Genomic DNA, 111401 nt, shown 5'->3' with positions numbered 1-111401 from the left:
GTTTGGAGTAACAATATTTTTTATAGTTTCATTGTGACCCCTAGTATTTCGGTCCAGCTCATATACTTCATTCCAAGGTAGGGTATGCCTACTTTCAATAGCCTATATTTTCCTTGAATTAATAAAATACTATATCGTATGGAACAATCACTGTTGGTTGATCACATCAGCAGTGCTGAGTAGCCTCAGGGGGGATATAAAAAAAATGGCAAATTATTTAAAAAATGACGCAAACTTCTAATAATCAGTGGACAAATGAATTTATTCGTCTCACAAATAAAACAACAGTGAAAATCATCGATTAGCAATATTCAAATATAAGATCATACAGTAAAACGAGGCATACTACGTACATTATATTTCAACCAAATTGCAATCTAAAAGCCAAACAGAAAATCAGGTAAGACCTGCAGACAATTGTTGTCTTTGGTAAAAAATAAAACGTGAATATTAGTAAACGCGTGCTTTCACAGTTCCTTACAAAATCTATTTGTTTGATTATTTACAAGTGCACGTAAAATCGAAAATAATTGCCGATACAGTCAGGCTACCATTAGATTGATAATTTATGACCAATGGTCTGGACAAGAAGAATGAAGGTAGGCCTAGGTCACTGGGTTATTACTCAAAATGGCATGGGTTTAATTAACAAAATGGGCTATCGGGACAAAATAAGACATTTGCTATGCGCACAAGAGTAGGTAGGCTACCTTGGATGAACAGGGTCATCTATTCTAATACCTACAGCCTATGGTCTTGAAGTTAAACAATAAAATATTGTTCCTCATTTAATTTTAAATCGTCGTTGAAGTATCAAACCCACATCTCAAATAGTTAAAATGTTGGTAGTGAATTGAATTTGAAAGACAAATCCCCACCTTACGTGTACCACTAGGAAATATCGGAAAAACATGAGAGAAAAAAGAGAAACAAAGCAGCTGGAGATGTTGTTAGGGAAATGTTGTCGGCCTAAAAATGCTTTAATATATTAAATAGATTCAAATGATCATTCCAGGGGCAAAAAATCTCGACACATTTGTTCTGCGATGGAGAAAATTGGAGTCAAAAACTATGGAATTAGGCTATGTTTTCTTATTAAGTTTGGAGGAAACCTTCATGCTAGGGTCCTCCTTTATGACTGAGAATTGAGGCTATCATGTCTGAAAAACATCCAAATACATTGTAACCAGAGAGGTAGATGGACCTACATGTTTTTGCTACTTTCTTCCTCGTTCTTATGCAGGCCTACCACCTCGCTATCCCAGCCAGGATTGTCCGATATATATTCATGAATTAGTGTGCCCCTGAATGTATTGCGCAATGGATACTCTATGGTTCATAGTCGCCAGATCATAAGGTGTGTGGCCTTTGGAGTTGCACCTTGTGGCTTCCATCGTACAACCAACAAGGAGCTGGACCACATCAAGATAGCCTTCTCTTGCGGCTAGATGCAATGGAAGATTGCCATCATTGTCCAGGAGATTGACGTCTGCGCCATGATCCATCAGTACGTGTAGGGTGTCTGCATATCCATCCCTTGCAGCGTCATGAGTGATGGTGAGACCTCTGACATGGTCGCGCACGTTTGGATTTGCGTTCGCCCTCAGCAGCGCTTCGGCGATGGCGGGGTTACCAAGTTTCATCACCTGTAAAAAAATGTAAGAAAGAAAGAAAGAATAAAAAAAAGGGGGCACATATAATCGTATATCAGAGCTGGTTGAGAGCGGAATACTTATATAGTATAGTATATGCAAAGACAGAACATGAAGGCTGTAAGAAGTATACCGTTTTAAGGAAAATAGGAATTATTGAAGGCTCTGTTGCAAGGGGAGAAACGTCCGGATTTACACCTGTTGTTTTCAAAAGGAATGATAAAAAAACGAATCTAAACCACATAACAATGTATTATTTATTCATTGTGTTAGCCTTTTTTCATTCGTCTTTTACCTAAATGATGTAAACCTATTATCTTCTAATAAATCATAGAGCCTTAGTTCGTGGTAATCATTATTAGGCATATAGAATTAATAGCCATGACATATTTTTTTCATTTGGAAGAGAGGAGTGATACTAATAGTGTATTACAGTTTGTGCGTGAGGATACATGTCATACTTATATCGTTTTCTTATGTACTAAGGTAAATCTTATAGAGCACCTTGAATTTGAGTATAGAATGGAATGGTAAAACAGTAAACTTAGTTACATTTCTAAAGCAAACATTGCATTTGGAGATTCCCCATGTGGTCAAAGGCAGATATTCAGAGGTATGCCAAGGCGGTATAAATATAGCCTAACCAACCAAGTGATCAACCCACATAAATGTGTCATGACATAAAGAGACAGCAAATTAGTGTTTTATCTATACGCTTAAAATAGAAGAAATAGTATTGTTGAAACCAATTACATGTTTCGTAGGCCTATGTGTTTGAGTGTGCATGCTTGTCCAAAGAGTAGTGCATGAGGTCAAGCATCAAGGTCTTGACTATATTATCTTCTTTAATTATCACTATTGAGCAATGATACTTCTTTATAAATATAAACACATAATCATATTATTCAATGATTGACAAGTTTTCATAATGTTTGAACCCATCCTTATCAAGATATATTAACCTGCTAAACTTTCTAGTCTACAGAATGTAAAAAATATGAATATATTCAACAACAACAAATATATAATGCATTGCAATTACAATTTCTGGTAAATCACGAATAGGTGTACATCATTATTCTAGTCTACATTGGGGGTTTTAGTGGTTCACATAATGCTACTAAATTAAGGCCTACAAGTCACTTTGCTGCACTCTCCATAAATCATACAATTTAAAATATGACACCCAACACAGCCTATTCTCTTTATGCTATATTAGACTATTCGTTCAAAATCATTTGGATCAAGTATATATATAGTCCATGTTACAGAAAGTGTATCCTCTGGATAATTTTAACACTTTATTTGTCAATAAAGCACGCAGTTTAGTCCATTTTACATTAGGCTATACTAACACACACATGCTAAGATGTGGTAGTTTAAGTTCAAATCGATCAAATAGACTGAATCATGAATTTATAGATTTACATGTTTATAAAATCAAATGCAGAACCAACCTGTAACGGTGTCCTGCCGAATACATTGTTTTCATTAACATCTGCTCCGTTCTGTAATAACATCTCGACTTCTGCTAAGTCTCCTCTTGCAGATGCGCTGCTCAGTCTGTTTGCCCCTCCAGCCATTCTTGGTGGACGAAAACCATAAAGAGAATAATGTTATATGATACAGGTTTCACAAGTTGATACTAAGGTATGTGTGAATGATTTTGATGGTATACGTCTTCTTGGTTGTGACGCAAGGCACTGCGAAAATGTAGTAAATAGTCTGTAGCCTGAAAGAAGTTGGTACACTGCCAGGGTCCGCCTCCCTTTTTAATACCATCCCAATGTAACAACTCGCACCAGCACGGAAAACATGGATGTCACGCCATTTCCAACTCAAGTGTATGGTCATCACCACCTTCCTTAAAAATGATTTATTTTTTATCACATTGGATTGGAATGTTGGATGTCCACTTGTAGACCAAGATGCACGAAGTTGAAAAACTAAAAACTAATTCCAATCGTCCAGCCTGCAGAGTTGAGGTTTATCTTTATTCATGAACCCCGTTCACGTGAAGTTGATAACGTTTGAGATTCTAAAAGAGTGTTCAGGGATATTCCCCATGGTTAATTTATAGACCCGTGTTATTCTGAAAGATTCTATCCAACTCCACAATTTGGCTATATACTACCCTTCCGGACTGACGATACAGGTTAGCCTACAGGTGCAACTTATCTGCAACTCCAAAATGTTGGTCTGTCTCCTGCTCTCAAAAACGTAGCCTATGATGTCCTGCTGCAACTGTATCCATGGAACATTGCCGTTTCGTTAGGGCTTGTAAGTTTGTAGCTTCTGATTGTCGACTTGCTCTCTTACCAGTCCGGGGCTGAGAAAGATAGTTTAGAAAAAAACATTCTGACAACGTTAAGTCATCCAATGACATTTGGAGAGATGCTTGTTCAGAGTTTTATGTACACTTCCCGCCCATTTTCAAATGACGATACACGGTCTGGATATCGTCCTTCTTTGCTTCATTAATAGTAGCCTAAAGTGTTTGTTCGGGACTGTGCGCGGGAACAGTTTAGTCATTTGATATTGACGTTATATTAGCATATTCCGCTGAGCACATTACTGTAGCAGCATTGCCTACCATCTGTTACACTGAACAGATTTACGCTACTAAACTTGTAAAGTTGAGTAAATAAATGAAATCAACCACACCATGGGCTAAGTAGTTTCAAGTTCAGTCTGTAACAGGCATATGCCGGGTAGGTGTAGCCTAATCATGTATGAATATATCTTAACATAGCCTACACAAATGTCAATGTATAGTCTAGCCTTCATTCATATAACATTATCCTACATACGACACCTCCTTACCCTTGCCATCATATGTTGAATTAGTTAATTCATTCGACTGGTTGGAAGTCAGTATTTGAGGGAAAAAAGGCTGTTCTTGACATCACTTTTAGCCTATTTTTCAAATACGGAATCCGAACGCATGCATAACAGTCGACAAAAGCGAGAGGGCGGGACTGAAAACAGTGATCATCAAAAAGGCTGCAGTTATGACGATAGTGTCCTAGGCTACTTTCCCGAGTGCAACCACAAGATCACATTTTCATAACCAAAATATGCCACGGAATGTTGTTCCAGAACAGTTCATATTGCTCTCTGGTTAGGTTCGGTTGTCATGTCTCTGGCAAAGGCAACAATTAAACTTGAGAGCACAGAAGCAGAGCCATTTTCTGCACAAACTAGTCATATCATAGGGCTACCATCGTGAGAGTGTAGGTAAACCTACCTGTCAAAAACATGATATATTCAATCAGTTATTTTGGATATAACCTAGGCCTATGCATACAAACATAAGCATTATGATTTTGTTATCAATGAGGTCGGCATGCCTAGATTAGGTATTGAAGGCCAAGTCTGCAATTTCACAGCCTGACCCTGTCACTGTGTTTGGTAAAATGAGGGATGGGAAACATTGATCGACAGAGTAGATTGGAAAGACTGATATTCCATGAGATTGATAGTTTGACCATATTTTAAAGCTATACATTGTTAAAAGACTCAATTTACAAATAAAAACAACCTAGAATTTGGGTTATGATGGGGGAAAGACAGGTGTAGGGCCTATGCTAGCTAAGTCTACTAAACTCATGCCTATTCAAAAATGTTATTATGTAAGATGACCATTGGAAAGAATATTGCTTATCCCTATTTGTAAGCCTTTTATGTCAAATTAATAACTTAGGCTACTTAAATCATTATGTTAAACATTTTTAGAACGAGAGATTTCCAAATGTTGGCTATAGGCCTTCAGTACGCACAGTGTGGGCCATTGGAGCTGTCCATTGGAGTTTGTGTTGTTTTCTCATAGTAATTTATTAAACATTTGATGTGAAAGCTCAAAAGTAAGGCTAATGTTAAAACAAATGAATCCGTTATGTGGGCTATTTCTGGTTTTGTGGTCTAGTACAATACAATACAGTAAAATATACAACAATACAGAACTTGCTTTATTGGTCCATTTTCAATTTGAAAATGCAAAAAATAACTGATCTACATTTTCTGTCTCCTGTGATGGGTTGTCCTGATAGGCATGCTTTTATTACATTGCATATGCTACTGGTATGGAGTACAATGAAATGTATTTATCAAAGAGAATTGTCACTTTAAGAATAACAGCTGAGCTTCCTCACGATGCGACAATTTGGGCATACCGTGAAGGCGAAATGTTCCAATGTTGCAAATAGAAAATTAAATGCATAGAATCAAATGGATTCTCAAAAAAATAGAGCCCTCCAACTCTTTGTCGACCCATTCGCGCTCTATACATTGAATGTATGTGTTCAGAACGTTACAGCAAGATGAACCATACCCAACTTTGCGGTTGCCGTAAAGCGAAGACAGCCGTGAATACTGACGATAACAGAGAATTGAAATTCATATAAGCTGTACAAACCAACCCAAAGTGTGGCATTTGCTCCTTAGACATCTGGCGCATATTGATGTCTTGAGTTTACTTAAGACGATATTTACATGATATCTAGTGACCCTTTGCCTGAGTGAGTGAAGTGAGATAGCAAGCAAGCGATAGAAGAAAAATAGCTTGCTAGCGTTTTAGCCAGTCACTGCGATGGCCTCTGATAGCGAAAACAACATGGACAGAGAAATTATTTTGGCTGACTTTCAGGTGGGTTCCAACTTTCCTCATGTCACAATAACAAAGCTAGCGACTTACTTAGTTTATGTTGAATCGTAACCTACATTAATAGGCAGTGTCAATGTCAACAGTGCTGTCTCGTCAGCTGACAAGGCAAACACATTTCGCTAGCTAGCGTGTTAACGCTTACTAAGCTCACGTTAGCACGCTAACTAGCTAACAAGCCAGCTAACGTTAGCAAATTGAGCTGCACCACTGTCCCGCTTATCAATAAGTTGATGCATTTTAACAAAGTGTGTGTGTGTGTGTGTAAGTAAACACAGGTGCGTTTGGGGTATTTTAGAATTACATTGTTGCAGAGCATTTCCTAAAGCTGTCAGCCCCCCAAAATGAGTTAACGTTCGCTGGCCAACTAATGTGGTATGCCAGTCTAGTAGCTAGATGGCTAGACGTCAGTTGCTAGCTCACTAGCTACTAGTAACAACAAAGCAGAGCACATAACTAACATGGATTTAAATATGATATAGTTAGTTTGGTGTCCTCTTTAGATAAATTAGCCATGAATTGTAAATATTCAACTGACAGATGGCTGGCTAACTTGCTTGGTCACTGTTGAGCTAGCTAGTAGAGACTTGAATTTCTTATGCAGTGTGTCCCTGCTCTAGTGTTTGAAAGTATGAGCTGGAATAAGGTTGACTATCTGTAAAGTGGTGATGATTTATTAGCCAGGTAAGTCAGTTGGCTAGCTACCTAACGTTCAAATGAACTTTATCATCCTGATAACAGGTCGTTGAATAACAAGGCCACAAAAAAGCTGAAGAACACAGTGCACCACGTGACTGAATAAAATCAAGCTTTAGGCTAGCCATACCAGTGTGTTGTGAACAACATTGGCGTGAGCAACAATAGTGGAATCCGCGGGTCGCCTTCAAAATAAAAGTACCCAATGAAACTGATGCAAACTGATAAAAATAGTAAAATAATGACACAATTCGACTAAATAATGTTAAACAAGGTTTGAATGTTATAATTGTCTTTTGTTGTAATTAGTTATTTGGATTTGCTTTAAAGTACATCTGTTTAGATTGCACTCTGGATATCTGAATTATTTTCAGAATTGCATTGGGGGCATACTTGTATGTGACTGTGTACAACCAAACCTATGAATTGTGCACCCATTAAATGGTGTATCAGCCTACTCAGTGACACTCACAGAACACTATGTACAGTTGACCCAAATATTATCATCTAATTGCAGTCTGAATAGTGCTGTGGCATTCATGACATTTTCTCAGCTGGTGATTGAAACGCAAATAACTACCAGTCTCACAGTAATTGACCATTAAATAACAAACGCGTTTAGCATCTCCTGGCTTCCACTCATAGCCTACAAGCCACTAATGCGGACCTTTTTAACATCTATATTTTAAGAAGGAGAATAAATCCATTTAATATAACCTACACCATCACAATAAATACATTTTATTTTAGGCTACATTTTCTTCATATGTTTCTTTAGCCTAATTTCAGAAGAACAGAATAGCATATTCTGAGTTGTCCTTATATTAGCCCCTGATCTGGCAATGCCATATGGCTGTGGGCTACACTAGTTCATTTAGCAGACAAGATTTGCCATGGCATAATTTTGCATTATTTTAATAGTATGAAGAATACAGTTGAAGATAGCTGAACAAAATACAATTTTTTCCCCAAACGATTTCCCGAGGGAGTATGTACATGTGGCTATTCTGTGTTGAGCAGTTAACAAAGAAAGGGGTCCTCTTATCTGCTTAATTTAGTTATTTATGCTATTTATTTACAACTTTAGTTGTAACACAAACGTTAGGCTATATGTTTAGATTTTTTATACATTCTAAGGCTGCATGATGAGCTCTGCTCCACATGTTTCATCAGTCTCTTCACAATTTGACAAGCACTTGATAATATTCTCATCCAGCAGACTATTCTTAATTTTATCTGGTCTTTCATATCGGGGCGGCAGGGTAGCCTAGTGGTTAGAGCATTGGACTAGTAACCGGAAGGTTGCATCATCCTGATAACAAACCCCCGAGCTGACAAGGTACAAATCTGTCGTTCTGCCCCTGAACAGGCAGTTAACCCACTGTTCCTAGGTCGTCATTGAAAATAAGAATTTGTTCTTAACTGACTTGCCTAGTTAAATAAAGGTAAAAAAAATATATATTGCCTACTAATATACACTACATGACCAAAAGTATGTGGACACCTGAGGTTGGGCACAGATTTTAGACGATTAGGCCTGGCTTGCAGTCTGTGTTCATCCAAAAGTGTTCAATGAGGTTTAGGTCAGGGCTCTGTGCAGGCCAGTCAAGTTATTCCACAACGTTCTCGACAAACCATTTCTGTATTGACCTCAATTTGTGCACAGGTGCGTTGTCATGCTGGAAAGGGCCATCCTTAAAATGTTACCACAAAGTTGGAAGCAGCACTCGGCGGGCCTGTTCTGTAAACTTGTGTGGCCTACCACTTCTGGGCTGAGCCGTTGTTGCTCCTAGACGTTTCCACTTCACAACAACAGCACTTATAGTTGACCATGGCAGAAATTTGATAAACTGAGTTGTTGGAAAGGTGGCAGCCAATGACAGTGCCTCGTTTAAAGTCACTGAGGTCTTCAATACGGGCCATTCTACTGCCAATGTTTGTCTATAGAGATTGCATGGCTGTGTGCAAAAATGTTATACACCTGTCAGCAATCTAGTGTGTATGTGGAATTATTTGATTTAGAATGGCCCACAAACAAAATAATCCGTAGCCTGCAATCGAATAGGGAATGGAGGTTAAGTGCGTTACGTTTTTTTATATGCAAGCATAGGTGGCGTGTCCATCAGGGGAAGCTTTCCCAAAAGTACATTTTGATTTAAATTGTAGTATAATAATAGTATAGCCTATTGCCTATTTTATTGGCGCCAGTGGAGAGCATCGGCAATAACCCAAGGTCGAGTGCACACCGCACATATCTACTATTTTTCATTGTTGGGGCAGTGCTTCTTAAATCATTTGTCGGACAATAATTTCCTCCAGTTAGATGGACGTCCTATTATTTTTGTCTTCTCGTAGGCCTATTGTTATTTTTACTTACAATTTAAAACAAATGTTTACCCCTTTTTCTCCCAAATTTCATGATATCCAATTAGTAGTTAGGCTTGTCCCATCGCCTCTCCTGAGACCGTACAGGAGTTGCAGCGAAGGTCGAGAGCCGTGCGTCCTCCGAAACACGACCCTGCCAAGCCACAATGTTTCTCGACACTGCTCGCTTAACCCGGAAGCCAGCCGCACCAATGTGTCAGAGGAAACACCGTACACCTGGGGACCGTGTCAGCGTGCATGTGCCTGGCCACAAGGAGTCGCTAGAGCGCGATTGGACAAGGACATCCCGGGAGGCCAAACCCTTTCCTTGTTGTAAAGCGGATTAATGGGTAAAAAAAATGACGAAGTTGAGCAGTGACTAGTGTAGGCGGACTGGAGTTCCGACGTCACAGAAAATTACGTTTTATTTTTTTCTAGATGTAATCGTTGTTTTATTTTTTTCTAGATGTAATCGTTGTTTTAACAGGTAAATTGACTGAGAACACATTCTGATTTACAGCAACGACCTGGGGAAAATATGTATGTGTGTATATATATTGTGTGTGTGTGTGTGTAAATAAACCTATTTCAGCACCCAAAGAATAGCCTGCATTTACACATCCCATTGATGCTCTGTGTTCTTCAGCATTTTTGTGGCTGTTATCAGTTTTTGATAACTTAATTTTATGTGATGTAGGAGCTCCAGTCTGCCCACTCTAGTCGCCGCATCAATCATAAATCGTTAAGACTGCTATCCATGATGACAGAATTGCTTCACAGTACATGCTCTCCTTTTTAGCTCCTCTTTAAACCACATTAGGCTTCATGCAGCTACATCTGCAGAATCCTTTCAATGTCACATTAATACTAGCTTTAGCATAGGTGGTTAGTGCAATGGAAATAACTAGTTCACTGTAACATGTCTTCATACTGATAATAACCTATTATAACTTGTCAGTCAAACCACCCAGTGATGTACTGAGTGGAGGAGCCTTATTCATTAAGGACTAGATACATAGGATAGTTGATAACAGGTAATTACAGTATCATTTAGTGTTATGTACTGATAATGGTAATTTATGCAAGTAGTATACTTTCCACGTGTCCATTTCATTTATTGGTGAGGCACATTTGGGAACGTGGCGCAGTTTGTAAATTAGTTATAAACTCAATCTCTTAATACAACAAATAAATCTATAACTTGTATGTTTGTAATGAGCTGGCATGTAGGTGTTATATGTGGTTTTAGCAGATGCTTTTATCCAAAGTGACTTGGCTACACAGTACAGGTCATAGTGACACACATTCAGTTGTCAATGCAGGAATCAAACCCATAACCCTGGTGTTGTCAGTTAGCACCGTAGCTGCTCAATTACACTTTCTATTGGTCTTTGTGCTATGTACATGACCTCTGTTTCTGTTTTTCTAACAGGCTTGCACTGGCATTGACGACATTGCAGAGGCAATCACGCTCTTAGAACTCAATAATTGGGATTTAGTGGTAAGTTCAAACATCAGTAGGTCATATGAACAAGACTCAATTTTCTTCTTATAAATTGGAAGTATTTCATCTATTTATTTAGCTGTTAAAATTGTTGAACTACAGCCTTTAGTGGTGCACGTACCTTTGAGTAATGTGAGTTATAGGTTTATATTTCAGTATGTGCTTTACAGTGATACTACTGTTATATGTGGTAATTTCTGGAATATAATGCCAGCATTTTTGTTGTTCAATCAACATTCAATCAATTAAATGTACTTTATTAGTTTTGCAGTTGGGAAAACTATGTAGGCTCATGTCTAGTGATGGTCCATTTACTCTGTGCTAACATTTATTAAATGAAGACCTATTTATATAAAATGATGGCCTAGCTAGGCTTAATTCACAATTCTCTACTCATATCCACAAAGGCTTAGTCTACATGGTGAACCTGACAAAATCAAACCATGCTACAGTACAACTGGGCACTGGTGCGTTCTAGTTACTGCAACTTTTAAGCCAGTTCAATTGACCAAATAAGCAAAAAGCATAGCCACTAAAAGCACACAGTGTGATTTTGTTACCTATTTCAGTTTTTCTATTTTAACAGAAATGGTACACTTATTACTGAGATGTTTCAGCCCCTTGATTGTGACGTTTCAGTCAACATTGCCCCATCATTACCATGTCTATCCAGTTGTCAGAGACAACGTAATTTGGGCTACTACCCTGTCTTTAATGTGCATATAAATAATGTCTCCTGACAGTTTTGATTTAAATTTTGAGATTCAAAGGAGCAGTATGAAACTGATCCTTGTGGAATGTTCTTTTTTATTATTATTATTATTATTATTATTATTATTATTATTATTATTATTATATTTTTTTACAATGTAACCCTTTATCATAGTTTTTGTTTTTTAATGGGGGCGTGCTATATTTAGCAGAGTGCTGTTCTTGTGCTGGCAGCTATTCAGAGCAAGCAAGCAGGGCCTAAGTAGTCTGGGTACCAGTCTCTTCAGCTAATCCACTCCATGTCATGTGCCAAAGAGACTGGCTTTTATGCCGTCTTCAAATATGAACATTCTATCATTAATGAGCTCAAGGAGAACAGAGGATTTGATCACCCTCACAGCTATCCTCCAATCACAATGATTATGCAAATATATATATTTTTTGCCCAGACGAAAGCAGTGTGTCAAGTTGCTAGCGCATGTCTAAATTCTCAAAATAATATATTCTGCAATTCCAACCACAAAATGTGTTAAGACTTTGTTATAACTAATTCTATTTTTAGGCGCCACATGTTATGGAAAATGTGTTATTTCCAACAACCAATGAGCAACTCCGCCGTATATCCAGCGCATATTAAATGTTGAGATGGCCGAAAGGCCAGGCTCTTTGGCAATTGCAAGGAGTGAAATGTTAGCTAAAGAGACTGGTAGTCAGATTAGAGTGCATCAGCGATGGTTAGACACATCTGTTAATGTGATGACTTGCACTTCCTTTGTGTTGCTGTTAGGTTGAGCAAAATTGACAAGAGACCTGTTGGTACAGGACAGCAAAAAAGTGTTAAATACTGTCAGTGCCCCTTGGACCCAGTAATCATTTTATAATATTTTCTGTTTATGTCCCTAGTAGTTTATGGTACGTTCTGTACTGTTTTCAAATACTGCTGGATATCCCCCCTGTTCTAGAGCTCTCACTTCCAATAGGTTCCTAACAGTGGGTCAAAACTACTCGCTGCTAGCATTGTCCTCTTGCTGCTCTCTCAATCCTCTACAGTTCCCTAAAATGAGTTTCACAATAAATCATTTTTCTGAGGCCTACAGTCTGACACTTCAACCTCTTTTTTAAATTTTTTTTATGAATGATCTGTTCTCCTGTGATTTCATCTCTATATTTTCATATCATCCTATCTACATTGCCTTCCGCAATAATTCACACCCCTTGACTTTTTCCATATTTTGCTGTTTTACTGCCTAAACACACTACCCCAAAATGTCAAAGTTGGATTATATTTTTACAAATGAAAAGCTGAAATGTCTTAGGTCAAGAATTCAACCCCTTTCGTATGGCCAGCCTACATAAGTTCAGGAGTGAACATTTGCTTAAGTCACATAAGTTGCATGGACTCTGTGTGCAAAAATAGTTTTATTTAAACATGTATCCTGTTTGCAACTAGGCACTAACATAATACTGCAAAAAATTTGGCAAAGCAATTAACTTTTTGTCCACAATACAAAGTGTTATGTTTTTGGGCAAGTCCAATAACGCATTACTGAGTAACACTCTTCATGTCTTCAAGCATAGTGGTGGCTGCATTATGTTTTGGGTATGCTTGTAATCGTTAAGTACTGCGTAGTTTTTCAGTCTTAAAAAAATTAACGTAATGGAGCTAAGCACAGGCAAAATCCTAGAGAAACTTGGTTGTCTTCTTCCCCCCCAGACACTGGGAGATTAATTATCCTTTCAGCAGGACAATAACTTAAAACACAAGTCCAAATCTACGCTAGTTGCTTACCAAGAAGCCGGTGAATGTTCCTGAGTGTCCGAGTTAGAGGTCGACCGATTCATCCGAATTTGCTGATTAATTAGGGCTGATTTCAAGTTTTCATATCAATCAGTAATCGGCATTTTTGGACACCAATCATGGCCGATTACATTGCACTCCACTAGGAGACTGCGTGGCAGGCCAAGGTAAGGTGCTAGCTAGCATTAAACATATCTTTATAAAAAACAATCATACGTAACTAGTGATTATGTTAACTACACATGGTTGATATTACTAGTTTATCTAGCTTGTCCTGTCTTGCATATAATCGATGCGGTGCCTGTTAATTTATCATTGAGTCGTAGCCTACTTCGCCAAATGGGTGATTTAACAAGCGCATTCGCGAAAAAAGCACTGTCGTTGCACCAATGTGTACCGAACCATAAACATCAACGCCTTTCTTAAAATCAATACGCAAGTATATATTTTTTAACCTACATATTTAGTTAATATTGTCTGCTAACATGAATTTCCTTTAACTAGGGAAATGGTGTCACTTCTTTTGCGTTCTGTGCAACAGTCAGGGTATATGCAGCAGTTTGGGCCGCCTGGCTCGTTGCGAACTAATTTGCCAGAATTTTACGTAATTATGACAACATTGAAGGTTGTGCAATGTAACAGGAATATTTAGACTTATGGATGCCACCTGTTAGATAAAATACGGAACAGTTCCGTATTTCACTGAAAGAATAAACATTTTGTTTTCGGAATGATAGTTTCCGGATTTGACCATATTAATGACCCGAGGCTTGTATTTCTGTGTGTTATTATGTTATAATTAAGTCTATGATTTGATAGAGCAGTCTGACTGAGCGGTGGTAGGCAGCAGCAGGCTCGTAAGCATTCATTCAAACAGTATTATATTAAGTTAAAATAAGTGTTCATTCAGTATTGTTGTATTTGTCATTATTACAAATAAACAAATCAAATTAAAAAATCTGCCGATTTTAATCGGTATCTGCTTTTTTTGGTCCTCCAATTATCGTTATCGGTATTGAAAAATCATAATTGGTCGACCTCTAGTCCGAGTTACAATTTTAACTTCAATCTGCGCAAGGCTCTTACCCAGAAAGACTCCCAGCTGTGATTGCTGCCAAAAGTGAGTCGAACATGTATTGACTTAGGGGTGTGAATACTTATGGAAATTAGATATTTCTGTGTTTAATTTCCAATACATTTGCAAAAAATGTATCAAATTGCTTTGAAAATATAAAATAAAAAATCTGTCCCAATTACACCCAATACCCAATAATGACAGTGTAAGCATGTTTTTAGAAATTTGAATTCAGGCTATAACCACAAATGTGGAATTAGTCAAGGGGTATGAATGCTTTCTGAAGTAATTACTGTAACGCTTAATTTGGGGATTTTCATTTTGAAATATATTAGCGGTTAGTGACTCCGCTTCTCGCATGACTGATTTCAAATGCAACCTTTTGCAGTCATTCTAATAGCAGGAACTGGCAGTAGAAAGTTATGGGGACATTTACCTACAGTAATCAGGATTTGATGTTGGAACATGCATGCTTTCAGGAATGTATTAAGTTGCAACACAACATTTTCCATTGTCTTTTCTCTCTTTACAGGCGGCCATCAATGGTGTGATACCACAAGAGAATGGGATCTTGCAAAGGTAATATGCCAGAAAAGCCTGGCTCTTCAGAAGAGTCAATCAAGTGTTCACTGTGCAAATTTTGTCAGTTGGCTTTGTTCAGATGTGAGGGAACAGATAATAAAATGTAGCCTGTTTCCTAAACATCCACTCCAATAATGTTGCCCATATTGCATGAAGTCCCGTAAACCTACGGCAAAATAGAAAACACCCTTTACACAGGAGGCATGCATCACCACATTCAAATCCATACTTAAAAACTGTGAGCAACAAGTCCGGTATTGCTCATGCCTCAACATTTCAATACTGCCTCAACATTTCAATATTTCCCAAGCTGTGTCCTGTTCTTACTCACTTGAAATATGTGTGTAAATGGAAATCGAGGCCAGTGGCTTAAAACTACCATTGCACACGCTCTTCATGTACTTTCTGTAAGCACAGGTGTGGGCAATGCCCTGAACCTTTTGCTGACCTGAATATAGAACAATCATTTGTATGAAATTATGCGAGAGATTATAGAAATGTCATAGTATCTTATATCACCCACAGTGAAAGCACATTTTAGAGAAGAGATGGTTACTTTTTCATGCTCTTGTAAAATAAAATTGGCCTTCTCAAAAAAGCAAACAGTACCAGTCAAGTTTGGACACACCTACTCATTCAAGTTTTTTTAACATTTGTTATTTTTTACTATTTTCTACACTGTAGAATAATAGTGAAGACATCAGAACTATGAAATAACAAACTCGGCAACAACAAAAAAAAAACGTCCCTTTTTTAGGACCCTTTCTTTCAAAGACAATTTGTAAAAGTCCAAATAACTTCCCATACTTGTTCAATGAACCATAAACAACTAATGAACATGCACCTGTGGAACGTTCGTTAAGACACGAACAGCTTACAGACGGTAAGCAATTAAGGTCACAGTTATGAAAACTTAGGACACTAAAGAGACCTTTTTTACTCTGAAAAACACCATAAGAAAGATGCCCAGGGTCCCTGCTCATCTGGGTGAACGTGCATTAGGCATGCTGCAAGGAGGCATGAGGACTGCAGATGTGGCCAGGACAATAAATTGCAATGTCCGTACTGTGAGACGCCTAAGACAGCGCTACAGGGAGACAGGACGGACAGCTGATCATCCTCGCAGGGGCAGACCACATGTAACAACACCTGAACAGGATCGGTACATCCGAACATCACACCTGCGTGACAGGCAATGGATGGCAACAGCAACTTCCCGAGTTACACCAGGAACGTACAATCACTCCATTAGTGCTCAGACTGTCCAAAATAGGCTGAGAGAGGCTGGACTGAGGGCTTGTAGGCCTGTTGTTAGGCAGGTCCTCACCAGATATCACCAGCAAAATCACCACCTATGCTCTCCACTGGCAAGTCGCGGTTTTGTCTCACCAGGGGTGCTGGTCGGATTTGCTTTTATCGTCGAAGGAATGAGCGTTGCACCGAGGCCTGTACTCTGGAGCGGGATCGATTTGGAGGGGGAGGGGGTCGGTGTGTCACAGCATCATCGGACTGAGCTTGTTGTCATTACAGGCAATCTCAACGTTATGCGTTACAGGAAAGACCTCCTCCCTCATGTTGTACCCTGACTGCATTCTCATCCTGACATGACCCTCCAGCATGACAATGCCACCACGCACAGAACGAGCAGTATGGCTGATTTCCTGCAAGACAGGAATGTCAGTGTTCTGCCCTGGCCAGCGATGAGCCCGGATCTCAATCCCATTGAGCACGTCTGGGACCTGTTGGATCGGAGGGTGAGGGCTAGGGCCATTCCTCCCCAGAAATGTCCGGGAACTTGCAGGTGCCTTGGTGGAAGAGTGGGATAACGTCTCACACCAAGAACTGGCAAATCTGGTGTAGTCCATGACGAGGAGATGCACTGCAGTACTTAGTATCTGGTGTGGCCACCAGCTGCATTGACTGTTACTTTTGATTTTGATGCCACCCCCCCCCCCCCAATTGTTACATTTCTGTTAGTCACATGCCTGTGGAACTTGTTCAGTTTGTCTGTTGAATCTTTTATGTTCATACAAATATTTACACGTTAAGTTTTCTGAAAATAAACGAAGTTGACATTGAGGGGATGTTTCATTTTTTGCTGAGTTTAGAATCATGTAACCAAAATAGTGTTTAACAAATCAAAATATATTTGAGATTCTTCAAAGTAGCCACCCTTTGCCTTGATGACAGCTTTGCATACTCTTGGCATTCTCTCAACCAGCTTCACCTGGAATGCTTTTCCAACAGTCTTGAAGGAGTTCCCACATATGCTGAGCAGTTGTTGGTTGCTTTTCCTTCACTCTGCAGTCCAACTCATCCCAATCCATCTCAATTGGGTTGAGGTTGGGTGATTGTGGAGGCCAGGTCATCTGATGCAGCACTCCATCACTTTCCTTCTTGGTCGACTAACCCTTACTCAGACTGGAGGTGTGTTAGGCCATTGTCCTGTTTAAAAACAAATGACAGTCCCACTAAGCGCAAACCAGATGGGATGGTGTTTATCTGCAGAATGCTGTGGTAGCCATGCTGGTTAAGTGTGCCTTGAATTCTAAATAAGTCACTGTCACCAGCAAAGTACCCCCACGTCCAAGCAGAGATCATCCGTTCACCTACTCTGCGTCTCACAAATACATGGCGGTTGGAACCAAAAAATTGCAAAATTGGACTCATCAGAACTAAGGACAGATTTCCACCGGTCTAATGCCCATTGCTCAAGTTTCTTGGCCTAAGCAAGTCTCTTCTTATTGGTGTCCTTTTAGTTGTGGTTTCTTTGCAGCAATTTGACCATGAAGGACTCTTGAAATATCCGGGGTGACTGACCTTCATGTCTTAAAGTAATGGACTGTCGTTTAAACCTGTTTATTTGAGCTGTTCTTGGTCTTTTACCAAATAGGGCTGTCTTCTGTTTACCACCCCAAACCTTGTCACAACACAACTGATTGGCTCAAACGCATTATGGCGGAAAGAGATGAACTTTTAACAAGGCAAAGCTGTCAACAAGGCAAAGGGATTATTCTACTTTGAAGAATCTCAAATATTTGGATTTTAACACACTTGGTTGCTACATGATTCCATATGTGTTATTTCATGGTTTTGATGTCTTCACAATTCTATAGTGTAGAAAATAGTCAAAACAAAGAGAAACCCTGGAATGTTAACTTTTGACTAGTACTGTACATTTTCATAGCTGTGTGGAGCTTTAGTCCATCGTCTGTGTAGGCCTAGATGTTTTAAAGTCATTTTTTTTGTAAAGCTGCAGTAGGCCTAAACTTTGTGTGGCCTGATGAGGATTGCTGAGTGATGTAGCTTTGGGACAGTAGTACCGCAACATCCGTTTTTAATGATTGTTTTCACAAGCGCACTTGACCTCTTGAAGATGTAGCTCTGTTTCTTGTACCGAGCTTGAGTAGGCACAACCTGTGACAGATGGGGAAACAATCGTGATCATCATCAGTGCAGGACATTTAGGCTTTGGATCTCATTTCCCTTAGGAAGCTCACTTTTTCAAGTTTACTCTGTTGAGAATTCAACACCAATGTAGCCCGTAAATCATGCAACCAGATTTCTAGCTCAAAGCTAGGCAATATCAGGTGAAATACTAGTATTTTTGGCGGTGGTTATAGTTTGAGGTGATTTTCAAGGTAGAGATTGTAGGTGTCATTGCATTTGAATTACTGAATTTCAATGGTAGGGAGAAAATGGAACAGACTAAGCTGTGATAGTATTTGATATGTTCTTTGAGTATACAGTAGTAGCTATCAACAGAAGCAAAATAGTGTTTTGGGAAAGAGGATAAATCCAGAAAAACAGATCTTGCCAAAAGCTGGAATTAAGAGTGTTACTAACTGAGAAAAGCCTCTAAGAGGCATTGTGGACAACGTTTTTGCTCAACGGTCAGTCAGCACTCATGAATACACTGAGCTCAAGAACAAATACATTCAGGCTGGGCACATTCTGTTAAACGGTTTATTTTGTAAGTTTCTTAAGACTTTGGGGCATGAGAACATGGTTTTCTTAAGGGCACACATAATTATGAATGGAGCCTGGCAGCGTGACTTGCAGCTAGCCCGTATACTAAATAGCTGGCACCAGGCTGCTCTCGTAGGATGGCACTCCTCCACAGTAAACGGCTCCATTGAGGTGACCAGAGCCAGCTGGAGGCTTGCTCTCAGCCACAAAGCCATGTCCTGCATCACATTGAATAGGTGGAGAGTGCCATCTACATGTATGCCATGGAACCGCCGTTTTATTTGAAACTCTCCTGACTTAACGATCCTTAGTATCAATGTGCCAAGTTTGTAGTTAAGTGTAACTACGATACTTGTTGTTATCTGAAACCTTCCATCACATTCCAAGCCTTCTGTCCATGGTGAATTTTCACCTCCATTTTTGTCACGTCATATTTATTTGGTTGTGTTGTCTGTGTGTGGGGTCAAGTTAGAAGCGTCACAATGGATTAGGTGACAGATGGGCCGGTCTCAACAACACCAACATATTCTCTGATGGATATGTATGATAAGTTGTCAGTTATGCACCAAGGTTGAAACTGAAGTATCTGTGCACTCTACAGGAAGTGTAATTTGCCGTGCTTCTAGTTTCACTCTTAAACATTTACTAGGTAAGGGTGGATTACCTCAAACTGGCAATTTTGTTTTCTGAACCATTTTGTGGAGCCCAACGTTTAGAGAATGTGGCAGTAATTCTAATCCGCCTCACAACCGCAGATGACGGGGTGTTTCTCGATATGCATACTAACGTGTGGCACACCAAGTGTATTATCCATGTATGGTGTTATGTGGGTGAACGGTTTTCTGTTGTAGGGCTGGGCAATAAATCGAATGCATGTTTTTCCTGTATTGCAGGAATTGAGATTTTGTTAATTTCCATTTTTATGATCCTTTGTCCGCTTGTTCTCATGTTGTATTTTTGGTCTCTTCTCCTTCGCTCCTTCTGTGCTGTGTGCACTGTCCCATTTACACCAGAGATCTGTAAATAATGACGCGTCTCCGCCCTAAATGATAGTCAGGAAGGGAGGCGACAAGCTTAGGTCCAAAATAAGCCCATAGAAATGCATCATGAATTGGAAACGCTGCATGAGGCAAATTGTGGTAACAGCAGATGCTGGCTGGTTTTCTGATTCACGCCCCTACCTTTTTTTTTGACTGATTTCCTTATATGAACTTTAACTTATTGCATTTTGTGCCTTTAAAAAAAAATGTTGTTTAGTATACAAGGTCAGTTGTGCAGGTATCTGGAATACAGGTGTTTGGCCACGTGCCCTTTGAGGGTTTGACCCTTGATTATTGCCAACAGCCTCTGCTCTTCTTGAACACAATTTTCTACCTGCCCATCTGTTTCTATCTCTCCCTCTCTCTCTGCCCTTCCACCTATGATGGTATGCCTAATTTCTGGCTGTGGGTGTATCCAAGCCTGACCTATGTCTTCTGTTTACGGTATGATGACTGTTTGTAACAGTTTTCAACGTGGCCTCAGAATCCCAACGTCTTTAACCTTTTGGTATTGTAATCAGGTGGGATAAATGCACTCTTTGTGCAAGGCCTTGGCACCCTGCTCCCCCTCCCAGTGCGATATGTGCTGACCCCAGAGGAAAAGAGAAGCTTCTTTGTCTGGGTTGGGAGAGAGAAAATACATTATTTACTGCCATGTGGGACTAGGGCTCAGGGGAATTCAGGCCCTAGTCAGAGAGGGAGAGAAAGGCGTTTTGTGTCTCTGGTCTCTGCAACAAAAAAAAGACTGATTTTGCTCAGTGGAAGACAATTCAGCGTCTATAGGACCCTGCCCATATTATCCCGGGTGTGAAGCCTGTTTACACTGACTCTGAGACTATTTTTGTTGCGGCTGAGCGACCCTTATTGCCTTAGAAGGGGGTTGTGGGTATTCTTATTTTTTTGGCACGCTCCAGTTTTTTGGGTATTTTTTGTGGTTTAGGCTACTTAAAATGAAATGTGATGCTTTCCTTCAACATTTCCATGCATTGTGATACCAAGTTTTTAATCATCACGTTCCATATGTGGAATAAGAATAATGCTGTATTTTGGTGGTTGAAACGAAACAAAAGACTCCGTGATGCTCTGTTGGTCTACATCAGTGGTATTCAAAGTTGTGGTCGAGACCTCACTAGGGAATGGCAGTGGAGTTTTACTACACATTTTTTTTAAGACTACATATTCTTATGAAATGGGATACAAATGTTATTGAAAAATAATTAGAACCATTTTATTGAGTAAATGTAGGTATTGGTTCTCTTAGAGTTGAATGTGTAATGAATTTAAAGTTATTTGTTGTTGTGGATATCAAAATGTACAGCTTTGAAGGTTGTCATTATTTACAGTGCCTTGCGAAAGTATTCGGCCCCCTTGAACTTTGCGACCTTTTGACACATTTCAGGCTTCAAACATAAAGATGTAAAACTGTATTTTTTTGTGAAGAATCAACAACCAGTAGGACACAATCATGAAGTGGAACGACATTTATTGGATATTTCAAACTTTTTTAACAAATCAAAAACTGAAAAATTGGGCGTGCAAAATTATTCAGCCCCCTTAAGTTAATACTTTGTAGCGCCACCTTTTGCTGCGATTACAGCTGTAAGTCGCTTGGGGTATGTCTATCAGTTTTGCTGACTGACATTTTTTCCCATTCCTCCTTGCAAAACAGCTCGAGCTCAGTGAGGTTGGATGGAGAGCATTTGTGAACAGCAGTTTTCAGTTCTTTCCACAGATTCTCGATTGGATTCAGGTCTGGACTTTGACTTGGCCATTCTAACACCTGGATATGTTTATTTTTGAACCATTCCATTGTAGATTTTGCTTTATGTTTTGGATCATTGTCTTGTTGGAAGACAAATCTCCGTCCCAGTCTCAGGTCTTTTGCAGACTCCATCAGGTTTTCATCCAGAATGGTCCTGTATTTGGCTCCATCCATCTTCCCATCAATTTTAACCATCTTCCCTGTCCCTGCTGAAGAAAAGCAGGCCCAAACCATGATGCTGCCACCACCATGTTTGACAGTGGGGATGGTGCGTTCAGGGTGATGAGCTGTGTTGCTTTTACACCAAACATAACGTTTTGCATTGTTGCCAAAAAGTTCAATTTTGGTTTCATCTGACCAGAGCACCTTCTTCCACATGTTTGGTGTGTCTCCCAGGTGGCTTGTGGCAAACTTTAACCGACACTTTTTATGGATATCTTTAAGAAATGTCTTTCTTCTTGCCACTCTTCCATAAAGGCCAGATTTGTGCAATATACGACTGATTGTTGTCCTATGGACAGAGTCTCCCACCTCAGCTGTAGATCTCTGCAGTTCATCCAGAGTGATCATGGGCCTCTTGGCTGCATCTCTGATCAGTCTTCTCCTTGTATGAGCTGAAAGTTTAGAGGGACGGCCAGGTCTTGGTAGATTTGCAGTGGTCTGATACTCCTTCCATTTCAATATTATCGCTTGCACAGTGCTCCTTGGGATGTTTAAAGCTTGGGAAATATTTTTGTATCCAAATCCGGCTTTAAACTTCTTCACAACAGTATCTCGGACCTGCCTGGTGTATTCCTTGTTCTTCATGATGCTCTCTGCGCTTTTAACGGACCTCTGAGACTATCACAGTGCAGGTGCATTTATACGGAGACTTGATTACACACAGGTGGATTGTATTTATCATCATTAGTCATTTAGGTCAACATTGGATCATTCAGAGATCCTCACTGAACTTCTGGAGAGAGTTTGCTGCACTGAAAGTAAAGGGGCTGAATAATTTTGCACGCCCAATTTTTCAGTGTTTGATTTGTTAAAAAAGTTTGAAATATCCAATAAATGTCGTTCCACTTCATGATTGTGTCCCACTTGTTGTTGATTCTTCACAAAAAAATAGTTTTATATCTTTATGTTTGAAGCCTGAAATGTGTCAAAAGGTCGCAAAGTTCAAGGGGGCCGAATACTTTCGCAAGGCACTGTATATATATTTTTAATCTCACCTTTATTTAACCAGGTAGGCCAGTTGAGAGCAAGTTCTCATTTATAACTGCGACCTGGCCAAGATGAAGCAAAGCAGTGTGACAAAAAACAGAGTTACACATAGGATAAACAGAAGTACAGTTAATAACACAATAGAAAATCTGTATACAGTATGTGTAAATGGAGTAAGGAGGTAAGGGGGGGGGGGGGGGGATGGGATGGGATGGTGTCCCCGCTGATCAAGTATTAATACTACTGCTCTACATGATGCTTCGTCTGACCCTTTGCCAACTGTCTGAACCCACAGTAACTTATCCAGCGTGGCATCCCAGGCCAACATCTATGGAACTCGCAGCCAAGCAGCACCAGCGGCTCCACCAGCGGCTCCAGCAGCATCCTCCTCGTCTTCCTCGTCTTCCTCAGCCTTCTGCCCCGCCCTCCCCTCCCGACACATTGTGGAGCGACAGCCACGCATGCTCAACTTCCGCGTGGAGTACCGCCAGCGCACTGTGGAAGTGGTCATAGAGGAGGGCAGCGTAATCGGTGAGGCGACCCTCTCACCATAGACTACTCATACTATGGTTCCTACACTAACATTCCACTATGGGCCTACACATCACATACCCTTTCTGCTTGCTTACTCTGAGGCAATGTGGTGTTACTAAGAACTGAAAATATTGTAATTTCCTGGTAAAAGGAGTGATGTTGGTCAAATTAACTTCACACTAATGTATAGTGCTTTAGTTTTTAGACTTTAATCCCTTTCTCAGAATCTAGACACTTGTAACCAGTATTGGAACAGTTTCTGTTGTGAAGATAATAGTATTAAGAAGTCTGTTTTTACCCAAATTAATGTGTTGCTTGTAAGGGGAAAATTGTCTAAAAATGATTAATTAAGCATATATTTGCGCCCTCATGACAGAAAATACACATAATGAATTCGGTATTTTGACTGCATTAAAAACTTATTTGGGTTATTTTGTGTAACCTGTATTTTACTGCCATCTAATGGTGAACTGCTGTTGCAATTACATTAGGTATTTCTTCCCTTTATTTTATCTTTGTAGGGGAGATTAAACAGATTCTTGAGACAGAGCTTCAGGTCCCCGTATCAAAAATGCAGTTGAAGGGTTGGAAGAGTGGAGACCTATCTGACAGTGTGAGTATTGCCCTCAAAATAAGATTTATTTCGATAATGGAATGCCTCTTCAAATGAGCATGTTTAAACCATCTCTTTGCACCATTTTTAGCTTTATCTTAATTTATTTTTCACACATCGGAGTAATTTTCACATGTCACCCACACCCATCTAGGGGGGGATAGATGCAGTACTGCTGTGCATTATTCATTTGTCCCTATGTCCTCAGATCGTTCTGCAAAGTTTACACTTGCCAAAGAACAACAGCCTGTATGTGCTGACCCCAGAGATCACCCCCACTGCAAGCACCAGCCAAAACAGGTAACTAACTTCACTCACTCTTTGTTTTCAGTCATGTAATCTGTAGCAGGATTGTTGTAGAATAGGCCTACCCTCACTGTTGGAGATACCATCCCAGCAAAAGCATTATTGCCTCTTTAAAAAATAAAATAAAAAATAGACACTGCCACTTTTTCTGATATGGAAATATGCTGTAGCATTGCCTGTTAGTGTTGCCCACATTTTAAAGGACTGGTTTATCAACAGGATTGCAACACTTTGCCAACCAGAGGCGTTTATATACATGTTGAACACTAGATGGCACTATATACCTAATAATGGTAAAATTGTTTCTGGACCATATACCATCCATTAATATTATACCATAGATTTCAATGTGATTGGAATATTTTACGAATATATTTTACCCTTGTGCACAGAAGGTTTCTGTCATTTATTTTGACATTTAAAATGAAAGGCTACTGCAATAGTCTCTGTAGTGTAAATAATGGTTTTCATAGCTGTATTTGTAACCATTTCAGAGCTTTTATTTAGTTATTTTCCTATACCAATAGTAAAGCAGTCTTTCACTTATGTAATATCAAGAGACATTTGAGATTCATTGCGGGGGAACCATTAAGCCACTCTAGAAGGTCATTCTACCAAGCTGTATGAATCCAAGGAGGTTTTAACAACCTTTCCATCTGAAATGTCAAACTACTCATCATTGAGCTGTAATCCCATCACAAAGGCTGGTTTTGTGTCCGATCTGATTTCTCATCTGTATCAGCCAGGTAAAGTTCATACTAATAAGGAAATCCCACCCGTGGTGATAATACTCTCTGGTGCACCTGCTTGCCAGCGTGGCACCAACCAATAAGGATGGTCAGGATTTGGTTGAACACTTATACAATCTTTATCTGAGCATACTTTAACAACATCAGATTTAACCAAATGTAGAAAGAGAAGCGTGTGAAAGGCAAGGTACTATAGTATTGATTCTGTAATTGTTGATGAGATGTAGTGCTGTTGGTGTTTGTCAGTGGTCTGTTGTAACAGGAGGGGATGGATCTGTGTAATTATCTTTGTTGATTAGGGAGGCAGTCGGGGCCTAGTGGGGTTGCTGAGGAGATGGACACCTGGCACTGCCATGCATTATGAAGAGCCAGTCCGGCTCTACAGCAGTCACTGTGCACCGACGTGTGTCGGACAGGAGGACAACAGTCACATTACAACTGGTCTCATGTTTCTTCCTCCTGTGTTTCTCTCCGAACACGTTGAATCAGACGCAGAGAGACTGGCAGATACTGGCATGGGTCAAGTATTGCAATGCCTTGTTTGGATACAGTTTTGTAATATCTCTCAGATATTTAGGGGGTTGATATCCAGAAAGAAAGAATGCTGCTGCTGCCGTTGGCTGTGCTGCTTTGATAACCAGTAAGTAGAGGTTTGACTGTGTAGGATGCAGCTAATGGCCATTTTTTGGATAACTGCGCAAACTGCTGTGTCTCTTAGTGGCACAATTTCCAATTTTCTGAGTGCTATAGCTATAATGTTCAGTGTTAGGAGCTCATTATCTTCCATAAACTATTTTGGTGGTGTGTTGGGGAGTTAGCGGGGGTGTGTGGCGACCCTGTTGTCATCTTTGCTGCTGAGAGAGGATGACGATCACACTTCTCAAAGGAGCAGGCCTCCTGCAGGGAGGGCAGGCAAGCCGTTAGCACAGCAGCATTAAAAATAACCTTCGCAGCGCAGTCACCGAGTTGCTAGTCTGCTGCTGTCAGAGAGCTGCCATTCCCACCGCTCTGCCAAACCCTGTATTAGGCCTAATACTGTACCTGCTGAAACGGGAGACTGACTAGGCTGACATGGCACTACTAGCAGAGCTACCTTGGTACTACCTTTTTTTATATCACACAGTGAACAAACAAGACATATACTTATACTGAGGAGGGTACATTCAAGCCTGCGTAACTCTAATTGAAATTAGACTTTGTGGTAGGTAGCACGCTGGAAAGCCAATGAAAGAAAGTAGAAGTTGGAATAAATTGCGTGCTTGTTTTTTGGCATTAACACTTTTTTTATTTTTTATATTACTACTTAACTGTTTTAAGTTGTGGAAGGCAATTATATTTGGTGGTTTATTTATTCATTAATAATCAAATTGTCTACATACTGGAATAGACCATCTAGTATTTAGTACTTCACTAATATGAACGTATGTCCATATTTAATCTACTCATTGCTTGAGTTTAAAACCTAACATTTTACTTCTGATTAAGTTCCTAGCCCTTTGTAATAATTGGGTGCGGTTTCTGAAAATGGGACATAACTTAACAAATACAAGCCACAGTAGGCAATTACTTCTAAGCCGATCTCTGCACACATTAACCAAACAAACCAGTCAAATAGTTATCCATATCATCAGGCCCACTCATTTGAATCCTGTGTTTGATAATAAATAAATTGGAGACTTCTGTCAAGCTCTCACTCAAAGTTAGTTACAAATATCTACTCCTGAGCCAAACAAACGTTTCCCGGTGTTTCCCGGTGTCTGTTGACTGACTGGATATAGGAGGGTTTCTAGATGGAGCTAATCTCTTGCATAAATAATGTAGGGTGATGAATATTTTAATGTGACTCATCTATTTCTGTTGCTTCCAGGAAGTGTGTTTATTGAAGGTTATTTTAATTTGAACTCAATGTGAAATACAAATGCATCATTAGACATTTGGTATTTATTTGCCAGGTCCCTCCCTCCCCAGTCTGTTAACCCCTCAGAGATACTCATGCCTCAGATGCTGGCTGGCCAAAAGCATTGGAAACTATTAACAATTGGTATGCTGATTAGTCTTGAGACAAAATGGCAGACCAAGACACGCAATCTCCCATTATCTGGCATATTTCCCTTTTTGTGGAGGTAGGATGGTAATGCATGTCTGTCTGCCTGTAGTTTTGACCTCTTTAGCTCATATGTTACAGATGAGATGGTCAGTGTGTGTGTATTGTGATGTTCTGAAGTGAAGGAAAAAGTGTGTGTGTGTCTGCCAGGGTTAGTTTAATAAGTTCTGTGTGTCTGCTCTGTGCCTAGGGACCCTCAATGAATCAAGGAGGCTTATCTCAAAATGAAACCAATCTGTTGAGACTCCTCCTCTTCCAAAACGGTTTATTTTCTGTCTATAAATCTAAGTGACATTTTACTCAGCGCACCTCATGCCATGTCAAGTACTCCTGAGAGGACGGAGCCTGGCCCGGTGTATCCATGTATAGAGTGCACTGACTGCTGAAGCAAACACTTACGTAACCCTTAAGCCCTCACAGCAGGACAGCCTGATGGGAGTCAAGTGTAGAGAAAACAGAGAGCTGAAAGCACTTTGTTGAGTCGGTAGTATGACCCCAGAAGCAAAGATATTAATTCTCCACCGTAGGTTCCATAGATATTTTATCTCAATACGACTGACTTGCAGGAAGCCAAATAGCTAAGTTAGATAAGACAAATCCCTCACAGTATGGACCACATAGTCTGCTCATGTTTACTGTGTAAAGCCATAAGTCACTATTATTTTTTATTGCGGTCTTCACAACGGCTTATGATAACGCTACAACCCAGCTACCCACTTTTCTCTTTCGCGTTTTAGTCTGCCAGCAACAATCAGGACTGTGTCCAAACAAATCATGCCGATATTAGTTCGATCCCCTGTGTGAGTCTCTATCTCTCTCTCTCTTCTCGCCCCCTCTCTCTCTCCCTCTCTCTGCTCAACTCATTACATATGCATCCAGTCCTTCCACACCACACATTTTCAATCTTCCCGGTTAGCTACAACAAACATAACATTTACATATTGATATCGTAGTTTTAGTCAATGTAAATATGCCGTCATTATAGTACATTTGAGCTTCTGTTAACATAAGCTGGTCCAGATCTGCGCAGATTAAGGCAGTGCTTGCATAATTAATGTGTGCTACATATTAATTCTGACTCTCCTCTTCCTCCTCACTTGGATTTGAGCTCTGATTAACTGCCTGGCTTGAACTAAGCTCCCAATTCATATTCACGAACACAGACTGAGCGTTTGCTCAAACCGCTACTTAACCTCAACATTTATTATTAGGGAAGCTTCCAAAACTTGAAGCTCTCTGTGAAGCACACAAAGTATCTCCCTCTTATGCTGCACATATCCTCAGTCATTGCTCAAAACGGCTGTTTGCCCTTAAAACCCACTGGCCAATGTATAGGTGCAGAGAAAAGACCCTCTGACAAATCAATACATGCTCTTGACTTCCAGACCAGCCATGTGTTGTTGGGGCTGTGAACAGGCTGTGTGTGGGATGTCACTGATGTGGCCCCGTGTCCTGGCCACCCCATGCTGGGTCAGGGAGCAGTCTAGCAGGCTGCTGGGGTCTGTTGAGCAGCAGAGGAACCCAGCACCAGGCAAGGCCTGCCTGGACAGAGACCGAGGAGTGGGCACGAGCCCCAGGGGAGACGCAGGGAGCCACGTCACTGCAGGGATAAGTGTCTGACAAGTCTTTGCTTGTTCTCTGCTTGACTCTGTTTAAAAAAATATATAAAAAAAAAAAATGTATTCCTCCCTCTCCAGCGTCCTCCAGGAGTCGTTAAATCAGAACTTCCTGCTCGTCATCAGCCACCGTGAAGCCCAGAGAGACTACAACCTCAACTTCCCCGGCAGTCGAACCATACAGGAGGTGGGTCTCCCTCTCTCTACACATAATGTCCTGTCAGTACTAGACGGGCCTCAAGATATGGCCTTCTACCAGTAGGATAGTTGTAAGGTTTCATAATATTACACTTCTTAGAAAACATAACTGCCATCACTGAGTAGGAACATTTTTAATATTTGAATTTACTCTACAATTGCGATTGCAGTTATCGTTTATTACCAAGTTTTGCTCAGACATGTTGCTACAATAGGAATGAATATCAATATTCGTCAAGAATGCTGAAGTTTACACAATTGTTCTAACAGCTGTGGTGCATTGCGTGCTTGCGGCGGCACCTCAACAGAGGACAGGTAGAGAATTTTTTTCTAGATCTATCCATCAGGTCCACAGTGCCAGAGACTGTCTAAATGGCTTAACGCTGTTTGATCTGAGGACAAATTGGCATTTGCAGGCAACTTTGTGGGAAATGTGTTTGTGTAGTGGGGGCAGGGAATGGGGCCTGCTCATTTTCTCTATCTGAAACCAAACACTGGATTTGGTAGCAGATGATGAAATATTCATACTAGGACCACCAGCTGCGTATTTGCCCTTTCTCTTATGACAGTCTTAGCTACAGCTCGATTTGAGGGTTGAAGGGGGTTGGGTGGGTGGACTGCCATGTAGACAACACCATCATCAGTGCATCAGTTGCTCTCTTCATCCGTTGCAGCTTTATCCTCAAGTGTTTTCACTTAAAGTGAGCTCAGAGAACCAAAACTGTGTTCTATTATGAGGATGCACCTCTTCCTCCTGTTTTAATAGCGTATACAGATAGAGATGAAATGCCTCCATTAATTATTAATGGCAGGAAGTCTCGTCCACGTTGAGTGTAACAAGCTCCCCATGGACTGACGGTGTCACTGAAATCCCTCCTCTCCAATGCGATCGATGCTGGGGTACATGGCATACTCAAGGAGTAGCCTCCTTTTGAAGTTTGAATCGGATCATACTCAAGTACAACTGTATCACCATTGTGGTAGAGTTATTTTCATGTTGTTCTGCACATGTCAATGGCAGCATTTTGCTGCTGGTGACTCTAGCGATGCCAAAGTGCCAGTGATTGGTTATTGTTTCTGTCTCTCATAATTAGCCAAACTGCAGACAGACAGTATTGTTGTGTGGTGCTGGTGCATCAGTTAGATTGGTTTCCTAGGTCCCAGCATCCCCTGCTCTCAGTGCTGCCGCCTGTATGGCGCTGGTGACCATTACTGTAATCAGCCTACTTTACGGGTTTGTAATGGTGCTAATTGAAGAGATTAATACAGCAGTGGCGGAGTGGGGGCGGCCTCTCCCCTTCCTCAGGCAGATGGTTTTGATGAGCGCCCACTGTGAACCTTAAGTGTTTCTGCTGGGATTACAAACACTGAGGAGGGGTCCCTGTTGTGAAGAGGGGTGTGAGGGGGAAAAGAAAGGAGGAAGAGGGCTGGTAGCTTGGTGGGGGAGCTGGAAAGGGGACAAAGCGAATTCAAACAGGCCTCCATGTCCTCATGCAAGCTTGTCTTTAGGCATTCTGTTGCCTCAAAAGAGAAAATGAGGCCCAGCACCTTTACCCCTGTACTACTATCTGTGGTTCACTGCTTGTTGGGCACTTATTTACTGTTTGGTCAATGTTTTTTTTTTTTTTTTGCATCAATTTGTAGAACATAAGGCAGAATGCAGGTGATGGTTCAACAACTAGTGTGATCGTTACAGGTGGAAAGCTGCTATTTGTATCGACAAGTGCCAGGCCTAAATAACATCAAAGGGTTTTGGAATACTTTACAAAATTCAATTATTAAAGTAAGTAGTTCAGGGAATGATGTAGTTTTGTTCGTCTATATTAATTTACTTGCCAAGTGAAAGTTCTAAGGGATTGTATTGCGGTTATGATGGAGATCTGAAACACCAAATAAGAACGCAACAAAGAAGCAACACCATATTCAAAGATGCTGGCCACTCCCATTTGCCCATTCAGTCCCCAACACCGCCACATATGGAGTCCACTGCAAACCATCTCCCCCCCATCCACTTTTGTCTTAGTTGAAGATCAGCCAATGGTGTCTGCTTGTGCATATTAATGGGGAGAGAGTCCTGTCCTCTTGTTTGTCTTTTCCAAAAGCTCTGGCTTTGCCTTGTGGCTCCCAGGGAACAGCTCCCCTCGCTCGCCACAGTTCGGCCTCGGGGCTTGGGCTCTGATTGGCATTCCCAGCCAAAATGTGGGGGTACGCTAAGCTGGAGAGCAAATGTTTGCCAGGAAAGTGGCGGGTAGAATAGGGGTGGCCGACGGGTCTGGAGTGTCCGTGACCAGACGAGTTGTCCGGGGGATTTCTCCAGCCCCTGCCGTTTCTACTCTGCAGCTGGAGAGATGAACGGAGGACAAAAAAGAAAGAGGGAGAGATGGAGATGGAGAGACTGAAAGAAAGGCATCTGGTGCTGGAGAGCTTGTGACTGTTTAACGGCAACCTTTTCTTCTCTTTGATTTTGCTCCAGCCAAGGATTACTAGTACTTGGCATTAAGAATGATTAGATCATTAATGTTTCTGTGTATATCGCCCCAAGCACTGTGATATCGAGGACATGCTGGTCTCAGCCTTAACAGCAGGGAAGGGACATTCTTTATGTTATGTTATTAACACTTTTTTAAGATATGTGTAATTACAGTGGATAATTCATTTTCAATCTGTCCTGACAAAGTAGGCTATGTAAATGACACAGCCGCAAAGCATTTGTGACATTAAACAATTTTTTTGCATTGTCTGCCGGTCTTTTACTGCTATTAACTTTTTATAGGAACAACTCTCTGGTTATTACTCCATACATAAAGGAGTTTAGGCTATTAGGCTATATGTTGAAGGTGCAATATGCAGAAGTCGCTCAGCCATTCCCTGGTTGCTAGAATTCTAATAGTTTGCCTAATTTCTGTTTGTGACAAAACAAGAAATGTTTATGTTGAGAATCATTGTACCATTTTAATACTGCTGTGAAATATCTTGTCAATAACCAAAAATACTGTATTTTCAGCTGTTTGACACTGGTGTCCAAAACTGAAAGTACAAGAGGCAAAAACGAAACTAAAGAACGGGAAGCATAGAAATGGCGCACACAGAATAGATCTACCGCTTCTTAGACTTGCTTTCAATGCGAGTGACAGATCTATAACTCACTTTTCTAAGTGACTTTGGTCGTCAACCAAAAAGTGAAATATTGCAGCTTTTAAGAAATAGTACAACTTGTCTGTTATATTATGAAGTATAATCTGTAACAATTAACCGATATGCATCGGCCCCCGATTCAAATGTTTAAGATACGACCCCATCGGTCCCCAGACGTTTAACATTTCCAAATGTAGCATCAGTCATAAAATTAATTCAAATGTTAAGAATGGCTGATTCACTTAAATCTTCAGCTCATACTACTTTCTGCCTTCCGAAAATACCTTTTTTTTTTTATTTACATTTTTTACAACTGATGCATCCTCTACTTGAGTCGAATTTAGCATGTAACTGTGACAGTCATTGATCTACAAGTCATTTTGCATGCCGAACAACCCAAGAGAACATGTAGCTTGGTCAAACTGTGCACTGTGCCCAGCTTTGCGAGCTGAGCAACGCGAGGTAGGCGGCCTGTGCCTGATCTTGCACATCTGCGTAGCACATTCAGCATTCAAATGGTGAAATGGCTTGCGCGATATTAGGCTTTATTAGTTGAGTGACAACCTATGCAATTTGCTAGGTTATTGTTATCTATGCACAGTTGAAAATTTTGATTTTACCAGAATAAAAGTAAGCTACCGGAGACAACTCTTATCTGGCTTGACCTGCTGAACGGGGTTTACAATGATTTTTATTTCCATTGTTCAGGTGGGGGGGACATAAAACAGGCTACATTGCCACCCGAATGAATGTGTTGGACACCATCCCACTCCAGCCATTCCCACGAGCTTGTCCTCTCCAGTTAACGTGCCGCAAACCTTGTGTGCTAATAATCTGGTCAAATCAGACCCGACTCAAACTGCTCTTGAAAGTGAATAAAATTCTCTGAAAGACAGGGGGCAGCATTAGACAGCACTGTTATCAGTGTGTTAATATCACTGGCCCAACTAGTAACGGGATGGACTTTTAAAAACTTGATTGTTATTCAGTGTTGGTCAGCTGTAGTAATAGTAGAATGCTTTGGTGAAAGTACAACTTTTTTTTACTGAGTTGGGGGGGGGGAGGTTGTTAATGATCTCTAATTGGAATGCCCAGCAAAATACTAGTGTATATAGAGGTGACATGGTGAATTGTGAAAGGCCCAGTGGAGTCAATTGTTTTGTATTCTATTGTACAACAGCTGATGAAACCAACACTAAAACTGTTTTATTTTTTTATCTGGGTTATTTCCTGATTGTATTTTCAACTAGCAACTAATCTACACAGGTCCTTCTAATCAGCAGGTTTGCATGGCTGGGTGTTTCGGTTTAGGCAGTAAATTGGTTAATTAACCAAATAACAAAGAGTTACAAACCTTTCTGCCAAAAACAGTTTTCAGTTTTCCCCTCCCCACTCAGACCACTCCCAGACAGTCTTAGCAAAATTGTGGCTTAAATGTCTTAGCAAAAAACTTTAATTTTTTAAATGGACAACTGTTACAGTAAGGTATGTATGTTACCCAGAAATGATTTGATATTGATATAAAAAAGTCTGAATCGGTTCTTATTTTAATGTTGGTTCTATTTAGCCAGATATCAATAGTAGAGCCCGACCGATATATATTGACCGACATTATCGGCCGATATTAGCCTTTTACAGAAATATTTGTCAGTCTTTATTCCACAGATAAAGCGCCAATATTCTATATATACATAGAATGAAGAAATGTCTAATCATTTGCGGTCATTTTGAATCTTTCAATGGCTGCCTGAAGAGGGCGCTCTACGAGCAGCCCATTGAACATCATTCAGCCCATAAGTCACAACATGAATTCGTGGGCATGGTGGTTTGACTGATTAGCATGCCAGCGACAGTGTATTTGAATAAGTAAATAATCAATAGTACACTTCACAAAGTAAGCAGGCCTGTCCTCATCACATGCTCGCTGGGTTACAGTTAGCTGGCTAGCTAGCCAGCAATCTACTGTAGTTAGGCTTTTTCTAGCCAGCAAAGTAGTTAGCCTAGCTAGTAAGCAATCAATCTGTGCTACTTATATGCGACCTCTGGACTGGCGCCAATGTAAACAGACTCATCCTTGATACAAAAATAACACTTACTGTCTGGGCCTATTATGTTAGTGGGCTTATTTAGTTCGTTTTCTGAAACATGCAATCTGCAAAAAGCTAGACTAATCTGCGCCAATTATCATTTAGGCCATGTGCTTGCATTCATGTGTTAAGATTGTTAGCTAGCAGGCTGGCAAGCTCAATTAGAATATGTGACTAAAACCAGTGCAGTGAGCATTTTTGTGCATGAATGTTTTCAGTTATCAGCTAATTACTTTTGCAGTTGACTTGAAATACTTCGGAAAGTATTGAGACCCCTTGACTTTTTCCACATTTTGTTAGGTTACGGCCTTATTCTAAAATGAATTTTAAAAATATTCCCTCAATCTACACACAATACCCCATAATGACAAAGCAAAAACTGTTTTTTAGATATTGTTGCTAATTTATCAAAAACAAAAATATCAGATTTACATAAGTATTCAGACCCTTTACTCAGTACTTTGTTGAAGCACCTTTGGCAGCAATTACAACCTCGAGTCTTCTTGACGCTACAAGCTTGGCACACCTGTATTTGAGGAGTTTCTCCCATACTTCTCAGCAGATCCTCTCAAGCTCTCGGGTTGGATCGGGAGCATTGCTGCACAGCTATTTTCATGTCTCTGCAGAGATGTTTGATTATGTTCAAGTCCGGGCTCTGGCTGGGCCACTCAAGGACATTCAGAGACTTGTCCCAAAGCCACTCCTGCGTTGTCATGGCTGTGTGCTTAGGGTTGTTGTCCTGTTGGAAGGTGAACTTTCACCCCAGCCCGAGGTCCTGAGCGCTTTGGAGCAGGTTTTCATGAAGGATCTCTCTGTACTTTGCCCCCTTCATCTTTCCCTCGATCCTAACTAGTCTCCCAGTCCCTGCCGCTGAAAAACACCCCACGGCATGATTCTGCCACCACCATGCTTCACCGTAGGGATGGTGCCTGGTTTCCTCCAGACGTGATGCTTGGAATTCAGGCCAAGGAGTTGAATCATGGTTTCATCAGACCAGAGATTCTTGTTTGTTATGGTCTGAGAGTCCTTGAGGTGTCTTTTGGCAAACTCCAAGCGGGCTATCAAGTGCCTTTTACTGAGGGGCATCTGTCTGGCCACTCTACCATAAAGGCCTGATTGGTGGAGTGCTGCAGAGATGGCTGTCCTTCTGGAAGGTTCTCCCATTTCCACAGAGGAACTTTGGAGCTCTGTCAGAGTGACCATCGGATTCTTGGTCACCTCCCTGCCCAAGGCCCTTCCAGGATTGCGCAGTTTGGCTGGGCGGCCAGCTCTAGGATGAGTCTTGGTGGTTCCAAACTTCTTCCATTTAAGAATGATGGAGGCCACTGTGTTCTTGAGGACCTTCAATGCTGCAGAAATGTTTTGGTACCCTTCCCCAGATCTGTGCCTCGACACAATCCTGTTTTGGAGATCTACGGACAATTCCTTCAACCTCATGGCTTTGTTTTTACTCTGACATGCACTGTCAACTGTGGGACCTTATAAAGGTGGACCTTTTACCACAGGTGGCGTCCAAGTTGTAGAAACATCTCAAGGATGATCAATGGAAACAGGATGCAGCAGAGCTCAATTTAAAATCTCACAGCCAAAAGTCTGAATACTTTAAAATATATATATATATATTTTTTCATGCATTTGTAGAAATGTCAAACCTTTTCGCTTTGTCATTATGGGGTATTGTGTGTAGATTGCTGAGAATGTTTTATTTAATACATTTTAGAATAAGGCTGTAACGTAACAATGTGGAAAAAGTGTTCACTGCCATAGATTGATACTTCTAAGTTGTACCTAAGAAGGTAAATTAAACAAGTGTTTTGTTTTATAGAGGATATAGTTCGTAACATAACAATTTTTCTAAATCTCAATTCTTCTATTTATTTAAGATGTCATAGTTTAGAGCAGTGGTCACCAACCTTTTCTGAGTCCATATCACTTTCACAGTCAAAAAGCATGTCAATCTACTGCCCAGAAAAATATTTTTGAAAGTGTCTTAAAAAATGTAACATTAACCCAATAAAAACAGTTCTGAGGTTTGACGCATGAGGTTTGACCAGTAGGATTAATACATTAGCACAGCATATTGGCTATATGCCTGGCCTGCCAGTATTGTTCTTCGCAGACCATAATATATTTCAACATTTGCGCTTTGACAACGAAAGAGAAGGTGCTATAGCACTTGCGAGGCACAGCTTAGCATAAATTGAAATAATTTGCTAATTTGACTTTTTATTTTACTGGATTAATGGCACCTGCATCTGATGGTCATTGTGCTTTCGAGGCAACAGGGATCTTGGAAAAAACGGATAAATCATGACATCAATGAACTTCAAGTCGAAGTTGGATGACCTTCCAAAACAATTTTTCCCATCTTGTTTTTTTTTCCCAGTTCCCAATTGTCTGGAATGCACCAAGTCCACAGTTGTTTGCAACACGGCATTAGTCTCAGCGGAGGGAGCGAGATCGCAGCAGAGGATCCGCTTCTCACGGTCCATGCTCTCTCCTTCCTTTGGTGAGACTGACCGGAGAGAGGGGATACAGTCTTCCTCTTGATGGTGAAACTCGAGTCGCACCACATCTGCCTTAGGCACAAATTCATGTTGTTCCTATGACCAGAGAATGTGAAATACTCATTGATATTAAAATACGATGGCCTGCTCATAATAACAAAAACACAGGTCTATCGACAGGCCTAAATTAACACCTGCCACCTGCGAGTTGATTTTGTTATTGGCTGGTAAAATGTCTATTACCAGCCACTTTGGCGGGTGGTCAGGGCTCCACAGTGTGAATACATTTATAATAAAATGTTTCAGTAGCTGTTTTCAAAGTACTTGTGCTGTTTTGTTTCATAGCTGGTAAATGAATAGCACAAGTCAAAAGAACTACGAATCCTTTGTAGCCTATTGCGCTGCGCACAGGCATAACAGTTTGTCTAATTTACTTGAAACAAACGTCTGCTGAAGTGAGAATTGTTTTTATTGGCTATTTACATTGTTTTGTTCTCAAGGTTGCTTGTTTTTCTATGTTTGAGTTTCAACTGCTAGGAAAGAGAAGACAACGCTTCTAGTCAGACTCAATCTCACAGGCACCAATATGACTCGAGTGTAGTGATGGGTTGTTTGCGAATGAGTAGGCTCTTGTAGGTGAACGTTGGGAGCCGGCTCACATATCAGAAGAGCCAAATCTATTTCTAAAAATATTTGTTAAAAAAATATATATGTATGAATAATTAAAAATAATTTAAATTAATTGAATTTTTTTATATATATATATATATATATATATATTGGCCTAACTGCTCAAGTGCATGCACACATTTGTTCTGACTGTCTGCTCAGAGTAACAGCCACACGCTTAGCAGCCGAGGAGAGAGAGAGGAAGGACAGCTGTGAAAACAGCTGGAAATAGAGTCTGAAGCACAGTGGCATTTGGATGCATTTTAATGATGTCGACAATGTTAGAGCACAGTAGAATTTGCCAAAACAAAATCTCATGTAAAGCTGGTTCTACGCACAAGCTACACCGGCATATGCGAACTGTGCACCCAACTGTGAAGCTAGCTGTAGCGGAGCTTCGACAAACTAGCGGGCCTGCTAGTGATGGTGGTGGAGCCAGCACCTGCACACGTGGAGATGTATCCACTCAGTCAAGTATGTGTACTCCGCGACCCACAGCAACGCAGTTTTCTATGGACCAGTTTATGCCAAAGTCTGTCTGTAGCAAGACCAGGCCAAATTGATATTGCATTGGCTAAAATGATTGCCACCGATTTCCAGCCATTTTCGATCATGGAGGACAGAAGTTTTAGAAATTATAGCTATAGTCTAAATCCAATATACACAATTCCAAGCAGGAAAACACTTTCAAAATCACTTATTCCACAACTTTTCGAGAGCACACAGGCTTCAGTGTGGGAAAGAGTCAAAAAAGCTACTGCAGTTTGCCTTACCGCTGACTGCTGGACATCAAGGGTAACCACTTCTTAAATGTCAGTTACATGTCACTTCATTGAAGATTTTTCAATGTCTAGCTGTCTTCTGGACTGCTTTGAGTTCAGCGACAGACACACCTCAGAGAACTTGGCAGAGGAACTGTTGAGTGGCCAGAGAATGGCATGCCTTGCCCACACAATCAACCTGATTTGTAAGATGCTCTGAAGGTGATGAAGCCCACTGTGGACAAAGTGAAAACAGCTGTGGAATACTTCCACAGGAGCACAGTAGGTGCTGAAAAAAGAAAGTCTACACGCCAGATGGGGATGCCTGAGCTAAGGCCTAAACAAGACTGCACTACAAGATGAAATTCAGCATTTTATATTTTGAAGCGGTTTCTTGAGTCAAAGGATCTCTACCCTGGCCATTGTCAATGCACCTGTTGATGCTCTGACCCAGGAGGAATGGGAGGAGGTGTGCGGAGTCCTGGAACCCTTTGAGCAGGTCACTGTGGAAATCAGTGGAGAGAGCTACAGTAAGCAGCTATTACTACATATGTATATGAGCAGTAGATGAGAATGTAGTATTAGAAGACAAAACATGAACCTGAACTAATAAGTTACTGTTCTCTCTTTTCAGCTATATGACAGCCTCAAAAATGATACTCCTGTGTAAGGGTCTGCAACGAATCACAGCCAGTCGCCGGAGAGAAGCAAATGTAACCACAGGACGTGACCGAGTTGATGGACACCCTATGTTCATCAATGGACAGAAAGTTCCACAGAAGGGAATATAATCATGTGCTATCAGAAACTGTTGCACTTGACCCCAGGTTTAAGAAGTTAGCCTGCAGTGATGCCAGAGCGATTGAGGCTCTTCAAAGAATAACCTCAGCAGCAGGGAGGGACAGTCCCAGCTGGCTCAGGCACCAGGGCAACAGGAAGAAGAGGGATCAGATGGAGCAAAAGCACCAGCAGTAGTGCCACAAACGTCTGCTGTTTGACGAGAGAGCAACTGGGGTTGCAGCATGAAGGAATCCCTCAGCAGATGCCATAATGGATGTCCGATCCTATTTGGCTCCTCCAAATAGGATCTGCAGATCCTCTGAGCTGGTGGAAGAACAAGGCCTCGGTCTACCCGCGGCTTACTAAAGTCATGACAGGGTGACTGCATAGTGGCCACATCCGTTCCCTCTGAGAGGGTCTTCTCGAAAAAAGGACAAATAATTGCTGTATGCTGCTGGTTATAACATGGCAATAAAGAAGAGAGAAGCGGGACCAGTTTAATGTTTTAAGTGGGATGCTGCAGTTTTGCAAATGATTTTTCTTTCATATGGTGCAATATTATATTATGCTGTTCAGATTGTATTAGTTTTGAATGGTTACATTTATAAGCACTTTGTTTATATACATTAAAAAATGATACTTTAAATGCAAATGTTTTGTAACCTTTTTCATAAACCAATACATTTTTAAATTGATAATTTAATTAGAATTGTTTTAATACCAATCAGGCAAACTGTTTGACATGAAAATATACAAAACATATATTTTTTTAAAGAGCCGTTTGGGAGCCAAAAGAGCTGTCTCTTTTTGGTGAGTTGAGCCGGCTCACTGAAAGAGCCGGAATGCCCATCACTACTCAAGTGGCACAACCACGGTAACCCCCCGCCCTTCTTACGGCTGAAGTCCCGTTAACGGGATCGATTTGACAACAGCCAGTGAAAGTGCAGGGCGCTGAATTCAAACAGAAATCTCATAATTAAAATTCCTCAAACATACAAGTATTATACACCATTTTAAAGATAAACTTGTTGTTAATCCCACCACAGTGTTCAAAAAGGCTCTACGACGAAAGCATACCATGCGATTATGTTAGGTCAGCGCCTAGTCACAGAAAAACACAGCCATTTTTCCAGCCAAAGAGAGGAGTCACAAAAAGCAGAAATATAGAGAAAATGAATCACTAACCTTTGATCTTCATCAGATGACACTCATAGGACTTCATGTTACACAATACATGTATGTTTTGTGTGATAAAGTTCATATTTATATCCAAAAACCTCAGTTTACATTGGCACGTTATGTTCAGCAATGTTTTGCTTCCAAAACATCTGGTGATTTTCGCAGAGCGCCACATCAATTTACAGAAATACTCATCATAAATGTTGATGAAAATACAAGCGTTATACATGGAATTAAAGATATACTTCTCCTTAATGCAACCACTGTGTCAGATTTCAAAAAAGCTTTATGGAAAAAGCACACCATGCAATAATCTGAGTACAGCGCTCAGAGACCAAAACAAGCCATACAGATACCCGCCATGTTGTGGAGTCAACAGAAATCAGAAATAGCATTATAAATATTCACTTACCTTTGATCTTCATCTGAATGCACTCCTATGAATCCCAGTTCCACAATAAATGTTTGTTTTGTTCGATAAAGTCCATTTATGTCCAAATACCTCCTTTTTGTTTGCGCGTTAAGTTCACAAATCCAAATTAACAAGGTCGCAGGCACTTAGTTCAGACGACAGTTCCATTACAGTTCGTAGAAACATGTCAAACGATGTATACATTCAATCTTTAGGATGTTTTATCATAAATCTTCAATAATATTCCAACCGGACAATTTATTTTCCTTTAGAAAGGAACAGAGTTAATGGCATTCTGCCAGACACCTGACTCAAACAGCTCTTATTCGCTCCCCCTTCACAGTAGAAGCCTGAAACAAGGTTCTGTTGACATCTAGTGGAAGCCTTAGGAATTGCAATCGGACAATGTTACACTCTATATTGGATAGGCAAAGACTTGGAAACCTCAGATTTCCCACTTCCTGTTGGATTTTTTTCTCTGTTTTTTTGCCTGCCATATGAGTTCTGTTATACTCAGACATCATTCAAACAGTTTTAAAAACTTCATAGTGTTTTCTATCCAAATCGACTAATAATATGCATATCTTCGCTTCTGGGCCTGAGTAGCAGGCAGTTTACTCTGGGCACCTTATTCATCCAAGTTACTCAATACTGTCCCCCAGCCATAAGAAGTTAGAGGCAGTGGATTTAAAGAAAGTTTTATCTCATCTGTGATATTTGGGTAAACGACTCCGGTCACAAAAAAAATAAAATAGCGGGCCAATCATATTTTGGCTGGTAAAAAAACTGAATGGCTGGTAGATTTGTTTCCATTTTCTTTTTTAAAAATCTACCTGCGACAGTGGCTGGTGGACCCAAACGTTAATTTGATGCCCTAGCTATGGATACATTTGGCTACTCATTAAATTGTGGCTGCAGTGTGAGGGGAAGTAGAGAGAAGCAAGTTTTATGTTTGGGCAACCCCTCAGAAATGTCTGAGGGAGTCAATGGTGGTGACATGGTTTGGCCAGCGCAGTAGGCATACTAGATTTAGCCACAGATCTCCCGGCCGTGTAGGCGGAGTTTGTGTTTTCAGACATGAAATAGTTAAAAATGTGAACACTTTGCTTACATGTTGCGCAGGGCTTCTGAATCAAGTGCACCTGCCCGACAACAGCGCAACACAAAAAAGGAGGGCCTTTATCGTTGGCATTCCTACAGAAATGTTTGGTGATTGACTAAGAATGAAGGTGACCACAGATTTTAGAGTATCGGTTAATCCTTTGGAGCACAATTTATATAAATAAAAATAATAGTAAATAACGAAAGTTATCCTGGTCTTATATTGATTTTAGGGCAGCTTCAGACAGAATTAGCCAATATGGTCGTTATAAGCAAACAGGATGAGCCTAATCACTCATTCAGTAATTTCCCAACTCCCCTTATATTTTACTCATAGTAGTTTTGTTGAAACATTACTTTGTTTACATGTCAAATTTCAGTTGCTTGCTAATCATAACATTATAGGTTCTTGTTTTCTTTGTCTCCTTGAAGTTCTGTCTACTATGCTCAAGTCAGAAAATTGTGAGATTGTGAAATATTGGAGTTAACATTTTCAGTGTATAAAACATTAGGAACTCCTTCCAAATATTGAGTTGCACCCTTTTGCCCTCAGAACAGCCTCAGTTCATCGGGGCATGGGACTCTACAAGGTGTCAAGTGTTCCACAGGAATGTTGGTCCATGTTGACTCCAGTGCTTCCCACAGTTGTGTCAAGTTGGCATTCTTGATACACACAAGAAACGGTTGCGTGTTGAAAAACCCAGCGGCTTTGAGTTCTTGGTACAAACCGGTGCGCCTGGCACCTATTACCATACCCTGTTCAAAGACACAAATCTTGTCTTGCCCATTCACCCACTGAATGGCACACATACACAATCCATTGTCTCAAGGCTTAAAAATCCTTCTTTAACCGTTCTCCTCGCCTTCATCTATACTGATGATGAAGTGGATCTAACATCACCTGGTCAGTCTGTCATGGAAAGAGCATGTGTTCTTAATGTTTTGTACACTGAGTGTATAGGAGTATGAGATTGGGCTGGCCTGATAGAGTAGGTCTGGTTAAGGTGCCATGGCCTGCTTGCAGTCATCAGGACCTCTGTATGGGCATTAGTTTGTTGTTTCTCTGAGGCTGCTTTAAGCTCTGACTGAAGACGCTTCATTACAGGCTGGGCGCTAGTGTTTACGCCTGCCTGACGGTCAGCACTCGGAGGAGAAATCCCTGTAGCCCTCTGGTCAAACATGGATATTACACTCTATAATAACACTGGCCACCTAGCCTGACCCCACTGCATGTGTTTTCGACTTGCGTCCTGCTTCAGAGAAGAGAGAATGAGTTTTGAATATCATGATCCCATGTCAGTTCTTATGTATAAACTTTTACCAATGCAGGTTCAGGATGGTTCTTACCAGTTGACAACCCCAACAAAAACACTTGTCTGCAGTTGAAAAAATTAAGAAAAATAAATATGGAAAAGCACTCTACTGAGGGATGTTTGCTCCTCAATCATTTCTGAAATGGTAGTAGATGTTGGGGCTCTGTCTTATACCTTATTAACTAGCAATTTGCTTTAGATCGACTTGATATTAGCAGATTGGTCTGAAAATGTAATCGAGGCTCAAATTGAACTTGAGTTCACACACTCCCCATAGACCAGTGTGAGCGCTGCATGCTTTGCTTGGCATCCTCTGTTTTTGTAACATTCTTGGAGTTTCCACGTCTATGGGCACGAGCCTTCCGTCTCACCAAAGATACATCTCCCTCTGAGTGTTAGAGGGAGGATTTGGCTGTGTGTGGAGGGAGCTTTCCACCACAATGGCCAGTTTGCTCAACATCAGTATCTGCCCCCGCAGGGTAGTGCATTCTGCAGGCGTAATGCGCTAGAATCCAGCGACCAACACGCTCAGACGACGCCTGCTTTGATCACCCTTGGCCACTGCACATCAGGCTGGCGTTGGGCTTTAAACCAACAGGCCAGGGACGGTTGAGCGTGTCGCTCGGGGACGCTGCTAACTGTTTAAAAGCATGGAATGTTATTAAATGCAAATACACCGCGCATGAATGGGAGAAGAGAAATACTGTTAATTTCAGAGCGTGGTTCTGTTGTTCCTGGGAATTAAGCGAGGCATCCGCAGAATGCAGATAACATGGGGGCTCTTTCTCTGTCCATTGTGCCCTCCCGCCATCTTTGTTATTCCCTGTGATGCTAAAGTGTGTGGCTATCTCTCGGTCTCCTGTGAAGGTGTGGAAGGAACTGTGAAAGCTATGCCGACAGCACACACTGATGTTTTGTCTATTTTTGTCTATTTTACTGTTTTTATAGTCTGGTACAGCTTACTTACTGATATTTGCTGTTTAAAATTTGTTTGCTTCACGTTTGATAAACCTGAAATGATTTTCATAATTATTTGCCATTGTCATTTTTTTCAGGTAAAGCGGAATGTTTCAGACCTGATAAACATCCCAGTGCGACACCAACAATGGGAGGGCTGGCCTGCTTCGGCATCTGATTCAGTAAGGAAGAAATACACACCATGTCTCTTGGGAACGACAATTTTGTCGACAGTCTTGAAATGCATGAGGAAAATGTGTTCCCATGTTTTCATTTCACAATATATCTCGTCAAAGATGGTCTTCCAACAGGCCCATTTGACATGTAGGTCTTTATCTGCTGAGCTGTCATGATTTAAAGGTTCAAGGCCCTGTTAGTTTTTTCCATGAAGGCTAGGCAAAAGCCTATTATTTTACAATATGTAGTGAATCCCAATTGAGAGAAACTGTTCAATGTTTTCAATGCTGAAACCATCTGCCCAGATGTTGAAACTAATTAAGTTGTCAAAGACTGTCCCCCATGTCCTTCTGTCTGTAGACATTAAAGCTCACATCATTGAGTGTCACTGACCTCTCCTGCCCGGGGTCATGGTTCCCAGCCATTCAGCTGAACTTAGTCAAAGTGCTCAGAAGCGGTCCTCACACGAAGACCTGAGGAACCCCAACCCCCCCCCCCCCTCGTGATTTTATTTGACAGCTTAGGCCTATATGTTCCCTTGCTAATTGTTTGGATGGATATGCAACTGTGCTGTTGTGCACACATTTTGTTGGTGCCTTAAATGTAATCTTTGCTTTTTGAAGTATAAGTTCTTATTTCAGTATTTTATGGCATCTTCACTACACCAAACTGGGTTTGCATGATTAAAATATATAATAACATTTCTGTTTTAGATATAGTAGTACAGAGTTCAGTAACCTGTTCTGTAAGTGTTTTTTGGTTCAGATGGGAACCCACTCTTTTCCCATCTACACTCAAATTATATTTGACATATTGAATGAAAAATAACTGACTGTTTTTTATTTTCTGGTGAAGCTTTTAGGACCTGCTTGGTTGCTCTCTTGTGAAAGCAAATAGGCCTACATTGCAACCATGTATTTTCCTGTAAGGCTGAGACAAAAGGTTCTACTTCCTTTTTGTTCCAAATTGTTTGCTCTTTGTGTGTCTTAAAGCTAAACGCAGTGGCCAAAGGCAACCTCTCAAATGACGTTGTAGAAAACATTAGGAACACCTACCTAATATTGAGTTGCACCCCCTTTTTGACCTCAGAACAGCCTGAATTTGTTGGGGTATGGACTCGACAAGGTGTCGAAAGCGTTCCACAGGGATGCTGGCCCATGTTGACTCCAATGCTTCCCACAGGTGTGTTGTGGACCATTCTTGAGACGCGGGACACTGTTGAGCACGAAACGCCGTCTGGCACCTACTACCATACCCCTGTTTAAAGGCACTTAAATATTGTCTTGCCTATTCACCCAATGACACGCATACACAATCCATGTCTCAAGGCTTAAAATCCTTCTTTAACCTGTCTCCTCCCCTTCACCCACACTGATTTTGAAGTGGAATTAACAAGTGACATCAATACGGGATCACAAGTTTTACCTGGATTCACCTGTTTAGACTATTTCAATGAAAGAGAATGTTTTGTACACTGTATATTTTAATTGTTATCCATCTCTTTCATTCGACGGGCACTAATAACTCTTGCTGAGAAATCAAGTCCAATCAGAAACCACAGTAAAGTGTACAATGTCACTTCACAGCCGTTTGGGTTCCACCATCTCTCACTTCCCAGAATATGAGTGAGGCTGCTTATCAATGAGCCTGGATTTGACCAAAGTGCTAAGGTAGCTTGGGGATTAATAGAAAGTGGGTGTATGTCATAGGCATGTGCCTTGCCATAGCCTGGCTAAGGTGGCTCTCTGCTCCCATGTTTCCTGGGAAGAGATATTAAAAGCCTTGATTGCAATAATGGCCCTCTCCAGACCCTTATTGAACTGTCTCTCTGAGCATTACACAGAAAAGCCCTTGCATGCCAGCCTGGCTGTTTCATTGCAGATCTCATTAACCCCGCCTCATCTCTGGGGATTTGTACCAATAAACATGGCTTCAAATTACATTTTCAAGGAGTCAGAATCAATGACTACTCCTCAGCTCTGCTTTCATTATTCTCAGCGTATGCTTTCACTTATTGTTTTGTGTGTGTGTGGGGGGGGGGGGGGCAGAATTCCCTTTTAACGTGTAATAATTTTACGTTTATTCAATTTGTAGATCAATATTGTTCAAACCAAGAGGTTTTATTACCACCCGGCAGTTTTATAATTAAAGACCCAAGACCCGTTGCAATATCAGAAATTATTGCGTGAGTGTCTACGTTCAAGTGAATGTGGAGGGAAAAAATTCAGTCACAGATAAACGACATCTACATATTTGTTAGATTACAGGCGTTATATTGGTGATGGCATAGTCATGTACTGTACACTGCTGGAGCAGCTCTCTGGAGTTAAAGATCATTTCACAAGCTCCGCTGGGCGCCACCTCTGCCAGCCACTCCAACCCACACAGCCTTTTGGCAACCAATTGCCAAGAGTCACTTTCATTTAGATCCTTGTGAATGTTGAAAATATAGGCTTTGAATGGTCTAATTATAGATTTAGCAGCTAATTGATTGACTTATTTGACCTACTTCTGTTTTATAATTGTGCTTTACGCTCAAATTGAAATGTTCTAAGATTGTTGGGTTGCTTTTCTTTTTTTTGTACATGAAAGCAAACCGGGTAGGAGCTTACTTTTGGAGAAATGAGTTATTTATTTCTGTACTTCACATCCCTGGTACTGTGCCTTCATTGTGTGTAGCGCCACAAAAGGTTAGCCTACATAAAAATGAAATCCGAGCAGGAAGAAACCTCTTGTTTTGGTTGGCAATGTGATTCAGTGAGGTAACTTGATATTTCAAATGGAAAGGAAGTGAAATATAATCACAGAGAGTAAAGGGAAATGCAAGCAACCTGGCCACAGAAATGAGAGGGTGATGCTCATTTGCAGTATAAGCCTATATCCATGGTGCCTTACATTATGATGAAGCTGATGCTCAAATCAAAAGATGTTTGGGATTGGCTGGGATGAAAAACCAATAAAGGCACATTTATGAGGAAACAGTTGTTCCTTGAGGTAAAGGGCCGTTGACTCCCTTGGTGTGAAAGATGATTGGTCTGTTGTGAGACCTTCTTATTACAATTTCCTTCCTTCACATCTCTGAGAAATCAAGCCGAGCCAGGCGTTAGGCGCTCTGGCCGTTCTGATTGACAGGGCGATCCTGCACCTTTGGGAGTGATTGACAGACAGTGGGACATCCTTATTAGACTCTCTTGTTTTCTCTGCTGCCATAATTGCTGACATTTATCCAGTGTTTCATGGTGTTTGCTAATGTATTAATGCAGCCACTCTCAGAGGGCTCCGCGCCCGTCGCCGAGTCTCCCGGCTTTTAATGGATTCTCTAGTTGACAGGCCCGTGCAGGCTTATTGGGGCCTGCTGGTTGCCGTAGCGACAGGGCTCAGTGATAAGCTGAGAGAGAGCCCCCTGTGATTGCTGTCTTTAGGTGACATTCAGTGGGCCTAGACTTTGTGAGGGGGACATGAGCTCTTTGGAGGAGAGACTGTGTAGGCGGTCTCTATCCATCGCCCTCTAATGACCAAATACATTTGCTAATGCTACTTTGAGTCAGGGCTAAAAGTAAGGCGGTCTGGTACCGTGTCCCAGCAAAATAGATAGTGGGGGGTTAGGCTCATGTTTTACCGGTACGACTATCACAATAATTCAAACAAAATGTCAAAAACTGTAGGCTATTACACAATTATTTCTCATTAGTGTATGTCAGAGGCATGAAAAATGAGCGAATGGACTTGAAAACAGGTGGTATAGCCTATGCTCCACATTTTGCGAAGGCAGAGATGGGTGGCCGACAACACGCTCGCGGACAGCAGTATACGCATACTTTCTGGCCTAATGACATTTGCCAAATGTCATTACACTTTTTGGTGTTTTGTGTAACAGATGTCTTCTATTCACCACTGTTTTAGAGGATGAAATGTGCACGGGTAGCTTAGTAAAGGAGCCCTTTTGAAGTGATTATTTCACATTTGGAAGAGAACATGACTGGTTGTGTTTGCCACAATAAAAGGTAATAAGTTGTAAAAGTTCAATGTAAAATCTTTACGACCTGGCCCACACAGATCCTATGGAATTAATAGTGATTCTATATGTATTTCTATGATAAGGCCCACATTTACTTTGGTGCATGTGCGAGCACACACACCGGTCCCGTGCCGGGAAGACATATAATTTACTTTCACCCCTGCATTGATTGCTCTAATACATAAAAATAAAAAAATCATCCAAAGTGTTCCTCATTATCTTGGCCACTTCTTGGATCCCCTAGTCTGTGAGCATAGTGGTAGGCATGTGACAATAATGGAATTTGGAGTAATGTGGCAAATGGCCACAGTTGCCTTTTTCTTTCTTTTTTTTGAGCTTGAAATGCACCTTCTCCTAAAATTGAATTATTTAGTAGTTTGACGATTTATTTGAGTTCACGGTTATTGTCCATGATTGTCGGTTATACGATAATTGTGCCAGGGCTACATGGTGGTAAAACACCCCGCTGTTGATCCAGCAGCAGACCGGCATTCCTTTCCCACTGTGACTCTCTGTGGAGAAGCCGGTGATCAGAGTTGCCTGTGTGAACCTCACACACTTGGTGCAAGACCCCTGATCCTAATCAGGAGTGACATATCTGCAGCAGCAAGGAGGAACCTGAAAAGGGACCAACAGGTGTTTAGGGTGGGGCTTCTTTATTCTTTTCTTCTCTTCTCCTCCGTCTTTATTTTCTCTTTCTCAGGCTCTGTTGTCCCCCTTCATCAAAGAGTTGTTGAACAAGGTGCTATTGGGTCTCTGGGTGCCGTCAGTGCAGCTGTCAGTGGTAATTATCTCACTCACAGCCAGAGACCTAATCCAAACACTGCCTGAAAAAAAGAAACAGAAAGAGAATAAGAGAAAGAGGGAGAGAGGGAAAGAAAGAGAGCCAGCGAGGGGGGCTGAGAGAATTATTTCCCTGCATCGCTCCCCAATGCTTAGAAGCTTCAATGCAAGTGTTAATTAAAAGAATCCAAAAAAGAGGAGCTTGTTCATTGTGTAAGGATGGAAGAGAAGGTCAGTGTGGGGGGGTTAACCTCTCCCCTATGCCTTGCGGCGTTCCGTCACAGAGCTGTGGAGCTGCACTTGTCCCAAAGCATCAGTGGAAGGCACAGGGTCAAAGCTTGGCTTGGGTGAGCGCTCAACTTTTATTCCTTTTTTTGGGCACACATGTCATCCCTCCCCTCAAGGTCCCCCATTGACTGGGGAAGTGATCAACTTTATTTCTACACATATTAGGGCCTCGGAAGAGGAAAGCCTCTTATTGTCAAGGGGGTCCACTCGGCCGCTGTTAAATTCTCACGTTTGATTGCCACTCGATTGTCGAGGCTAGAGAAAAAGAGCATGGCATTCCTTCACATCTCAAAGCCGTCGTCGCTGTCCTGCTCAATGGGTCAGCCTCTCAAACCCCTGTGTCAATCATTTTCTTTAACAGCACTTTGCTTTCTATGGTCCACTGTTTGGAAATGTGCTATTTCAAACCAACAACGTGTGTCAACCTAACTCAATTTACAGTCTAGAATATGTCCATCCAATTCCTTTTTATAAATTAATAAAATCAACATGGCTACATAATGTCTACACCATTTCCTATGACCGAAAACAGCTTCTTGCCTCTCCGCCTGATACGGCAACTGGGGCCTAGCTCCCTGCCATCCAGAACCTCCATACCAGGCACACATTTTCAGACTCCAGCCACCCAGGCCATAGACTGTTCTCTCTGCTACCGCAGGACCCTGAACCAACAGGACCCTGAACAGCTTCTACGCCCAAGCCAAAAGACTGCGAAATAGTTAGCCACCTGACAATCTGCATTGACCTTTTTACAATAACTCACATATGCTGCTGCTACTGTTTATCTATCCTGTTGCCTAGTCACTTTATTCCTAGTTATATGTGCATATTTCCCTCAATTACCTCGTATCCCTGCACATCGACTCGGTACTGGTACCCTATGTATGTAGCAAAGTTATAGTTAAGCATTGTGTACTTATTACTTATGTGTATAGACTGTTATTACTTTTCTATTTCTCTAATTACTTTTTTTCTGCATTGTTGGGAAAGGCCTCTAAGTAAGCATGTCACTGTTAGTGTACACTTGTTTACAAATCATGTGATTTTAATAAAATAAAATTGTACTTACCCTGGCACCTCCATTACCTTGTACCCCTGCACATCGACTCAGTACTGGTACTCCCTGTAAATAGCTTGTTATTCTTACTTGTTATTGTTATTAGTTATTTACTGTATATTTATTCCTCGTGTCACTGTTTGTATTAAAAAATATATATCATAATAATCTTTAACTCGTTATTGTTGGAAAAGGACCCGTAAGTAAGCGTTTCAGTGTAAGTCTACACCTGTAGTTTAGGAAGCATGTGACAGAACGTTTTATTTGATTATACAAGGATATTTAACCCGCTAAAGAATTAGTGTGGGTAGATTTTTGTTATATGAACAATGTAAGGTAATTATGCTAAGTTTTCTACCTAGGTGTTCCAGTGCTCTTTAGTTGTCTCAGCCTAGGCCTCTTCTGTAATGTACATTTAGCTTTTAATTAGTTGTGAAAGACGAACACTATCTGCCATGTCATTATGTGTGGGCCGTGGAACTCACAAGGCCACATAGGAAGGCCATGACTAGAAGATGAATGACTTCGGCTGCTTCTTCTACACGGCTTTTCTGCTTCTTCCCCTGGCCCTGTGCTGCACAGCAGGGAAATGGGTATGGACCACGGCAGGATATTGCTCATGATTTATTTGTCAAAGGAATACTGTGTTTCTGGTGTTTTTTGCTTAGCTGTTTAGCTAGTGGGAATTTGAAGTACAATGGTCAAGAGGGAACCTTATTTCTAGCGCCAGAAGTAATTAACAGTAAATTCTCAAATGACTGATGGCTCTCTCTGATATTTGGGCATGTTGTTTTTATAAGCCAGAAAAGCATGTGGTGACCGAGGACGAGTGGTTACGCTATTTTTCTGGCTGAATCACTTTAAAAGAGATGTGGAAATCTCCAGCAGTCACTCTGCTTTTGAAACTCAATTGCTGTTGCATGGAATTGGCTCCTGATTCAACAATTCCCAGCTGGTCTTTGTTGGCTATAGCACCTGACAATAGCAAAGATTTCCACCCCCTGCTGTTGACTGCCAGGGACTCTCCCTTTTATCTGTCAGTGTGTCAATCACAGCATTCTGTTTAAACCTCCAGTTAATGCCACGCGTTTCTCAAGCGGTGAACGAGTAGGTCAATACATTTTTACAGTATTAATGAACTACAGTCCATGAGTGATGACTTGGTTTGCTAATGTTGATTATGAACAGATTAAAACACAGTATTGCTGAGTAGCGATTGTTTGTGACAATGCTTTTATTCATGATCTTTGATATTGTCAGTGATGGTTTTTCGTTGTGGTCAGATTCAGATCGGCCTTACATGCGCTCACTTCTGTTTTAGACTGTCATACTTAAAAATGAAATAATGAAAGCCTTTTAACACATGCCGTATTGATTTATGGCTGTGATCATCCCTTTCTCGGAGGGCAGGTTAGTGAGCAACACTGAGGTAAAAAGATGGCTGCTAGTGTTGCACAGTATACTGAAACGTTTGTACCTTTTTGATACTTGAACACGAAAAACGATTCAGTATTCCAATTTGTTACTTTTGGTACTTCTGTCATGTGTGTCACGTCGTCTACTGATTTTGAGAGAGGATCAAGTCAATCAGCGCAGCCAAATTCCCCTTATTATAACGCACCGTGCCTGCTCCACTTACTGCTAGCTCTATCCTGTCCTGAGAAACCACTGCACTGGGAGTCGGCTGCATAGAAGTTAACACACTTAAATAATGCAACATGGCATGTAGAATTGTTTAAATTGTTAATTACTGTTCACAAAACAATGTCCGTTACCGTCTAGAAACTTTACAATCAGTGCCGTATTAAGAAATCATAGGCCCCGGGGATTTGTTTTCTTAATAGGTCTCATGCCCCCCTTTCTGGCACACCATCATTTTCTGTAAACAAATATGTGCACCAAGACGCATTTCGATGCGTGGTAAATTTACTGTTGAAGAAGAAGCCCCTTTATAATAAAGCCATCAACGTTTGCCATGTGTCGTAGGCTACAGTTGAGCGGAGGCGTTTTTACAATTTCCACACGTGAGGATTATTTTTTTTTGGCCTGGTACATAACATTAATTATTGTTTGTGATATGCAAACCAAAACACTAAATGTTGCTTATTGTCACCAAAAAAGTGATTTATTAATTTCCTCTCCCCGCCTCATCTCTGTCAAGATAATCTTTGCTCTAGCCTCGAACTGACTGTGTGTGAATGATGTCATAGGTCTTAGACTGCACACATTTTTATGAAGGGAGAGATGGCTTCTTCTATGCAAATGTTGTTGATCAATACAATAAAAAAAGTCCCAAATGTAGCCCAATGAAATCAGCCAAAACAAGCTCAATAACTCAATGCATGCACACACTCCTATTGAATATACATTCACCTATATTATTAGGCCTCTGCTACATCTTGATTTACCCAGTTTATCAGTAGAGATTTACCATTTAAATACATTATTACTGTTATGTTTTTAGATTAGCTAACTGTCAATTTACTGTATAATTGATTCATTAATAATGCATCTTGATGCAAAATCTTGATGATATTGAACTCAAGATCTGTCTGGATCAAGTGCCATTCTGTGACTTTGGCTAATATTATTTTTGTGGCCGTGGTATCATTTTGTTATCTCATATCGTGATACTAAACCTGGTTTAGGTATCGAAGTCAAAATTCTTAGATCGGGACAACACATGGGTACTGGGGTACCATCACTCTCCTTAGCCTCTACCCTATCCCTTGGTCTAGCCGTATAGACCGTCTTTAATGAGTCCCACCTCTGTGGTAGGTGACATTTACAGGGTCTATAGTTAGGTTGTCCATAAACCATGAATATATATTCCCCATAACAGGCTGGATAAACTTTGCTTTCTTCTAATCATATCAGAAAATCTAAATGATTTATCTGTGAATGCTGAACTTGGATCTATTTCTCCCTTGACTCCTCCTTTCAGTGGGGTCCGAATTTGACACCCTTGATAAGGATGACCAAAGAATTACTGTATATAATATAAGGTTGAATCATACTATACCGGCTCCGGCGCTTGTCCGATATGGCAGGGCTTGCAAATTATTAGACTACAAAGGGAAGCACAGCCGCGATCTGTCCAGTGAATCAAGCCTACCAGACAAGCTAAATTACTTCTATGTTCGCTTCAAGGTAAGCAACAGTGAAGCATGCATGAGATCACCAGCTGTTCCAGACGACTGTGTGATCACGCTCTCCGCAGCCGTTGTAAGACCTTTTAAACAGGTCAACATTTGCCAGTCCTCGGGGCCAGACGGATTACCAGGACGTGTACTCCGAGCATGCGCTGACCAACTGGCAGGTGTCGTCACTGACATTTTCAACCTCTCCCTGTCTGAGTCTGCAATGCCAACATGTTTCAAGCAGACCACCGTAGTCCCTGTGCACAAGAAAGCGAAGGTAACCTGCCTAAATAACTACCACGTAGCACTCAGGTTGGTAGTCATGAAGTGCTTTGAGGCTGGTCATGGCTCAAGACACCATTATCCCAGAAACCCTAGACCCACTCTAATTTGCATAGCGCCCCAACAGAGCCACAGATGACACAATCTATTTTGCACTCCACTCTGCCTTTTCCCACCTGGACAAAAGAAACACCTCCGTGAGAATACTATTCATTGACTTCAGTGCAGCGTTCAACACCATGGTGCCCGCAAAGCTTATCACTAAGCTAAGGACCCTGGGACTAAACACCTCCCTCTGCAGCTGGATCCTGGACTTCCTGATGGGCTGCCCCCAGGTGGTAAGGGTAGGTAACAAACACATCTGGTAGGCCTGATCATGACAATGATGTGAGAGCCGGTAGGGAGGAGGTCAGAGACCTGGCCTTGTGGTGCCTGGATTACGACCTCTCCCTAGATGATTGTGGACCACAGGAAAAATGGAGCACCGAGTACATCCCCATTCACATCGACGGAGCTGTCAAGCTTCAAGTTCCTTGGTGTCCACATCACCAACAAACTATCATGGTCCAACACACTAAAACAGTCGTGAAGAGGGCACTACAAAGCCCTTCAGGAGACTGAAAAGATTTTGCATGGGTCCTCAGATCCTCAAAAGGTTCTTCAGCTGCACCAGCGAGAGCATCCTGACTGGTTGCATCACTGCCTGGTATGGCAACTGCTTGGCCTCCAACTGCAAGGCACTACCAAGGGTTGTGCGTACGGCCCAGTACATCACTGCCATCCAGGACCTCTATACCAGGCAGTGTCCGAGGAAGGCCCTAACAATTGTCAAAGACTTCAGCCACCCTAGTCAGACTGTTCTCTCTGCTACCTCACTGCAAGTGGTACCGGAGCGCCAAGTCTAGATCCAAGAGGCTTCTACCCCCAAGCCATAAGATTCCTGAACAGCTAATCAAACGGTTACCCATACTATATGCATTGTCTCAGTATTTTTAAATTGTTTATTTTATACAGCCATTTTTGCTCCTCTTTATCAACGGTGTCAGTCATTTCGGACCCCACTGTATATTTATACTGAAATAAAATAAAGTATGTGGACACCCCTTAGTGGATTCTGCTATTTCAGCCACACCCGTTGCTGACAGGTGTATAAAATTGAGCGCACTGCCATGCAATCTCCATAGACAAACATTTGCAGTAAAATGGCCTTATTGAAGAGCTCAGTGACTTTAATCGTGGCACCGTTATAGGATGCCACCTTTCCAACAAGTCAGTTTGTAAAATCTCACTACCAAGTTCCAAACTGCCTCTGGAAGCAACATCAGTACAATAACTGTTCGTCAGGAGCTTCGGAAAATGGATTTGTATGGCCGAGCAGCCGCACACAAGATCACCATGTGCAGTGCCAAGCATTGGCTGGAGTGGTGTAAAGCTTGCCACCATTGGACTCTGGAGCAGTGGAAACGCGTTCTCTGGAGTGATGAATCACGCTTCACCATCTGGCATTCTAATGGATCAATCTGTGTTTGGCGGATGCCAGAAGAACGCTACCTGCCCGAATACATAGTACTAACTTTAAAGTTTGGCGGAGGAGGAATAATGGTCTGTGGCTGTTTTTTGTGGTTCAGGCTAGGCCCCTTATTTCCAGTGAAGGGAAATCTTAATGCTACAGCATACAATGACTTTCTACATGATTCTGGGTTCGACTCCGGGTATGGGAATGCCTTTTGGGGGCGGCAGGTAGCCTAGTGGTTAGAGCGTTGGGCCAGTAACCGAAAAGTTGCTGGATCGAACCCCGAGCTGACAAGGTAAAAAATCTGCCCTTTTTCCCCTGAACAAGGCAGTTAACCCACTGTTCTCCGGTAGGCCGTCATTGTAAATAAGAATTTGTTCTTAACTGACTTGCCTAGTTAAAGGTTTACATGGTTGACTGGCCTTCACAGAGCCCTGTCCTCAACCCCATCGAAAACCTTGTGGATTAATTGGAACGCCAACTGCAAGCCAGTCCTAATCGCCCAACATCAATATCCAACCTCACTAATGCGCTAGTGGCTGAATGTAAGCATGTCCCTACAGCAAAGTTCCAACATCTAGTGGAAAGCCTTAACAGATACCTGAAGGCTGTTATAGCAGGTCGTGATTTTGTAATGAGACGTTTGATGAGCAGGTGTCCACATACTTTTGGTCATGTATTGTATAAATGCAACATGCAACAATTTCAAAGATTTTACTTAATTTCTGTTCATATAAGGAAATCAGGCAAATTGTAACCTCAACTTGTGAAATCTGTGGCATTTTGTTACAGAATTGCACATTTTATAGGGCATTCTGTTGTCCCCAGCACAAGGTGCACCTGTGTAATGATCATGCTGTGTAGTGATCATCTTCTTTATGTCAGGTGGATGGATCATCTTGGCAAAGGAGAAATGTTCACTAACAGGGATGTAAACAAATGTGTGCGAAAAGTTTAAGAGAAAAGGTTTTTGTGTGCATGGAATATTTATGGTATTTTTTTTATTTTTTATGCTTTACATGTTGTGTTTTATTTTTGCTCAGTGTATTTTAAAGGTTAAAATTGGAATGAATAGATTAAGTTCATTCAGATTTTTTATTGTAAATATTTTTTACTGATCTCAGTGATTTCTATCCCCAGATGACACTAGCTGCCTCTGGAATCAGCTACCCCTGCCATCACCTCGGTGTGTGTCGAAGGTCCTCACCAGCCAACACCCGGGAGCCAACAGAAGAGGTAGAGCGAGAGAGACACACACACACACACACACACACACACACACACACACACACAGTTTATTTGGCCTTCTTTTACATTTTCTATTGTGTTTTGATAGGTCAACAATACTGAAGTGAATGTGTTTATACAGTGCGCAGATGTTCACATGGTAAGTGACAGCGAAGGGGATGACTTTGAGGATGCATCTGAATTTGGAGTGGACGAATCAGAGATGTTCGGAATGGGGACTTCTACAGGCAGTCGGAAAGCCCCCTTGAGTACGTACCTCACTGAGTGTGATGCTGCCACTCGATTCAAAAAGCTTGATTTATTGTTTATCGTTCTGTTATTAAGCTAATGCTTTTTACTCTCTGCAGTGCCAGAGAACACTGAAAATGAAGTTGATGCCTTAATGCACTTTACTGCTGAATTTACCACAAGGTAGGTTTTTAGTATTGTTTTATCGTTAGCATCAAAAGGGGTCAGTGCTTCTCAAAAGATGTGGAAGTTCATGCATTCTTGCTTATTGATCTATCTCCTTTTTGTGTTTGCTGCAGGTATGGAGAATGTCATCCAGTGTTCTTCATTGGGACTTTGGAGGCTGCATCTCAAGAGGCCTTCTATGGCAAAGCCAGAGATGTAAGTAACAATACAGGAGCCTGTCTCGGTAGTATGATTTACAGGTTTACAGGACATGATACTATACGACCGTTGTCAATGTTTATTTATTTTTTGAAATACTTGGATGGTTTTTGAAATAAAAAGTTGGAGTGTTTGTTCAAAAAGAGCCACCATTTGATTCCTCTCATAAAGCTCATAAAATTTGTTTCACGACAGCTGCCACTTTATTTTTAGCCCACAATTTTTCTTCATTTTTCTGCTTTGTCCTTTTAACGAGGGTTGTATCAACTGACAGCTTGTGTGGATTACTGTCTTATTAGAATGGGAGAACACAGCAAGATGTTTGGGGGGTTTTAGACCATGAGGCAGAGGCTTGGTTGGCGTCTTGCCTGTCTCCCAGCTGATATCCTCTTTGCTAAGCCAGTGCAATATGGCCCCCTCGCTGTGGATATCCTCTCTGTGGTCTAGCCGGAGACTGTACATTGTGTCAATGAAAATAAACCAATATGAAGGGACACATGCAGCTGACCCCCAGCTCTGCCTGTAGGCCTGGAGGAGATGAGACTGGAGAAACGCACACGCATTTGACTCCCAATGATGTGACCATTGGGTGTCAACTATACCTCCCCAACCACCACCACCGTCCTCTTGACAAAATTGGTCTAAATCGCTCCCTTCTTGTCATTGCAACTAGTTGTTCATTAAGTGGATATTGGAACGGTGCACATTTCAGGAGAAGGGGGGCCGTGGAGAGATTTTGCTCAGTCTCAAAGGCTGACGGGCTAATCACTAAGTAAAACACTACATTTGATGAAGTGTTTCTGGAGGGGGAGATGCGCCTCAATCCAGCCTTAATGAAAATGCTTTGGGCTGCTGAGCCCTCCAGGGGATCAGCAGTAAGGCTCTTCAGACAGGCCACCCATCACTGCCAAGGCTCTTCTTAAATCCCCTTAACGGTGTGGTTAATCGGAGTAACCCTGCTCTCACTCGCACAAAGACACGCATCAAAATTCATAGCAGTGCCGGGGTGAGGGTTTTATCACACTCAAGTATCCTCTTAAATCCCCCGTAATTTAGCAAAAGAGCAATGAGGGGGAAAGAGGAGAAATCGATACCAGGTAGGGAAATGGATAAACATATTTTCATTCATCCCTCCCTGCTCTGGTGAAAGTGATCATTTTTTAGTGGCTTTTAATATTTTCATTTGTTTCTACTAGAACAGTTCCAGTCAGGTGAACTGAAGCCCAGCTGAATATTTAGACTATTAGTTTCAACTGTGTAAAGACTATTATTTTAATGCAATTCTACAATTGAATGCTATTGCTTTGTATTCACTTCATTTTTGACCCTGTTATTGCGCCTAAAAAAAAAAAACATGAATTCAGAAGTGGTTAGACTAAATATAGCTATTAATACAAAATCATGTGTTTTCAATCGGTTCAATTATGTACCTACCATCTGTTAAAGCGTTGATCTGAATGTGTGTTTTCAGTCTGTGGGGTCAGGGGAGCAGTAATTTGAGGTCTTCATTTTGAAGTGTTTGCTTTTCTTGAGGCTGCTGTGGATGATCACTTTCACCCGTTTCCTCCACTCCCCAACACGGGATATAATTAAAAATGTCCTCCCACAACACAAGTACATAAACTGGCTGGCTGTCACAAATGAGATATGGTAGTGTGTTTATCAGGGGCCACAGTTATCAGGCAGGTGTATTTTTACCTTATCCTCTAATGACCCATACTACAGAAACTCATTTGTAAAACAAAACAAATGGGTGTTTTCTCACTGGTGTCATGTTGCATTCTCCTAACAATCCGTGTCTGTGTGACGTGGTTAAAGATGAGTTAGGTTCTACATTTTGTTCTCAGACTGGTCTTCATCTGCCAGTTGTCACTCTATTCAGCCCCCAGTGGAGCACCTGTGTGGGAGAATTCCTACTCATGTTGCAGATAATCATATGGTCCAGGCCGGACACAAAAAAGCAGCCGTATGTGAGCTGAGCCCATTCTGGTTGCCAGCTCCTGGCCAACGGCTACCTGGTTCACATGGCTCTTGTCTACACTAGAAGAGGAACAGACAAGAGTGAACACTGACAGGGTGCTGTGTGAAAATCACTACAGTCTGATTCACAGAACAGATCGGTTTTCTCAAGCTTCTTCACTCTCCTCCTCTTCCCCTTGTCTGTATGGTGAACAGGTGGGATGATTCACACTAGCAGCTTTTGGGTCACTTTCTAGCTCGGGTTGAACCTAGTAATTTAGTTTTACAGGCGATTTGTCCCTGCTTAGAAATGCACTACAAAAGATGAAACGTGAAAGAAGATGGGGAACAGTTAGAGAAGACCGTTTTAAGTAAAACAATGAACTTTGTGATTGGGTGTTATTAGAGAAGAGGGCTTGTCCCTTTTCTTTACAGAATGTATGTTTTTGAACCTACGGTTTGTGAAAATGTCCTCCGGAGACATAGCACTTTCTATAAGTTGCAGAGGGACGAGTGTGTGTGCATGTCCATGCGCCTACGTGCACGTATGTATAAGATAATGAGTGTGTGCGTGTCTCATTTCGTCTTTTGTGAGAAGAAAAAAAAAAACTCTCCTCAAGGCTCCATTTGCTTGTCTTCTCAGCATGAGTGTTTAATCTTTTCAGGGCGTTCAATTGGGCCACTGAATTAGCCCCAAGCTCCTTCCCGCTAGGAACCAGGGAGCTTATTCTAAACCTCTAATCGCTGAGCAAACACAGCAGTGCTCTCCCACTCCTTTTCTACACAGGCCACAATATAGCACAACTTTCTTTTTACTTTCCCTCACTTTTCTGCCTGTGTGGATTTTGCTTTTGGTATATAGAGCAGCTCCTGAGAAATGAGCTCCTTCGAGTGTTGTAAGGAACATAGGGGGTTAGAAAGAAATTTGAGTGAGTGTTCTGTAATTTAGAGGGCTTTATTTCCTACATCATCCAAGAGAACCTTTTGTTTGTGGCTGTGTTTGTTTTTTAATGAGTTGTCAGTGAGTCTTGAGAATCTGTGGCTCATATGGTGTCTATCCATGGATTTAGAGCATTGTCAATATTGTCCGCTCCTGCTGTTAACCTGAGAAGGCCAATGGCATTTGGTGTAAAATAAAGTGATTTTGTCTGTTTTTGTTTTCTCATTGGCCGCCTCAAAGGAAGTTTTATTTACTCCCTGTTCATTTGATTTTGTGTGTTTTGCGTTTGACTGGTTTGGCCTTGTCTGTGAAAGCAGTCTCTTTACTCGCGGTCTCCTGTCGAACGACGTGCGAAAGCTGTATAAAACCTCTCCCTTCAATGATAATATAACCAGACTCTGTGCAAGGACACTTGTCTCCCCTTTCCAGTGCTGTGTTGGGTGAAGCCCCTGTTTCAGGGTCTGGCTGGTCATTAACTCATTGGCTTCTAAATCCTCACACCTCTAATGAAATACCTCTGCTGTCCGTTTCCACAGAGAAAACTGCTGGCAATCTACCTCCACAACGACGAGAGTGTGCTCGGCAACGTCTTCTGCTCCCAGATGATGTGTGCAGACTCCATAGTGTCCTATCTGAGCCAGAACTTCATCACATGGGCCTGGGATGTCACTAAAGAAGCTAACAAAGCCAGGTATGTCTAAGTATATGCCCTCATCACATCTCAGGAATCCACTACTGTAGAACAGACTGAATATTAGAGAATCTGAGAAGTGGATAATATTCAGCCCCCAGTCGCCAACTCCGCACCACCTTCTCTTTAACTCAAGCCCCTCTTCATCGGGAAGGGGGATGTGTGCTAACAAAAGCACTTGTGTTTGCAGTATGAGGCCCCAATTGGGCAATCTTCACTAATCTGCCTCAATGGAGGGTCAGTTCGAAATGAAGCTCACATGAAGTCTGCGTTGCCTGGGAGACCATATCTATTTACCCAAGGCTGAGGGAGTTGTCTTATCAACGTGACAACAACTTTATCTCTCCTCCGTAACTTCACAACAGTTAGTTTCCGATTCACAGCAGATTCCAACTCCTTCTTTCCACCTAGGCTGTGGCTGTTCCAGTATGTGACTCCTTGTGCTTAGCATTACCCAACTACACTCAAGCCTTCCACTCTTGACCCCAAAGCCAGGCTGGCCTCTCCCTGGCCTTGCTCTCCTCCTCCCCTAGCCAAGGGGGAGAATGAGGTTGCGGCCCAGGTGTGATGTCTGCTGTGGGGAGGATGGAGGAGGAGAGAGGGCCCGGCCGGTAGCCAGATGGAGGTTTGATTGGGGCACAGCAGCAGCCTCTTGCTCCGCGGCAGGCCCTAGATTTTCCTTCCACTAAACTTCAGGGCTAAGCCCACCCCCTGGTAGGAGGCGTTTACGAAAAACCGGGGGTGAGGCTCAGACACTGACCTCACTCCTTTTTTATTTCCTTTAAGGATATTCCTTCCCTCTTTCTGTACCCTTTCTCCCTTTGCTTCTTGCTTTTTGCGCCCAGCTGAGCCTTTTTATTGCAGATTAAAGGCAAGCAACATCTGGAGCTGTTTTCCCCAAGTTCTCACGCACTCATCTCTGCACCAGTATGCCTGCACATTGTAAATATGGTATTAGATCTAACCCTGTATAATAGTGTCTCACTTCTCGTGTTCTTATTTTTATTTCTCGTATGTTTTTGTTCTGCCTAATGTTATATATTTTTTGTGCTACATTGATAATGATTATTGCTCTGTAAGCTCTGTTGGGTTTGGAGCTTGCAAGAAAGGCATTTCACTGTGACATTAACACTTGAAACTCTTAGGTTAATCCTGAGTCACTGATGATGGGCACGAGTCGCAGTGACTAACTATTAAGAAGGTATCCTAATTTCTAGGGCCTCATAGCGTAAAATGAGCCACTTAGGTTGCCTCTGTATTATCACAGTCCTCTTAGTTTAGTTATTAATTATTATGCATAAAGCCAGATCTGCTGAAAACATGCCAATTGTCACCCATGGGAAATGTCTTTGAAATACCACATGGACACTGAACCTCATACACAGCAAATATTGAACTTATTTATGAATAAATGTACTCTGAAACTACATCTTTCATTTTGTAATCTGTTTTGCTTTTGATTCTATGTTTTGACTGCCCACTTTCGTACCACATCTCGTCTATTTTAATGCATCATATGGTGCTGTACTGATCAATAATGGAATTGAACTCATTATTCAACACATTACCAGTGAAGGTTATCGTGCAGTCATCCGACTTTTTCATAAGCTCTGTGTAATCAAAACAAGAGAATATCCGGAGAAATACCATTTTCCATTCAACACGTCTGCACAGAAAGTGTCTGTTTTGTGTGAGTAGCGTCCGGTTCCTATTCCACGTGATTGACTAAAGCACACCTGGAGAGCTTGTTGGCTGCTCACTGGGGTGGGGTGGCAGCAGTCTCTCAAGATCTCACGCATGACTGATGTAAAGACGTGAACCTAACAGTCCAAGGAAACATGAACAATTTGTGCGGAGATAGTGAGCTGATTTAGAGCCTCTTTACACTACTTTGGCGACGCCACCTACACATAACAAAAATATAAACGCAGCATGTAAAAAGTTGGTCCCATGTTTCCTGAGCTGAAATAAAAGATCCTAGAAATGTTCCATACGCACAAAAATATTATTTCTCATTGTTGTGCACAAATCTGTTTACATCCCTGTTAGTGAGCATTTCTCATATGACAAGATAATCCATCGACCTGACAAGTGTGGCATATCAAGAAACTGATGAAACAGCATGGTCATTTCACACGTGCACCTTGTGCTGGTTACAATAAAAGGCCACTCTAAAATGTGCAGTTTTGTCACATAACACAATTTAATTTAATGTTACTTTCGCTACCATAAGCAACCGCCAACGTCCTTTTATAGAATTTGACCGTACGACCAACCGGCCTCACAACCGCAGACCATATGTAACCGTGCCAGCCCAGGACCTCCACTTCCAGCTTCTTCACCTGCGGGATCATCTTAGTCCAGCCACCTGGACAACTGATTCAACTGTGGGTTCGCACAGCCAAATAATTTCTGCACAAACTGTCAGAAACCATCTCAGGGAAGCTCATTTGCATGCTTGTCGTCCTCAGAGTCTTGACCTGACTGCATTTTGGTGTTGTAGCAGATTTCAGTGGGCAAATGTCCATCTTCAATGGCCACTGGTACGCTGGAGAAGTGTGCTCTTCACGGATGATTCCTGGTTAACTGTACCGGGCAGATGTATGGCGTCGTGCGGTTTGCTGATGTCAACGTTGTGAACAGAGTTAACCATGGTGGGTTATGGTATGGGCAGGCTGTAAGCTTCGGACAACGAACACAATTGCATTTTATTGATGGCAAAATTCCGTGAAGAGGTCCTGAGTCCCAGTGTTGCGGCATTCATGCACTGCCATCACCTTATGTTTCAGCAATGACCTGGGGAATAGTTACAGGGGAGAGGGGATGAATGAGCCAATTGTATGCTGGGTATGATTAGGTGGCCATCCCCACATACCTCTGAGTGGTACAAGGTAAAGGCACCACATGTCTCTGTAAGAATTACCTTAATACCAGAAGACAGCATTTTTATGAAAGGCTTTCAAAATATCCAGACATTTGTGAATTATTGCATTAATTAAGAAACTGTGCAACACTATTAGCAATATGGTTTGGATGAGAAGCTCCTGTATAGTTTGAATTGTTATCCTTATTTTGTTTGTCTATACATTATGACATTTATGGCATGCGAATAGCTGCACTCGCACTTGAAACAGTAATGTTGCTTTGGCCACAACACATCCAAGGTACTCTTGGGCGATCTATCGTTTAATAGGGTATACCAAGGTATGATTTTCAATACAAAAATCTGTTTTTATTTTGGGGTGCAACAGCCTTGGAGGGACTGTTGGTGTGTTAACCTATTTAAAGGTCTTACTCGCATTGGCTGCAGAGAGTGAGATCGCACAGTTGTTCGGAACAGCTGGTGCGCTCATGCATGCTTCAGTGTGGCCTGCCTAGAAACGAGCATAGAGGGCGTTTAGCTCGTCTGGTAGGCCCTCGTCACTGGGCAGCTCTCGGCTTGGTTTCACATTGTGATAGTTTGCAAGCCCTGCCACATCCGACGAGCGTTAGAGCTGGCATAGTAGGATTCGATCTTAGTCCTTTATTGATGCTATGCTTGTTTGATGGCTAGTCGAAGGTCGTGGTGGAATTTCTTATAAGCGTCCAGGTTTGTGTTCCGCTCCTTGAAAGTTTAAGCTCTTGCCTTCAGCTCAGTGCGTATGTTTTCTGTAATCCAGTGCTTCTGGTTGGGATATGTACGTACGGTCATTTTTGGGACGGTGTCATCAATTAACTTATTAATGAAGCCGGGGACTGTGGTCGTCAACTCAATGTTATCGGATGAATCCCGAAGCAGAATCCAGTCTGTGCTAGCGAAATAATCCTGTAGTGTAGCGTTCGCCTCATCGGACCACTTCCGTATTGAGTGTGTCACTGGTACTTCCTGTTTTGGTTTTTGCTTGTAAGCAGGAGTATAGATTTGTGATAAGATTTGCCAAATTGCAGGTAAGGGAGAGCCTTGTTTGGGGGTCTGTGTGTGGAGTAAAGGTGATTTAGTTTTGTCACCAAGATACACAGGTGACATGCTGGAAAAATCTGATGTTGAAGAGATGTCACTGGACATATTTTACTAATGTAAATCCACCCTTCAAACCTGTAACTCTACCAAACCACCCAAAAAATAAATTTCTTTAGGACCTTCGTAGGAGCGTAAATATCAGAACAGTTTCCCAAAACCATCGTTAGTGAAGTTTCCCTTGAAAACCCTTGTCATGTATTCACTGCCTCAGACCACTCATAGAACAGCGAAGTGCATTTTTGGGTGGGTGCCTTTTTTGTCCTTCCGCGTCACTTTATACACCGAAGATCATGATGTTCATCTGTCTTTCTGTGACCACTGATGACTTCAGAACTAATGTGACTACAAATACAAAGTTGCCATTTTCTTTTGCTTCAAATAAAAACTGAGATGACTGCATAAATAGCCTATATAAATAAGTAATATTAAAATGTCATGTTAATTCAGTTGAGTTCTATTTTGCTAATTTTAGGCTACTGTTGGTAATTTTATCTTCAATATATTTCATGTGTAACAAGGTGCGCAATGATGTACCAAATCTGGATTAGCATTAGAATAAACCACCTCAATATTTGAGACATCTCTAGGAGCTGATCTGTAGTCAATATTGTGGAATAAATCTAATTTTAAGGTAAAATTTGAATGGAGAAAGCTGATACGAGAGCAGCGCTGCATTTGATTTAAATCCTATCAGTACTGACACAAGCCTCAATGACACACTTAGCTAACGTTCTGTCAACATGCGTTTCCCAAAACACCATGCCATCTTCAGCCGTTGTAGGAAAGATGCATCGTTAAAACACTCCTAATCCTTACTTCCTAGCCTGAGACACAATTTTCATCCTTTATATGTGATGCTGTGTCAGTACTTGTTATTGTGCACCATATGTAGAAACATTTTCTTCACTTTTGGTTTACAAACTCAGGAGTAAAAAAAATCAAGCATTAGCCTTGTATGGTAGGTGTAAAAAAAAGAAAAAGGCTGTATTGTGTCCGATTACATAGTTGGTTCCTTGAAACAGGTTTTTAATGTTTTGGTTTGACTCCTGGGGTGTTTGATTGATTGGAACAAAAGGAGGTTGTTGTTTAAGGGAATTAAGATTGGGTTTCTCTGAAGGCCCTGATGATTGTTCCCAAGTCCTTGGTGACAGGTTAGAATTACCCCTTTCCATTCTTTTGGCCTGGCCATGGTTAGGCCTTTTCAGGGCCCTCTAGAGCAGGGACAAGGGCAGGGCATGGACATCATCTTAACTTCACTGTGTCAGGGGGAGAACCCCTCGCCTTAACCACAGTAGAATGGACAAAAGACAAGTCAGCCGCATCGTCAGAACTCATGAGCAACTACATGAGCTAGTTGGTGTTGACTTAGGGTTTGAGTAATGTTGGGGTTAAGGATTGTGGTTGAAATGACCTTGTTTCTCCTGGAATGCTGATGGAGATTGGTGTTCATGCTTCCCATGGTTAAGCATTGAGCCACCGTTGTTCCATTGCACAGTTTGAAAAGTAATGCAACTAGCTCTCTCAACTTTGAATTCATGATTAATAAGTAGCAGCCACGCCCAGACCACTCACTCCATCCCTCTCCTCTCTGACCTCGTCCTCCACCCATTCCATTACTCCTCTATTTTACCAGCCAGTTATTAAAGTGGATCTTATTAAAAGGCGAGCGAAAAAGCAAATCTATATTTGCATTCAGTCTATAGCGATTCATTAATATTATGACATTTACAGTGAGCTCCGAGGGCCTGCCTGCTACCCTTTTCATTCTAGTGAAATGTTAATTTAAAGTTCTGTCTTTGTAATGGAATAAGAAATCCTCTCTGCCCTATCAATTCATCACCGTTGGTGGGGAATACTAATTTGTCTGCCTGGCTTATTTAGACAGGGACCTCTCCTGGAAGATAAGGTTTTAAAGTCCTTAATGGAAACCTCCACCCAAAAACTATCTTTTTGGTATTTGTTTCATTAGTCCATTGTTGACATAGTCAACCCTGTATAGGGATGATTTCATATCTTGAAAACTTGAGTGCTGATAAGCAAAACATTTGATGCAAAATGCATCGTACATGGATGATTTCATAACTTAACTTGAGTGCTGACAAGCAAGACGTTTTGTGACTACGTCAACAATGGACTAATGAAACGAATACCAAAATAGTTTTTGGGTGGAGGTTTCCTTTACTGCTGTGAGCGGTGTACCAAGTGCTGTTCATTCAAGTGCTGTTCATGTGAAAAAATGTCTGTCCCGTCTTTTCCTTTCCCAGACTACTCACTATGTGCACGAGGCACTTTGGCAGTGTGGTGGCACAGACGATTCGGACATACAAGACAGATCAGTTCCCCCTCCTCCTTATTGTCATGGGAAAGAGGACATCAAATGAAGTTTTAAATGTTATTCAAGGTAATGACTGCATAAATCTCAACAATATCAATGGGTTGAACAATCACATTCTGGTTGAAAATACGTCTTGGAGAGCTCTAATATATGTTCAACCAAATTACTTTGACCCTCTGACAATGCTGAAATAGTCATGTATTTGTGATTTAAAAAAAATAATAATAATTATCCCAAAAGGCATTTTAAAATTGTATTTCTTAAATGTCTTTTTTTTACTATTCTTTCAAGGCAACACGACAGTGGATGAGTTGATGATGAGGCTAATGGGTGCAATGGAAATCTTCACAGCTCAGCAGCAAGAGGACATCAAGGATGAAGTATGTATGAGAGGAACTCTGAAAGCACACAGAGGAACAGAGTTAAGTGGGAGTAGATGTTTGAAATGTAAGCCATTATTAGGCCATGGCCACTGAAATATACCATGATTTGTTTCATCACAGGAGGCCAAGAGGGAGCCAATTATTGTGCCATTTGAGCCGATCTCTTATAATTATGCCATAGTTTGTCCGGGAGCTAAATGGGGACATGCTGAGACAAATCGGAATGCATTGTGACTGCCACCAGCTCCACTTAAGGCCAAGGCAAAGAATACATACTCTGTGAGGCCCTTTATCTGGGTCAGGGGAGTGAAAGCACAATTCATTTCCCTCCCATTTTGTTTTAGTTTACTGTGCCTAAGATCGTCACAATGGGAGCAGGATACAAACTCTTCTCTCTTTCACCCTTCTCTGTCTATTGCTGCTTTAATCCAATAGAAACTTGACAAACAAACTTCACTCTGAGAAGAAAGCAATGAAACAGAGGCGGTATTCTTTCATGTGAGGACAGGAATGTGGAGACAGTATGGCGGGGGTCCCTCTGTGTCAAAGACATTCACCTGACCTCATGAACGCTCTCTTTTCTGTGTCACAATGAATGGATTTATTTAACCATTCTCTCACTTTAGCAGATATTTACTCAACATCCAATAACCAAAGAAATGCATTCTTTAGGTAGTCCTCCTAAGCTGACTACACTAGACCATGCTTTCTCAGGCATATAGTTTGTGTTGTTAGTGATTACAAATGACTCCATACCCTGTTTCTTTGTACTGTATAAACCTCTCATTAATCAGCAGTCTGGACGAGATGACGTGTCATCAAGCTCAATCCAATGTGCTCAATACTTGGCGTAAACTTGTCACTGCGAGATGTCTTTGAATAACAGTACACATTCTCTCTCCGCTGACTTGTTTTTAGACCTTTCACTCTTGTTGATGGGATATAGATTTAGAGAATGAAATGGTCACAAGGTGGTTTCTGTTTCTGAGATGAAAGGCATCTGAAGCAGTGTAGTATAGTAGATTAAAACCGGAGATTGTCTCATGTTCTTCAGCAGAACTAGGCCTGGCTGGCTGGCTGGCTGGTTGACTGTCTTTCTCATTCCTCGACTCTGTCACATCATATGATGAGTTAGACTCCCACGGTGTTGTAACAATACTAGTTTAGTGACCTTTCAGTGGTTGATTTAGTTTTGTTACAGCATCTCAGTCACGGGAATCATCATTAGTGTTTTGCACACAGCCAGGGGGTAACTGTACGTGAGCCGATGAGTGTTGACACTTCTGTCTGTAACTGTGATTCCCATTAGGTTCTCATTGGATGCCTACCCTTTCAGAAAAATCCTTAAGACCAATAAGAAACAAGTGGTATGTACGCTATGTGCACATGTCACCAAGCTGTATGTCCTGTGTGACCAGACTGGATGCTACAGTAATATGCTTCATTCAGAGATGTATGAATAATTGACTAACAGGTTTTCATGGGGAGAAGCTCAGTTGAATGCCTTGCTATTGTCTTCGTAGATGCAAAGCAAATATGACAGCTTTTGCTGTGAACAGAAAATCTGTTATTAAATTAGCATACCATACAATTTGATTCTTAAATGATCAAAATGGCCTTTATGGGTCAGTCTTTTGATTCAACATTCCTCTTCTTGAATAGCTTTTCAATTTGGCATATTTAGAATGTTTCTGTTCATTATAAGAAGAGTAAGTCATTTTCTGTCAGAACTGACAAGCCATCTGTCTCCATAACAGTCACTGGTTGTGATAATTACACATGCCTGTCGGGCTTGAGGGAAATGTGAAGTGATAATGTCACAAATCAGGAGAACAAATTATCATGAGTGGGTAATGTACGATAGTGATTAATAACCTTAGGAATCTGCAACCACATCCTGTAAATTCCAGACCCTGTCTCTGCTGTGAGGTGAACTTGTCACTCCTAGTGCTCATCTGTTTCTCAAACATTAGAAAGTGCAATGACTTGCTAAATCACTTGACTACATGTACAATCTCATTGCTAAATATTTAACTATTTTGACACATTCGTAGGCTCAGTGTGCCTATATTAGTCAAATGCATTAGTACAGTATGTCACCATTTGGACCACATTGACGAGCGTTAAGGAGATTTTCTCGAGATATTCTAGAGCGGTATCGATTGTCAAGAGACATTATTGTAATGTAAAAAAAAAAGTCATTTCAAATGCTACCTCCGGAGGTCGCTCACGGCACTCGCCCGAGTGTTGCCCCCCTCCACGCAGGGCAGTGTAAACACAATTCTCTTTCAGCCCAACGCTCCTTCATTGTAAATCGTAATAGAGCAATGTTTTTGAAACTGATGAAATGTATAGGCATTTTCCTTATATTAGACACTTGTTTTGTTTTTTGAAATTGCAGTAAAAGACGGTTAATCTGAAATTGACTCTAGCTTTCAGGGAATTTCAGAACACGTCATTTATTTCAATGCAAAAGTGAGCAGGAACACAAGCATCAACTCCATAGTGAATTAACAACTTTTTCAGTTGCAAGTAGCTTTTTTTCATGTAATTATTTGCATGATATTGATTAAATTAAGCTAGGTTTGTTCCACTGGATGACGAAAAGCAATCTAGCAATTGTATCATTGGCTGACATTCACATTCAACTAACTAGCTAGCTAACATAGCCATTGTCTTACATCAGAGAGAGCGTTGATTCTGCCTACACGGTGGAGGGACAAGCGTCGGGGTGTGACGCCATCTGACGTGAGACAATGTAACTTAGCTTGCAAGTTATCTATGTGAGGATAATGCAGACATTTTGTTTAGTTTGCTATCTAGCTCTGTATAATATGAATGACTCTGTATGATAACATCACAGAACAATGAGCCAGATATTTCACAGGATGTATAAGTGTGAAGCATCCGGTTGGCGTTTCCACTCACTACCAAATATGGTGATTGAGAGGAAGCCCAGTGGCGCCAGTGGGAGAAGATGGAGCGAGATGGATTTTGGTCGACATTATGCAAATGTTCTCATCGATGAAACATTTTATCTCAATAGTTTTCTGTTCCCAAAACTATAATATGTTAGAGTGAACTACTTTTTGTGTTGTTTAGAAGGGCAAGGGCAAATGGAGTTATTGCACACGTGCACTTCAGAGTAGGTGTTCCCTAATGGAAATGTGCAAATCCTAGAACGCGCCAATAGGATCTCACCAGCTCAGGCTTGGCTCTGCCCCCCTCCTTGCTTCTATTGCTCACTTTGACTCATTTGTTCCCACTGGAAACAGCCTGTGCTCTATCCTGGGTTAGTTATAAAAATCTTTGATGACCGTTCTTGAACTTTAATTTTTTGCTATTTGAGAAAATTATTTTAGCTAACGTAAGCTAGCTAGCAGCTATGCCCCTTTGGCTGTTTGTCTTACAGCTAAACATATGAGTGTATGGACAAGGAAATAACCATTGAAATGCCCGCACATGCGTGTGTATTATTGCGTTATTCAGTGTGTGATATGGTAGATGCTAGGGTTGGGTGGAATGCATATTTCCATATCGTCATACTGTCCTTCTCTCATCCCGGGATTTACGGTGTTACCGGTTTAGTACACAAGGGGGCACAAAAACACCATTGTGCAAAATTATCACAAGTAATAGCACATTTCCATGGAGGCTGCTAGCTAAATATGCTAACGAGTGCAAACGCAAATAAACTAATTGCAAAGTCAGGCAATCCAGCTCATAAAGTTATACATATGGAGGTAGGAGTTACCGAATGTCATTTTTGGTCAGTTTGGATATTTACAAATGAATGTGAACGAAAGACATTATGCAAATGTACAAAGTTTTGACTTATGCTTGTCTGAAGGAAGAACACTACTGTGTACATGCTGTGTCTGTCTGGAGTTGCTAAGGCAACGGGCCTGCATGCTCTGCTCATAGAAGATGGGGAGGAGCAGACAGGCCCAGAACAGAGAGGAGAAAAAGCTAAAGGAAATCAAGCTGCAGTGGCATTTGTACAGAACTCATCCAAAGGGTTTTGACTACTCAAATACTAACACCATATGATGCCGCGTCACCTTATTAATTCAGCCACTTACTTAGGTAACTACCAAGTTAAACTTAAGGGCCGTGTTAATGCAGAATTCTTCATTTTTTTCACACAGGGAAAAAAAGATAAACAAGAAATATCTTGATGCGTTTTGTAAGCGCAAATCTAAAATGCTTCTTATTGTAATTTCTGCTCGTTATCAAACGTATTTTGTGCTTCAATTGCACTTTTCCACTCAGAATGCCCTTTCTTGAATTCTCTTCTATCAGCAGACAGCGCTCTGCTCATTGATGTCGCTACTTTCTCATTTTCGCCAGCCTACATTCTACGGTAAAATGCTAGATTCATTTTAAGAAAAACATTAGGAAAAGCATTACACTTCTAATGACAATATAGCTATTTTCTGCAAAAATGTGTTGCGCTAATGTATTTTATGTGAAGGAAAACTATAGTTTCACATCCCTGATCACACTAATTAAGCAAAAACAACACGACTTTCAATGTTAACCTCTAGTGACACCCCATCCCGTGAACGGGACCGTTGTCATCATCTGACACTAATTAGCATAACACAACGGACATAAATATTCCTAAAAAATATTCCTATTCATGAAAATCACAAGTGATATATATTGAGACACAGCTTAGCCTTTTGTTAATCACCCTGTCATCTCAGATTTTCAAAATATGCTTACAGCCAAAGCTAGACAAGCATTTGTGTAAGTTTATCCATAGCCTAGCATAGCATTTTGTCCAGCTAGCAGCAGGTAACTTGGTCACGGAAATCAGAAAAGCAATCAAATTAAATATTTTACCTTTGATGAGCTTCGGATGTTTTCACTTACGAGACTCCCAGTTCGATAGCAAATGTTCCTTTTTTCCCAAAATATTATTTTTTGTAGGCGAAATAGCTCCGTTTGTTCTTCACGTTTGGCTGAGAAATCGCCCGGAAATTGCAGTCACGAAAACGGCGAAAAATATTCCAAATTAGCTCCATAATATCGACAGAAACATGGCAAACATTGTTTATAATCAATCCTCAAGGTGTTTTTCAAATATCTATTCAAAAATATATCCATCGGGACAATTCGTTTTTCAGTAGGACCGATTGGAGTAATGGCTACCTCTGTATTTTACACGAGAATCTCTCTGGGAGCATCAGGTGACTACTTGCGCAATGTAGCCGCCTACGGGTATTCTTCAACATAAATGCGTAAAACTACGTCACAATGCTGTAAACACCTTCGGGAATACGGAGAAAGAGTAATCTGGTTGATAGCCCATTCACTGCTCAATAGGGACGCATTGGAACGCAGCGCTTTCAAAACATGAGGCACTTCCGGATTGGATTTTTTTCAGGCTTTCGCCTGCAACATCAGTTCTGTTATACTCACAGACAATATTTTTACAGTTTTGGAAACTTTAGAGTGTTTTCTATCCTAAGCTGTCAATTATATGCATATTCTAGCATCTTGTCCTGACAAAATATCCCGTTTACTACGGGAACATTTTTTTTTTTTCAAAAATGAAAATACTGCCCCCTAGTCACAAAAGGGTAAACGCGACCCCTGTAAAAACACAGCTGTACTCCCATGTGCCCGCTTTCTCCCGTTCTGCTATTTACAAACAAACACGTGACTTGTCCAACTGTTCTGGGGAACTACTGTAAGCTTCATAATGTCAAATAATGTGACCGGTGAAATTGAGAAAGAGATCTCCTTTATCTCTTAAAGTATTGCACAAGTTAACTGCAGGTATTTACTTACAAAGTAGCTACAAATATGAACATGTATGGAAAAACTTCAAAGAAATAGTTTCTACGGTATTGACGATTGAAAAACCATCCCGTGGCTATTTCCAAATACCCCAGTTTACTGTATTTATGGTATACAGCTGTCGTGACGTGACTATCAATAATCTGACTTAATTTTCTCAAACTAATTGTTAATTGCTACATGATTAATTTAAAGCAAGTAACTCATTAGGAATTTTGGACACCAAGGGAAAGTTTAACAAGATACTATCTCCCGACTTAAACTCTAACGATATACCGATATATATACGATATATATCTCTTACATCAATAACAGTAAATTATTACATCAGTCTCATTCTGAACGTCGTACAATCCGTGGATACACAAGAACCCTAGCCCTTTAAATATTCAGTACTACACAAATGTATTTAATCATTTATTTAATCATTTATTTATTAACTAAATAACACAGAATACCCATACACAATTACATGATATTAACGTCCCTAGTGGACTAACACGATATTACGGCTTGTTACACAATGGAAAGGGGGGGTGGGGAAAGATGGAGGGAGAGACAGTTAACTTTTCATTTGGAAGCAACGCTCACTGAAGTACAAATTCTTGCCACCCTAACCACTGCTCATTCGGATTAGAAATGCAATATATATTTATGTGTAGATGTGTTTCTCTGTTGAAACTAATCGTTCGGTCTATGGGTAGTGGCTCGATGTAAGTCTCTAGTTGTCCACCAGTGGTCACAATGTCCTTAGTTGTAGATATTCTCTGCTCTTGGAGTGTTCATTAAACTTGATACTTAAGATGTACCAGTGATAGTCTGAGATGGGGTTTCTTCCTTCCAACCTCGTGTCTTTAGTCAAAGTTCTAGGACAACTTTAGCATGCACAGCTGATCACCTGGTCTCCTAGGTGATCATCTTCACTGATGTTTTGGTGGAACGCTTCAGAGTTTCTAACCATTTCAACGTGTAGACCACCGTCATGTCTTTTGGTATCAACACCAGCAGTAACCCGGCATGTTTTGGTCTAATGTACATTTCGTTAGCGAGTCCTTTTAAGCACTCTGGCCAAAGAGGGTGTTCCATCATGCTGGCACGAACTCTGAGCTCACTGGGGCGTGGCTACTGACTGGGCACAAGTTTAGATGAAAAACAGTTATCATTTAAAAGGCTAAAATCACAGTTATCTTCACAAAAGTATTGTCATATTTAATCATATCATTTTCACTACATTTATATGTCAACCTGATACATAGGTTGACATTTATGTGGCTCATCGTGCTCTAGAGGCTCCTTCTGGCGGGCCCGGTGCCTGCAGGCTGACTTCGGTCGTCAGTTTAACAGTTGCGGCTGGCTTCAGGGTTAAAACTTCTTGCTAATCAGTGGGATGCTAGTGTCCCATTTCGAAAACTTCCGGTGAAATTGCAGAGCGCCAAATTCAAGTGCACAAGTTCAATACATCAAAATAAAGCTTAACTTGTTGTTAATCCAGCCGCCATGTCAGATTTCAAAAAGGCTTTTCGGCGAAAGCAAACCATACCATGCGAATATCTAAGGACAGCACCCAGCACACAAATGCATAACAAATAATTTTTAACCAGGGAGTTGCGACACGAAAGTCAGAAATAGCGATGTAATATATGCCTTACCTTTGAAGATCTTCTGTTGGCACTCCAAAAAGTCCCAGTTACATTACAAATGGTCCTTTTGTTCGATAAACTCCTTTATATCCATAAAAACTCAGTTTAGCTGGCGCGCTTCAGTCAATAATCCACTCGTTTTCCCTCTTTCAAAATGAATCCCGAACGTTACCAATAAACTTATCCAAACAAGTCAATCAACGTTTATAATCAAACCTTAGGTACCCTAATACGCAAATAAACAAATTTAAGACGGAGAATCGTTATTGTCTTTACCAGCGAAAATTACAGAAGAACGCACTATCATTCACACGCTTGGAAACACTACAGCCAAAATGGAAGCCACCTAGAAAAATTTGAATTTCTGGCTCATTTTTCCAAAATCCAGCCTGAATCTTTCTAAAGACTGTTGACATCTAGTGGAAGCCCTGGGAACTGCAATCGGGCACGATTTCGCCCTATTATAAATGTGCCAGCCATTGAGATCAATGGTAGGATTTTTTAAAAATGGGGGGGGGGGTTGTCCTCGGGGTTCCGCCTGCCATTTCAGGTCTGTTATACTCAGACATTATTTTAACAGTTTTAGAAACTTTAGAATGTTTTCTATCCAAATCTAATTATATGCATATCCTTGCTTCTGGGCCTGAGTAGCAGGCAGTTTACTTTGGGCACGCTTTTCATCCAGACGTCAAAATACCGCCCCCTATCCCAAAGAAGTTAAGGTTAAGATGCGCGGCTTGGTGGGTCATGTTTCGTATATATAAATAAATAAATAAGTCGTGTGTTTTACAGTACACAGCTTATAGTTTCCTTCATCATTTTGACACAACTGTCAAATCGTGGGAATTCCTATCGCTGTCCTTGGTTCTGAATTCTCTTGTAGCCTAGGCTATTTTCCTGTTCATTTGTTTACCTTTCACGTGTTAGTCACTAACAGACGATGGTCAATAGCGATGGTAGGCTAATGTTATTATAACGTTTGGGCAATGTCCAATTCCATGGCTCGAACATGCAGTGCGTTGAATAGTTCCATATTGAAGCAAATAAAATAGATAAACTAGATTTGCTACATGTTTGTTATATCTAGGACTATTGTAGGGTTAGTGTATACTATATTTAAAAAAAACTATATTCAATTGATAGGACAAACATCCATGCCTCCTGTCAAAGAGCTCTTAGGCCTACATGTTCGCACATATCATTATGTTCATGGAACAAGAGATGCGATTTATGTTATGCTTCTGACCCAATCCTATTTAGAATTATTGTTGTTTAGTTCTAAGAAACGGATTGTTTTTGGTTAATTGGATTTACAAAAAAACCATGAACGGTGAATACGTTTGAGAATGTCCATGGCTTGAATAAAATGCCATTTCAAATTACATTTCCCTTTCTCTTTTTATTGGATCTTTGTCCTGCTCCTGTGAAACGTTTGGATGTGTAAAACCCTCCGCAGTCTAAGTTGCCTTGTCAATATTATATGCCCACGGGGAGCAATTGTGGTGCCTGTAACTGTATTTAGACACACAGCCTCGTTTTTATTAGAATTTGATTAGAATTATGCATTCTTATTAGGCCTTATCAATAGCATAGTGAATCTAATCTTGCTTATTGACTAAGTTTGGCATGTCCATGTCCAGACTGCAGTTTACAGTAGGCCTAGCCCCTATGATTGCTGTAGCCTATGTTTAACCATGTATTTATATAATAAAGCAATGCAATTAGAACTATGGACAATGCCATTTAACGAACTGGCTTGTAACGGACTAACATTCGATTTTAGAGTCATGGCAATGCATTGGACCGTAAATACACAACTTGAAGCAACCACATATTTAGCAATGGAGCACCTTCTGATTGGCCAGTGAGGGGCCAAGCCTCGACACACCCACAACTTGTTTATTAATCAAAACCTAGTCCTTTCTCGCTACTGCACCCATAATTACTGTTGTGAAAATAGCAAAAATATTTCTGACACACCCCTGAACCGGTAATTTACCGTTGCATAAGGTGTGTTGAAATAGAACCCATTATGTACATTTCGCCCCGATACCTCTACTTTTACTCTCTTCAATGGGAGTAAGCTCTCAGAGTGTTGCTGTACTCTGACGTGAACCCAAAGCCTCCACCCATTCTCCCATCCCAGGCCGGAATGACTTGTTCCTGTACCTGATGGTCGCCCCATTGCCAGCGTTGCTGCCCTAGACGGCTTTGAACTCACACCTACTCGCTATCTGTGGCTGTCCTGCTCTGCTTTCCCACTCCTCTGTGGACAGACCCAGACACCACAGACATCTGCCAACATCACACTCACATTCCTCACTGACTGACATGCCTGGGAGGTAGACAGGAGCAGAGCCAAAAAGATACTTTCACACACATTACAGCAACCGTCACTGCTGTAGCCACGCCTACTTGTGGTTGTCTGTTTAGTTAGTTATTTTAACTGCAAATGATGTGTTCATCAGCAGGAAAACATTCAGTGTTTTATAGTGTATTCCTTTGATCGCTGTTACTTTCAGATACAGAGTAGTTGTATTGTACACCATACAATACTCTGTAGATAATTGATAGCACCATGTCTTGTTCATTGTGAGTGGTACCTCTACAGTAAAACCATAGTTTATTTTGTTTGTTTCATGATCTTTCATCAAAGGTAATGAGCACAATAAAGAGCGTAATCATTTACAGTAAGTGTAAGTGATCATTATTATTTTGTACTCAACCATGCTACTACAGTGTCTGTAGGATAAAGGGGAAAATGTATCCTTTTAATCTTCAGACTTCAATACGACAGCTGACCACTCCCCCTGCCCAGCGCACAAACCCCACAAATTACAATAGAGTCAGCTTTTCACATCTTTGACACAAAGTCCAGGGTTCAGAAAAGAAAATGTAGTCTCCCAAGCTCCAAAACAAATGCCAGTGCTGACACAATGGAAACAGTTATTTTTCTCTGCTTTAGAAAGCCTCTTACACACAGCAGGTAGAAAAGCAGCAGTCTGCCTCTGTACAAACAGGAGCTCTGAGGGAAAAGAAAAGAGTCCTCCGGTCTGTTAAGGAAGTCAAGGCCCGAATAGATTCCCTTCTCCCACATGATACTCTTTCAAACCTTGTGTCTGGCAGAAAGCATTCGGTTCTCTCATTCAGCTCTACTCCAATTCCTGCTGCTCTGCTTCCCAGAGTCACAGCTATTCAACACAGCACAATATTACATGTGGCAGAAGGAGAAAGCAACTTTTTGTATTTTAACAGCTTCTATTGTTATTGGTGTTTATTGTTTCGCTCCGAACTTTAAGATATTTGCCTTCTTTTCTGACCTGGTCTCTTTCTCTCTATCCAGGATGAACGTGAAGCCAGGGAAATGGTGAAGAGGGAGCAGGATGAGGCCTACCAACTGTCTTTAGAGGCTGACCGTAAAAAGGTTGGTCATCAACTACAACACCTACAACACAATGACATGGATCCATTCTCATCAGATAGATGTTTGAGGGTTTTTGAAGATCCATTTTAGCGTTATCCTCAAGTGAAATATTATACAGAACACAAGTATAAAGTATATACCCTTTTATAATCATGTTATGATTGTGGCCAATGCTGGGTGTTGTAAATGGTTGTTATTGTGAATTTACCCTGTAAACCTGTGAAAAGCCACATTATTGATTGCTTGATCACTGTTCATAATGTTTTGATGTTGAATGGCTGGATTTATAAAAATATATTTGTTTTTTCAGAGAGAAGCACAGGAGAGAGAGCAGGCAGAACAGCTTCGCCTGCAACAGATCCAGAAAGAAGCAGATGATGAGAAGGAGGTGAGAACATGAACCATATCTCATGTTTGTTTAGAGAAATAATGTCCCACTTAGCTATTGTTGTAACACTGAGAACACATGGTTAGTTTGTTTTTTAAACATTGATATTTGAGTCCGTTCCTTGCTGCATGTCAGACATTTCCATATCTTTTGTTGTTTGTGGAGTTTATACTAGCATGTGATCCCTGTGGTGGGGTCAGAGACACAGAGCAACATGTACTAAACTCTAGTGTGTACAGTAAGGCCTATCCCTGTTAAGCTTGTCATACAGAGATGTTATTGTCCTGTTCAAATGCCCTACAACACACAAGCTCATATTGAAACCAAGTGAACAAAAGCGGGAGAACAAAGCACGGTGGGACAAAGAAAAACAATTATGGCAGTGGGAACGCATTTGTGAATGCTGTAGTTATAGCTCCTTTTAGCCAGCTGATTGGCTATTTACTCAGCAGCAAACTCTACAGCCAGCAGGGATCAGGTGAACCAGCTATCTGAGATGATTTGTCACATTAGTTAAACAGCCCCGGACAAAAGCCCTGTCTGTCCAGTCTTAATTATAACACTGTAGTCCTCTAGCCCTTTGCCATGGTTTCTTCTCCGCCAACACACTGCTTGTATGCAACAAGTGTAGATATTCAGCAACATGATACCCAGCAATGAGCACGGTTCCATGCACACAATAATATGATTATGGTGGGTAGTCAGATTAATGCAATAGTTTGTTTAAAACATTTACATGCTTTGAAAGAATTATGATTTCCCTGATGATCCTGTTTATATGGACACATCTGAAATCAGGCTACTTAATGGGACTTTTGAATTATTGCAGAAAATCAACCAATGGAAAATAATAATTATACCACAGTGACCATGTTATTTTTGCCAAGTACATTTGATTCTTAGGTCGGACATGTAAAATACATTTCTAAGATGCATACTATCAGTTTTTCAGAACTCACTAAACTTGTGCGTAAGAGGGAGGCTTGCGCTGCTGGTGCTGGCACATGTGCAGATCAAATGCACCGCTGGAACGCCGATTTAAGCCGATTTAAGCAGGTCCTAATGATTTGAAAGATTGCTCAGGAAACCAGGTGTTTAAATTGGCATATGCTTACATTTATTTTGACCTTACGCCGATTTTAAGAAAAGTAGAGTAAGGTGTTTACATGACTATTTCCATGCTTGTCCTACTGCCATAATCCGTTTAATATCGATTGATTAGTGTGCATGTAAACATACTCGATGGCCCCTCTCTTGTTTACATGTAGTATGTACATGCAGTATATACCTCAGACAGGCTTACCAGGGCTTTTTTTAAACAGATAAAACTGCAACCTATGGAACAACGCGGACTGGAAAGAGACGTGAACTCATACGCACGCTAACACACGCACTCTATACACACGTGCATTGTAACGTTGTAATATAGTTGTATTGCAGTTTTATACATTTTGTATTGTAGATATGTATCGGTGTGATAATGTGTTGTATATTTTTTTCTCTAATTGTCTTAATCTTGTTTGGATCCCAGGAAGAGTAGCAGCAGCTAATGGGGATTCTTAATAAATGCAAAATGCAGGTACCTTATTGTAGCCATAAAGGCTAAGACAGGGGCAGGCATAGACATTTTATTTTTTTACTTGAGCTGTGTGTGATTGTATCAGGTGTATTTTCAGCCGGTCGACTGATGCGTTTCACGGATCTGGTTGTGTGTCTGCCTGGTCAAGTGTGAGGCAGGCAGGCAGGAGGGTGTGTTTAATGATGACAGTGGAGACTGAGAGACACTCGTGGAGTCACTAATGAAGCCTCAGGGACAAGAGGGGGGCAAACAACCTGGAGGAAGACGCACAACAACACACATACCACAACCATGATCACATACAACAGTGGTGAGGTAAAGGGAGGTCTCTGTCTGTGCCAAGATTGTGTATGACAGTCTTTTAACAGGTTGTACATCTTCATAGATTACATCTAGCTATACATCATTATTACATACAGTTTGTACATGCATCAGAACTTCATGAGTCATCACTCAAGAGTAACTGGCACTGGAACATCTGTGTTTCAACAAAGCTGGAGTTCAAAACACAGATCTCGTTCCAGATTGTTTCGCTCTGTCGCCCGCTACTACAACTGTTGGTTGTCGGGTAGAAAGATGGGAGAGATTAAGTGGAGCCTGTCTGTCTGTATGGCGTGTGGAGGAAGGACAACAGCTGTCCCAACTGTTCAGAGCTGTGTGCTGCTTACCCCTGGTTGTGCCAACGCCTCATTTCTCTGACATTGTGTGTGAGTAAACAAGGCAGCATGGTGTCCCACACCTGGAGCCCAGCCAAGCACCTAGCCAGCCATTCACTCCCTCCCTCAGCCTCCCTGGCCTACCCACAGACCAGGGCCCAGCTTCACAAAACAGAAGTTTCTTAAGAAAAAATAAGTTCGTAAGTGCAATTCCTCAACAGTATCTTAAGATTTAAAGATTTTCTTACAAACTTCTCAAATATCTTCTAACAAATCTTCTTAAGATGTTTGTTGTTAGGCAACCATTTTAGCTAGCTTTCTAGCTAGCAATGACAATTATGTTAGCATATGTCTTACTGAGATTTACTGTTCTTAAACATGTTATTGGGTTTAAAATAATCAATACTGAAACATTCGGATGAAGTCTGTGAGTGCATGTTCAATTGCTTTCATGAGCTTTTTCTCTCACTGCCTTGAGTTTAAGATGAGGGTTTCGCAATCTTGAAATGAAGATTTCCAATAACTTTCTTAACTTTTTTCTAAAGGAGAAACATAAGAAATAACCTTTTTGAGGAATAGCAACTTTGCCTAACTTCTTAAATCTATAGTTAAGAGGGGGATAAAAGGAAGTGAAGAAGAAATAGCTTTTTAACAAGGTTTTGTGAATCTGGGCCCAGAACCCTCCAGTCTGCCGCGAGTCTCCGGCTGTTTGTGCCCTGCACCACCCGCCACAATACCCCGCAGGCTGCAGGAAAACAAACACCACAGTAAACACACACAAGGACAAGGGAAATGCATTCTGTGTCTTTGTGTGGAGAGGGAGGTGAATGGAAGAGGTAGGCAGAGTGAGAGAGGCAGTGGGGGGGTGGGGTGATGTCATTATTTAACACATCCAGGAGCCCCATGGTGCTCCTGTCAGGTGCATGCACTGCCCCCTCCCCCTCCCTGCCCCCTCCTGTGGTGGTGTTTCTTGGGGGGGGGGGGGGGGTTTGGCGGTGAGCGGTGATGCTCCTGAGTGCTCTTTGTGTGGAGCGGACTCTGAGTGAGGCGTGTGCCGTGTGGCTTCAGACGCCACAGATCTCTCTGCTGCAGGGGGCCCTAGGGGCCCCAATACCAGGCCCCTACCTGGGGGAGAGCCTCCGGCACGCGCCCACTCAATGCTTGGAGCTGCTAATGAACTACTGTTGTACACTTTTATGAAATATAATTGCATTATGGTTGGTAAATAAAGCTGCCGTGTGTTGTCACAGCATATGCTACCCACTGTCAAAACAGGAACAACAAGCTGGAGGGAAAGAGCCCGCGAAAGCCACAGGTCCTGCTCTGTGACACTGGAGACCTGATTAATTTCTCTGCTGTTGATGAGGCTAGCCTTTTTGTTCTGTGCCGCTATCTAATCTACCTCGACACGAGTCAGCGTTGTACTGTATGTCTTAATGGAGGAGAGGCAAAGACTAGCCTACGTGTTTTGGAAGAACAGGTCAGAGGATTCGATGCCTTATAAATTACTCTGAATCCATATGTTGTCTCGTAAATAGTAGTTTGAGTGCCCATTTCTACCACAATTTATTAAACGGTTACAAAATCAACCCATTATTTATATCTTAACATTTAAGTAGGTGTATTGTAAGCAAATAAATCACACCTACAAATGATAAGTCATATTGTCCAACTGTGAATAATCACGACCTTCCGTACCTAACTCTTTGTCCCTCCCCTTTGTCCAGGCCATCCGCCTCTCATTGGAGCACGCCCTGCCGCCAGAGCCTGCGGACGAGGGAGGAGAGCCAATTAGCAAGCTGCGTATCCGAACCCCCAGTGGAGAGTTCCTGGTGCGGCGCTTCCTGGGCAGCACCAAGCTGAAGGTCCTCTTTGACTTTGTGGCCTCCAAGGGCTACCCCTGGGAGGACTTCAAACTGCTCACCACCTTCCCCCGCAGAAACGTGAGTACAGCCTTCAAACACTGCAGTAAACACAGCTCACACACACAAACACAGCTCACACACACACATCAATGTGGAGGCTTTATAACAAGATAGAACCATGGTCTATAATGACTAACATTTAACTCTATATTTAGCTTTATTTGCTCAGTGCCTGCAGCTCCCTAACTACAGGTACTGAGCTGTCATCATCAACTCAGCAGAATGCTCAGTGGTCCTGATTGTAGTGTAACATCTCTGCAGGAGAAATCCACAGTAATAATTGGCTCATCCCGGCAAGTGGCTCGAGTTTGTTGCTCATCTCTATCCCCAGTGCCCAGAGAGTGTGACTGTTCAGATAGTTAGAGGATTGCTGTAGAATTAAAAGCCATGGTGGGCTAATGAGAAGTGTGTTTTTCATGCGTGTGCATGCGTCCACACGCAAGTGTGTTTTTGCTTCTATCCACAAGTGCATTTCTAATTTGGTGAATATTAATTAGGAGCCAGTGCACATGCACAAAAGAGCACTGGCTACTTAGGATACAATACAGTCAGCAGTATTCTCCTCAGCCATGGTGTACGGCACAGCACCGACCGGAGTTCTTCAAGTAATTAGAGCTGGTGCCCACGCTCTGCTCTGTGCTGTAGCAGGTAGCTAATGAGCACAGTTTTAACTACCTGCTTAATTGGAGTGGTGGAAACAAAATAGGATTTCCATTTGTGTGTGTGTGTGGGCCTGCCCAGACACCCTGCCATCCTGGTCTGTAGGGAACATGGGAGTACAAACACTTTTCTCTCCCTAACACTCTCTCTCACACACACACACACACACACACACACACACACACACACACACACAATATACACATAAAAAATGTACAGGCACATACACTGAGTGTACGAAACATTAAGGGCACCTGCTCTTTCCATTACATAAACTGACCAGGTGAAATCTTTGATCCCTTATTGATGTCACTTGTTAAATCCACTTCAATCAATGTAGATGAAGGGTAGGGGACAGGTTAAAGAAGTATTTTAAGCCTGGAGATAATTGAGACATGGATTGTGTGTGCCATTCAGAGGGTGAATGGGTAAGACAAAATATTTAAGTGCCTTTGAACACAGGGTATGGTAGTTAGGTGCCAGACGCACCGGTTTGTGTCAAGAACTGCAAAGCTACTGGGTTTTTCATGCTCAACAGTTTCCCGTGTGTATCAAGAATGGTCCCCCAACCAAAGGACATCCAGCCAACTTGACACAACTGTGGGAATAATTGGTGTCAACATGGGCCAGCATCCCTGTGGAATGCTTTCACTTTTGCTTTTTCTGAGAGCAAAAGGGGTTGCAACTCAATATTAGGAACACACACACACACACACACACACTACCGTTCAAAAGTTTGGGGTCACTTAGAAATGTCCTTGTTTTTGAAAGAAAAGCCAATAAAATAACATCAAATTGATCAGAAATACAGTGTTAATGTTGTAAATGACTATTGAAGCTGGAAATGGCTGATTATTTTTAAATGGAATATCTACAGAGGCCCATTATCAGCGACCATCACTCCTGTGTTCCAATGGCACGTTGTTAGCTAATCCAAGTTTATCATTTTAAAAGGATAATTGATAATTAGAAAACCCTTTTGCAATTATGTTAGCACATCTGAAAGCTGTTGTGCTGATTAAAGAAGCAATAAAACAGTCCTTCTTTAGACAAGTTGAGTATCTGGAGTATCAGCATTTGTGGGTTCGATTACAGGCTCAAAATGGCCAGAAACAAATAACTTTCTTCTGAAACTCATCAGTCTATTCTTGTTCTAAAATATGAAGGTTATTCTATGTGTGAAATTGCCAAGTGTCTAAAGATCTCTTACAATGCTGTGTACTACTCCCTTTACAGAACAGAGCAAACTGCCTCTAACCAGAATAGAAAGAGGAGTGGGAAGCCCCAGTGCACAGCTGACCAAGAGGACAACTACATTAGTGTCTAGTTTGAGAAACAGACACCTCACAAGTCCTCCACTGGCAGCTTCATTAAATAGTACCCGCAAAACACCAGTGGCAATTTCTCACATGGACAAGAATTTCTCAGAACAAGAATAGAGAACGTTCTTTGATTCTAGCCATTTTGAGCCTGTAAAATATACAAAAAAGTATGTGGACATCCAGCCAACTTGACACAACTGTGGGAATAATTGGTGTCAACATGGGCCAGCATCCCTGTGGAACGCTTTCGACACCATACCCCGACAAATTGAGGCTTTTTCTGAGAGCAAAAGGGGTTGCAACTCCTTTTGGGTTGCAGTTCCTAATGTTTAGAGAAATATATATATATACACTGCTCAAAAAAATAAAGGGAACACTTAAACAACACAATGTAACTCCAAGTCAATCACACTTCTGTGAAATCAAACTGTCCACTTAGGAAGCAACACTGATTGACAATAAATGTCACATGCTGTTGTGCAAATGGAATAGACAACAGGTGGAAATTATAGGCAATTAGCAAGACACCCCCAATAAAAGAGTGGTTCTGCAGGTGATGACCACAGACCACTTCTCCAGCATGACCGGTTTGGCGGTGGGTCAGTCATGGTGTGGGGTGGCATTTCTTTGGGGGGCCGCACAGCCCTCCATGTGCTCGCCATAGGTAGCCTGACTGCCATTAGGTACCGAGATGAGATCCTCAGACCCCTTGTGAGACCATATGCTGGTGCGGTTGGCCCTGGGTTCCTCCTAATGCAAGACAATGCTAGACCTCATGTGGCTGGAGTGTGTCAGCCGTTCCTGCTTGTCCATGTGAGAAATTGCCACTGGTGTTTTGCGGGTACTACCCCTTTAAAATAGTGTATTTAGCCATTTCAGCCACAACCGTTGCTGAGTGATGTATGAAATCGAGCACACAGCCATGCAATCTCCATAGACAAACATTGGCAGTAGAATGGCCTTTCTGAAGAGCTCAGTGACTTTCAACGTGGCACCGTCATAGGATGCCACCTTTCCAACAGGTCAGTTCGTCCAATTTCTGTCCTGCTAGAGCTGCCCTGGTCAACTGTAAGTGCTGTTATTGTGACGTGGAAACGTCTAGGAGCAACAACGGCTCAGACGCGAAGGGGTAGGTCGCACGAACCCGCACAACAGGACTGCCGAATGCTGTTGTGCGTAAAAAATTGTCTGTCATCGGTTGCAACACTCACTCCCGAGTTCCAAACTGCCTCTGGAAGCAACGCCAGCACAATAACTGTTTGTCGGGAGCTTCATGAAATGGGTTTACATGGCCGAGCAGCCGCACACAAGCCAAAGATCACAATACTCAATGCGAAGTGTTGGCTGGAGTGGTGTAGAGCTCGCCACCTTTGAACTCTGGAGCAGTGGAAGTGATGAATCACGCTTCACCATCTGGCAGTCCAACGGACGAATCTGCGTTTGGCGGATTCCTGGGGAACGCTACCTGCCTCAATGCATAGTGCTGACTGTAAAGTTCGCTGGAGGAGGAATAATGGTCTGGGGCTGTGTTTCATGGTTCAGACTCCTTAGTTCCAGTGAAGGGAAATCTTAACCCCAACATCAGTGCCCGCCTTCACTAATACTCTTGCAGCAATGTTCTAACATCCCGTGGAAAGCCTTTCCAGAAGAGTGGACACTGTTATAGCAGCAAAGGGGGGACCAACTCCATATTATTGCCAATGAATTTGGAATGAGATGTTCGACGAGCAGGTGTCCACATACTTTTGGTTATGTAGTGCCTAGTGCATTCGGAAAGTATTCAGACGTCTTGACGTTACAGCCTTAATCTAAAATGGATTCAATTGTCGTCGTCCCCCATCGATCTCCACACAATACCTCGTATTGACATAGCAAAAACAGGTTTTAGAAATTGTGGCCAATTTATTAAAAATACCAAATGGATATGTCACTTACAAAAGTATTCAGACCCTTTACTCAGTACTTTGTTGAAGCACCTTTAGCAGCGACTACAGCCTCGAGTCCTCTTCTTCTCTGCTGATCCTCTCAAGCTCTGTCAGGTTGGATGGGGTGCGTCGCTGCACAGCTATGTTCAGATCTCTCTAGAGATGATCGATCTGTTTCAAGTCCGGGCTCTGCCTTGGCCGCTCAAGGACATTCAGAGACTTGTCCCAAAGCCACTCCTGCGTTGTCTTGACTGTGTGCTTAAGATCGTTGTCCTGTTGGAAGGTGAACCTTTGCCCCAATCTGAGGTCCTAAGCGCTCTGGAGCAGGTTTTCATCAAGGATCTCTCTGTACTTTGCTCTGTTCATCTTTTCCTCAATCCTGACTAGTCTCCCATTCCCTGCTGCTGAAAAACATCCCCACAGCCTGATACTGCCACCACCATGCTTCACAGTAGGGATGGTGCCAGGTTTCCTCCAGACGTGACGCTTGGCATTCAGGCCAAAGAGTTCAATCTTGCTTTCATCAGAGCAGATCATCTTGTTTCTCATGGTCTAAGAGTCTTTAGGTGTCTTGTCCCTTTCACTGAGGAGTGGCTTCCGTCTGGCCACTCGACCATAAAGGCGTGATTGGATGAGTGCTGCAGAGATGGTTGTCCTTCTGGAAGGTTCTCCCATCTCCACAGAGGAACTCAACTGCTGTCAGATTTACCATCGGGTTCTTGATGGAGGCTACTGTGTTTTTGGTACCCTTCCCCAGATCTGTGCCTCGACACAATCCTGTCTCGGAGCTCTACGGACAATTCCTTCGACCTCATGGCTTGGTTTTTGCTCTGACATGCGCTGCCAACTGTGGAACCTTTTTAAAATACCGGTGTATGCCTTTCCAAGTCCACAGGTGGATTCCAATCAAGTTTTAGAAACATCTCAAGGATAATCGATGGTTAACAGGATATACCTGAACTCAATTTCGAGTCTCATAGCAAAGGGTCTGAATGCTTATGTTTTTTAGTTTTTTATACATTTGCACACCAACTAAACTTTTCACTTTGTCGCTGTGGAGTATTGTTTGTAGATTGAGGTGGAAAATCAACGATTTAATCCATTTTAGAATGAGGCTGTAACGTAACAGAATGTGGAAAAAGTCAAGGGGTCTGAATACTTTCCGAAATCACTGTATATGCCTTATTCACAATTTAGGCACACTTTAACATCTAAGGATTCACAGTTTTGTCTTCAGAATTAAAACCAAAGAGAAAGTAAACAAGAGTATTAGACCAAGATAAAAATGTGTCTTAATCTCCAGTGAAATTCCAGTAGATGTGAGGCAGAGGAGAAGAAAGTACGGTAGAGTTTATTTTGTGTTCCAAATGGCATCCTGTTCTCTATATCATGCACTACTTTTGACTAGAGCCCTATTGGCCCTGGTCAAAAGTAGGGCACTACATAGGAAATATGGTGTAATTTGGGAGACAGCCTAGCAGAATGTGCCAGTGTATGTTTGTGCATCAGAACACTGTTCCCAGTTTGTCTAATCTTCCAGCTCTCCTCTCTAATTAAAATGAGCCTCAATCTCCTCCAGACGCTCCCACTGTTGCTCTGCTCGGATTAGTGGATGTACCACTATTGCATTTGTAATGCACCACAAATGTTTAAACTTCATCTCTCCTTACTCCTTATGCATGACAAGATAATTGCCAGCAATAAGAAATCAATTTAGTGCAAGATGATTAAACCGAAAGAAAGAGAAATGCGTTGCTGACTTTATACGTTGGTTTCTTTGGCTGCTTGTTTGTTATTGGGGGAGTTTCATTTCTGGTCTTGGCTTCAACATTTCTCTTCACACTCCAGCACCAGTATGTGGTCCAGCTACTTAGGCTGGCTGTGTTTACACAGGCACCCCAATTCTGATATTTTTTTCACTAATTGGTCTGTTCATCAATCAGATCAGCTCTGAAAAGGATTTGATGTGAAAAGATCTGATGTGATCAAAAGACCAATTGGTGGAAAAAAGATCAGAATTGGGCTGCGTGTGTAAACGCCGCTGTACATTTTTCCAGTCATGAGTTAACCTAGCTCAAATATACCCAACAAGTTTTAGACACCAAAACATTGTCTACACTTTATAATTTTCTTCACGTTTTGCTGCTGTACTTTGTGCCAGGTTTTACCTTACCCTAATTGATGATCCAGGTTTCTGAAAATAAAATAATGAACAGTGCCAATGTGTAGGATGATTTAGACAAAACTCAAGCTGAGGAAAAAATAAACCGTGCAATGAAATGATCCTCGTGTCCAACTGAAATGGACATCAAAGCTGCACCACTTGGTTTGTTTCAAGTCTGAAACAGTGAAGTGCACAGGAAGAAATTGGCAATTTATTGATATATTCCCAAAATTCATACTCTTAACCCAAAACTCTTTCCACAATATCCTCTCCCACCTATATGACTATGTGGGGTATAGCTCCAAAGCTCCATGTAGGATTTGCTCTGATTCCAGTAACTCTCTGACCGACTTATCACACCTTTGCCTCACAGTGCTGTACATGCATACTGTACTCAGTCTCACGCTTTCTGAACTGTGTTTGTGTTGGCTCTGCTCTATGCAGCATATAGCGCTTGTGAGAGCAGAGTGCTTCCTCTTCAAGAGAAGTTAATAGCTCATGGCCTGTTCCCCTAGGTAACGGCAGTCCCCCCCCTTCACCCTCCGTCCCTCCCTCCTCCAGGCCGCACGGCGGCCCTCTTTGAAGTGGGCTGTTCACGCCCCTGGCTCTACGTGTTGCCATCGTTCCTGGAAGCACATAATGGTCTCCCACTGCTTTTGTAATTGGCCGAATAAACACTTGACAACACAACTTTAAAACAGACAAGCTATTTGGTTTTAATTGACATAGAACCCGAATGGCTTAATTAAAAATGCGTTATTTCAGCTGCATGTTTAATTATGTTGGAAACGGACATCTTGAGACGGGTGTTTTTTTTTATCTTTTCACTCAAGTTATCAAATGTGTTTCATTCATACCAATGAAGTGATTTGCAATATTTATTTTAACTTCAAGTGTTAATTATGTTCAGTCTTATGATTTCCTCATGTTTAACTTAAGACAATAACATGGAGTTAATAAATTATTTCCTGAGATGTAAGAGCAGATTGTCTCTAACGCATATAAATATGCCAAAATGTTCCTAAAAGCCCTTCACTAGAGATTGGAAGTTGAGATCCAACACGATCTCAAATCAAATCTAGAAATGTAATCCCTCAAACATATACTTGCAGCGGGAGGGTGGAAGCTCTGTTCGATGGTAGGAATGAAATGAATCTTGTGCGTTATTTTCTTTATACAACCCACATATTGATGTTCACACTGAAACCTCTGTAGTCCTTGTGTAACTTGAATAAGTTGTGTACATGAGTGATGCTTATTTCGTTTTTTTTAGATGACATTTTCACTGGGATTAGATGATTTTGACAGGAGTTAAAAATACAAAGAAATGGAACCTTTTTATTTTAGCAGGGAAATACCATTTGAGACCAAGGCCTCTTGTTCAAGAGAGCCTTGCTTGTATACTTCATACAAATGTACAACATTTACAGTAGTAGTGGATCTATCAAGCAAGTTGGCATCTCGCTCTGCTCAGTATTTGTTTGGCCAATGTGTGAGGCCTGTCAGGATGAGTGCGTGTGATAGGGTTAAAGGATTATCCACTGTCAACATCATCAAGCACTGGAGAACACACTACTGCTCCGGATTTAACCGGAATCTTCAAAACGCTCTTACAATGACCCTTCACGAACCTGTGCTGGTCTTTCATGTTGATGTGTGTCATACACCTAGTTGGTTTATCTACTATGCTAACATATGCTAACATATGCTTGTGCATTGCCTTTATCATAGAGATGTTCTTGATAAGATTGTTTTGTTAGCCGTGTCATGAATAATGTTGGAATGAATATGTTTGTGTGTCATGCGCTGCCGTATGTGTCAGTCAGGGGAGAAGAGAATTCATCGAGTCTAGGCCGAGCCAGACAGTGAAAATATGGAGCTGGTATCGCGACGCAGAGTGGAAAACGACAGCTTTGTTTGTTGACGGATGCCTCAATGCTTGTGGTCTGTTAATTGGATAACAATGTAAACAATCAGCAATAGCGCTTGTCTCCTGTGTCAGTGTGGCATCTTGTTTCTCTACTTTCTTTTTAGAGTCAGATGCTCTCCCCTCCCCCCCCCCCCCCCAACACACACACAGCCGCACCTGATCCTTCCTAAACCCTCATTTACTCATACCTGATGCTGTGGTGTCATAACACGCCTGTCAGGTTCATTTGCATAGCTGGCATTTGTGAAATACTGAGCAAAAGGTGGGGAGAAAGGCGTTCACCCGTTGGGGTGTAAGCTGTTAGCAGCACGCCATCTTGCTTTGCCCTCGCTGCGGTGTGTTGTGTAGGTTGCTGTGGCACCCCCTCCCTGTGCTGCCTTACACCCTCAGGTCATACTGGGGAGCGGAGAGCCCAGATGACAGAAGAAATTAGTATGAGGAGATGAAGACAAAGAGCCTCCATTGGTGTGACATTTCCCTGTTCATCTGGGAATAGCAGTGTTTGCTGATGAATTCTTGCTCTTCTTTGAACTCCTGGCATCATAGCTTTGAAATGATGTACTTTATCTAGCTCTATTGAAGGTTAGGTTTGGGATGTCTCAATGATCATTGGAAATATAACTCATTAGGAAAGATTACTCATTGAGGGGACAATGGGTTTATTACCATATATGTGTGGTAGAAAAGAGGAGCGTGAGATGTTATATCAGGGAGTAGGATCAGCCTGTTGGCAGCAAAAGTCAAAATACATCTTACTTCAAAGGAGAACCGGTCAAGACAATTTACAACTACATGGATTACACCCCCAGCCAGAGCGGTGATTGAGAGAAACATCTGTCAGGATCGTTACACAGCCAGCTCTGACTCCACGGTGAGAGGAGAGGTGGCAGTTTTGACTTGGTTTCAGCGCTCATGTTTCAGCCTCCTCAAAGGTCTCTCAGCCATTACATTACCTAGCTGTGTTTCTCCAACTAATCTGTCTTCGTGAGGATGGGCTAATCAGTGTGAGGTGAACTCTGACCTTACTGCGCTGGTTGTCTGAGGCCTGCTAGTTAATTACCACCCCAGTGATCATAATAGGAGGTCTAACCACAGGCAGCAGATAAGCCCTGGCCTGGCCCCCACGTCACAGTAGACAGAGGACCCAGGTGTGGGGACGAGGACGACGGGCCTATGTAACAGGAGACCCCCAGTGATTAACCCTCATAAGCTAGGGAGGCAGGGTCGCCTCATGTTAAACAACATAACCATGTTGACACACGGGTAACCTAACGAAATTAGTTGTATTATGGGTGGCAATGCATCATTACGGTCTTGCTCTGCTAGTGCGCTCAACTTGGATTTGAATTATTTTTGTGCTTATTGATACACACTATGTGTGTCACTGATACACACTATGTGTGTCACTAATATTACCGTCTACCTTATGTCTTTGTGTTTGTTCATTCACTCAGTAGGGAAGGTGGTTCGTTTTATGGTATTAACACATCGTTCAATGCAGGGATGTGTAGAAACCACAGCAGTTTAGTTTGGATGGAAGCCTTAGAAAAACAGAAATGATCAATCTCTCTTGGAAATGCTGGCCACTGCAACAGAAATGATCAGATTGTTGCCTCAGTCCCAGTTTGTCTACATGATGGAAGAGACTTAGTTCACGCAGAGTACATCTCTTTGCATGGCGTACATTGGGACATTGACTTTTGTGTACATATCCCAAGGTACATAGAAAGAAGTGTTCAAGGGCATAAATGCTAAGAATTGGAGTAGTTGATCATTTTTACTGTTTTTATCAGCACATTATAACTGAATACTTTTCATGTAAACAAGGGATTTTTAAACTGTTTCAGCTTGAGACCCAAATTAGAAATGTACTGTCCTCCGGTGACCATCTTCCAACGACCCAATTAAAGAAATAGTAACTCGTAACCCACTTCGCCCATGGCCACTGGGTCCTGGACCATAGATTAAAGGAATAAACAAAGACTTGTAATGACTGTGTCATGTAACCTGTATGAATGTGAACTAGTCTCATGGTTTTCGATTTGTTCTCTCTCCTCTGCAGATAACCCAGCTAGACCCAGCCTCGTCTTTACTGGAGGCCAAGCTTTTCCCTCAGGAGACCCTGTTCCTGGAAGCTAAAGAGTAGGACTGACTGGCCTGGCTGTGGTGGTGGGACTGGCTGGAAGAGTAGTGAAGAGCTCTAGCATGGTCCCAGTGGATCTACGGAGACCGACCACCCTCTCACACAGATGTGAACTCTTAAACACACAATACACAACATACAGTACACTACTTAGACACAAACGCCCCCACAAAATCCACATGTAAGCTTCTCTGCTCTCGGCCTGTGCATCATTCATGATTGCCTAGTGTACACGTATGTACAGAGAAGCAACCACAAGCACACAGCCAAACTCTTTCGCCCCTCACTTAATTGCAGTGTCATGGTTTTCTCTGCCCACACTCTTACAGTATGATCAAGGATATTAAAAATAAACTTTTGAGTAGAAGAACAGCATCACGGACAAGGACTTCCCTCTACAGTACGGCTGCTATTTTAGACGTGTTGTTTCAATAAAGTAAACTAAAAAAAGCAGAGACATTTCCTGGAGAACGCTGGACTATCTCATCTCCACCTGCATTTGGCTTGTACCCTCTTTGCTCCCTCCACCCCCATGCACCTCCATGCACCCAGCCAGTGACGGACCCCCCCCTGCCCCCATCCAACCCGACCATCACAAGCAGCCAAAGAGGCTCAATGTTCCTGATCTGCACCCCTCCTGCTCTGCTCCGACCAGCCTGGTTTTAATTTCAAAAGGCTCCACAACCAACTGTTCCTCCTTTATTTTTCTTGATCCTTTTTAAGTTTGATGCTGTTTTAGTTTGATATACATTATATAAAATATATATGAACATGCATCTGTCTGAGCCAGCACTCTCTTGAAATGCACACAGACACACACGTTGGTTGACATTTTATATTATTATTGAGGCCTTAATTGTTTTTTTTCTTCTAATTTAAGTTATCTTAATACAGATTTGACAGGGAACATTTTGAGGAGCAGGATAGGCTATTAATTTTGTACATTTCACTTGGCACATTATTTATAGTATTACATTTATTTTGCGCCTTTGTTTTTACCATTGGGCACGTTCCTATGCTTAGATGTTGCTGACACATGACAGGTCTAACAATGCCTGGATAGATATTTTAAGTGTCAGCTAACCACATGTTGTAGCAATTTGTCAGTCGACGATGACGTGGCATGCAACCATTGGTTGTTGCGTCGCCTCACCTTAGCTGTGGAACGCGCCCATTATGATTTCAGGGTTTCTGTCATTGAGGCATCAGCAAACTTTCTATTCCATATTAAAGCTGTTATTATTTATGCCATTTGTCTATTTGGCCAGTAGGCTGTCCCTGTCTGAAAGATATTAATAAGAGTTCTTGTGTTTGACTGAACTGTGTACGTCTGCATGCTGTACTCAATTAGCGAACATGGTGAGCTTCCTGTGTTTAAACCAGGCAGGGGATAAGACTACATTATCATTGCCACTAAAATGGTAAATACTAGTTTGCTTTTCCTAAGAAAAGTTATTTGCCTCGTTGTCTTGTTTTACAGCAATATTTTCCAGGCATCTGGTATTATCTGCCACAAAGGCTAATTTTCTCAGTTCAGCAATGAGCTTATAGGCTTATCTCTCCATCTGCAAGGGAGTTCTTTTTGACAGTAAAAGCCAAAGTTTAAGCCGGCACAGTGGGCCCAACAGTAGAGCCCTCATTTTTCACAGAACTTTTATCAAAAGATGCAGGTTTCGGGAATCAGGATTAGTACTCTCAATGCATGCCTCTAATGAAATGACCAGAATAGATTTGGTGTTATTTCTGGCATTCTTATTTCTCATTTGGGTGGAGGGTCAGTCATTAAGGTGGAACAGGACCTCATGCTGTGGGTTTCAGAACAGGAGAATGTGCAGTGGGTTTCAGAACAGGAGAATGTGCATTGGGTCATTTGCAAATATTAAAATCCAGAACATCTTAATCTTGGCATATTGTGTGCATCTGACCCTTGGAGGGAAAATAATCTCTCCATCCTGAAGGCAAATTCAGCCCTTTGCAACATTCCCACCACATTCTTGGTTCTCACGCAAGGAATTTGAATGTTTAATGTGTTCATTCAGTCAGACTTCCCCAGGCTGCTGTGTGTGTGCCTGGTGAGACAGAGCTGAGCATGCGTCAGTCGGTCCCCTTCACAACCTGATCTGACACCCTGTCAGTAACTTACTGCTCAAAAGAGAGACACAGCATTCTAGCCCTCATTTGAATTATCCAGGTTTATACATAGAAAAGGGTGTAGGTTCTTAATTTGATCACCCTGTTGCAGGACTACTTTAAATTGTGTAGTGTATTTTAGGTTTATGCTTCTGAAGTTTGTAATTTCCACTTTAAAATTTCGGACTTGATTTTCCCTTACGAAAAATGTTTCAACCTCTACAATTTTTTTAAATTAAATGATAATCCACTTAATTCACATTTTCTGTTGCTGCAGGATGATTTTCCCGCTGTAGCAAACTGGCTCAAATTAAGATTCTACATATGTAAACGGATTCAAGTGATTTAGCTAGTCATTACTATTTCCAATGTTTGAGAAACTGATGGTGGGTACTAGGAGTGACAAGTTGACTTCACAGCGGAGTCTGAACAGGGTCTGCCATTTACAGGATGTGGCTGCAGATTTCTAAGGTTATTAATCACTGGTACATTATCCACTCAATTTGTTCTCTTGATTTGTGACATTTTGGTGACTTCCTGATACCCTGGCAATACTAATAACTGTCACAGTTAAATTGGGAATGCATGAGGGAAGTTTTAAGGTCCCACCATTCTTGACTTGTGGAAAAAGGTCAAATGTAGATTTTTAATTGAAGGAGTTTGTTGCATGTCAGAAGTGGGCATGTCCAGTTTACAGAGTTACTTATTTTAACCCAGAGTGCCATCATGGTTGTAAAAGTATGGAATCCTCAACAGAGCTTAAGGTAGAGGAGAGTTCACTGGACGGTAAGGATTTCACTGAACATGAGCTGGGTTCACATAAGCAAGAGAAGTGCATAGTTCTTGTCAGGCCTTCCCCAGGGAACTATGTGGATTGTGCAACTCCTCTGATGTGTGATATTACAGTTTCAATCATTGAATGGTTCACTAATGCACTTGGGCATCTCTTTTGTACAGCTGCAACTAATGATGATGATGCAGTCGGAAATGCCTATTGGATATTATTTTTCTCAACTTGATCAAACTTGTCACCTGATTTATTTTTTACTGCTAGAATTGCAATGTGTTCTGTTAAAGATTTTTATTTCAGAGGATTGGTTGGTTAATGTATTGATGAGTACGTGGTTAATGAAAACCACTTCACTAAATTATTTGTCTGTAAAGGTCTAAGTTTTTAGGTGCCATTATAGTCCCCAGGACATCTGTTCTCAAGCATAATTTTGCCGTTAACTGAGGGACAACCTTTAAGACACAGGGATTGAGACATCCGAAGATGCTGGCTGTCACTCAGTCTCATCTTTAAGTAAAGCCACCGCTGTTAAAACTCACATTTTGAGAATGTGGCTGTGACAATGGACTTATTCTCTGGCTTCCTGTGGCACAGATTCACTGGTGGCAACATCAGGTGCTGACTTTATTATTCCCTAACAAAAGGGAAGCGTTCAATAATGTTTAACCAGTCTTCCAGGGTCAAGAATGTTGGCCCCTAGTGAGGGAACAGAATTCCTGATGCAAGTGATCTCTCCTTTGAAGTAAGATGTGATCCCACAGCATCCAGCATTTTAAATCCACTCACCCAGCGATGCAGGGATCCCAGACTAAACTAACCTGGAGGGTCACTCAACGTTTACTTTCTCAGAGATGTTGGCACTCAATGAGCGCCAAAGAAACAATCTATGCAGCTTAAACTGTTGGGCACAAAAGGGGGCTCATTTCTCTCTGGGTTTCTTGTTCAATAAGAGAGAGAGAGAGAGTGTGTGTGTGTGATGGAAAGTGAGTAAGGGAGATGGAGGAGGTGTCAAAAACGCAGCATAGCATCAGAAGATGTATGATTATTACGGTTTAACAGCCTTATGATGATCCTGTCATTATTGTCTAATACCCCACCCCTAATGCCAAAGATCTATTCATTTTTTAAGTCAATTTAGCTTTTGGCTCATGGAAGTATAAAGGTGGTGATATTCAAACTCATGGAAATGCTAATAGTTGTGAAAATTCAACAAAAATATATTATATATACTATAAGAAAAGTAGCTACGTAAAACACAAATCAGTGACCTACATATTTATTTTATATGCGGTGAATGCCTATAGACCTACATGTATACTATATATTGGACCATTAAACACTCAAATATATGATTAAAGCAAGAGCCTCTAGCAATAAAATTCAACTCGGTTTTTCTATTGAAATTAAGAGAACTTATATCATAAACAAATGTATCAGTTGTTTTCTATTCTTTCTCGCATTATTGTTGGGTTGCCTTTTATTTACTTCAAATTGAATTAAGTTATTTTATTTACCTCTTGATGACACCATTAAGCGTATGTAGGCGTATAGGCTATGAAAATAATATGAATGAAAGCGTTTTTATGAAGTGTTGTCCTTTTAGGTAAATTAAACAGGGAAGTTGAACTATTTTGGACAACAGACTATTTCGAATGCAATTACAAACAAAGACACAACTACAATTTACTACGTTTAACATAAAAGTATTATTATTATTTACATATATTGTTTTCATGTAGCCTAGTTTGGACTGTAGGCCTTCATCAATATGTTCCGTTTTTAAGACGTTTTAATTTTTATAGAATATAATAATTACAGCCTCCCGTCTCCGTAAACCACAGGGTACGCATAAATGATGCCATGTCCTATACTAAGACTTAGTGGTAGCTTTTGCGATTCTAATGTTTTTAGTTATTTTTATCCATCACTAAAACCATGAGATAGTGAAAGGTGTTATGCAGAGCGGGATTTTAATATAGCCTATTTCTGACTGCATGAATAACCAACCATGCTGCATTTTAAAATAAACTATATAGGCGCATACAACAGGAGACAATCTGTTTTTGTTTCTCTCATGTAAATTGGCATCATGAGAAACGTGTGGTCTAATATAGCCTTTCAGCTTATTACAAGAGCTGAAATTCTGACAATTGTGAATTCTCGTCAATAATTTCAGCTCTTGTAATAAACGATAAGGCAATAATAATGATCAAAGCCCACTCACCATCAGGCCTATAGGTGATGTTTGCATTTTTGTAATTGTGGTAAATTGGTAATAGATTAAACTCAAATGAACGCTTAATTGACTTGTTATGATGTTATTATGGGTCATAAAGTCATAACATCCGGCTAAACGTTAGGTTTGATTAAAAGGCTACAATTCAACAGGCTATAATTGCAACGACATGGAACATTAATTTATTTAACGATTCCCACATCCATTTATATGCTATTTTTTGTTAAACGCGAAAGAGAAAAACTTAAACCTGTGGCATTTGGATTATCATGCCCTCGAATAAAGCATTAAACAGGGCTAAAGGGGTTTGAATGGGAGCGGTGGCGTGCGAAGTAAAGCAGAGTAATTATTGCTTCATAATTGTGTTCTTTTTCTTTTTGAACAAGGTCTTGAGGACAGCCACACTTGGAACCGACGCGGTTGTGACATTTAGGAGGCCAGTCTTTGTACTGAACATTTCAAGTTTAAAAAACAAGGCCAATTGAAGCGGCAGAGCTCAAAGCCCAGACCATTGTAGCAGAACACATTGAGTTTTGATTGGGGACAATGGTGTTTCTCAAATTTCGAGCAAAAACCCATACTCCATCTGTGATCTCAATGAACGACCATTCATAGGCTACCTTCTTTTCTGTGCCATTCGTTTGCAAAGGAGGCAGATGTGGAAGGATAGCGCTTGCATTTTAATTGGCTGTGCGTACCTAACACACACACACACACACACACACACACACACATTTAGGTACTCTAAAACTGTGTTAAACATTTTACAATTGAACGTGTGGAATGGCTGTATATTAATAGCTTGATTACTTTTATTGACATTCTTATATGCACACTGTTGTCATTATTGTAGCCTACTACATACGTATGAAACATATCAAATTAATCTCCTGAATAATTGTAGCCCACTCTATTTAAAGTGAGTCATGACAAGCACTGCCAACCTGCCTTGAGGACAGAAGAAACGGCCGGGCTTTGGGGAAAGGTACATGCATGTGTGCGTGATGCATGCACTGAGAGGTGGGTAAAAAGCTTGGCAAAGAGACCTTAAAAATTCATATGCGATGTCGGGGTTTAGAAATGCGTGTTGTTCCATCAGTCAAGAGTGGGAGAGAAGGACTCTCAGGCTCAAGTGTTTGTTGAGGAACTGCGACCTTCCACTTATTCTCAGAGAAATACAGCAATGTCAGTATCTTCCATTGAGCCTATAGGCCTCATTGTTTTCAAGAGTAGTCCGTGAGTTATGGGTAAACTAGACTATCCTCATCTTCCAAGTTTTGGATATCAAAATCGACCTAATCGTTTTTTACTGGGGTAGCCTGTAAGGTTTGATATAGCCAAACTATTTCAGGGCCTATACATTTGTGGGCAATATAGCTTTACCTTACAGTAATAAATATAACGTTTTTTTCTGGAGTTATTTCAAGGTTGCGATCTACAATGTCTTCAAGGAAATGCAACCATTCGCTTGAACTCCATCATCATTGCCAGAGCCTCATGTGAACTAGAGGTTAACAACGTAATGAGCACTTGGTGAGTAGATGAAGCGTGTAAATACGCACTGGTTTTCCCAAACCCTGTGCCTCTTACACCTTGTATAACTGCTACTCTAACCTCTGTCTCTGTTAATAGACTATGCGATTTCATCGGGAGACCCCGGGAGGCAATCCGTGTCCAGCCGTGCTCAGGCAGGGCAGCAGCAACGAAAGAGGTCGCTCAAATACCTCACCAGGGTGCTGCGGCAGCAGAAACATGCTGCTACATATGTTGGGTCAAGCACTCCCTTTGTGACTGCCTAAAATGGTGTAAAAACCCAGTCATCTGTAGCCTTTCTTAAAGAAATGAAAGCCTCTCATGGGTTTTTGAAGCATAGGCCTAATGAACTGTTCAAAGAATGTTGAATTTCTTAAGTGCCCACAGTCACGTTTTAATTGCGCTGGGGCATTTAATTGGAAACCATGAGAGAACACCAATAAAAATGTTTCATGGTAGGCCTATCCATGCATGAATTATATTTTTTATAAACTACCATATTAACTCACTTTATTAAAGCTGTTATATTTCCAATTTATTTATATTTCCAACCGAAAGAATTGTCCATGTTTGTAGGCTAGTCGCCTAAATGCCTAATTCTTGTTAGATTAATGCCTCCAAATAGGTCATTAGTTGTGCCTGCGTTTTTTAGCATGTTGAGCTTTATCCTCAATCTATTAATCAACAAACTTTGTTCAACATTGACCATAGGTGACATCAACTCCATCTCAATGTTTATATATTGGGCTACGCCACCCCGTGATTTATTGTAATGAAGTTTTCATGCGTGTGAGATTGCTGCCGAGATAATTAGTTTGAATGTCAAAAATATATAGTTTAATGTCGTCTCTATTAGGTAATTAAAGGTGCAGATGACAGCAGCGGGGGAAACAGATGGCATTTGCTTACTGTGGTTCATAGGTAAACAATGAGAAGAGCGGCAGGTCCGCGTGCTGGAAACGCAGCGCGCGGAGCGGAGTGCAACATGCACCACTAGTCGAGGCGACCAGAAAAGCCCTAGCCTAAATGTGGAAAGGTGCTCAGGGTTACAGAAGTACAGGTTATGATGTTTTAGTTTGTTGTTGTGTTTTGCAGCCCTGTTCAGTCAATATAAACCCACATTCGTTATAATACATTGAATGCAGTGTCCCATGTAGGCAGGTGAAATGTTTAGCCGGTCTGTATTTGTATATTATGTAGGTTATTGCGAAATGTTTCCAGAGAGGGGGCATGCATTTTCTGCAGTCAATGAATATTACTGGGAAATTACAGAAGTTGGTGCCAATAAAACATAACACTCAACATTGCATGATCCACGAGACCTAGTTCAGAAGAAAACATGATTGCCTAGCACAGTCCTACATTTCACGTTCTTGGTAGGCCTATTTCACGTTCTTGGTAGGCCTATTTACCTTTGTTTATCAGTCTTGTGCCATTGAACACAGTTATTGGAGTCCACTAAATACAGTTATTGAATTGATGCACTCGAATGAACATTTCATATAAGCCCTTTAAATATGTACATTATTGAATCGATCCCTATCGTTAGATATAGCCTATTCCTCCTTATTTCAATAAATAGTTTGTACAAGGTTAAAATGGCGTGGTTGGTGAGAATTGGGAAGTTTTGTCCAATGTATCAACCATACCTACATCATTTACAAATGTGATTGTAGGCATTGGTCAACGAGAGCATGGATCCACAGGCACCATCAGGATCCCAAGTTCAGCCTGGAGTGACATCGGACGGCTGCAACATCATCCCCGGGTCTCCATGCATGGCCAGCAACCTCCAACAAGTTAGTATGCTATATCACCTGCAAACTGGTCGTCCAAAAGTAGTCTACAAATTAGAAATCTTGATATTTTCTGAGAAAAATGTAAACAGTTCAATGCACACTAATAAAAGTTGAATAATGAGTTCATATAGGCTAAATTGGAATTCATTAGTCATATTCAATTATTGCAACTTTTTGGAGTAAAGGCTCAGAAAATGTGTAATAATAGTAATCATTATAATCATAATAATCGTAATGAAGTTACTGCATTATCATTATCACTTAATTTGTGTAAACAATGATTTACTGATTATCGCATTGTCCGTGTCGTTTTAAATGATTCAATCTAAAAATAGTAATATAATATGAATGAAACAATGAACAATGAACACACTTTTGTTATCAACATCTACGACTAATAGCAAATAGAAATCAGCTTGATTGCAGGAAAATATAGGGTAGGCATATACACAAATTTAAAACATGCGGTCTTCAAATTTCGAGCTCGTTGTAAAAAAGGATTTGTTTAGCCTATGAACTCAGAAAGGGTTAATCGTTTTAATTTCCCCCCATTTGATGTATGTATGTTGAAGGTATTTGGTAGCTATGTGCTTGAATTTAAATATTGTATAAAAAAAAAATATATATTATTATTATTATAATAAATAATATGAATAATAATACAAATAAAAACACTTTCAAATGAAACGAAAATTATGTTGGTTCATTGCTTGCTGAGGACATAAAGAGTATTTACTGCTTTGGGATATACTTTTAGACAACATGGTCTTCTATAGGCCTAGATATTGTTTTCCTAAATATAACCACACTAACGTTTTTGTTGTATTTTTTTTAACATAATAAAATAAGCAGCAAATGGATGTGGCTATGGGTCCGGCTTGCCTCAACTGAATCGCATAATGCATGTCCATGAGTAGCAATAAAATAGTGTTATAATCTGGATTAGGCCTATCATTGTACAATGAAAACACTTACTACGTTACTATTGTAAAACAAATACGTTTCTATTGTTATTATAAAAAGTTGGGTTTTATTTATATGATAAAGACGTTATTTTCCAACTCCATGCTCAACATTCTACCAGCAATTGCATAGCATAGGCTAGTCTATTTGAATCAATATGTAAATGTCACTTACCTTGTGATTTGACAGAATTAAAAGGGCAGTGACGTCAGTGAGACTTTAATTATTGTCTGTCTCGAAAAAGGTGTAAATAAAATTGAAGGATCTATAACGGCTTTTTATACAAGTAAGACACGTGATGCAAAACATCATGTAAATTAATCAAGCAAATTAATATAGATAAACTTCAGATAGCCTAGGCCTATCGAATTATTGCCTGAAAATGTCTCTATTGAGAAAAGTGCATTTCATTTGATCTTGGGAATCTTTTCCCATAATATTTCCCATAATAAATATGACTTAATTGAAAATGTAGTTCCATTTGTTTTGAAATTCGAGTTTGTTAAAAATAATGTATTTTAGCTCTGCAGGATCCCATTCAGATTCTAAACACTTGTTATTTGAGAAAGAACTCTGGTGGACACAGTAGAAAAGGGGACAAGCCAATCAGATTGCACCTTCCCCGTTTGGCCAATGACAGGCGCCACATTGTTGTCAAATTTGTCTAATGAAAACGTAGGAGCAACAATGGAGAGAGAGAGGATCTGTATCTAGTGGCAATCTCTTGAGTAAGTTAGTGTCTCACGCTGGTGCGAGTATAGCAGCCTCGGCTCATTTTGGTGAAATTAAGTTAAACAGGGGAGAGCACTCATTTCTGCAAGTCTCTTGGATTTCTCCTCGTAAATGACACGTTTAAAGGTCTATTTATGTATATATTGTTGCAGAGATCATCAAGTATTGACAGGTTGCACGGCGTTTTTATACCTCATTAGCGTAAATTGACAAGCTGGTCCTTTATCTTGGTGAAGCTTTAGGCGAGGCTACATTCTGTTATCTTCAATGGACAGAAAACACCGGTAGAAGATTACTTAATAAATTGTGCAGATATGTTGAAAACTATTCAGCTGTTGTGAACAATCATCGATACATCATCGCGTTACTTTTTTCCAATTGATAGTAGATATTGGTCAGCGACAGGACATGGATCTGAGACCAGAGCTCTCCACAGCGCCGTCAGGATCTCAGGTCCACCCTGGAGCCGGAGGGTCTGTCAACATCCCCGTCTCCATGGCCAGTAGCCTCCTGCGGGGTCCGATGCTATATCGCACAACGGAGAAGTATCCTCGCACCCCGAAGTGCGCCCGCTGCAGGAATCATGGCGTGGTATCTGCGCTGAAGGGCCATAAACGTTATTGCCGCTGGAAGGACTGTATGTGCGCCAAATGCACCCTAATTGCCGAGAGACAGCGCGTCATGGCCGCACAAGTGGCTCTCCGTCGACAACAAGCTCAGGAGGAGAACGAAGCCCGGGAGCTGCAGCTCCTGTATGGGACAGCAGAAGGGCTAGCTCTGGCGGCCGCCAACGGCATTATACCACCTCGTCAGAATTATGAGGTCTTTGGTTCTGTCAACAACGAAAGTAACTCAGGTGAGTGGATTTATAGATTATCCTGCTCAGATTAGCCTGCTCCTAAACATGAATAGGCCTAAATATTGGTGGAAGGTTGGTCAGGTTGTTTTGTGCGTAAATCCTGTGCTTAAGCATGTGCTTTGCTTTTGGTAACTTTGAAGAGTAATGTAAAGGACCCTGATAGAGAAATCATGTTCTGATGTGAAGAGGATAAATTGGCATTTAATTTACCAAACTGTCAAGTTAATGTGAAAATCTTGGTAATGGTAACAATATCAAAAGTAGCCTATTAGGCGCCTCTTTAATTTGAGTGACATCAACATCTCATCGATTCGTTTTTTATGTATCTATTTCAGATTTAAGAATGCAGAAGTATGAATTGTTTCCGAAGTCCCAAATGTCGGCATCAGTGACCCAGCAGCAGACGTTGGGCAAATCGGTTTCCACTGACAGCGAACCAGGGATCTCCTCCCCAGACGCGCGTCATGGCTCTGGCTCTGAGAATGGAGACGGAGAGTCGTTCATCAGCTCTCCTGTCTCCAAGGCTCTGAAAGACGGAGAGGACACCCCGGGTTCGATTAGCCCCCTAGGTTCTGACTCGGGTTCGGAGACCGACAAAGATGATCAAGAACCCTCCCCATCATCGGCCGCATCCAGGCAAATGAACCCAATCGACATCTTGACCAGAGTGTTCCCCAGCCACAAGCGCAGTGTTCTGGAATTGGTTCTACAAGGCTGCGGGAAAGACGTGGTGCAGGCCATCGAGCAAATTCTCAACAACAGTGGACAAGCCAAGGCCCCGGAGCAGGTGTGGACAGCAGAACGCATACTCCAGAGCGCACAGCCTCCCCTCTCCTCCACTCCAAGGCCCATGTTACCGGGAGCCATGACGCTGAGCAACCGCTCCGCCTTCTCTCCACTGCAGCCAAACGCGCCACACTTTGGCGCTGATCCCAGCACCTACCCCCTGAGCACTCATCTAGGACTAAACCCCTTGCGTCTGGCCTACTCGGCCCACAGCAGAGGGCTCACCTTCATGACACCCTACTCCACCACGGGGTTGATGCCAACTCTGGGCTTCAGGCCGCCCATGGACTACGCATTCAGCGACCTCATACGGGACAGGACACTCTTGCACAAGGACCAGGGGTACACCAATGGGCTGTACAGGCCCCTCGGCAACAACAACACAGACAAACCGTGAGACTGAGAATGTACAATGTGTCATGAACTCAGTCGTGTTGGGACTATGATTCAAGTGGACACATTCAGAGAGGGACACTGTATTTGTAGCCACAAGTGTTGAATGTTATGGAGAGATCAGTAACGTGTTTGGCTATTGCACTGCTGTACATAATGCTTTGCTTTTAGTCGGTTTGCTTGCCCAAAATGGCATCGGAAACCAAGCTCACTTATATATAACTTTGTTTTCTTAGAGATAGACTATTATTCCTTATACATATGTATTGCTATAAATCCCCCGCCAAGTGTGTAACCTGAAAATATCTAGTCAAAGTATTTTGTCTGAAAATATTACTTAAAGGGGTTGCAATTCCCGAAAAACGGACAGGCAAACTATTCATCACACCATAATGTATGCAGTCGCATTATAATCGAGTGCATATATGGAGAAGATACAAATTCTAACTTCGATATGATTCCTGTAAATTGTGGGGTTTCGATATTGAAAAAGTGGTCGCAACCCAAATTCACTTTCAAATAAAAGTGGGTTGTTAGATGATCCTGGTGCAATTGTTGCTTTTACCTTTTCATTCCGAGTAATTATTTTCTGGAAGAAAACATCCAACCTTACTAACGAATTATTACTCACTATTTTTTAGTGACATACACTAAAACTTAAACATCCATGCTTAAAAACGTTTAAGTGGGGTGTCTTAAATTATTACCATAACGTGTAAATTACTGACGTTGAACATTTAAAAACGGAAGCTTAATTGTAAAACTATTGATGTATTGGCATTCCTTTTCTGACTTAGTTTTATTGTTTCTCCAACAGTACAGTGTATATTGAATTTGATTATATAAGATTATTATATTACAGTTGACTTTACCTGTGTACTTGACCCAGCATTTATCAGCTACAACCGTTCTTCTCTATTTTGTGAAATTGCATTTTTTGTCCTGAAAAGTCTATTGCTTTTCTGTCACAAGCTGTACCGTCACATGTGGAATTGCTGGAAATAAATGTTATTTTATACAAAATGATTTCCAATTATTTCTAGGCACTAATATAGCATTTATTTTCACACACACGAACGCGCGCACACACACACACACACCTAATATTAGGCTGTTGTTATTAGTTGTTATTAGCCTATTATTTGCAGTAATTATATAGTGCTTATAAGAACATGTAGCCTTAACTTTTGTCGTGCAGAAACTTGTCTTGTCTCATCATTACAATATTGTCATTCTCCATTTTTCCTTTATTCGTTTATGATGATCGTATAGATTTATAGACTCAGTCTTTGGAAACGGAAAAACACAGGGAACTGGCAAAGCACACACTCATTTAGGAATGAAAAGTCCACAACACTTGGAATATGATGCTGTAGAAACATAATATATCTTGCTCGCCGGAATCGAAGTGTTTACTCACGCCAGACAAATACTGTATAACAATGTAAACAAAGTATTTGACAGTGTGCCTTCATAATGCCAAACGGAAAACGAAACCCAACACCTATTGAGAGGCCCCTTATTCCACATTGCATTGCTTTGATAGCTTTAATTTAACTGGAAATACATGACCTCTGTTATTAGATTAATTCCTTTGAAATAATATCTGTCCATTGAGATATGTACAAAATAAGAATAAATGTTCAATAGACTTAGGCTATATTCGATGACAAACAATTCCAATATGTTTCATAGGCCTACATCTCGACCCAATTAAATGTTCCCTTTTAATTTGCTTTTATCTGTTTTTTTCATTTGCTTTTATACAATGTACAATGTTTAAAGTGCATACAATGATACTCTGTGTCAAAGCATATTCCATACATCAAACAGCAATTATGTAAACATGGTAGACTTTTGTTTTATTATAGACATGGCTTGGTTACATCTGATCATCGTTAGCCAGAGCTGAAAGCTCTGTGAAACCGTTTAGCAGACTAAGGCCAGAACAGTTATGCTACAATGGTTTACGGTCCAATGCAGCCGTTCTTATCTCAATATCAGATTCTTTCTGGGTAACAATTAAGCAACTTACTGTAATTATTTACAATTAAATTGGTCAAAAAGGAACAAGAACTTCTTTGCATAGAGCAATATCTCAAGCAAGAATTCTGCTAGGACTGTCTGGGAGTGGTCTGAGTGGGGAGGGGAATCCTGAAAATTATTTGTTATTGGCAGAGAGGTTTGGGACTCTCTTTCTTATTGGTCTATTAACTAATTTACTGCATGATGATGTCACAATGGAAGGCCAAAACGTAATCCCACCTAAACAGGCTGAAATTTCAAAACAGCACTGTAAGCTTTTAGGGAGATGACCAGCCAGTCACTTAGTTCAAGTTCAAATGTGAGAGACCTCTTTGAAATTTAGGCAGCTACATGACTCCATATCTGGGCCCATATTCAATAGGTAACTGCATACCTTTGCCCTGCCATTGTTGAATCACTCCCTTCGATGGTACAGCATTTGATAGGTGTAAGCCCTATGTCAGTCACTCCACCTGGCCTTCTAGCAGGCTTAGGTGGAGCTACTACCATATTGCTCAAACACATGCAATCCTTTCAGATCAGCAAGGGGTACTCAACAACGGCAGAAAAAAGGGAGCAGGTTATTGATTTGGGATTCATCCCTGTATACAGCCTATGTGACCAACTGGTGTCTGCAGTTCTCTCAGCTGTGCAAGTGAGAGGACAGTAAATCCAGGAGTGGGCAGAAAACATCAGATCTGGGAATGCAGTTCAATGCATATAGCCTACATACCCTGTGTCACTAGAAGTTTTCTCTCTTTTCTTTTTTTTTTATAACAATTAAATAAAGTCACATTTATGTCTTGACCTAGTTTTGATGCATTATGTTTGAGTACTCTGTGACCTCTCAAACTTTAGTCAAGCAGACAGTGATGTCGTACCTAGTGTACCTAATGCTGTATCGGATTTGGCCTGTCATCCTCCATCTTCATCATCAAGTTGAATGCAGACAGGTAAAACATTTTTTGTTGTCATGATTTCAGAACTAGTCTAACAGCGGCTTCCACTGTAAAAAAAATAATAATAAAAAAAAGTGGGTAAACTAAACTCTTATCGCTAGTCAAGGTGAAAAAAGGAACGCGTCCTATATTTCAATGCATTTGTCTGCGAAAGGTGGTTAAACTGTTGGTCAAAAAAAGTGAGTAAACTGCGTTTACTTGCGTTTACCTTCAACTAAACTGGTTCTAACAACTAAACTTGTCAGCTCCTGTGTGACGTCCGTCTCTATTTGTCCATCCTCTATTTTCTTTACAACAATACCACCTGGTGGTCAACTTGATAGCTAACAGTACCCATTTGCATCCTTACGTTTTCTTTCTATTACAGAACGGCAACAAGCATTGCCATATATATATATATATATATATATATACTGCTCAAAAAAATAAAGGGAACACTAAAATAACACATCGTAGATCTGAATGAATGAAATATTCTTATTAAATGCTTTTTTCTTTACATAGTTGAATGTGCTGACAACAAAATCACACAAAAATGATCAATGGAAATCAAATTTATCAACCCATGGAGGTCTGGATTTGGAGTCACACTCAAAATTAAAGTGGAAAACCACACTACAGGCTGATCCAACTTTGATGTAATGTCCTTAAAACAAGTCAAAATGAGGCTCAGTAGTGTGTGTGTCCTCCACGTGCCTGTATGACCTCCCTACAACACCTGGGCATGCTCCTGGACAGTCTGTGGTGCAACGTGGCGTTGGTGGATGGAGCGAGACATGATGTCCCCGATGTGCTCAATTGGATTCAGGTCTGGGGAACGGGCGGGCCAGTCCATAGCATCAATGCCTTCCTCTTGCAGGAACTGCTGAAACTGCTGCCAAACGTTCTGCACGGTGTTGAGCTGTAAGCACAACCCCCACCTGTGGACGTCGGGCCCTCATACCACCCTCATGGAGTCTGTTTCTGACCGTTTGAGCAGACACATGCACATTTGTGGCCTGCTGGAGGTCATTTTGCAGGGCTCTGGCAGTGCTCATCCTGCTCCTCCTTGCACAAAGGCGGAGGTAGCGGTCCTGCTGCTGGGTTGTTGCCCTCCTATGGCCTCCTCCACGTCTCCTTATGTACTGGCCTGTCTCCTGGTAGCGCCTCCATGCTCTGGACACTACGCTGACAGACACAGCAAACCTTCTTGCCACAGCTCGCATTGATGTGCCATCCTGGAGGAGCTGCACTACCTGAGCCACTTGTGTGGGTTGTAGACTCCGTCTCATGCTACCACTAGAGTGAAAGCACCGCCAGCATTCAAAAGTGACCAAAACATCAGCCAGGAAGCATAGGAACTGAGAAGTGGTCTGTGGTCGCCACCTGCAGAACCACTCCTTTATTGGGGGTGTCTTGCTAATTACCTATAATTTCCACCTGTTGTCTATTCCATTTGCACAACAGCATGTGAAATTTATTGTCAATCAGTGTTGCTTCCTAAGTGGACAGTTTTCACAGAAGTGTGATTGACTTAGAGTTACATTGTGTTGTTTAAGTGTTCACTTTATTTTTTTCAGCAGTGTATATGTATATATAAACACAGTACCAGTCAAATGTTTGGACAATAACAGTGAAGATATCAAAACGATAAAATAACACTTATGGAATCATGTAGTAAGCAAAAAAGTTTTAAACAAATCAAAATATGTTTTATATTTGAGATGCATTCACTCAACCAGCTTCATGAGGTAGTCACCATGAGGTAGTCAACTAACAGGTGTGCCTTGTTAAAAGTTCATTTGTGGAATTTCTTTCCTTAAAGCGTTTGAGCCAATCAGTTGTGTTGTGACAAGGTATTGGGTGGTAAGCAGAAGATAGCCCTATTTGGTAAAAGACCAAGTCAATATTATGTCAAGAACAGCTCAAAAAAGCAAAGAGAAACGACAGTCCATCTTTACTTTAAGACATGAAGGTCAGTCAATTTGGAATATTTCAAGAACTCTGAAAGTTTCTTCAAGTGCAGTCTCAAAACCCATCAAGCGCTATGATGAAACTGGCTCTCATGAGGACCGCCACAGGAAAGGAAGACACAGAGTTACTTCTGCTGCAGAGGACAAGTTCATTAGAGTTACCAGCCTCAGAAATTGCAGCCCAAATACATGCTTCACAGAGTTCAAGTAACATACACATCTCAGCATCAACTGTTCAGAGGAGACTGTGTGAATCAGGCCATCATGGTTCGAATTGCTGTAAAGAAACCACTACTAAAGTACACCAATAATAAGAAGAAACTTGCTTGGGCCAAGAAACACAAGCAATGGACATAGACCGTTCTCTCCATTGGTCTGATGAGTACAAATTTTACTGCCGTGTCTTTGTGAGATGCAGAGTAGGTGAACGGATGATCTCCGCATGTGTGGATCCTACCGTGAAGCATGGAGGAGGAGATGTGATGGTGTGGGGGTGCTTTGCTGGTGACACTGTCAGTGATTTATTTTGAATTCAAGGCACACTTAACCAGCATGGCTACCACAGCATTCTGCAGTGATACGCCATCCCATCTGGTTTGCGCTTAGTGGGACTATAATTTGTTTTTCAACAGGACAATGACCCAACATAACTCAATACTTTGTAAGGGCTATTTGACCAAGAAGGAGAGTAATGGAGCATTGCATCAGATGACCTGGCCTCCACAATCACCTGACCTCAACCCAATTGAGATGGTTTGGGATGAGCTGGACCGCAGAGTGAAGGAAAATCAGCCAACAAGTAATCAGCATACGTGGGAATTCCTTCAAGACTGTTGGAAAAGCATTCCAGGTGAAGCTGGTTGAGAGAATGCCAAGAGTGTGTCATCAAGGTGTAACCGATGTGAAATGGCTAGCTAGTTAGCGGTGATGCGCGCTAAAAGCATTTCAATCAGTGACGTCACTCGCTCTGAGACCTTGAAGTAGTTGTTCCCCTTGCTCTGCAAGGACAGCGTCTTTTGTGGAGCGATGGGTAACGATGCTTCGAGGGTGACTGTTGTCGATGTGTGCAGAGGGTCCCTGGTTTGAGCCCAGGTAGGAGCGAGGAGAGGGACAGAAGCAATACTGTTCCAAAGGCAAAGGGTGGCTACTTTGAAGAATATCAATTATGAAATATATTTGTTTAACACTTCTTTGCTTACTACATGATTCCA

General features: G+C 41.3%; 3 protein-coding genes across 7 annotated transcripts; 2 read left to right on the top strand and 1 right to left on the bottom strand.

Annotated features, from left to right (window-relative positions):
• Positions 1 to 244: 244 nt before the first annotated feature.
• LOC110521563 (cyclin-dependent kinase 4 inhibitor B) lies at positions 245 to 6458 on the bottom strand. 2 transcript variants are annotated; one of them, XM_090231561.1, is made up of 3 exons: positions 6346 to 6458; positions 3110 to 3236; positions 245 to 1646 (listed from the first exon to the last, which is right to left on the bottom strand). In XM_090231561.1, exons 2-3 carry the CDS (start codon positions 3233 to 3235, stop codon positions 1287 to 1289), a joined length of 486 nt encoding a protein of 161 aa, XP_090087687.1. In that variant the 5' UTR covers position 3236; positions 6346 to 6458; the 3' UTR covers positions 245 to 1286. The 2 variants fall into 2 exon arrangements, with proteins under 2 accessions (XP_090087687.1, XP_036825227.2); XM_036969332.2 differs by lacking the exon at positions 6346 to 6458 and adding an exon at positions 4476 to 4613.
• Positions 5773 to 94484, top strand: LOC110521562 (FAS-associated factor 1). 4 transcript variants are annotated; one of them, XM_021599186.3, is made up of 19 exons: positions 5773 to 6297; positions 10805 to 10873; positions 14993 to 15039; positions 23318 to 23553; positions 24078 to 24169; positions 24378 to 24469; positions 29026 to 29131; positions 44142 to 44225; positions 56442 to 56537; positions 56671 to 56797; positions 56897 to 56960; positions 57077 to 57158; positions 60597 to 60751; positions 67016 to 67152; positions 67378 to 67466; positions 78261 to 78341; positions 78652 to 78729; positions 82692 to 82907; positions 92953 to 94484. In XM_021599186.3, exons 1-19 carry the CDS (start codon positions 6241 to 6243, stop codon positions 93034 to 93036), a joined length of 1992 nt encoding a protein of 663 aa, XP_021454861.3. In that variant the 5' UTR covers positions 5773 to 6240; the 3' UTR covers positions 93037 to 94484. The 4 variants fall into 4 exon arrangements, with proteins under 4 accessions (XP_021454861.3, XP_021454860.3, XP_090087686.1 ...); XM_021599185.3 differs by having other exon boundaries at positions 5783 to 6297; positions 56638 to 56797; XM_090231560.1 differs by lacking the exon at positions 10805 to 10873 and having other exon boundaries at positions 5817 to 6297.
• An 8684-nt stretch (positions 94485 to 103168) lies between these two features.
• LOC110521561 (doublesex- and mab-3-related transcription factor A2) lies at positions 103169 to 106277 on the top strand. Its single transcript, XM_021599183.3, has 2 exons — positions 103169 to 104072; positions 104411 to 106277. The coding sequence occupies exons 1-2, from the start codon at positions 103625 to 103627 to the stop codon at positions 105256 to 105258; spliced, it is 1296 nt and encodes a 431-aa protein (XP_021454858.1). The 5' UTR covers positions 103169 to 103624; the 3' UTR covers positions 105259 to 106277.
• Positions 106278 to 111401: the final 5124 nt, after the last annotated feature.

This window comes from Oncorhynchus mykiss, chromosome 4 (genome assembly GCF_057628025.1).
Source record: "Oncorhynchus mykiss isolate SJ-2025 chromosome 4, ASM5762802v1, whole genome shotgun sequence".
NCBI lineage: Eukaryota > Metazoa > Chordata > Actinopteri > Salmoniformes > Salmonidae > Oncorhynchus > Oncorhynchus mykiss.
Note: the sequence above shows the minus strand (reverse complement) of the source record. Positions and strands in the feature narration are given on the sequence as shown.

Excerpts from the sequence above, each read along its gene's own strand:
- LOC110521563 (XM_090231561.1), bottom strand. The coding sequence starts at position 3,235 with ATGGCTGGAGGGGCAAACAGACTGAGCAGCGCATCTGCAAGAGGAGAC. Across the intron at positions 1,647-3,109 it reads TCGGCAGGACACCGTTACAG|GTGATGAAACTTGGTAACCC; the intron begins GTTGGTTCTGCA and ends ATTTTTTTACAG.
- LOC110521562 (XM_021599185.3), top strand. The coding sequence starts at position 6,241 with ATGGCCTCTGATAGCGAAAACAACATGGACAGAGAAATTATTTTGGCT. Across the intron at positions 24,170-24,377 it reads GTGGAGACCTATCTGACAGT|ATCGTTCTGCAAAGTTTACA; the intron begins GTGAGTATTGCC and ends CTATGTCCTCAG. Across the intron at positions 67,467-78,260 it reads AAGAGGACATCAAGGATGAA|GATGAACGTGAAGCCAGGGA; the intron begins GTATGTATGAGA and ends CTCTCTATCCAG.
- LOC110521561 (XM_021599183.3), top strand. The coding sequence starts at position 103,625 with ATGGATCTGAGACCAGAGCTCTCCACAGCGCCGTCAGGATCTCAGGTC. Across the intron at positions 104,073-104,410 it reads CAACAACGAAAGTAACTCAG|ATTTAAGAATGCAGAAGTAT; the intron begins GTGAGTGGATTT and ends TATCTATTTCAG.